The 144,179-nt window shown below is 44.9% G+C and overlaps 1 protein-coding gene across 4 annotated transcripts; it reads right to left on the reverse strand.

Annotated features, from left to right (window-relative positions):
- Positions 1-6,425: 6,425 nt before the first annotated feature.
- tbc1d7 (TBC1 domain family, member 7) lies at positions 6,426-71,588 on the reverse strand. 4 transcript variants are annotated; one of them, XR_005942667.1, is made up of 11 exons: positions 71,529-71,576; positions 62,537-62,577; positions 60,815-60,873; positions 55,709-55,906; positions 52,365-52,445; positions 38,394-38,581; positions 36,273-36,410; positions 24,961-25,106; positions 17,531-17,609; positions 13,401-13,530; positions 6,426-6,582 (listed from the first exon to the last, which is right to left on the reverse strand). XR_005942667.1 is itself a non-coding variant. In XM_041184971.1 (10 exons), the coding sequence occupies exons 4-10, from the start codon at positions 55,818-55,820 to the stop codon at positions 6,496-6,498; spliced, it is 882 nt and encodes a 293-aa protein (XP_041040905.1). In that variant the 5' UTR covers positions 55,821-55,906; positions 60,815-60,873; positions 62,537-62,577; positions 71,529-71,583; the 3' UTR covers positions 6,426-6,495. The 4 variants fall into 4 exon arrangements, 3 of the variants coding, with proteins under 3 accessions (XP_041040905.1, XP_041040906.1, XP_041040904.1); XM_041184971.1 differs by lacking the exon at positions 17,531-17,609 and having other exon boundaries at positions 71,529-71,583; XM_041184972.1 differs by lacking the exons at positions 17,531-17,609; positions 71,529-71,576 and adding an exon at positions 62,726-63,501.
- Between the last annotated feature and the right edge of the window lie 72,591 nt (positions 71,589-144,179).

Raw genomic sequence — 144,179 nt, forward strand, 5'->3', positions numbered from 1 at the left:
ATGCTTCAGTATGATTTGGACAAGTTGAGTGAGTGGGCAAATGCATGTGGATAAATGTGAGGTTATCCATTTTGGTGGCAAAATAGGAAGGCAGATTATTATCAGAATGGCTATAAATTGAGAGAGGTGAATGTGCAATGAGACCTGGGTGTACTTGTACACCAGTCACTGAAGGTAAGCATGCAGGTGCAGCAGGCGGTAAAGAAGGCAAATGGTCTGTTGGTCTTCATAGCCAGAGGATTTGAGTACAGGTCTTGCTGCAATTGTACAGGGCCTTGGTGAGACCACACCTGGGATATTGTGTGCAGTTTTGTCTCCTTATCTGAGGAAGGATGTACTTGCTATAGAGGGAGTGCAGTGAAGGTTTACCAGACTGATTCCTGGGATGGTGGGACTGGCATATGAGGAGAGATTGAGTTGATTAGGATTATATTTGCTGGAGTTCATAAGAATGAGGGGGAATCTCATAGAAACCTATAAAATTCTAACAGGACTAAACAGGGTAGATGCAGGAAGGATGATGGTGGGCGAGTCCAGAACCAGGGGTCGCAGTCTGAGGATATGGGGTAGACCATTTAGGACTGAGACGAGGAGAAATTTCTTCACCCAGAGAGTGGTGAGCCTGTGGAATTCGTTACCACAGAAAGTAGTTGAGAACAAAACATTGTATGTTTTCAAGAAGGAGTTAGATACAGCTCTTGGGGTGAAAGGGATCAAAGGATATGGAGAGAAAGGCTATTGAGTTGGATGATCAGCCATGATCATAATGAACGGCAGAGCAGGCTCGAAAGGCCGAATGGCCTACTCCTGCTCCTATTATCTATGTTTCTAAGAAAATGTGGCCAAACATTGATTGTCAACTTGCAGATCCTTCCAACATGCCTACAGCAAGTGATGAGAGAGGAGACTCCTGGGCAGCCATGCTTGATGCTGTCAGAATGGGTGCATAATGACCAGAAGTGCAATGGGTGTATACGCACGTAGGTGGGCCATATCAAATACTGAGTCCAGCAAACGTTTCAGACCAACAGCTAGTTGGTGTAGCTACTTTATGGAATGAAACAGTCTAGTATTGTGGCAGAAAACCAAGATTGCACAGATACTACCAAAAGATCTCAATGCCAAAATGACCAACTCCCCAGTGATTCATCATCAGACAGCAGCAAAAATACAAATGCCTATCAAGTCACATTGGCAATGTGGATGAAACACCCAAGAATTGTGATATGCCCAGCAGCTAAACTGTGTAGTGGAAAGATTCAAAAACAGTTCTAGTGAAAGCTCTATTCTGTCACATGAGAAGATAAGATTCACAATGGTACTAGCCTGCATGGCTGATGGAATGAAATTAAAGCCTACAGTAAGTTTCAAACGTAAAACCATGCAGAACATCATTATACATTCTGAAGAAACAGGTGGTTGTGGAGAATGAGAAATAAAAACAGATAATGCTGGTAAAACTCAGCAGGTCTGGCAGCATCTGTGGAAAGAGAAACAGAGTTAATGTTTCGAGTCAGTATGACTCTTCTTCAGAGATGCTCTCAGAGATGCTTGTGCAAGTCCAAGATAATGGTTGGATGGAGTGAAATCATGGATCGATAATGGGAGGAATAGGCGTCCTGGTGGCCCAAGTAAAGAATTCTTCGTGTGGGGCATGTTCAGATTCCATATAACCAATGAAATCAAGAGGTGCCTGCAAAGAAATAACACCCGCATTGCAGTTGCACCAGAGGATCTGGTTTCTGATAAGGGGTTGGAGCTACCCTGCCATTCCTCTATTAAATCATAAAACTTACTACTTAAAATAAATAAAGACTCACCGGCAACTCACTTTTCTTCTACTGTCACTTAAATATAGGGAGGTTAATTCAAATGCTTTACTCAACTCTTATATAAAAAAAATAATTTCCCAGTTCCTTAAACTAACTCCCCAACTTTGGAGAACGGGAAACAAAGCTACAATACTCACTAGTCATTCAATTCATGGCCTTAATTCCTGTGATGTCACAGTTTGTTTTTTTCTTTTGTTTTTGAAGGAAGATATCAATGAACTAGTCAGGTGTTCCTGACACGCTCATTTTTGAAAATTCCTTTTTCACAAAAGGAATTGCATTTCTTAAAAATTGACTTGTATTTATTTAACTGGTTTCACAATTTCAGGACATCTCAGAGCACTTGTTGGATGTATGTTTTTATTTGCACCAATATATACAGTTAGGACTGTTTTCCTTAGAGAAGATTGAGAGGAGATTTGATTGAGGTATTCAAAATCATGGGGGGTCTGGACAGAATAAATAGGCAGAAACTGTTCTCACTCGTGAAGGGAACGAGAACGAGAGGGCACAGATTTAAAATAATTAGTAACCGTGATATGAAGAGAATCTTTTTCATGCAATGAATGGTTAGGCGTTGGAATACACTGCCTGAGAGTGTGGCTGGTTCAATTGAAGCATTCAAAAGGGAATTAGACTTTTATCTGAAAAGGAAGAATGTGCATGGTATTACAATCCTTGTCCAGACCCCAGGAAGAGGAGAGGAGGTCCAGTTAGGGACTAGTTATACTTTGTCTAAAGTAGTTAAAAGTTGAGACTAAAGACACCTGCTTTTGGACTAAAGCCACAAGATTCCACAGGATTTGAACAAACACAAACTATATGATACAAGCTAGAAAAGTAAAGCAGGTCTTGCTGCATATGGGCACGGACTGCTTCTGTATCTGAGGAGTCACAAATGGTGCTGAACATTGTGCGAATCATCAGCAAACATCCACAATTCTAACCTTATTTTGGAGGGAAGGTCATTGGTGAAGCAGTTGAAGATGTTTGGATGGAGGACACCATCCTGCAGTGATGTCCTAGGACTGAGGTGATTGTCCTCCATCAACCACAACTGTTTTCTTTTATGCTAGGCATGACTCCAACCAGTGGAGAGCTTTCCACCACCTCCCCGCCCCCGATTCCCATTGACTCCAGTTTTGCTAGGGCTCCTTGATACCACACTCGGTCAAACGTTGCCTTGATGTTAAGGGCAGTCACTCTCACCTCACCTCTGGGGTTCAGCTCTTTTGTTCATGTTTGGACTAAGGCTGTAATGAGGTCAAGAGCTGAGCAGCCCTAGCGGAATCCAAACTGAGCATCTGTGAGTAGGTTATTGCTCAGTAAGTGCCGCTTGATAGCATTGTCAACAACCCCTTCCATCAATGATGCTCGAGAGTCAACTGATGGGGAGGTAATTGGCCGGGTTGGATTTGTCCAGCTTTCTGTGGATCGGACCTACCCTGGGCAGTTTTCTACATAGCTGGGTAGATACCAGTGTCGTAGCTGCACTGAACAGCTTGGCTAAGGGTTCTGGAGCACAAATCTTCAATACTGTCACTGGAATATTACCAGGGCCAATAGCTTTTGCAGTATACACTGCTTCAGCTTCATCTTTTCCACTGATGTGCTGGGCTCCCCCATCGTTGATGAGCTCCATCAAGAGAGAATCTAGCCATCGCCCCATGACATTCAAAGGCACTACTATCACTGAATCACCCATCAACAGCCTGGAGGTTACCATTGACCAGAAAGTGAACTGAACCAGCCATATAAATACTGTGGCAACAAGAGCAGGTCAGAGGCTCAGAATCTTGCAGCAAGTAACTCACCTCCTAACTCATCAATGCCTGTCCGTCATCTACAAGGCACAAGTCAAGAGCGTGATGGAACACTTGCCTGGATGAGAGCAGTTCCAATGACACTCAAGCAGCTTGACACCATCTTGGACAAAACAGCCCGCTTGATTGGCACCACATCCACAAACATTCACTCCCTCAACCACTGATGCAGAGTAGCAGCAGTGTGTACCATCTACAAAATGCATTGTAGGAACTCACCAAGGCTCCTCCAACAGCACCTTCCAAACCCATGACTGTTACCATCTAGAAGGACAAGGACAGCAGACACATGGGGACTCCACCACCTGCAAGTTCCCCTCTAAGCCACACACAATCCTGACTTGGAAATATATCGTCATTCCTGCACTATCACTGGGTCAAAATCTTGGAACTCCCACCCTAACAGCACTGTGGGTGTATCTATACCACATGGACTGCACCGGTTCAAGGAGGCAGCTCACCACCACCTTTTCAAGGGCAATTAGGGATAAACAATAAATGCTGGCTTCATCAATGACACCCACATTCATTGAGTGAATAAAAAAAATGGGGATATTTGTGGAGCCTCCTCCACCAGTGAGTTGCTTAATTGTCTACGACCATTCACAACTGGATGTAGCAGGACTGCAGAGCTGAGATTTGATCCATTGCTTGTGGGATCACTTAGCACTATCTAATGCTGCTTTTGTTGTTTGGCATGCAAATTGTCCTGTGTTGTAGCTTCACCAGGTTGTCTCCTCATTCTTAGATATGCCTGGTGCTGCTCCTGGCATGTTTTCCTGCACTCTTCATTAAACCAGGGTTGAATCCCCAGCTTGATGGTAATGGTAGAGTGGAGGATATGCCGGGCCATGAACTTACAGGCTGTGGTTGTATACAATTCTGCTGCTGCTGATGGCCCACAGCATCTCATGGAGGTCCAGTTTTGAGTTACAAGATCTGTCTAAAATCTGTTCCATCTAGCACAGTGGTAGTACTACACAACATGATGAAGGGTATCCTCAATGTGAAGACAGGACTTTGTCTCCACAAAAACTGTGCAGCGGTCACTCCTACTGATAATGGACAGATGTACCTGCAACAGGTAGATTGGTGAGGATGAGGTCAAGTAGGTTTTTCCCTCTTGTTGGTTCTCTCACCACATGCTGCTGAAACCAGTCGAGCAGCTACGTACTTTAGGGTTAGGCCAGCTTGGTCAGTAGTTGTGCTAGCGAGCCACTCTTGGTGATGGACATTGAATTCCCCCACCCAGAGTACATTGTGCCCTTACTATCCTCAAATGCTTCCTCCAAGGGGTGTTCAACATAGAGGAGCACTGATTCATCAGCTGAGGGGCTGGGGGAAGGTGGGGTTGATGGTGGTAACCAGCAGGAGGTTTCCTTGCCCATGTTTGTCCTGATGCCATGAGACTTAACGGTGTCCAAAGTTGATGTTCAGAACTCCAAGGGCATCTCCTTCCAAAACTGTACACCACTGTGCCATCACCCCTGGTGGGTGCGTCTGGTTGGTGGGACAGGGCATACCCAGGGATGATGATGGTTGTGGCTAGGACTTGGTAAGGTATGAATCGTTATTGTTTTGATTAATTAATTTTGACTATTAATTTTGTCCCGAATTATTCTTTCTCGAAGTTTCCCCCACCACCAAAGTTAAACTGACTGGCTTGCAGTCGCTAAGCTTATCTTTGAACTTTTTTTTGAACAGTGCAACGTTTGCAATTCTCTAGTCCTCTGGCACCATCCCTGAATCTTAGGAAGTCTGGAAAATTACCTACTCACCTGCTCACCAAATTATCCACTTACCAAATATTTAGCAGAAGTGGACAGGCCAAATTGAACAGCTGCAGTTTCCGTTGCATCTTTTAATGGATCATTAGCTGCCCGAGTACAATTGTCTTGGTGAATTATACAATGAAAGGCACATGTGATTCTGAAAATATGGCTGCTGTGAAAGTGGTCATCAAAAGATGAGAGTTGAACCTGGATAATCTGGCCTCAGTTACACTGATAAAGCGTCTGCCATGGTTGGTTGGAGCTTTGGCTTCATTATGTTACACTATTCATTAACGTTATGCTGCTCAAATCTCTGATTTCTCTTACTCTTCTTCAATTCTAGCATCCCATCCTTCCCTAATTTAACCACTTTAATTATAATGCCCCATAACGTGTTCTTCTAATGAAAAAGATATATTTTCTTCAAGTTTCTCTGCATTTCCTTATATTAGGCAGCATTCGGACAGAGAGGGCACAATGCAGATTCAAGGGTTCAATATCTATCCTATAGATCCATAGAGGAGGAGGGGAAACCCCTCTGCAGGACTGATTTGAAACACATTTTCAGACTTTCCATCCGCACGGCCTTGTCATTGGGTCATGGAGCCTCTGGCTCCAAGGCACCCTGGCCTGCCAGGCTCTAAATTTGGCAGGGGCCAATCCAAAAGCAATAAACTACAAAACCATTGCAAATTGACCCCACACTCAGCAGCTGACCCTATTCCCAACCCGCCCCTGGGTATGGCTGCCAAATTGGGAATGCATTGGGGACTGCCCTGATGCAGCTCACCCCTATTTTCCCCCACCATCTTCAACGTTGCTTCCACTGAACAAAATTTTAAAAAGAGCCTTTTAACTCCATTTCTCGTTCCACAGATGCTGCAAGACCTGAGTAATATTTCCAACATTTTATGATCTTATTTCAGATGTCCAACATCCACAGTATTTTGCTTTTGCCAGAGCGTTGTCCAGTTGACTTAAAATACAGGACTCAAGTGTTATGCAAAATTATTTTAATAAATTAACTAGAAGACAGTTATTATTACATCAATTTCATTCAATTTTTAACTATACAGAGTGCACAGGGGTTCCAACATACTTGTGCCATAAGTCAATGGCCTTGCTGATGATGGCATCTGTATTCTCCTGTGGAATCTAAATGAACACACAATTAGTGCACTGTCGTAGTGGGGCAAAGAAACAATATTAGTTAGCATCATAGTGATTTCCAATTATTTTTGATATAAAAAAATTACAATAGCATTATCTTTAAAGATGTTAAAAAAAGATAAAAGCACATAAATTTTTCTTTTTTAATCCATTCATGGGTGATGGGGATAGCTGGCTAGGCCAGCATTTATTGCACATCCCTAATTGCCCTCAAGAAGGTGGTGGTAAGCTGCCTTCCTGAATCACTGCAGTCCATGTAGTGTAGGGTACACTCACAGTGTTGTTAGGTAGGTAGTCCCAGGGTTTTGACCTAATAGTGCAGGAACAACAATATATTTCCAAGTCAGGATGGTGCATGGCTTGGAGGGGTACTTGCGTTCCTGTCCGTCTGCTGCACTTGCCCTAGGTGGTAGAGGCCGTGGATTTGGAAGGTGCCTGTCAAAGGACCCTTAGCAAGTTGCAGCACTGCATCTTGTAGATGGTACACACTATGTCACTGTGCATCAGTGGTGGAAGGAGTGAATGTTTGAGGTGGTGGATGGGATGCCAATTAAGCATGCTGCTTTGTCCTGGATGGTGTCAAGCATCTTGGGTTTTGCTGCAGCTGCACTCATCCAGACAGGTGGAGGGTATTCCATCACATTCCTAACTTGCGTCATGTAGATGGTGGACAGGCTTTTGGGAGTCAGAAGGTGAGTTAGTCACTATAAAATTCCCAGGCCCCAACTTGCCTTTGTAGCCAACATTATATGGCTGGTGGTTTTTGTCAATAGTAACCCAGGATGTTGATAGTAGGGCCTTCAGCAATGGTAATGTCGTTGAACATCAAGAAGAAATGTTTAGATTCACTCTTGAAGATGGTCATCCCCTGGCATCTTCTCAAGGGCAATTAAGGATGGGCAATAAATGCTGGCCTAGCCAGCAACGCACACATCCCATGAACGAATAAAAAAAAACTTGTGTGACATGAATGCTACTTATCACTTATTAGCCCAAGCCTGAAGGCTGACCAGATCTTACTGCATGCAGGGATGAAATGCTTCAAAATGAGAGTTTGAATGCAGTGTTCATTACCAATCATCAGTGAACATGCCCAACTTGACCTTATGATGGTGGGAAGGTGATTGATAAAGCAGCTGAACATAGTTGGGCTTATGACATTGCCCTAAGGAACTGTAGTGATATCCTGTGCTAAGATAATGGGTCCCCAATAACCACAGCTATCTTCCTTTTTGCTAGGTATGACTCCAATCATTAGAAAGTTTTCACCCTGATTTGAATTTTACTAGGGCTCCTTGCAGCCTTACTTGGAGAGATGGTAGCATAGTGATAGAGTAATTGGACTAGTAATCCAGAGGCCTAGGCAAATGCCCAGGGAACATGGGCTCAAATCCCAAAATGGAAGCTGGGTTAATTGAATTAATTTTTAAAAAATCTGGAATTTAAAGTTAGTCTCAATAATGGTGCCCATGAAACTATTGTCAATTATCATAAAGACCCATCTGGTTCACTAATATCCTTTAGGGAAGGAAAGCTGCCATCCTTACCTGCCGTGGCTTACACGTGACTCTGGACCCACATCATTGTGATTGACTCTTAAGTGTCCTCTGAAATGCTCAGTTCAGGGGCAATTAGAGATGGGCAACAAATGCTGGCTTTGCCAGCGACGCTCACATCCCATGAAAGAATAAAGAAAAAAAATGAATACGTGGCTTAAGAGTTGGTGCAGGAGGGAGGGTTTTAGATTCCTGGATCACTGGGACCGTTTCTGGGGAAGGTGGGACCTGTATAAGTGGGACGGTCTACATCTGAATCAGAGCGGGACTAACATCCTTGCAGGCGGGTTTGCTAGTGTTGTTGGGAGGAGTTTAAACTAATTTGACAGGGGGGGGGGGACACAATGTTAGCAGAATAGGGACATATAATAATACAGTAAAACAATCAAGTCAGAGGGGATACAGCTGCATTAAGTTTCAAGGGAGTAAGGCAAGGCTGGATGGCCTCTACTTTAATGCCGGGAGTATTACAGGTAAAATGGATGAGTTAAGGGTGAGGATTGACACGTGGAATTGTGATATAGTAGCCATCACTGAGATGTGGTTGAGGGAGGGGCAGGATTGGCAGCTCAACATTCTAGGATATAGAATCTTCAGGTGAGACAGGGGAGGGGGTAAAAGAGGAGGAGGCATTGCATTATTAGTTAAGGAGTCAGTTACTGCAGTAAAGAGAGATGATATCTTGGAGGGGGCATCGAATGAAGCTTTGTGGGTAGAGCTTAGGAATAAAAAAGGGGCAGCCACATTGTTTGGTGTTTATTATAGGCCCCCAGATAGCAGGAAATTGAGGAGCAAATATGTGCACAATTTGCGGAGATGTGCAAAAACAATAGGGTAATTATACTAGGTGATTTCAACTTTCCCAACATTAATTGGGATGGACATAGTGTTAAGGGCTTGGGTGGAGTGGATTTCTTGAAATATGCACAGGAGAAGTTTTTAGGTCAATATGTAGAGGGTCCAACAAGGGACGGCACAGTGCTGGACTTAATTCTGGGGAATGAAGCTGAGGTGGTGGTGGGCGAGCATTTTAGCGATAGCGACCACAATATGGTACAGTTTAAGTTTGTTATAGACAAAGAAATAGACAAGTTGCAAAAAAATGTTTTGGACTGGGGGAGAGTGGATTTTAGTAAAATAAGGCAGGATCTGGCCAAGGTAGACTGGGAACAGCTACTTGTGGGGAAATCTACAGAAGGACAGTGGGGGAGGGGGGGGGGGGGTTCAAAAAGGAAATGGGAAGGGTACAGGCTCAACATGTTCCCTCTAGGGTGATAGGAAGGAGTAACAAGCCCAGAGAACCATAGATGGCCAGAGACATTCAGGTTATGATGAGAAGGAAAAGAGAGGTTTTTAGCGGGTACAAGGGAAGCAAATCAGTGGAGGCATTAGTGGAGTACAGAAACTGCAGGGCAGAGCTTGATAAAGCAATTAGGAGAGCAAAGAGGGGATATGAGAAAGCTCTGAGTGGTAAATGAGGGGAAATCCCAAGATATTCGATTAGTATATCAAAGGGAAGAGGATAACCAGGGAAAGAGTAGGGCCCATAAGGGACCAAGGGGCCAATCTATGGGTGGAGCCAGATGACATCTCTAGAGTGTTGAATGAATACTTCACATCTGTCTTCACCCAAGAGAATGAGGATGAAGGTATCAAACTCAGGGATAGAGACTGCAAAGTTCTTAAGCAAATTGATACAGGGAGTGACAAGGTATTGGAGGTGTTGGCAGGCTTAAAAGTGGACAGATCTCCAGGTCCGGATGATTTGTGTCCCAGACTGCTGAGGGAGGCAAGGGAGGAGGTCGCAGGGGCTCTGACCCAAATTTTTAATTCCTCTCTGGTCACATGGGAGGTGCCAGAGGACTGGAGAACAGCTAATGTGGTTCTGCTATTTAAGAAGGGTTTTAGAGATAAGTCAAGGAATTACAGGCCCATGACTCTCATGTCAGTGGTAGGGAAACTATTGGAGAAAATTCTGAAGGAGAGTATCTATCTCCACTTGGAGAGGCAAGGTTTGATCAGAGATAGTCAGCATGGCTTTGTCAGAGGGAGGTCATGCCTAACAAATTTGACTGAATTTTTTGAGGAGGTGACCAGGTGTGTAGATGAGGGTAGTGTGGTTGATCTAGTTTATATGGATTTCAGCAAAGCCTTTGACAAAGTCCCACATGGGAGACTTATAAAGAAGGCAAATGCACAAGGGATACAGGGTAATTTGATAAGGTGGATTCAAAATTGACTTAGTTGTAGGAGACAGAAGGTGGTGACAGAAGACTGCTTTAGTGACTGGAAGCCAGTGTCCAGTGGCGTACCACAGGGATCTGTGCTTGGTCCCCTATTATTTGGCATTATAAACGACATAGATGACTATGTGGGGGGTAGGGTTACTAAGTTTGCAGATGACACAAAAATTGGCCAGGTGGTCAACAGTCAGGGTGAGTGTCTTGGGCTACAGGAAGATACAGACGGGATGGTCAAATGGGCAGATAAGTGGCAGATGGAATTTAACCTTGAAAAGTGTGAGGTGATACACTTTGGAAGGAGTAATTTGACAAGGAAGTATTCAATGAATGGCATGACACTAGGAAGTTCAGAGGAACAAAGGGACCTTGGCGTGTGTGTCCACAGATCTCTGAAGGCAGAGGGGCATGTTAGTGGGGTGGTGAAAAAGGCATATAGGACTTGCATTTATCAATCAAGGCATAGATTAGAAATGTAGCGAGGTCATGTTGGAGTTGTATAGAACCTTGGTGAGGCCACAGTTGGAGAACTGTGTGCAGTTCTGGTCGCCACATAACAGGAAAGATGTGATTGCACTGGAGGGGGTGCAGAGGAGATTCACCAGGATGTTGCCTGGAATGAAACATTTAAGTTATGAAGAGAGGTTGGATAGACTTGGGTTGTTTTCACTGGAGCAGAGAAGACTGAGGGGCGACCTGATCGAGGTGTACAAGATTATGAGAGGTATGGACAGGGTGAATAAGGAGCAGCTGTTCCCCTTAGTTGAAGGGTCAGTCACAAGGCGACATAAGTTCAAGGTGAGGGGCAGGAGGTTTAGGGTGGATGTGAGGAAAAACTTTTTTACCCAGAGGTTGGTGACAGTCTGGGATGCGCTGCCTGGGAGGATGGTGGAGGCAGTTTTGCCTCACATCCTTTAAAAAGTACCTGGATGAGCATTTGGCACATCATAACATTCAAGGCTACGGGCCAAGTGCTGGTAAATGGGATTAGGTAGGTAGGTCAGGTATTTCTCACGTGTCGGTGCAGACTCGATGGGCCGAAGGGCCTCTTCTGCATTGTGAAATTCTGTGATGTTGCTTTGATGTCAAGGGCAGTCATCTTCATTGCACCTCTGGAATTCAGCACTTTTATCCATGTTTGGACCACAGCAGCGATAAGGCCTGAGATGAGTGTCCCTGGAGAAACTCAAACTGAACATCAGTGAGTAGGTTATTGCTGAGTAAGTGTCATTTGATAGCACTGTTGAAGACATCTTGCATCACTTTGCTGATGAAAGCAGAGTGATGCGGCTCAATATGACCACATTGGATTCGTCCTGCTTTTTAATGGACAGGACATGACCTGGGCACTTTTCCCATATTGTTGGGCACATGCCAGTGTTGTAGCTGTACTGGAACAGCTTGGCTCGTGATTTGGCTTATTCTGGACCACAAATATGCAGTCTTGCTATGATGCTGAAATGTGCTCTTGTGAATTTCCATAAGAAAGTTATTTGTGTTTTATTAATAAACAAAGGCAAGGATTAGTCAGCCTGTATGGTCCCCATTTTAACAGGAACTATTTATAAAAACAGAAAGGCACAGTCTGCAGTATTAAGGATGAAGTCAATTATGTCAGCTCTTATCACAATCCTGATGGACTATCACTAATAAATCAGTATGCAATTGTTCAAATCTTGCTCTGCCTAAGATTTTCAAAGTAATTTATTTGCATTTACACCTCACTGCACTGCTATGCAGAGCAGCTTTCCTGACTGGGAAGACACGCTAAATACCTATGCTCAAGTCTCCATTAATGTCACTTAATGGATCAGCTGTTGCCTTATATGCTAATTGGTCCTGACCCAATCTTCACTTGGCACATTCCCACAGCACAAGGCAGAGTACAGAGGTTTAATCAGGAAAATAGAAATAATCCAGATTATTTGACAAAACTAGTTTTATTTTAAAAATCTGTGAAAAGTTAGCATTCAATACCATCTATTTTCAATATCTCTTACCACCGTTCCAATTTTTGTTCAGTGAAAGGCTGGAGGAATTCATTGTTGAGCTGCTTATGAATGCTTGCAGACACATGGTGGTCCCTGACATGCTCATTTTTTGATAGAATCTCATTGTCTAGTGGGGCTATACCTTACACTTGGTTATTTCCTATGTGATGCTCTAGTGTGTACAGTGACTGTGATACAATTCCTCCTTCAACTCCTAACGGAGGAAAGGAGAACCAAAATGGGTAAAAAGAAACTGATCAAATAAAAGAAAATGACAATCCTTGTTCCCCTCCCACCAAAAAGGAAAGGGAAGCAGATTGGACAAGGCTATCACAAGGCCATTGCTTGCTCTGCATTTACAATACAATCTGAAAAAAAGTGAAGAACTTTAAATTCAGAAGAACTGTGTCTAAAAGAAACAAAGGCCCGAGATTGAAATGGAAAGTAAAATTAAAAATCGGAAAGAGACTGGATTCAGACAATTAGATTAGTAGGAGGATATTAGTAGGAGGATATGAGTAAAGATCACAAAAGGAATTGCATCTTAAAAATGGACTTGGATTTATATAGTGCCTTTCACAACGTCAGAACATCTCAAAGCACTTTCTGGATGTATGTTTTTATCTACACTAATATATCCAAATAATGCAAATTGCTTAATGCAACTATATTATGACTAATTAAACATCTGAGTAAATATTTACTTTAACCAAAGAAGGCAGTTTCATTCTTGCAAGAAATTGAAAGACAGTTAATTAGCATATATGGGTTTTGATAATTTTCGAAAACTAAGTGCTCAAAGATCAGCTGCAGTAATCAATCAATAGCAAAACCCAGTTTGATAATCAAAATTGCACAATCTCAACCATCACTAGAAATGCAGTACAGCTACTCACTATTATGCAAAAAGTAATTTGCAACATTGATACTCAAGATGAGGTACTGTGCCTTATTATTCAAGTTACCAAAACAACAATATAGCATTATAAGAAGTTGAAGATCCCAGTGATACTTACATTTTGCAGGAAGTGGGCAATATTTTCTGCTTTATTCATTGCCATTAATTTCATTTTAAAAGTTAATAAAATCTCCATGGCTACAAAGACCAGGATTTTGCAGGATCCACTTATGATTTTGTCCCAAACTCTGAAAATCAAAAATCATCATGCTTGAAATGTGATTTCACAAACAAAATAAGCCTGATGCATGAACTGATAATGCCTTATTAAATGAAATGCCTCAAAAACATGCACACAATGGATTACCTTTGAAGTATGATTATTATGTAAGGTAGCACTGTGTACAATAACTCACAAAAAACAACTGATTTGTTAATATATGTTTGGTACTGTTGGTTGTGGCAGGAAAACAGGCCAGGATACTAGGAAACTTATATACTCATCTTCAGATAGTGCGATGGAATTCATAATGCCCATTTCTGAAGCAGAACAAGCAGCTTAGCATCTGATGCAAAAGATGGTAATTCTAACAGTAGCACAGAATTTGCTGGAGCAGGACATTTCATGGCATGTCATTATTAGATTTGCTCATGCATCCTTCAGCCCACATATATGTTTTCCTGTAAATTGCTGGAAGTGCAAGTTGATACTGGCACAGCGAAAACAACAGCAATCTGGGACCTTGGTGAACAAAGGAACAGATAGTGCAGCTCTTTGACCAATGAGATTAAAGGATTGAGAAATAAATAAACGAAGGGTGAGAAGAAGAATGAATTTGAGTGGGTAAAGGGGAGGCAATAGAGTAGTGGTATTATCACTGGACTAGTAATCCAGAGATTACCCCAGGGTAATGCCCTGGGGATCCAGGTTCAAATCCCGCCACGGCAGATGGTGGAATTTGAATTCAATAAAAAATATGTAATTAAAAGTCTAATGATGACCATGAAACCATTGTCGATTGTTGTAAAAACCCATCTGGTTCACTAATGTCCTTTAGAGAAGGAAATCTGTTGGCCTTACCTGGGTCTGGCCTACATGTGACTCCAGACCCACAGCAATGTGGTTGACTCTTAAATGCCCCCTGAACAAGGGCAATTAGGGATGGGTAATAAATGTTGGCCACACCAGCGATGCCCACATCCCATGAATAAAAAAAATTCAATGCCAAATCAGATGCAGAGAGAGAAGGAAAGATTGGATTGAGGGAGGGAAAAGAGTCAGAACATAAAATAATTTTTTATTGTAAAATTTGTTATTTTTAATATCTGCAACAACTCACTAATTGAAGAAATGAGCCTTCACACTTATTTTTTCACTCTCTGAGCGAGAGGTTGGTTAACCGTTATGAACAAACATCACATTACAAGACAAAAAATAAAAAATACCTGGAAAAACTCAGCAGGTCTGGCAGCATCAGCGGAGAAGAGTACAGTTGACGTTTCGAGTCCTCATGACCCTTCAACAGAAGGGTCTGTTCTGTTGATGGGTCATGAGGACTCGAAACGTCAACTGTACTCTTCTCCGCCGATGTTGCCAGACCTGCTGAGTTTTTCCAGGTATTTTTTATTTTTTGTTTTGGATTTCCAGCATCCACAGTTTTTTGTTTTTATCACATTACAAGAGTACTTATGCTGTTCATTAAATGCACCACAGAAAGTTAAGTAGTGTGCAAATGTAGCAACTGCATGAAAATAAAAGGGAGGTTTAAAGGGTGATGTAATTTTTACAAAGCTAACAGCAGAGTGCTGCAAATTGGCCAGCAACATGTGACAATTCACAATTCATGAGGTACCTCCGCTGCTCCAAATGTTGCTACTGATTTGCACATTAATAACAGCATGCTACATTTAAATGTTATGTGTTTAGCAAATCTGGGCAACAGCTGAAAAGCAATATTAACCTAGATTATCGATTCAAGCCATTTATGGAGCTCAAGGAGCTACACAATATCCTGGTCACTTTCTTTTTTCTTCATCATCTATGTCTCAGCTTTTGTTTTGTTGGTCCTGTATCCAAAAGTTGTGCAAGATTAAATAACTGGGCGTTTCAGATTTAGATCAATTTAGATTGACAAAAGCATCAGTTCCTATTTTGGAAGTCTATACATCTGCTTTTGAAAATAATTGTGATTTGCCATCTATCATTTCATCCCCCTGCCAGATTCTCTCAAACTACAGACGTTATTTGCTTCAAATGCATATAGACCACAAGCAACCGCTAATGTCCTGGAACTTGCTGTCTACAAGACTGGAGGATGGGGAGACCATCAATAGTTTCAAATGGAAATTGGATGGGCACTTGAGGGAAATAACCTTGCCGGGGTAGGGGGAATGGAACTGACTGATAACACTACAGAAGGGCAGCCTGGACTTGGTGGGCTGAATGACCTCCTTCTATGTCGTAACGATGACTGACAAATCCCAGGTTCAATTCTTGGGACAGGTCTAACCTGGGGAAGCAGTAGGGTTGTCAGAATTGGCCACAACTTCCCAGATCAGGGACAGGTAAGAAATCAAGTTCCCTCATCTACTTACATTCAATATCCCTTGCATGCATGTAGAGGTCAAGTGAAAACAGGATTGGTCATTGGCCATGATACCACCCCACCATGATTTAATTGACATTCAGGCAATTGAATGAGGCACAGAAGAGAGTTTGAATTATTTATTCCTGAAGGAGAAGGAGTAAAAGGCAGCAGAAAAGAAACCTCAAACAAAAATTATACAGATAAACAGGTCACCTGTCCACTCTGTTGATGAGGGGACTAATACACAATAGTCTCAGCTTCAACTAATCCATCAAAGTGGGCTAAGATCTGTTTTCCTATTTGAAGGCTAAGGCTCCAAAACATTCTGCCACCATTTCATGCTCAGCGAAGATGAAACAAAGGCAAACTTTAAAGAAAAAGCAGGAGGTTGGTTGGGAAGAAGGAGACTTGCAATCAGGAGACTTGTAATCAGGACTCAATTAAGAGACCTGCAATCAGGTTTCTTAACAGTCGAGTCAGCAAAGTTACTATCTGATGTTGCACTAAGCCATACAGGTGTCATTCTCAGTCTATGTTGTGTCAACTGATGTTGGCTGGGGCATCAAGTGGCACAAATGAGCTTGAGATTAGAAAACTATGATTTGACTAAGGTTGCATCACCCAAATTCTATCCTGTGACTTCTGCAAGCAAGTGGACTTAGACACATGTTGAACGAATACAGGATCAGGCTCAAATAAAAAAAGTGCTGGAAAAACTCAGCATCTGTGGAGAGAGAAACAGAATTAAGGTTTTGAGTCCAATATGACTCCTCTTCTTGCCACAGTATTTTGCTTTTATTACAGGATCAGGCTTGACTGAGTGGCTCCACAGTCAAATAGTCTTTTGTACACACTCTCTGGACTTGATAGTCACTTAGGGCAGACGCTAAAGGTATCTAGTGGCTACACTGTAAAGTCAGCAACTGCCATAGTAGAAGAAAGAGATGAAAAAAAATCAGAAAACTCATTCAAATCCCAACAACTAACATACTGACAAATCTGGGCTTCAGTTTGCCTGTCCTGGGTCACATCATTTCCAGGGAGGGTGTGAGAACTGGTTTAAGAGCAAGTATTTTCCAAACACATCAATGGAAGAGTAGAACTGGGAAAACGAAGTTTAAAAAAATCAACTGCATCAGGACTTAACCTTCTATGTGCTAGCATGCCTCTTGTGACAGTGAAATTAACAGACCCAAGCTGGCAATTGACAACATTCTTGATGCAATATTAACTGTGTAACAGCTGACATTCCAATCTCCTACCTACTTAGAAAAGTGCACTAAAAAAACTTCAAAAATTGGGACACCAGGGCATGAGTACTGCCATGATTTTTTTTGCTTACATATACACTTCTGGGAATAATTACGGTGATATAGGTGCTGTGATATTATCTAATGGGCACTTTGATATTATAACACCTGAATATAGAAATCTACTCTTTTTTTAAAAAAAGGGGGCTGCTTGGAATAACTTCAACATTATGGTTACTATCTAATCCTGTTAACTTGAAGGCACTTAATTACCAGAAAATTCAAATTGTGCTGTGTTATTTTAATGCAACTACTAATAATGAATTTCTGGATAATTCAAATTTGGGTGCCAAAAATTACTCTGAATTATTAGTGGGCTGTCGTTGCAAATGAGAAAAATAATCACATACCACAAGATTCTGATCCACATGAGATACTGTAAAAGCCAATCGCCAAATTTCAGTCTGGCCCCAAGAAAAACAAAATAACCTGCAAATAGGATGCAACCCAAACTTAACCAAATTTGTTGTACTAAAAATGTCATTTCATAATTAGGTAAATATCAATCTGTACCAAATTTATCCCACAAATCTCCTGTAAAGATTTATAGTAATTCTCTTTTTCATTATTCACATTCTAAGTTTTCTTTAAAATTGTGTTTCTGAAGTAGAGCTACAGTGAAACGACTACAAAGATCCACAAAACAAAGACACTTACTGACAGTCCCAAATATTTTAATAATGCATAAACCACCCTTCGAAACTGCAGACACTCAAGTTACGAACTACAGACAGCCTTCAATGCACCAAGTCCATTTATAACTTAAAACATTGGGGAAGCAGGGGTGGTAGTGTGAGAAAAAAATGTGCAATGGAAATTTCTTTACCCGGCATTCATAATCTCTATCTCTTGGACTGAATGCTTGCTCAGCTCTATTAGTGGTAGAGCAGTTTTCTGTTGCACATAGGTGTTGCGTAAAGAGATCGCCAAGACACAAAAAGTGAGGAAGTCAGGGGGCCTAAAATCCTGGAAGTGTAGTCTGAACTCATCTGAGGGAACCTGAATTTGCTGTGGGATTTTGAGGTCATCCACACACATACAGAGCAATGCACAACAATTTATGTTTGTATAACACCTTGAATGTAATAAAATGTCAAAGAAGTATCAAAGGAGCATTATAAAACAAAAATTGACACTGAACGACATAAGGAGATATTAGGTCAGATGACCAAAAGCTTGGGCAAAGATGTCGGAACAACTTAAAGGAAGAAAGCAAGATGAAGAGGTGTAAGGATGGTGAAGCAATTAAACCAGGGATGTTCAAAAGACCAGAATTAGAGGACTGTAGATAGCTCAGAGGTTTGTGGGGCTGCTAGAGATTAGAGTTAGGGAGGGACAAGGCGTGGAGAGATTTAAAAACAAGGATGAAAATTTTAAAATCAAGATGTTTGCTGACTGGGAGTCTAGGTAAGTCAGCAAGCACAGGGGTGAGAGGTAAACTGGATGATGAGAGTTAAGACACGGGCAGAAGAATTTAGGAGAATCTCAAGCTTTTTGGAGGGTAAAATGTGAGGCGCCAGCCAGGAGTACGTTAGTCAAGTCTAAAGGTAATGAAGGCCCAAGTGAGGGTTTCAGCAAAAGATGTGCTGAGAAGGGCAAAGTCAAGTGCTGTCACAAATGTGGAAATAGCAATCTTAGTGATTGCGTGAATATGAACTTGGAAGCTCATCTTGGAGTCAAATATGACACTAAGATTGTGAACAGACTGGTTTAGTCACAGACTGTTGCCAGGGCGAGGAATGGAATTAGTAAATAGGGGAGTGTTTGGATCAGGGATTGAAAACAATGGTTTGGAGGAAATTTCTACTCACCAAGCACTGAATGTTGGATACGCAATCTGATAATTTAACAACAGTGGGGGAGTCAAAAGAGGTGGAGGTGAGGTACAATGCACCAGCATACATGTGAAAACCAACACTGCTGTAGATGAGAAATAGGAGAGAGAAAAAGGACATATCCTTGGAGACACCAAAGGTAATGGTCCAGCAGTGGGAAGAGAAGCCATTACAAGTAGCACTTTGGCTACGATTAGAGAGATGAGAATGGAACCAGATGAGAACAGTACCAACCAGCTGGATGACAGTGGAGAAGCATTGGAGGGTGATGGTGTGGCCACCAGTGTCAAAGCTGCAGACAGGTTAAAAAGGTCTCGGAAAGACAGTTCATCTCTGTCACAGTCACACAGATGCCATGTGTGACTTCAATTCAGTACTGTGGTAAGAGTCAGAAGTTGGAGGAATTCAAACATGGAATTCCGGGAAAGTCGAGCATGAATTTGGGAGGCGACAACACATTCAAGGACTTTGGAGGGGAAAGGGAGGTTGGAGATGGGCTGGGCTGGTTTTTTGAGGAGAGGGAAGGTGGTGGTGGATTTAAAAGGAGAGAGGAGCAACACCTGGACAGACAGAACAATTAATAATATTGGCTAACATGGGGACCAGGAGGGGAAGTTAGGTGGTCAGCAGTTTAGTGGGAATAGGTTCTGGGAGCAGGTGGTGGGTCTTATGGGCAAGATGAGCTTGGAGAGGGCACGAGTACAATGGGTATCTCTCTCAAACCACATAAATGACATGTTTGCGAGTTCTATGCACCTGCACTTAAACAGCAGTTACATCTAATTTTAGTGGGCAAGACTTAAAGGCATCAGTCACTCCAGAAGTATAATACCATCTAGGCCAGACATTCCATTAGAATGCCAACCCATCAACTGAGCTCAATATCATCCTGTCTACCACCAATGTACAGTAACTCAACAAGCTTACTCTGACAGTACTTCCCTGCCCCTATGATCTCTGTCATCAAAAGAGTTAATCAATAAAAATGGAAAGGCCATCAACCATCAAGTCTCCCTCCAAATCACACACTATCTTGACTTAGAAATAATAATGCTACTCTTTTATTGTTCTCCGAATCAAAATTCTGGAATACCTTCCTGAAAGCACCATCAGCTCAAGGATTGTAGTGATTCAGAAGTATTCTTAGGACAACTATATAAGGACAACACATTCAGTAAAATCAGCACAGTGGTGCTTTCAGGAAGCTGTTCCACTATTTTGATTTGGAGATTGCTGAAGGAGTAGCATTGTTATTTCTAAGTCAGGGTACAGAATGACTTGGACGGAGACTTGATGGTTGATGGTTCTTTGGTCTACTGAATTTTCAGAGCCTACATGATCAGTGGTAGGTTCTGCCTGCCTGACTTTTTATTCAGCCAATCCAGCAACTTTTCACAAGACAAATAACAAGCTTCACACCACATAGTGATATCTATAAAATTAAGCAGCACGTTTAAGCAGGTTGCACACCAGAAAACATATCATCCAAACCTGACTCATGAGTTTGTGGGTTCAAGCCACACTCCATAACTCTGGCAAGTTATGGACCGTAATGGGAAAAGTGCCCAATTAATTCTAGCCCCACTTCTCCACAGGTCGTAACAATAATCAAAGTTTAATTCACCCACAGAATTGGCCAACTGTTTACCCCTGACTTTGTTATTCCCAGCATAAAAAGACTCTAACCAGGCTCTTTTCAGTAACCCCAAAAATATTGATTTATTATAAAAACCATTTAAAAACAAGTTAATAAACTGGTAACATACAAATTGTAGTTGTAACGGTTTTCCCCTTTCTTTATTTGAATCCTCATACACCTGCACACAAACATAAAACCGGACAAAACAAACAGTCCCCTGCAGAGCCTCGAGTATGGGAACATTTCTTTTAAAAGGATAAAATTCAAAGATCAGCAGCGTCAAGATCTTACAGAATTCTGGTCACATTAGTTCTGGGAGTTCTTTCAGACAGATTTGTTGGGGAAACTGTCCTTGATCACCCTTACTTATCACAACTTTGTGGTCTTTCAAAATAAACAGCTGAGTTATTCTGATGAGATGTTTCTGAGGAAGGTTTAACACAAAGATGGGGCAGAGAGGGGGAAAGAATCTTTTCTTGCAGCCTGCTTCTAAGGCTCCCACACTCACTCATAAAGACATAAAAAATAGGAATAGGAGTAGAACATTTGGCCCCTTGAGCCTGCTCTACCATTCAATAAAATCATGGCTGATGATCTTGTGTTTCGATTTCCACATTCCCATCTACTCCTGATAATTTTCGATTCCCTTGCCGAACAAGAATCTATCTACCGCTGCCTTAAGAATATTCAATGACCCCACCTCCACTGCCTTCTGAGGCAGAGTTCCAAAGTCACACAACCCTCAGAGTAACATTTTCTCTTCATCCATGTCCTAAAAGGGCGACCCCTAAATTTAAAACACTGTCCCTTAGGTCCGGGCTTACCCACAAGAAGAAACATCCTTTCAATGTCCACCTTGTCAAGGCCATTCAGGATCTTGTGTACCTCAATCAAATCACTCCTCACTCTGCTAAACTCCAGTGGAAACAAGCCCAGTCTGTCCAACCTTTCCTCATAAGACAGCCCACTCATTCCAGGTTTCAATCTAGTAAACCTTCTCTGAACTGCCTCCAATGCATTTACATCCTTCTTTAAATAAGGAGACCAAAACTGCAAACAGTATTTGAGGTGCGGTCTCACCAATGCCCTGTGTAACTGAAGCATAACATCCTTACTTTTAGAACAAAAAACAGAAAATGCTGGAAAAACTCAGCGTGTCTAACAGCACCTGTGGAGCTTAAAACAGAGTTAATGTTTCAAGTCCATAAGATTCTGTATCCTTACTTTTATGTTCAATCCCTTTTGTAATAAAGGATAACATTCCATTAGCCTTCTTAATTACTTGCTGTACCTGCATACTAACTTTTTGTGACTCATGTACTAGAACACCTAGATCCCTCTGCACTTCAGAATTATGCAGCCATTCTCCATATAAGTAATACTGTGCTTTTTTGTTCTTCCTGCCAAAGTGAACAACTTCACATTTTCCCATATTAAACTCCATTTTCCAGATCTTTGCGCAATCACTCAACCTATTTATATCCACCTGCAAACTCCTGATGTCCTCTTCACAACATACTTTCCTACCTATAACAAAAACAAAAAATGCTGGAAAAACTCAGCAGGTCTGACAGCATCTATGGAGAGAAAGACAGAGTTAACGTTTTGACTCTGTATGACTCTTCTTCAGTAATTTGGACTCAAAACGTTGACTGTCTTTTTCTCCACAGATGCTGTCAGACCTGCTGAGTTTTTCCAGCATTTTTTGTTTTTGCTTCAGATTTCAAGCATCCGCAGTATTTTGCTTTTATACTTTCCTACCTATCTTTGTGTCATCTGCAAGTTTAGCTACCATGTCTTAGCTCCCCTCATCTAAGTCATTGACACAAATCGGAAAAAGCTGGGGCCCCAGCACAGGCCCCATGTGGGACTCCACTTGTCACATCCTTCCCATCTGAAAGAGACTCACTTATGCGTACTCTCTGCTTTCTGCCAGCCAGCCAATCTTCTATCCATGCTAATATGTTACCCCCTACACCATGCGCTTTTATTTTCCATAATAACCTTTGATGTGGCACCTTATCAAATGCCTTCTGGAAATTCAAGTACAGTATGTCTACAGGCCCCTCTTTACCCACTGCACATGCTACTCCTTCAAAAAACTCCAATAAGTTGGTTAAACATGATTTGCCTTTCACAAAACCATGCTGACTCTTCCTGAACTCTATTGCCCAACTGTAACGTCCTTAATGATCGATTCTAACAACTTTCCCATGACAGATGTCAAGCCAACTGGCCTATAATTTCCTGTTTTATGCCTCCCTCTCTTCTTGAATAGAGGGGTTATATTTGCAGTCTTTCCAGTCCGATGGAACCTTTCCAGAAGCTGACAAATTTTGGAAATTATCAGCACATCAGATACTTCATTAATCACCTCTTTGAGACCCGAGGATGTAATCCATCAGGACCCAGAGACTTGTCAGCCTGCAGCTCCATCAATTTACTCAGTACTGTTTTCCTAGTGATTTCAATTTCACCAAGTTTCTCCCTCCCTTTTACCTCCTGATTTGCAGCTATTATTGCACTGTTTGTTGTATCCTCTATAGTGAACACTGAAGCAAAATATTTATTCGTTTCTTCCACAATTTCCTTATCTGCTATTAATTCCTCACTGCTTACGCTTTTCCTTTTTAAATGCCTGTAGAAACTCTTGCTATCCGTTTTTACATTCCTAGCTAGCTTCCTCTCATACTCTAATTTCTTTTTCCTGCTTAACCTTTTAGTCATTCACTGCCATTCTTTATATTCTGACCAATCACCTATCCTGCCACTCATCTTTGCAGTTGTATGCTTTTTCCTTAAGTTTGATGCTTTCCTTAACTTCTTTAGTTAGCCACGGATGTTGGGTCCTCCCCTTTGAATATTTCTTTATAATAGGAATGTACCTATTCTGAATACTCTGAAATATCCCCTTAAATGTCTGCCACTGCTTCTGTTAATTTATCCTCTAGTCTAGTTTCCCAGTTCACTTCAGCTAGTTCAACTTTCATTCTCACATAGCTGCCCTTACTTAAGTTTAAGATACTAGTCCCTTTCAAACTGGATGTAAAATTCAATCATATCGTGGTCACTGCTACCTAGGGGTGCCTTTACTCTGAGGTCATTAATTATACCTGCCACATTACACAATACCAAGTCTAACATAACCTGCTCTCTGGTTGGTTCCAGAGCATGCTGCTCTAAGAAACTATCTTGAAAGCGTTCTAAGAACTCCTCATCTTGGCTACTACTGCCAACCTGATTTTTCCAGTTTATCACAAGCACCCAATATTTTCCCTTGAATACTTTGTCCTACACTGTGGCTGTTAAGGGGCCTGTAGACTACTCCCACTAATGACTTTTTTCACCCTACTACTCCTCATCCTCATCCAAACCGATTCTACATCCTGATCTCCTGAACCAAGGTCATCTCTAACTATTGCACCAATGCAGTCTTTGATGAACAGTGCTACCCCTCCACTTTTATCGAGCTTCTTATTCTTCTTGAATGTCATGTATCCCTCAATATTAAGGGCCCAGGCAGTCACTCTTAAAAGTTTAAGATGTTCCAAGAGTACTTCTCTTAAGTCAGGTGTTTTTAAACAATCAGCCTGGCAACAGCAGTTCTTTGTTAACTTAGATATACAAAGTATCTTTTCTCTCGCCAGGTGTTCCTCACTGGACATCCATCTTGACCCATGGTTTCTTGAAGAATGGCATATCCCCAGCCCAAATTAAAATGGCAAATTTATTAAAAATACTCAGGAGGAAGAATGTCCAAGATTCGAAATCCTTCAAATTTGCCAAAAAACGGGCTCCTTACAGACACCTAATCTAAACTAACACTTCAGTGTAGTATTTAGGGACTGCTGGATTATCAGAGATGCCTTCTTTCAAGTAAGGCATTAAATGGATCCTACTTTCTGTTCAGGTGGACATTAAAAGATTGTATGACACTTTTTCAAAAAAAAACCACGACCCTGGTCAATAATATTCCCTTAAAGGTCACCGCCAAGAACTAACTGGTCATTCATCTCATGACTATTTGTAGGATCTTACTATGTGAAAACTGGCTACCACACAGCAGTGACTGCACTTCAAAAAGTAATTTCTATGTTTATGAATGCAACTTCATGAACAGGATGATAAAGGGCAGTACACGGTATTTCTCATGCACTAGGAGACAACCAACATACAAAATGATCGCAATGTCATTGGCATACATCATCACTCCACCCAGAAAATCACTTATCTATTGCAGTGTATATATTCATTTTTACTATACATTATGATACTTATACTAATACTTGATACTAATGCAACCTACCTTTGAAGGCTAGATTCAGGTAAACAGCCTGCAAAACAATGCATGAACCACAAGTCATAGGGGAGCTTATTCATAGCCAAGCATGTCTTGAGGTGAGTGAGGAGTTTGCTGTCTTCCAGATTCAGGTAATGTTCAAGGCTCTTTGGCTGCTCCGTTAATTAACGGCAAATACAAATTCTCAATCATTAATCATTTCGTGGCATGGTTAAAGGAGAAAACACGAAGAATATCGTTTAGTTTACTATTTCTCTTCAAAACACTATTTAAAATAAGAACTAAGTTTCCCCTTGTATTGTAAACCATTTCCTATATGAAACAGTAAAGTCAGCAAACTACACTTCATCAATCAACTGAAACCCAAAAGAGCCATTACTCAATATAGTTATATTAGAAATATTACTTTCATAAAGCAGCATTTAATAAATTCAGCTCATTCTAATATGTAATGGAAGTTGGTAGCAAAGAGGGTGTTTAAGTCAGAAACTCGGCACAAGTTGGAGTATTCCTCAAGCTGAAATTTAGTTTAATATTTAGAATTTGCTTACAGCTTTAAAAACTGTAAACTGCAAGCTAGTTAAGTTATTAATTAACAGAAACTCCCTGTTAGCAGCAGAAAGTGTCTGACTGAATAGGTGTTAATTACGGAGAGCAAGGTTGGGTGCGAATTATAAATAAACAGTATTTGCTACTGCACAGAGTGATCACGAAATTGAGTGCATTGTCAACAGAGTGCAAAGATTGGGAGTTTGCAAGTGAGAGTTCAGTGCAAAGGAGGAAGGAATTGCTTATTTTAAGCTCGAATAACTTGTAGTGGAAGCAGAAGCAGTAATTATTTAGCAGCAGAGTGCAAGCTTTTGTGTGGAAAGAGAGAAAAAACTTAAAAACTGAAAACTAAATATAAATAATTTAGATTAAGATATGGCAGAACAGGTTGTGTATATGGATAGCTAGACTATCCTGAGCAAACACATCTGCAGTACACATCTCCGTCTTGAATCTCTCCAGCTCAGAATCATTGAGTTGAGTCATTGAGCTGAACTGCAAATTGGAGACACTCTGACACACATAGGAAGGAGTGTCTGGACAGTTTGCTTCAGACTTGGCTCACACCTCAGAGGGGTGCGGATCCAGAAAGGGGTTGATGTGGCCTATAGTGTACAGCATAAGGGAAATCAAGATGAGATAGAGAATGAGGAACCAAAGGAACTGACCCCATTCAAAAGGTAGTGAAGTTAAGGATAAAGATTATTGGAAGGACAGCCAGAATGCAGACCATGGCACCTTGAAGCAGAGGCTGTCCAAAGAGGTGGGGAAGGGGGGAGGTGGGGGTGGTTGACAGTAGTGGTGGGCAGGGACTGAACATGGTATGTGTAGTGGATCCATAGTTAAGGGAACAGATGGCACAAGCAGAATCTGGGTTCCCACACAAATTGTTGCCTACCCGGTGCCAGGGTGAGACACATCACAAACTAGCTTAAATGAATTTTGGAGGGGGGAGGATTCAGTCACTATAATCCATGTTCGGAGCAACGACACAGGAATGGGTAGGCAAAAGGTCTTGTTTGGAATGTGCCCAGAACCAGGAGCTAAATAAAAGAACAGGAGTTCAAAAGGTTATAATCTCTGGATTATTACCTGAGCCACATGCAAACTGGAAGAGGGATAAACAGATTAGGGAGCTGAACAAGTGAGAGTTGCATGGGGAAGAAGGGTTCTGTTTCATGAGTCACTGGTGCCTGCACTGAGGCAGAAAGGAACTTTAATGAACAGGGCAGGCTCCACCTGAACTGGGCTTGCACCAGGCTCCTAGATGGATAAAAGGGTGGTCATAAGTGCTTTAAACAAGTAAATGGGGTGAAAGCTTAGCTGGAAAATGGTAGTATAGATATTAAAACAAAAACAAACAAAAAGGAAGAGAATAGCGTAACAGCCTTTAAGGACAGGCTGTATGTAGCCCAAACAAGTGTTCCTTATACAAATGCAGAGAAGATGGAACAAATTGAATGAGTTGCAAATGCAAATGAAACTTGAAGGGTACAACATTATGAAAACATGGCTGCAAGATGGTCAGGACTGGGAACTAAATATATCAGTTTATAAGATCTATGGGAAAGATGGGGAAAATGCTAGAGGAGGAACAGCCCAAACGATTAAGGATGAAATCACTTCAATGATAAGAGAGAATGAGAGGTAAGCAGCAGTGGAGACTTAGTGCTTAGAAAGAACTTAAGATTGTAGTAAGAGATATCTATAAGTCCCCTGGTAGTAGCTACATAGCTGAGATTAGACAAGCATGTAGCAAAGGCACAGTGATTTTAATGAGGAATTTTAACTTCTACATAGACTGGGATAAACAGGCTAGCACATATTGGAAAGTTAACGAATTTCTTCAGTGTGAGGGATAGCTTTCTGTAGTGGCATATCCTAGAATCAACAAAGAGGAAGGCCATATTAAATTCAGTAACGAGCCAGATTTAGTGAACAGCCTAATGGTTCGTGAACATTTATCTAGTAGTGATCAAAATATGGCTGAGTTCAATGTAGTGTTGTGTTTAAAAGAGTGAAAGGTGAAACACTTCATAAAATTTGAGAATTAGGTAAGGGTGCCTTGGATAGGATGAAATAGACATTGCCCATTGTAAACTGAAAAATCTGTGAATTGATAAAGCAACAGAAGATCAGTGGGAGGTGTTCAATGTGATACTGAACCAATTTGTACACCCGAAGGGCAAGAGATCTATTTGTCAAAAAGACAACTGTGGACAACTAAATAGATAAGAGACCACACAAAACAAAGACAAGGCATAAGAATGCAAATAATAGCACAGATTTGGGCAAATGGGAAAGATACAAAGAAGCAAAGGACGACAAAGCAGATAGGACTATCTATAAAAAGGGAGGGCAAAATGAATCTTGAAGGATATCAAAATCAACACAAAACTCTGTTACACTTACATTAGGAAACAGGATTGTCAGAAGCAATGTGGGCCTCTTGAAATCTAATTAATGGTGATGTCAACTTATATTTATATAGCAACTTTAACGCAATAAAACATCTCAAGATGCTTCACAGGAGCATTATAAAGTAAAATATAACATTGAATCATGTAAGGAGACATTATGTCAAACCAAATGCTTGGTCAATGAGATAGGTTTATAAGCAGTGCCTTAAAGGAATTAGATGAGCACAGATATCTCAGAGGATTTTGGGCTGGAGGACGTTACAGATATAGGAAGGGGCAAGGCCATGGAGAGATCTGAGAACGAGGATGGAAATTTTAAAATCAAGATGTTAGTTGACTGGGAGCCAAAGTAATTCAGCAAGCATAGGAATGATAGGTGAACAGGATTTGGCGCAAGTTAATACACAGGCAGAAAGGTTTTGGAGGTCTTCAAGTTTAGAGAGGGCAGAGTGTGGGAGATCAGCCACGAGTGCATTGGAACAGTCAAACCTAGAGGTTACAAAGGTATGAATGATGGGTTCAGCAGATGAGCTGAGGCGAGTGAAGTTGGGCAATGTTATGGAGGTGGAAATAGGCAGTCTGAGTAATAGTGTGCATGCGTGCTCAGAAGCTCATTGAGGTTAAACATGACACAGAGGTCGTGAACAGACTGGTTTAGTTTATTGCCAGGAATAGGGATGGATTTGATAGCCAGGGGACAGAGTATGGAACTAACCTAAAGCAATAGCTTCAGTTATCCAAATATTTAATTGAAGGAAATTTTTGCTCATCCAGTACTGGATACTGGATAAGTAGTAATCTTGTGAGATGGTGGTGAAGTACAGTTTGGTGCCGCCGGCATACATGTGAAAACTTTGGATGATGTCACCAAAGACATGATGAGAAACAGGAGGTCTTTTGGGAACATTAGAAATTATGGTATGGGGGCAGCAAGATAAGCCATTGCCAGTGATATTCTGGCCATAATTAGACAGATAAGAATGGGACCAGATGATAGCAGACCCACCCAGATGGATGACAGTGGGAAGGCCCTGGAGGAGGATGGTGTGGTCAACTGTGTTCAAAGACTGCAGACAGGTCGAAAAGGACAAGGAGTGATAGTTTATTTTTGTCAGTCACACTGAATGTCACTTGTGACTGAATCATTGGCAGAAACCCTGATTGCAGTGATTCGAACACTGAGTTCTAGGAAAGATGGGCATGGATTTGGGAGGTGACAACACATTCAAGGGCATTGGAGAGGAAAGGAAGGTTGAAGACAAGTGTGGTACTTTGAAAGGATGGTGGTATCAAGGGTTAGTTCTTTGAGCAGGAGTGATAAAGGCAGATTTGAAGGAGAGGGGGACAATACCTGGAGCGAGAGAGAGAAAAGTCGATAATATCGGCTAATGTGGGGCCACGAAGCAAAGTTGGGTGGTCAGCTGTTTAGTGGGAATTAGGTCGAGGAAGCAGGAGGTGGTTTCATGGGCAAGATGAGCTTGGAGAAAACATGAGTGGAAATGGGAGCGAAATTAGAAAAAGATGTGAGTTCAGGGCTAGGGCAGGGGGGAACATTAGAGGAATTTTGGACTGGTGGGCTAGTGGAAGGGGGGCATGCAGCAGAGATAAGTGATCGAATGGTCTCGATCTCCTCATACTCATTGTTGAGGGTGAGGGTGGAGGGGACAGACGTGTGGTATAAGATAATGGTTTAAAGTAAAGTAGCTGGGGATTATTTATATATTCTGGAACGATCCTGGAACAGTGAGCAGTTTTAGCAGACAAGCGCAATATTCAGGAGTGCTTTTATGTGAGCCAGCCAAGTCTGGTGGTAAATGGTTAAACCAGTTGTTTGCCATATCCTTTCAAGCCTGTGTCCCTTAGGCATAAGGGAATAGAGATAAGTCTGTAGCAGGGGAACAGCCAATATGAGAAAGAGTAATAGTTTTATTAGGACTAGGGCAACAATGGTGGCAGTGCAGGTGCAGTTGAATTGTAGCAATAGAACTGAAGAAATGGCCGACATGCTGAATAATTACTTTGCTTCTCTATTTATATTAGAGGAGAACGTCAACATGTGATGCATTCCAAAGAAATTGTTACAGAATCAGGGACAGGGACTCAACAAAATTAACATAAGAAAGATAACAGCAATGGAAAAAATAATGGCACTAAAGAACAAATCCCCTTGAAAAGTAGTAGGTGGTAACATCGCAGATGTAGGGCAGCAAACAGTGGAAGAGAGGAGCAGCGGTGAGAGGTAGAGACATATTGCAAAGTGACTTCATGTGGGCAAGTACACTGGTAAGCTGGGAATTCTTATTTTAATATAATTTATTTGTAATTAATCAACTTATGGGATAACATATTAGCATAGATACAGGACTGGTTAGCTAACAGGAAACAGTAGGCATAAATGGATCATTTTTGGCTTGCCAAGATGTAACAGGGATCAGTGCTGGGGCCTCAACTATTTACAATCTACATTAATAATAACTTGGATGAAGGGACCCAATGTATGGTTGCTAAATTTGATGATGACACAAAGGTAGGTAGGAAAGTAAGTTGTCGAATGGGCATAAGGAGTCTGCAAAGGGATATAGATAGGTTAAGTGCATGGGCAAAAATCTGGCAGATGGAGTATATTGAGAAAATGTGAACTTGTCTATTTTGGCAGGAAGAATAAAAAGCAGCATATTAATTAAATGGAAGTGACTGCAGAACTCTGAGGTACAGGAGGACCTAAGTGTCCTGGTACATGAATCACAGAAAGTTAGTATGCAGGTATAGCAAGTGATTAGGAAGATAAATGGAATGTTGTGTTTATTGCAAGGGGAATGGAATATAAAAAGCAGGGAAGTTTTGCTACAGTTGTACAGGGCATTAGTGGGACCACATCTGGAGTTCTGTGTACAATTTTAGTCTCCTTATTTTAAAAAGGATATAATTGCATTAGAAGCAGTTCAGAGGTTTACTCAACTGATTCCTAGGATGAGAGGTTATACTATGAGAAAAAGTCAGATGGGTAGGGCCTGTATCCATTGCAGTTTAGAAGAATGAGAAGAGATCTTATTGAAACATTTAAAATCCCGAGGGGACTTGATATGGTGGATGCTGAGAGGATGTTTTCCCTTGTGGGAGAGACTAGAACTAGGGGGCACAGTCTAAAAATAAGGGGTCTCCCATTTAAGACAGAGATGAGCAGAAATTCTCTCAGAAGATCATGAATTTGTTGAACTCTGCTTCCCAGAGAGTGGTGGAGGCAGGGTCACTGAATGTTCTTAAGGCTGAGTTAGATTCTTGATTGACGAGGGAGTCAAAGGGTATAGGGGTAGGAAGGAAAGTGGAGTTGAGGCCACACTCAGATCATCCATGATCTTATTGAATGGTGGAGCAGACTCAAGGGAAAAATGACTTACTCTTGCTCCTAATTCATATGTTTGTGTAACTTTAAAGCAAGAATGGATCGATTAAGTGGAATACAACTAAGGTCAATTTGATAATCTAGTCATTTCTTCAATTATCAAACCTACGGGATAAGTTAAAATGAAATAGAAGGGCTGTAACACTAGACGGTTCCAAATTATTAGTACTCTAGTTAAGTAAAAACATTTCAGTTAATCGCCCTATAAAATGACCTTGACGCAATAGAAACAGCTAGTGAGTCTTTAGTTATTGTTATTGTTTAGTTTTATATTTTATTATGGAGGCATAGCTCTGATCCATGGAGTATGTAGCTTGTTACATGTAGATACTCCAGAACACTTCCCTGGATAACCACATATGTAGGAAGTCTTGTCAGCTACAGCAGCTTGAGCTCCGGGTTTCGGGGCTGGAATGGCAGCTGGAGTCACCTTGGTACATCTGCAAAGCCGAAAATTTTGTGGACAGCCTGTTTATAAATGTGGTCATCCTTCAGCTTAAGGGTGTGCAGGGAGAAAGGGAATGGTTGATCACCAGGCAGAAAACCAGACGCGTAGTGCAGGAAGTCCTCAAAAAGTGCACTTCACTCTCCAACCAGCATTTTGTTCTGAATATCGATGAAAGTGATGGTTCCTCTGGGGTGAGCAGCCAGAGCAAAGTCCTTAGCTAGCTCAGTTGTACAGGAAAGCAAGAGGAATACTGGAAAACCATTAGTGATAAGGGATTTGATGGCTAGGGGGACAGACAGGTATTTCTGTGGCCGCAGACATGAATCCAGGACAGTATGTTGCCTCCCTAGTGCTAAAATCATGGATACCATTGCGTGGCTGCAGATAACAGGATGAGGAAAGAAAGGAGGGATGCATCTCAAGGAGGTATGGATGGCAGAATGAACAGTTGCCATTTGAAAACAAAAGGAAGGAAGAGAAAAAAGACAGGAAGTGAAATAGTAAAAAAGGGAACAAAAATAGGGCAGAGGTTACAATCTAAAATTGTGAACTCAACGTTGTGTCTGTAAGGCTGTAAAATATACCCAGTCGAAAGATGATGTGCTGTACTTTGAGCTTCTGTTGAGCTCTACTGGAAAGCTGCAGCATCTGAGGACAGAAAGGCAGCACGGTAGAGAATTAAAATGACAGGTGAATGGAAGCTTGGAATCAGACTTGCAGGCTGAACAGGGGTGTCCTGCAAAGCGGTCACCTAATCAATGTTTGGTTCACCCAATTTAGAGGCGACCGCATCTTGAGCAGTGGATAGTCTTCACAACTGAACAAAGCAAATTGCTGTTTCATCCAGAAGCAGTGTTTGAAGCCTTGGACAGTGAAAAGGGAGGCAGTAAAACAGTAGGTGTTGCATCTTCGTGTTTGCATGGAGAGGTGCTCTGGAAAGGGGAAGGGGGGGTTGGGTGCGACCAAGGAGTGGACCAGGGTATTGCGGAGGGAATCTATCTCTTCAGAATGAAGGGGTGGTGGGGGGATGTGTTCAGTGATGGCACTAGACTGGGTGTAGCAAAAATAATGGAAGATAAGCTGTTGAGTTTGGAGGCTGGTGGGATGGAACGTGAGGACAAAGGGAACCTTAGCATGGGAGAGAGGGGAAGGTGAGAACAGAAGTGCTTGAAATGGAATGGACACAGTTGAGGGCCCTAACAACCAGGTGAGAGTTGGGAGACCATCTTTGGTTTAGAGAAAATGGAGACATATCAGAAGTGTTAGTATAGAATATTGCCTTGTCGGAACAGGTGAAACAAAGATGAGAATTTGGGAGAATGAAATGGAGTCCTTACAGAAACTGGGGTGTAAGAAAATGTAGTTATGGTAGCTGTGCGATTCAGTGGACTTGTAGCCTATCCCTGAAAAGTTGAGGAAGGGAAGGGAAAAGTCAGAGTTGTGCCATGGTCTGGGAGTGGTAGGTGGAGCTGTCAGAGAGTTGGCATTACAGCATCCACAGTAATTTGCTTTTATACACTGGGCAAGTCTCCTGCCTTGTAGTAGAAGAAAATCAACTGTGGTGGATCTGTAAGTTATATTCATTTATACAGTCACAAATAAGTGGGGCGCTAAAGCTTAATACAAGACCAGAAGAATTAGAAGCAGTAGGCAATTCAGCCCATCGAGCCTGCTCTGCCATTTGAAAACAAATCATGGTTGATCTGATTGTGGCTTCAACTTTATTTTCTTGTCAACCCCCTATAACCTTTGACTCAATAGTCAAATACAAATCTATCTAACTGAGCCTTAAAGATATTCAATGACCCAGCCTCCACTGCTCTCTGGGGAAGAGAATTCAATATCACAGAATCTTTACAGTGCAGAAGGCGGCCATTCAGCCCATCGAGTCTGCACTGGCTCTCTGAAAGAGCATTCCACCTAGTCCCACTCCCCTGCCTTATCCATAAAACCTTGCACATTATATCTTTTTAGGTAGAAATCCAATTCCCTTTTAAATACCTTGATCAAACCTGCCTCCGCCACCCTTTCAGGAAGTTTGTTCTAGACTCCAACCACCCTCTGGATGAAAAAAAAATTCCTCACATCACATTTACTCCTTTTGCCAATTATTTTGAATCTGTGCCCTCTAGTTCTTAATGTACGTTTGAGAGGGAACTGTTTCTCACTATTAACCCTGTTCATACCCCTCTGGATCTTAAATATCTCTATTAAGTCTCTTTTCTCCAAGGGCAGTCCCAACCTCTCTAATCTATCTTCATAGCTACAGTTCTTTATTCCCAGAATCATTCTTGAGAATGTCCTGTGTACTCTCTCCAATGCCTTCATGTCCTTCTTCAAGTATGGTGCCCAGAACTGGACGCAGTTATCCTGATGAGGCCTAACTAGGGTCTAATACAAGTTCAACATGACCTTCTTACTCTTGCACTCAATGCCCCTATTAAAAAAGCTTAAGATACTATATGCTTTATTAATTATTCTATCAATATGCCCTGCCATCTTCATTCAATGAAATATCTATATATATATATATATATATATATATATATATATACATATCTTCATCTGAAAATGAATCACCTCACACTTCTCTGCATTGAACTTCATCTGCCACTTGTCTGCCCAATCCATCAACATGTTTATAGCCTTTTGAAGTTCAAGACTACCTTCATCACAGTTGACAACATTACCAATCTTTGTATCATCTGCAAATTTTGAAATCATGCCCTGAACACCATAGTCGAGGTCATTAATATACATCAGGAAGAGCAAGGGCCCCAACACTGACCCCTGGGGAGCTCCACTACAAACCTTCCCCCAATCTGAAAAACAACCATTTATCTCTACTGTTTCCTGTCACTCAGCCAATTTCACATCCAAGTGTCTACTTTCTCTATTCCATGACCGAGAATTTTGCTAAGTTTATTGTCTGGCACTGTATCAAATGCCTTCAAAAATCCAAAAACACCACATCAATAGCGTTTCCCTTATCAACCTTCTCTATTACCTCCTCATAAAACTCCAGCAGGTTAGTTAAACATGATTTTCCCTTAATGAATCTGTGCTGGCTTTCCTTAATTATCTTGCACTTGTCTAAGTGACTATTGATTTTATCCCGAACTATAGTTTCCAGAAGTTTCCCTGCCACTGAGGTCAAACTGACTGGTTTGTAGTTGCCAGCTTTATCCTTGCACCCCTTTTTGAACAAGGGTGTAACATTTGCAATTTGCCAGTCCTTTGGCACCTTCCAGTTGTCGAAGGAAGACTATCGCTAGTGCCTCAGCAATTTCCACTCACTTCCCTTGGATGCATCTCATCCGGTCCTGGCCTTTTCTAACACCTCCTCCTTCTCAAATGTAAATTCTTCTGGTGTACCAGTTGTCTCCTCTCTCACCTCGGCCTGGGTAGCATCTTCTTCCTTTGTTAACAGATGCAAGGTACTCCTTCAATACCTCCACTATTCTTCCAGCCTCCACATGGAAGTCCCCTTTTTTATCCCTAATCTTTCTTTTACCACTCTTTTAAAATTTATTTGCTTATGGAAGACCTTGCAATTCCTTTTTATGCTACCTGCCAGCCTCTTTTCATGCTCTCTACTTGCTCTTATTAGTTTCTTCACAGCCCCTCTGGTCCATCTATATTCAGCGATTCTCCATTGTATTTTCTACCTGACATCTGTTGTACGCACATTTCTTCCTTTTCATCTTCATCTCTCTCTCTCGTCATCCAGGGTGTTCTGGATTTATTTGTCCCACCTTTCCTCTACAAGGGAATATACCTTGACATTGCCTGCAATACCTTTTCTTTGAAGGTGGCCCATTATTCAACCACTGTCTTTTCTGCCAACATTTGATTCCAACTCACATGACTCAGATGCATTCTCATCCCATCTCATCGAAGCTGACTTTCCCCCAATTAATTATCCCTGCTCTGGATTGTGTCCTGTCCTTTTCCATGACCAACTTAAATCTTATGATACAATGATCACTGCCCCCTAGAGGCTCTCCCACTGATAGTTGAGCCACTTGGGCCAACTCATTCGCCAGAATCAGGTCCAAAAGTGCATGTCCTCTTGTTGGACTGGAAACATAGGCTAACAGCCCTCAGAAAATTTCTCACCTCTGTCTTAAATGGAAAACCCGTTATTTTTAAACTGTGTCTCCCCGTTCTAGTCTCACCCATGTGGGGAACATCCTCTCTGCATCCACTCTGTCAAGTTCCCTCAGGGTCTTATATGTTTCAATAAGGTTATCTCTCATTCTTCTAAACATTAAACTCTTAAGTTCAGTTATTTAATGCAGTATTGTTTACCAGCAGACAGTATCATGACAAATTCTCCTCCTGCTTATAGTAGGGAGACTGGAGGAGAAAAAAAGTCTATGAGAATGCTCATAAGATATAGTCTTAACCAATTACCACTATCAATGCTGCCCTTTTTATTGCATTGTCATTCCCTGTCAGATACATCAACGGTTATATTGTTTAGCATGTCACTTACCAAGTGAGGCACTGAATCACCATATTTATTATTGAATTGGTTCACAAAGCATTTGGCTAGCCAGTAGGCATCAACATCATTTTCTACCATCTCTTCCATTGCTTCCGCTATTGCAATAAACACCGCATCCTCTGATTCCTGAGATGAAGAAGTTTACTAGTAAGGTTTTTAAAAATCCAGGATGACAGCTGGAGAATCAGGATATCACAATATTAGCATGTTTTTTTGTGTATTTGCCATCAAGATGTTGGTGAAGCTGTCAAGAGTACATTTATAACACCCTGCCCTAGTTAGCCTGAGAGGGTAATGGACTCTACTTTGTAACAACTTCTTACAAAGCTTGTTGAGCCCCTTCACAGAGCACTAAGAAATATAATCACATCAGCTAGACCAGGTAGCAATGGCAGGTTTCTTCTACTAAAAGGACATTGAGTTGGAGATTTTACAGAAATTTTACAGCTTTTGTATCATTTTTCTAATGCTAGCCTAAAAATCAGCTGATTTACTGAACTCAATTTTGCAACTTGCAAAAGGTGATATTCGAACTCTTAAATTCTGGGGCTCCTAGTCCATTATCATTAACATACTTGAATACCCTTCAATAACAAATCAAAGCTAACTATGCTACATTGTGAAACAAGGTGAACACAACCAGAAGTATTATGTTTACAAATAGTTATCTGGTAGTACAGAACTTGAGTATTGCTGAAAAAAGAGACATATCTAAGCTTTTCATCTTGCACTCATCAGGACACTTTGCAAGAATACCAATATAAGGGGAAAACGACAATTTATACTGCATGCAGAGAGAGTGCTGGTTGGTTGGCAAGTGGCGTTGCCATGGAGAATGCATCAGTGATGGTGACTGACAGTTAACTGCCAAGCGTTGTTTGAAGTTTAAATTTAAATCAGGCAGCTTGACCCTGATTAGTCAAGGCATTGCCCTGACTAATGAATCAGCAAATGGCTGTCACTTATTTTGCTTAAACAGATGCTGTGTGTCTACATGTTCTTTTTGTCTGCAAAGAACAGGGCCCTATGTATTAATCCAGTACACACAAATGCACCACATTGCGGGCCCAACTGACAATCTTCAATTGTTTGTCAGCATAATTCTGAGCACATGGAGGATTACTGAGCAAATGTTGTTCAATCATGAAATCACATCTAATGTTGGGCACTGTGTTTTGAATTTTGCAAGCATGGGCTGGTTGAGCATGGTCTGAGCACTTCCCGTTGTGAACAGCAACTGGGACATGCTATTTGATACAATCTGCCAGCCTTTGGGACATACAGCCTTCATGCCTAGCATCACACTGACACTGAAATTCATATACCACATCACTTATCTGTGTGATAGGCAGAATGTCATTTTGGCTTGACGGCAGCATCCTGTTTGTGGCGAATATCACTCGTGGTGCTACTGCATAGTAGCAGCATGAAACAGCTAGCTTAACCTGTTGCTCAAATTTTTGAGATATCTTGCCCTTCCAGGGTAATCTGAAATAGACTGGGCACTTTTCAGGGCCGAAAATGGCGGCTTTAGGCCCATTCATGATATATGGTGCGAAATGATCTGCTCAGGGTAGCCATTATCCTGCAGGATGCCTTTGACGCGCCCTATTTCAGCATCAAGCTTGCACAGTGAGCAAATAGCTCAGTGCCTATTTACAATGTTGCTGATGAGGCCAATCTTTTAGCATGTGGAACTGTAAGGATCTCAATGCATATATTGACCAGTGAAGGTAGACTTGATTAGACCGTGGTAGAGAACCCCGGCAGATTTCTCAACTAGTACGCCAAGGAAAGGGAATTCATTTGACTGTTCCATTTCATAGGTGAATTCAACTAATCAGGGTCAAGCTGCTGGTTTAAATTTCAAACAATGCTTGGCAGTTAACTGTCAGTCACCATCACTGATGCATTCTCTACGCCAACGCCACTTGCCAGCCAATCAGCACTCTCTTCTCATACAGGTTGTTTCCCTCTTATTCTTGCGAGGTGTCCCGATGAATGCAAGGCGAAAAGCGTAGACATGTTTCTTTTTTCAGCAATATTGTGTGTTTAGTAAATCAAATGCCAAGGAACCAATAAAAACAGAAAATGCTGAACATGACTGACCAGTGACTGAGATGGACGACGTGGCAGTGTTCCAGATTCCAACTGATGCATTCGGAGATAAACCCAAACCTGTGGGGTGGAATCTTGAACAAACCGAATAACTTGCAATGCGTGCAACAAATCCTGATACTGCTCTTCTCTAAATGTCACCACAATAGAGTGTGATTCATAGTGAGGAGGAAGAATACCTTTAAAGAGATAAGGGAATTACAGGGTTAACATCAAAAAACCTCTCACTAAAATCCATAGCTCTGAGTTCAACTTTTTGCCAATCACTTTGAAAAACATATTGGTCTTATTCAAATTTATTCTATTTCATGTTTAAAATTCTATAACGACTAGCATTATCAATTATAAATGCATATACTGCACATTCATTTGCTCAGCATCAAAATGGGAGGTGTTGCTAATTATGATTACGTACATTGCTACTTGTTGGCTCTAGCTCAGTGGTACCACTTTCTCAGTCAGAAAGTTGTCGGTTCAAGCCCCACTCCAGAGACTTGAGCATGTAATCTAGGCTAATACTTCACTGCAATGCTGAGGGAGTGCCGTACTGGCTGAGGTGGTGCCTTGGGTTATGCTGGGGGGCCCTGTCTCCCGTCTCAGGTGGATGAAAATGATCCTACATTACTTACTGACAAAGAATAGGGGAGTTTCTCAGTGTTCCTGCCAATATTTATCCTGATATCCTGAGTGGCGCTTACTCAGCAATAGCCTGTCACAGATGCTCAGTTTGGGTTCTGCCAGGGCCATTCAGCTCCTGACTTCATTATAGCCTTGATCCAAACATGAATTCAAGTGGTGCAGTGAGTGACTGCCCTTGACATCAAGGTAGCATTTGACTGAGTGTGACATCAAGAAACTCTAGAAAAATTGAAGTCAATTGGAATTGGGGAAGATGGCCTCAGGGGGATCGGTTCCCAAAGGGAAAAAGGTTTTCTTTTAAAAATTTCATTAACCATCCATGTCCCCTCATGTGACAATGTCACATGAGTTGGGACATGGACATAACTTTAAGTAAAAGTTAATCTTAATTTTTAAATTAAGTCATGAAACCTCATCCCACCCGTGGATGAGGTTTCATGCTTTTTCAGGTGGCTGCAGTGCTCCCGACCAGCCTGCCAACCTTAAGATTGGATGGGCAGGTCTACTAATTGCTTTTTGAATGGCCTCAATAGGCTGTTGACAGGACTGCGGGTGCACAGCTGACTCGGCTACAACCCCGACGACCTGAAAATGCAAATGATGCTGGATGACGTCGGGAGTGCTGCCTGATGTCATTCCGCGTCATTTTACGCGTCGGTGAGCAGGCCCTGCCCCTGCTCGCCGTTGGGAAAATTCTTGCCCAGGTGTGGTCTCAACAAGGCCCTGTACAGATGCAGTAAAACAACCTTGCTCCTGTACTCAAGTCCTCTCACAATGAAGGCCAACATACCATTTGCCTTATTAACTGCTTGCTGCACCTGCATGCTTGCTTTCAGTGATTGGTGTACAAGGACACCCAAGACCCTTTGTACATCAACATTTCCCAATCTATCACCATTTAAATAATACTCTGCCATTCTGCTATTCCTACCAAAGTGGATAACTTCACACTTATCCATGTTATACTGCATCTGTCATGTATTTGCCTACTCACTCAACCTGTCTAAATCACCTTGAAGCCTCTTAACACCCTTCTCAACACTCACATTCCCACCAAGTTCTGTGTTATCAGCAAACTTGGAAATATTACATTTGGTTCCCTCATCCAAATCTCTGATATATATTGTGATCAGCTGGGGTCAAACACTGATCCGTGATACTCCGAAAAAGACCCATTTATTTCCTACTGTTTCCTGTTTGCTAACCAATTCTCAATCCATGCCAATATTACCCCCAATCCCATGTGCTTTAATTTTACACACTAACCTCTTATGTGGGACTTTATCAAAAGCTTTCTGAAAATCCAAATACACCACATCCACTGATTCTCCCTTATTGCCATTTAGAAGACATGGACTAGTCAAGGGCAGTCACATGGTTTTGTTAAGGAAATGTTGTGACTAACTAACTAACTTGCTTGAACGTTTGGAGGAGTTAACAAGGACAGTTGATGAGGGTAGCACATTTAATGGATTTTAGCAAAGGTCCCACCTGACAGACTGGTCAGAAAAGTAAAAGTTCTTGGGGTCCAAGAAAAAGCCCCTTAGATCCAAAATCAGCTCAGTAGCAGCAAGCCAAGATTAATGGAAAAGTGTTTTTGTGCCTGGAAGGCTACCGCCAGTGGGGTTCCGACGGCTCCGTACTGGGCCCCTTGCTTTTCGTGGTGCACCTCAATGGTTAGACTTAAGTGTAAGGGTAATGATTAATATGTTTACAGATGACACATATATTGTTTATATAGTGAAGAAGATAACTGTAAACTGCTGGAAGATATCAATATACTGGTCAGTAGAGCAGAATAGTGGCAAGTAGAATTGAACCCAGAAAAGTGCGAGGCAATGCATTTGAGGATGGCAAAAAAGGCAAGAGAATGCACAATAAATGGTAGAATATTGAGAAATGTAGAGGAAGAGGGATCTTGGAGTACATGCTGACAGGTCGCAGGATAGATCGATAATGTGTTTAAGATGACAAATAGAATACTGTCCTTTATTAGGCAAAGCATAGAATAAAAGAGCATGGAGTTTATGCTAAAACTATATAAAACACTAATTAGGCTACAGCGGGAGTATTGCATATGGTTTTAGTCGGTGCAGGAGGGATGCGATCACACTAAAGACATGAGAATGTTGCCAGGACAGGAGAATTTTAGCTAAGAGGAAAGAATAAATAGGCTGGTGTTGATTTCTTTGGAACAGAGAAGCCTGATGGAAGAGTTAATTGAGGTGTATAAAATTATGATGGGTCTAAATAGAGTGGATAGAAAGGACATATTTTCCTTAGCAGAGAGGTCAATAATTGGTGCACAGATTTAATGTAACTGGAGGAAGGATTAGAGGTAAGCTGAGGGGGAAATTTCTCTCAGAAGATGGTGGGGTCTGGAATTCACTGCCTTAAAGAGCAGTAGGGGCAAAAACCCTCTTCATATTTAAAAAAAAGTATTTGGATATGCACTGCAAGGTGCACATTAAGAGCTGGAAGATAGGATTTAGCTAGATGTCTCTCAGCTGGCACAGACACAATGTGTCATAAATTTCAAACTAGATGATGCCTAGCTACTTCTATGCTGGACTTGTGACCAGCTTCCATATAATTTATCTCTCACTTTAATGTACACTAATTATAGTGCCATTCTCTCCCATTGTCTCACTACCTAACTGCTTATGGAGGTGCATTATTCTGCCAACACTGCCCCAAAAATAGCCAAAAAGCAACATTTTTATTTCTCCTTCCAAACTGTTTAATATGATGTAGGGTGAATTGTGGTAGCAGAGGATGTGAAAAAAAAAAGGAATTTTTATTATTGAATTTTTATTTATAAAATAACCTCCATAGGGACAGACAATTTGTGTACACTATTGAAATAAAAGACAAGATGCCAAGTGCATCTCTTCATTATAAGCCGAGAGAGAAAAAATACGAGAAGAGGAAATGTACATAATCCTCAAGAATTAGTAGATACGGCCATAATATCATGAAAATTAAAAGTATCAGTATTTACCACGGCGTTGGCTGATTTAGAAGGCAGGCTTGGCAGAAACGCAGTTTCTAACCGGGCAAGAATATTGGTAGCAGCTATTCTTTTACTGGCGTCCTGCCTCTGAACAGATTCATAACCGTTGGCATTTCTAATCTCAAAAAGCTTTATAAAATGTAACACTGAGTGTGATACCAGGGGATATTGCAATTACCGTGTAGGTAATCTAATAATATTGGTGGGATGACTATAAACACCAGGAAATTATAAATACTGGTAATAACTTATGTTTATATCAAAAAAACATGAAAATACACCTTCTAATATGCCTCTAAAACTAGGGGCGACTTATGCACAAGATACATGAAAAATTAAGGGTCAAAATTTTGGCCAAATGTCAGGGGTCTACTTTTACATAAGGTTGACTAATATTCATGTATATACAGCATCTCTTTTCAAAGAACAGCACTTTTACTATTTATAAATTGTATCCTCATGCGACATCAGTTCACTAACTTAATCCTCTCAGCTTCAGTGCCAAATTAGAAAACCATAAAAAGAAACCCATTCTATAGAAATAATTCCAGAATGGTTGTGAGACTGACTGGAATTATACAAATATATTGACTTTCACCAAAAGAGGGACTAGGTAGTACTATCTTCTCAAGCAAACTTCTTAGTTATAATATAAATGCTGGTCTGATTATTTCCTCTTCATCAACTGCAATTCTTTTCAATAAATGTGCAGGTTTTGATCAGCTATTAATGTCAGTGCTGGTGCCAGCAGAATCCACAATGGCAGTTGCAAGTGGTGAACAAAAGAAAACCCCAAACAAAAACAGAAAATGCTGGAAAAACTCAGCAGGTCTAACAGCATCTGTGGAGAGAAAAAAGAGTTAACGTTTCGAGTCCGTATGACTTCTTCAGAGTGATGAGTCATACGGACTTGAAATGTTAACTCTTTTTTCTCTCCACAGATGTGGTCGACCTGCTGAGTTTTTCCAGCATTTTCTGTTTGTGTTTCAGATTTCCAGCACCGCCAGTATTTTGCTCTTATAAAAGAAAACCACACATAGCCACCGTGATCTAAAACTGAGAAACAATTGCAGCATATAGGCACATTATAAAATGAAAAGGCATCTTGAAGAGTTTGGTTCAGGTGGCAGTGACAAGGAATTTGAGTTTTCTGGTTTAAGGCATAACTATGATCACTTTGTTGGTTTTCACTCACTCCTGCATACATTTTTCTGTATTTACCACCAGTATTGAATATCTTTTGCCTTCAGTTAAGAAGACAAAAAACGCCATCCAATCAGCAAGGCCATATTCTTTGGAAATCCATCACAATTTGGAACAGTTCTGAGATTTTTTTCTAATAACGTAAATGATAAAAACCTAATATCTTCTGCATCGGTTCCCACTATAGGGCCTGAACAACAGCTTTTTTGTCCCCTGACCATTTCCAGGCACTAGCAGTATATTCAGACTGTATTCTTTAGAAATCCATCACAATTTGGAATATTTGAGATTTTTTCCTTATAACGTACATGATAAAAACCTAATATCTTGTGCATTGGTTCCCATGTAGGGCCTCAAAAGCAGCTTTTTTGTCACCCCTGACCATTTCTAGGCACTAGCAATAAATTCAGACAGATAAACAAAGCTTACTGTAACTTTTCTATAAACAATAGAGGGCTTTCAGAAAAGTTAACTATTTTCTGCACTCCAGAATCTATTGGGAAAGAGGACCCAATGTAAAATTGGTGTTTGATTGGCTGTAAACTACATGAGGTCTAGAAGTTTAATGGCTGACAATCTATTGCCTGCTATGTGCCAAGGTTAACTTTCGACAAATGGATTTTAAATTATTTTTGCTGGATTCCTTACCACCGAGAGAAGTTCAATCAGATGACATGACAGTGCAGCAATTTGAAACTAGATGCAGTTTTCTGAAAAGTCCTTAGCAATTTTCATTAACTCTAAACATTTAGAAATTCTGAATAATGTGGCACATCCACCAGGGAAAGAGCAGCAAGTGAGGGAAATGTCAGGAGCCTGAAAAGTATTCCTAAATACAAATTGATAAGATTGAGAAAGAAATAGGACTGATTTCAGAATTATATACATTTCCATAAGACACTTCTCTTTTTCACTTGTCAGTGTTTTTCCTTTAAATCACTCAACAAATTTTAACACAAACTTTTTCCAATTGTCTGAATTCTCAATCCGCCACCTCTCTTGATTCTTCTACTGTTGCTAAATTATCAGACAGCTTTTCCAATATCCAGTACCAGATGAGCAGAAATTTCCTCCAATTAAATGCTGGGAAGACTGAAACCATTGTTTTTGGTCCCCGCTCCAAACTCTGTTCCTTAATCACCCAACTTCGTCTCTATCCCTGGCAACAGTCCAAGATTTGGCCAGACTGCTTGCAAACTTGGTAGCACATTTGATCCCAAGCTGAGCTTCCAACCACACGTTCACGCCATCACTAAGACCGCTTATTTCCAACTTCGTATCATTGCACAACTTCACCCATGTCAACTCATCTGCTACTGAAACCCCCATTCATGATTTCTTTAGTGCTCGATATGACGATTCCAACACACTCCTGGCTGGTCTTCCACATTCTACCCTCCATAAACTTGAGATCATCTAAAACTCTGCTGCCTGTGTCTCAACTTGCAATAAGTCCCAATTACCTCTCAATCAGTGCTCACTGACCTACATTGGCTCCCAGTCTAGAAATGCCTTGATTTTGAAATTCTCATCCTTGTTTTCACTCCCCTCATGGCCTCACCACCACCACCACCTCCATTTCTGTAATCTCCTCCAGCCCCACAACCTGAGAGATATCTGCGCTCCTCTAATTCTGATCTACAGTTCTCGAATTTCCTCCCTGCACCCCTCCTCTTCACTTTTTCTCTTTAAGACAATCCTTAAAACTTAACTCTGAGCAAACATTTGGTCACCTGACCTATATCATGAAAATATAGTAATTTTCATAATATTTTTCTGGTTTATTGTGAAGTAGGTTTATGGGGTAAGCAGTTGGGTGTGTCTGTGTGAGATTTAATTACATTTGGAATCAAGTAGTCTGCAAGCTTTAACTCATCAAAAAAAGCTAGGTGCTTGGTATGCTAATGAGTAAACATGGATGCTGCCTTAGCATGTAACTTGTAAAGGGAATTTGCATTTTTAAATAAATGAAAGGAGATTTGGATTTCAGTGGGATTTTAATCTATCTACAATTAGCCAGATAAGCAAGGCTAAGGAATGTGTTTATTTTTCCCAAAGCTTACTAATAAATAGCAATACGAAAGTTTTTATATTGTGAGGAAGACACAGTTTCAAAGACATATGAAACAATAGAATTTACATACTAAAAAAGAGGGAAAATATATAAAGGAGAATGAGGCTGTGTGTCAGGAGAAGGCCCTGTGAGATCTAACAGAAGTATATGAAATGGCTTTAATGAAGCATTTGTGCATAAGCCAGCTGTCTACCGAAAATGAAGCTGGAGAAAGCCATTTGGAATTTCACAGTCCAGGGTATTGTGTTAATTTGCTGAATCTGTTTAAAATCTAAAATCTATTTCAGACCTTTGCCTTAAAAGGGGTGAAACTGGGAGTCAGGTTAATTAGAATTTTAGGAGTTATTATAGTAGTGATTTGTAGTCTTCTGTGTGTGCTTGACATTTTTATTTTGTTAATAAATATTTTAATTTGATTTTTAAAAAATCTCAAAGTCTTGGTGGACTTATTACTTCTGAATTCAGTGCACGCATTTTGAAATAAATACAAATTGCAAAACTGTGACAATAACGCAACCAAGTTTCCCTCGTGGATTTGGTCCGCCTGGCACACATCTGCTACATCATAAGGCCTAATATTTGCTCTGTAGCTTTATAATACCTTGAAATGCTTTCACATTAAAGGCACTATAGAAATTGCTGTTATCCAATTTAGACATTACCTAAAATTCAATTCCACATTTCAGATGTTGGGAAAAATCATGTGCTCTATACAGTTTGCTGTGACTGTTGCTGTTAATCTTTGCACAACAGAAATAAGAACCATAGCTCAGAAATAACTGTTAGTATTAGGAGACAAATGAATTCACTACTGTAAAGGGTTGACCCTAATAGAAGCTTACTTATCATGTGCAAAAGAAGCTATGTCACAGTGATGTCACTCAGAGAGAGGATGTCTGAGAAGCATCTGAGAGCAGCTCTAGCTATATGATAGTCTTACTTCGAAGCTAACAAATCCCGTGACAAGCCCATCATAACAGAATTATAACACTCTTCTGTCCACTATTTTTAAAATCAGAGGCATACATCATAATTAAAACAATACACAAAAAAAAAATCACATGCCCGTCCAGTAATATCACCAACAATACTTAGGTTTGTATTCAGTGGTATGATATGAAATTAAATATTGCCACGTTACTATTTAATCCTGAGACACACATTTTGGTGATCTGGCTGGACCACACAAACTCCTTTCTACCCAAACTGCTCGTTATTCCCAGATCATCCCAGAATGCGAAGTTAACTCCTGGCATTTTTTTCTCTAACACAAACCATCTCCTTAAACCCCTCTTCCCCGTCTCTTTCAACATGTGAGGAGCTCATGGACTTCTTTGTCACTAAGACGGAAACCATCAGATCAGCTGTCTGTGCTGCTTCTGTCCCTTCCCCGAGACCACTCAGTCAAACTTTCTCTAAGGCTCTCCTTTCCCTTAACCCTTGAACATGCATTTTATCTTCTTCCAATTTCTCTATCTCCCCTCGCACCCTCTGAGCTCATCTTGTCCATGAGATACACCTCTTGCTCCCTCAACCCTATTCACTACTAGCTATCCAACTTCTCTTCCGGGCTCCCACATTAGCTAGTACTCTTAATAGTTCGCTCTCCTCAGTTTTTGCTCCCCCCATACCTTCAAATTTGCAGTCATCATCCCTTCTCATAAAAGCAAGCCTTGATCTCTCGATCCTTACAAACTACCATGTCCACACTTCTTTTCCTCTTTAAAGTCATTGGGCATGTCATTGTCTCCCAAATCAATGCACATCTTTCCCAGAATCCTTCCTTGGATCCTTCAAACACTGCCACAGTACCAAATCAGCTCTCATCAAAATCACAAATAAGATCATATTTGACTGTGACAAAAGCCAACTATCCCTTCTCAACCTTTCTGCAACCTATGAAATGGTTGATTACACCATCCACCTCCAGTGCTTCTCCAACATCTAAATGGGTGGGGCTGCACAAGCCAGGTTCCCTTACCTAGCCAGATGTAACAAGAGAGAGAATCACCTGCAATGGCTTCTTTCCTGTACCTGTGCTGTTACCCTGGTGTTCCCCAAGGAACTATTCTTGATATCCTACTATCTCTCATCTACATGTTATCTCTTACAGTGAAATTGTCTGAAAACACAGCATCAGTTTACACTCTTATTCCGATGACATCCAGCTGTACGTCACCAGTACCTCTTTCAACTCCTTGAATGTCTCTAAATTGTCAGGCTACTTGCCTTACATCCAATAATGGATAAGCAGAAATTTCCTCCAACTTAACACCAGGAATATCAAATAAATTGGCTTTGGTCCCCAACATAAACTCTGTCCATTAGTCCCCAGCTTCATCCCTCACTGGCAGCTAGCTGAGGCTTAACCAAATTTGGTGTCATATTTGACCCCAGGGTGAGCTTCCAACCACATTCCCGTACCTACACTACGACTGCCTATCTCCAACTCTATAACATTCCCAAACGCAGTCCATGTCTCAGTTTATTTTATTTTTCCATTCATTCATGGGATGAGTGTGTCACTGGCAGGGCCAGCATTTGTTGGCCATCCTTAATTTCCCTCCAGAAGGTGGTGGTGAGCCAGATTCTTGAACCATTTCAGTCCACGTGGTGTAGGTACACCTAAACTGCTGTTGGGGAGGGAGTTCCAGGATTTTGGCCCAATGATAATGAAAGAAAGGTGATATAGATCCAAGACAAAATGTATGTGACTTGCAGCTGGTGGTGTTCCCCTGTGCCTGCTCTCCTTTTCCTTCTAGGTGGAGGTCACAGGTTTGGAAGGTGCTGTCGAAGGACATTTGGCAAGTTGCTGCAGTGAATCTTTGGATGGCACACAATGCAGCCACTGTGCACCACTGGTGGAGTGAGTGAATGTTTAAGGTGATGGATGGAGTGTTAATTAAGCAGGCTGCTTTGTCCTAGGTGGGGTCACGTTTCTTGAGTATTGTTGGAGCTGGACCCATCCAGGCAAATGGAAAGCATTCCATCATACTCCTGACTTGTGCATTGTGGATAGTGGACAGGCTTTGAAAAGTCAGGAGATAGGTTTTGCTGCAGAATTCCCAGAATTTGATCTGCTCTTGTAGCCACGGTGTTTATATGACTGGTCCAGTAAAGTTGAGTCAACAGTAACCCCCAAAATATGGATGGTGGATTCAGCGATAGCAATGCTGCCAAACCTTCACCAGTGCCTCTCTAATTTTTAGGCCAATTCAAAGCAATCCTGGTTGGCTTCCCGCATGCTACCCTCCATAAACTTGAGGTCATCCAAAACTCTGCTCCCTTTGTCCTAACCCGTACCAAGTCCCATTCATCCATCATCACCAACTCCTTGTTCAGTAACATCTTGATTTTAAAATTGTCCATTTTCAAATTCCTCCAAGACTTCACCCATCCCCATATCTGTAGTCTCCTGCAGCCTCCCAGTCCTCTGAGATATTAGCGTTCTCCAATTCTGGCCATCTCCCATTTTCAAATCCAAAGTTCTGTCTGCAAAAGTAGATTTTCATTGCTTTTCACATGTGACATTGCAGGCTCAGTTTTTAAAAGTTTGTTCAGATTTTAGCTTTTGAACCTCCATATTGTCCACCATGTTTGTAGTCTCTTCATTATTTAAATCCAAAAATAAGGTTTTCCATGATTAAACCATCTCTTCATTTTTAATTTCATTTTCCAGACTCAAGCATTGTAATTTTCTTTTTGAGATAAGTTCACTACAACTTCATTTTTGTGCCAACTTGCTCCTTCATTGGTAAAAATTCTCCTTGGCCACTTAAAAAAAATGGACTGATACTTTTAATATTCAAGCTGAAAAGTTTGATATTCAAGTTTGGTCTCTTTCTCCATGGCAACACCTTGGTCAGAGTTGACTTGCCGACCAATCAGCACCCTTTTGAAGTAAAATGAATTGTTGTGATTGTTTGAAATTTGGCATTCTTGCCTTTGTCCCAATGAGTACAAATCAAAAAGCTTCAGCAACATGTTTTTCCTTTTCAGCAATATTAAAGTTCTGTATTACAGGCTGTTTGGTCTGATCTTTAAATAATTGTAATACTCATTCCAAACAAATTTTATTTAATTCCTTTTGAGCAATATTAACAACTTTCTCATTTTGGAATTCATTTTTTCTAACACCAAGTCTTCAATGCAATTCACAAACCACATTATGCCAATCACTGTAGGTTTTTAAATGATCTTTTGAACTCTGTTCAGCTGCTTGGATTTCGGTACCTCAACACTGACAGGCATAATAATAATGAAGAGACTACAAACATGGTGGACAATATGGAGGTTCAAAAGCTAAAATCTGAACAAACTTTTAAAAACTGAGCCTGCAACGTCACATGTGAAAAGCAATGAAAATCTACTTTTGCAGACAGAACTTTGGATTTGAAAATGGGAGATGCTGAAGAGGCCAGAATTGGAGGAACGCTAATATCTCAGAGGACTGTGAGGCTGCAGGAGACTACAGATATGGGGATGGGTGAAGCCTTGGAGGAATTTGAAAATGGACAATTTTAAAATCAAGATGTTACTGAACAAGGAGTTGGTGATGATGGATGAATGGGACTTGGTACGGGTTAGGACAAAGGGAGCAGAGTTTTGGATGACCTCAAGTTTATGGAGGGTAGAATGCAAGAAGCCAACCAGGATTGCTTTGAATTGGCCTAAAAATTAGAGAGGCACGGGTGAAGGTTTGGCAGCATTGCTATCGCTGAATCCACCATCCATATTTTGGGGGTTACTGTTGACTCAACTTTACTGGACCAATCATATAAACACCGTGGCTACAAGAGCAGATCAGATTCTGGGAATTCTGACCTGCTGAGTTTTTCCAATATTTTTTGTTTTTGTTTCAGATTTCGAGCATCCACAATATTTTGCCTTTATCATATTGTTAATTCAGTGTTGTGTGTAATTAACCCCTCAGAGTCACTTTGCAGTCTCAGTTCTGTGAAAAACTTTGATTTGGAACTTCTGCTGCCTAATATTATGGAAACATCAATATTTTTACTTGGATCAATTCCTTGCTCAACTGGATCACAAATATTCAAGAGGTTTTCACCATTCCTGAACTGTGGCATACTGTCCCAGATTGTGGACAAAACGACACTGCCTGCTATATCATTTCCCAATACAAAATCAACATGATTAATGGACAATTTAGAAACAATACTGACAAAACAGATTTCTTTACCAGAGCACAATTAAAATTCATACCACACAATGGGATAGAGACACACTTCACACCAATACCCTTTATCAATACATTTTTATCCAGCAAACTTTCTGAAGAAAGTCTAAATCTTTTGCTAACATTTTGAATCCATATCCCTTACGATAACAATCATTCTAGGTTCCTCCTTGCACAAAAATGGAGTACCTTCCTCTTCAAATACAAATCCTTCATAATCCCTCACATCTCTATTTACACCCACAGTAAAAACATTCAAAGTGAACACTTTCTTACAAACTTCACTCTTTGGTGCTGGTTTCTTTGAATAAACGTCTCGTATACCAAGCTACTAGCAGCACCACTTGTTTTAACTTGGAGGTGAGAGGAGCATGCCCACTGCATTGAGGTAAGTGCTTATTACAAAGTTACCTTTTTGGCGGCAGCCTGCAATGCTCACTTTAAGGATCGTTGGTCAGGCCATATGTCAACCTGTTTTTTCTTAAACATCACCAGTATAGGGGATCTCCAGTAGGCGTTAGGCCCTTTGTTTGCATATGCAAAGGGATGAATGCCTATTTCAGGCATCAGCCCAGGACACCCATTTTGCCTATACCAACATGGCATCTGGTGCACTTCCAGTACGTAATAAGTGTGTGTTTCCTCTCTGATTATCGACGGCATAGGTGCCCATTTAATGCCCGAAAACAGGTGCGGAATCATCCAGGTTCTAGGCTGAGAAATCAGTAACACAATTATTCAGAGGGGGCAGCAGCCTCAATCAGATGAGTAAAACCTGGTTTGCAAGAAGCGTGAAGTGACTTCTAATGTTATGGATAGGTCACATTGTTACACATTTGAATTCTTAAACTTACTTTAATGAAACTGTGCATCAGATAGGAAGGAAGATAACTGGTAGATGGAATTTAACCCTGAAAAGTGAGAAGTGAAACACTTTGGAAAGCGTAATTTGACAAGGAAATATTCAATGAATGGCATGACACTAGGAAGTTCTGAGGAACAAAGGGGCCTTGGCGTGTGTGTCCATAGATCTCTGAAGGCAGAGGGGCATGTTAGTGGGGTGGTAAAAAAGGCATATGGGACACTTGCCTTTATCAATCGAGGCATAGATTACAAAAAGAGGGAGGTCTAGAACCTTAGTGAGGCTGCAGCTGGAGTACTGTGTGCAGTTCTGATCTCTACATTATAGGAAGGATGTGATTGTACTGGAGGAGGTGCAGAGGAGATTCACCAGGATGTTGCCTGGGATGAAACATTTAAGTTATGAAGAGAGGTTGGATAGACTTGGGTTGTTTTCGTTGGAGCAGAGAAGACTGAGGGGCGACCTGATTGAGGTATACAAGATTATGAGGGGCATGGACAGGGTGGATAGGGAGCAGCTGTCCCCCTTAGTTGAAGGGTTAGTCACAAGGGGACATAAGTTCAAGGTGAGGGGCAGGAGGTTTGGGGGGGATGTGAGGAAAAACTTTTTTACCCAGAGGGCGGTGACAGTCTAGAATGTGCTGCCTGGGAGGGTGGTGGAGCCGGTTTGCCTCACATCCTTTAAAAAGTACCTGGATGAGCACTTGGCACATCATAACATTCAAGGCTATGGGCCAAGTGCTGGTAAATGGGATTAGGTAGGTAGGTAGGTGAGGTATTTCTCATGTGTCGATGCAGACTCATTGGGCTGAAGGGCCTCTTCTGCACTCTGTGATTCTGTGAATAATTACTGTTAGCTTATCAATAATAGAACTAAGCTCAGCATATACACAAGGGCCAAAGCAATTACAGATTTCATCCACAATAAATATGGTTTGTACTGAAAAGCTTAATTAGAAGATCATTTAGACATACCAAGCAATACTTTCCACACAAGAACACGATACATGGAGGGAAGAGGATAGCGTTGAGCAAAAGTGCAGAGCTTCTCAACATCTGCAAAAAAAAAAATTACTGATTATATTTTATCCTTAATAGAATTGATATAAAGCATTTAAAGCTTGGTTTGCTGTTATTCATTCTCGCAACAAAAACACAGCTTATCACCAGAACTGTGAAAAGCTACTTCATTTTTTTTCCAAAAAGAACAAGACTAGAAAATCTCAGTGTGCCACAAGATTCACATTTACTGCTAATTCAACAATTTGTCAATCCCAGACATGGGATGTAATAAATAAGACCATTTTACCACCAGTTTTAATTTAATAGAATAGCACTACAGTAGTTAAATTGCTAGACTAATAACCCACAGATCAATAACTCAAATCTCACCATGACAAATTGCGAAACTCAAGTAGCTATCCAGACTGGCTTAATGCAAGTCCCGTTCCACACAATGTGGCTGACTCTGAGGGCTGAATTTCAATCCATAGTGTCAGAGTTCAGGTGAGGGCTGTGGATTAAAATTGGTGAAACCAAGGATGTGTCAGGAAGACAGCCCCATCCCACTGACTTCCGCATTTGACTGCAGTATGGTAGCTATCACAAACAATGGATTGTCATTTTCCTAAGCTAAACACTAAATTAGAGCCGCTTTCACTTTAATAATAGGGTCCATGGGTTTCGCCAGCTTCCTGAAACTCACCAGTGAAAGTACACAGCAACAAATGAGGAGTCTAAACCAATTTCATGCAAAAGTGCCAATAAATGCTCAGCTGTTTCCATATCTGCTGGGCTATCAGGTTGGGTCCTGCTTACGTTGTTTTAGATTAGACCTCAAAGTAGGACAAAGATGACTATCAGCAGCAGTAGGAGCAGCACACACAACAGCCTGCTGCTCACGGGCCTGTAGCTGCACTGTGGAGAGGGGACCAGCGGAGTGGTGCAGCTTGCAAGAGGCCCTATCTACGTAACATGAGGCATGGGCCTAGTTTCTTTGACATATGAGCACCAGTGTCTCAGGATGTCAGGGTCAGGGTCATAGTAGAAAAACTATTGGCTGCTGGACTGAATGGTAACACAAAAATGTTTCCCCTATAACCCTTTTAGAAAGAGAAAGAAGTTTAAGATTATCCTTTCAAATTTGAAATAAGTGATAAAATGAATGTATGCCTTTGGTACATGAAATACAAATCGAGGTCAAGAGAAACATTGACATTCTGTTTGTACGAGTGTATAGTTAACACTGCTACTTTTTCAGTTGAACTCCAGGAGAAAATATTTTATCTGTTAAAAGATGGTAGCCAAATAATGGTTCCTGATGTTGAAGTTTAAGAGCATCAATTTAAGAAACAGTTCAGCTGTTGATTAGATTTCTCGATTTCCTGGTTATAGTAATTTGGTGTAAAACTGTTATATTTTTATGTTGTTGGATTTGTGAATTTATTTGTCCTTTTTCATTTCTTTGTCCATCTTCACCTTATCACTGTACATCTGGAACTGTGAGTCCATTCCAAACATCTTGTACCAGTGGTGTCAAAGTCACCACCACACTTAACATTTTTTACCACTGGGCTCTGCCAGTGCATTGCAGGATCTTCCAGCTCCTGCCCACAATTTTTTTTATTCATTAATGGGATGAAGGTGCACTGGCCAGGCCAGCATTTATTGCCCATCCCTAATTGCCCTCAAGAAGGTGGTGGTAAGCTGCCTTCTTGAATTGATGCTGCCCGTGTGGTGTAGGTACACCCACAGTGCTGTTGGTGAGGGAGTTCCAGGATTTTGACTCAGTAACACTGAAGGAACAGTGATATATTTCCAGGTCAGGATGGTGAATGGCTTGATGGGGAACTTTCAGGTGATGGTGGTGTTGCCATGTGTCTGCTGCCCTCGTCCTTCTAGATGGTAGTGATCATGGGTTTGGACGGTGCTGCCTAAGGAACCTTGGTGAGTTCCTGCAGTGCATCTTGTAGATGGTACACACTACTGCCACTGTGTCAGTGGTGGGGGGAAGTGAATGTTTTTGGATGGTGTGCCAATCAAGCACGGATGATGTAGAGCTTCTTGAGTCCCCAGGCAAGTGGAGAAAATTCCTCCACACTCCTGACTTGTGCCTTGTAGATGGTGGATAGGTTTTGGGGAGTCAAAAGGTGAGTTACACATCACAGAAGTCCTAGCTTCTGACCTGCACTTGTAGCCACAGTGATTATATGGCTAGTCCAGTTCAGTTTCTGGTTAATAGCAAACTCCAGGTGTTGATAGTGGTGGATTCAGAATTGGGATTGCCATTGAATGTCAAGGGCAATGGTTAGATTCTCTTTTGTTGGAGACGGTCATTGCCTGGCACTTGTGTGACGCAAATGTTACTTGCCACTCGTCAGCCCAAACCTGAATATTGTCCAGGTCTTGCTGCATTTGGTCACGGATTGCTTCAGTATCTGAGGAGTCGTGAGTGGTGAATATTGTGCAATCATCAGCAAACATCCCCATTTCTGATTTATGATGGCAGGAAGATCATTGATGAAGCAGCTGAAGATGGTTGGGCCTCGACAAATGCATGAAACGTGACTGATTGTCGTTCACTAGGGCAGGCAATTATGTCAACTTTGCCACCAGTGATGCTAGTAAGAATGAGCAGGCGTTCGGCCTTGCAGATTGGGTTGCCATGCCCTGGGTGCAAGTTCTCACCAACTGCACAAACGTGTGGCAATCCAAGCATCCCAAGATAACCAGGAGTACTTGTCAACACACAGGTTTTCCACTCCATTAATATGCAGCAGGGGCGCAGACTGAAAAGAGACATTTTTGCAGGTTTGTGCAAGATGCTTGTATCTTGAGGCAGTCCAAACTGCCTGGTCTCTTTGGAATTGGAAGCAGACTGAGGGTCCTGGGAGCTGAAGGCTTGGTCACCCAATGGTGGGACAATTAAAATTGGGAATGCTCAGCTTTCCCACATTCTATCAGAATCCCCCTTCTCGTAGCACTTTAGTGAAATTAAAATCTGGGCCTTGATGTCCTGAGGGGACAGACTAGTCTTAATTCTCTGTCATACAAATTATTTACCAAATGAACGTGCTTTTATAAAAACTTATGTAATAATGCAAAATGATTATTTTAAAAGTTTTTGCAGATCAGGAAGCATAAATTTTACACAAACTTTTAAAATTCTTTCTTTCTCCATTCTTCAGAAATCAAATCTATGTTTGATCACTCATTGGATTAGACTTTGGAGCACCAACATGCTTCACCATCAGCAATTTCAGGTGACCTTTTTGTTTATTACCTAAGATAGCTGTATATTGAATGTACTTTAGGTTTACCTAACGGATCATCCTTCAGCAGAATCTCAAGGGATTTCTTCTCTTCAACACCACGAAATCCAACCTTTTCATAATAGTGAGAACGGAAGTTTCTCTGTGGGTCTTCGGCCATTTTCCTACCAAAAAAGAAACTGTAGGAGCGGCCAATACTTCCTAATCAAAGCTGCAGAAGCTTTGAAATATCATCCAATATGTCTACTGCAATACAATGGTCAGTAAAACATTTTAGTGAGAAACTTAACATGCAACTTAAGTATATAGAAATGGCATGAAATAAAATTCCAAGTTGATCTCCGCCTATTTTTGTGTCATCTGCAAACTTGGCAATAGTGCATTCATTTCCCTCATCCAAGTCGTTAATATATATTGTAGATAATTGTGGCCCCAGCACTGATTCCTGTGGTACTCCATTAGTTACAGGTTGCCATCCTGAAAATGTCCCCCTTTTCCCAACTTTCTGTCTTCTATAGGTTAGCCAATCCTCTATCCATGCTAATATACTATCCCTAACACCACGCGCTCTTATCTTATTAAGTAGCCTTATGTGCGGTACCTTATCGAATGCCTTTTGGAAATCCAAATATATTACATCTACTGGTTTCCCTTTAACTATCCTGCTTGTTACCTCCTCAAAGAATTCTAATAAATTTGTCAGGCATGATTTCCCCTTCATAAAGCTATGCTGACTGAGTTTGGCTATATTATGTATTTCTAAATCCTCTCTTACCCTTGCACATTGTTTCTTTTCAAATATTTATCTAATGTCCTCTTGAATGCCCCGATTGAACCAGCCTCCACCACTCTTCCAGGCAGTGTATTCTAGACTCGAACCACTCGCTGCGCGATAAAGTTTCTTCTCGCATCACATTTGCTTCTTTTGCAAATCACTAAATCTGTGCCCTCTCATTCTTGATCCTTTTACAAGCGGGAAGTTTCTCCCCATCTACTTTAACCAGCTCCCTCATGATTTTGAACACCTCTATCAAATCTCCTCTTAGCCTTCTTCACCCCAAGAACAGTTCCAACCACTCCAATCTATCTTCATAAGTTTCTCATCCCTGAAACCATTCTTGTAAATATCTTCTGCACTCTCTCTAATACTCACATCCCTTCCATTGTATTGCACCCAGAATGGCACACAATACTCTAGCTGAGGTGTAACTAATGTCTTATATAAGCTTAGCATAATCTCCTTGCTCTTATACTCTATGCCCCTATTAATAAAACCCAGGATACTGTGCTTTATTAACTACTCTCTCCACCTGTCTTGCCACCTTCAATGATCTATGCACACATACACCCAGGTCCCTCTGCTCCTGCACCCCTCAAGAATTGTACCCCTTATTTTATATTGTCTCTCCATGTTCTTCCTACCAAAATGTATCACTTCACACTTCTCTGCATTGAACTTCATTTGTCACCTCTCTGCCCACTCCACCAACTTGTCTATGTCCTTTTCAAGTGCTATACTGTCCCGCTCACAGTTTACAATGCTTCCAAGTTTCGTATCATCCACAAACTTTGAAATTGTCCCCTGCACACCAAATCCAGATCATTAATATATGTCAGAAAAAGCAAGGGTCCCAATAGTGACCCCTGGGGAACTCCATTATAAACCTTCCTCCAGCCTGAAAAATATCCATTGACCATTACTCTGTTTCCTATTACTCAGCCAATTTTGTATCCGCGTTGTTACTGTCCCTTTTGTTCCATGAGCTATAACTTTTCTCACAAGTCTGTTGTGTGGCAAAAACAGAATTACCTGGAAAAACTCAGCAGGTCTGGCAGCATTGGCGGAGAAGAAAAGAGTTGACGTTTCGAGTCCTCATGACCCTTCGACAGAACTGGTGTGTGGCACTGTATCGAATGCCTTTTGAAAGCCCATGAAACACCACATCAACAGCATCACTCTCATCAACCCTCTCGGCTACCTCTTCAAAAAACTCCAGCAAATTTGTCAAACATGATTTTCCCTTTAGAAATTCATGCTTCCTAATCAACCCACATTTTTCCACGTGACTATTAATTCTATTCTGAATAATTGTTTCTAGAAGCTTCCCCACCATTGAAATTAAACTGAATGGTCTGTAATTGCTGGGCTTATCCTTACCTTTTTTGAACGAGGGCATAATGTTTGCAAATTCTCCAGTCCTCTGGCACCTCCCCAGAGTCTAGGAAAGACTGAAAGATTATGGCCAGTGCCCCTGCAATTTCCATTCTCACTTCCTCCAATATCCTTGGATGCATCTCATCCGGCCTCTGTGCCTTGTCAACTTTAAGTACCAACAGTTTATCCAACACTTCCTTCTCATCATTTTGAAACCTTCCAGTGACATAGTTTCCTCCTCTGTCACCATGGCCTTGGTAGTATCTGATTCCTTGGTAAAGACAGATGCAAAGTATTCACTTAACACCTCAGCCATGCCCCCTGCCTCAATGTGTAAATTTCTTTTTGGTCCGTAATAGGCCCTACTGCTCCTTTTACCATCTTTTTACTATTTATGTGCTTATAGAAGACTTTGGGATTCCCCTTTATGTTGGCTGCCAGTCTTTTCTCATAATCCCCCTTTGTTCCCTTATTTGCTTTGTCACTCCCCCTCTGAATTTCTGTATTCCACTTGGGTCTCAATTGTATTTTCTACCTGACACCTGTCATAAGTACATTTTGCCTTCCTTATCTTAATTTCCATCTCCTTTTTCATCCTGGGAGCTCTGGATTTGTTTGCCCTACCTTCCCCGTTTGAGGGACATACCTTGACTGTGCTCAAGCCATTTATTTTTTGAAGGTAGCCCCTTGTTCAGTTACAGTTTTTCACATCAACCTTTGGTTCCAGTCACATGTGGCTTCGTTCTTGCCCCACTGAAGTCGGCTCAGTTAATTATTCTTACTCTGGATTACTAATTGTCCTTTTCTACCACTATCCTAAACCTTATGATACAATGTTTGCTGTCTCCTAAATGTTCCCTAATGACACTTGAGGCCCACCTCATTTCCGAGAACCAGGTCCAACAGTGCATCCTTTCTTGTTAGACGGGACACTTACTGCTGTAGAAAATTCTCCTGAACACAATCTAAGGATGTTTGTCCTTCCCTGCTCTTTACACTACCACTGTCCCAGTCTACATTCGGGTAATTAAAGTCCCCCATTATAGCTACTCTATAATGTTTGCATCTCTCTGTAATTGTCCTGCAGATTTGTTCCTCCACATACTTCCCACTAGATGGCGGTCTATAGACTACACTGAGCAATCTATTTGCACCCTTTTTGTTCTTTAGTTCTAGAAAAACTGATTCTGTCCTTGAACCCTCTGGAACATCCTCTTTCTCCAGCACTGCAATGATCTCTTTTACCAATACTGCCAACCCTCCTCCTTTTCTGAACATCTTGTAACCAGGAACATTTAACAGCCAGTCCCGCCCTTCCTTGAGCCTGGTCTCTGTTATCAACACAACATATTTCCACATAGCAATCTGTGCCTGTAACTCTCCAATCTTATTTACTATACTCTGTGCATTCACATTCATACACAGTAACCCTGATACAGACTTCATGACTTTCTCCCTTACTCTGGTTCCACCTTTTACCTTACTTTTCTCTATATTGGTGCTATCTGTCTCTCCTAGTATTTTGTGCACCCTGGTATTCCTCTTTAATATTCTCTCCTGGTTCCCTCACTCTTGCTAAGTTAGTTTAAAGCCCTCCCAACAGCACGAGCAAAACGCCCTGCAAGGAATTCAGTCTCAGTTCTATTCAGGTGCAACTCGTCCAGCTTGTACAAGTGTCATCTTCACCAGAGCCAGTCCCAGTGTCCCAAGAATCTAAAGCCCTCCCTCCTGCACCATTTTTATCAGTCATGCATTCATCTACCTTATCCTCCTATTTCTGTACTCACTTACATGTGGCACTGGGAGCATTCCAGAGGTTACTACATTTGAATTCCTGCTTGATAATTTTTGATCTAGCTCTGACCACATCCCCCTTCCTACCCAAGTCATTTGTACCAACGTGGATCACGACCTCTGGCTGATCACCCTCCCCCAGAAGCATGTCCTGCAGCCGCTTGGTGACATCCTTGACCCTGGCACCAGAGAGACAACATCCTGGAGTCACGCCTACAGCATCAGAAATGCCTGTCTGTTCCCCTGCCTAATGAATCCCCTATCACTATTGCTCTTCCTTTCTTCTTCCTCCCCTCCTATACAGTCGAGCGACTCACGGTGCTGCAAACTTGGTTCTGATTGTACTCCGAGGAACCAGCACACTCACCAGCTTCCAAAATGGAAAAACGATTTGTGAGCGCGACCCCAAGGGACTCCTGCACTATCTGCCTAGTTCCCTTGCCTCTAGGCTCCTAAGCTGCGGTGTGATCACCTCACTATCCACATAGCTCTCAGCCTTACGAACATACTACAGTGACACCAGCCACCACTCAAGCTCTGAAACCCGGAGCACAAGTTTCTGCAGCTGGCAGCACTTCATGAACACGTGGTCTTCTAGGACACCAGTAGTGCCCATGATGTCCCACATATTACAGGCTACACATTCCAATCGACTGAGCTGCCCTGCCATGTCTTAACTTTATTTTACTTTGGTTTACTTATATTACTTTATTATACAGGCCCTGACTTCCCCTTATTCCTGGTGTTTCACACTTAAATCCCAATATAGCTACTTCCTTAAAAATAACATTTTCTAATTTACAGCAATTTAAAGACAGTCCCTAACAGTAGGTGCTTACCAACCAATGAACTTATGGTTTTGCTGCGACCATTTTTCTGACTCTCTTTCGAACTCAGCGTGTGCTGGTTCCGAGCAGCTGACTAGTGTGCCTCTCTGACTCCCAAGCTAAGTGTTATACACAGTGCCTTTAATGTGGAGTGTTTAAGAAATACATTTGACAAAATTGACTGGAGTGGATAGTTTATACAGAGAATGGTTATAAGGAGGGAATTTAACTAGTTTATCTTACAACAGCTTTATGAAATAAGCCACGAGAAAAGAATGTTGACTCAATTTGTATAAATAAATTCATGATGCTGCAAACTGCGGATATGGTGAGAAGTCAAGAAGATGGTACAGAGATCAGTCAAAAAAGCAGACTTACATGAGCCAAATGGTCTTTCCTACCCCTCTATTGGGGTAGCCCTGTGCATCGTCACCATCCTAGAGGAGGGAGAAGATTATCTGAGTGTAAGTTCTGAAATAAGACCACTTTCAACTCAACTAACTCTCATATATAAACAGAGAAGCAAGAAACTGTGGCTCGGATTTTAATCACTATTTTCAGGCAAACCAAGCCATACAAAGCAATTTGTAATTGGTAATAAATTATGGTAACGTTAGAACTCTGTGTCACACAGGTGAGGTGTAGGAAATACTGGAAGATAATATAGCTATCCAATAGTCTGTGGTCATTACTATTTGATCCTGCAGAAACACTAGACCATATGACCCTTTTCTAATAATCAAAATTAAATAGACTGACAAAATCTGTCATTTCAGAAGGGCAGTTAGAAGTCATCACATTGCGATCTGTTTTAGTGATGGTGGTTGGGGGGATAAATATTGGTCAGAATATTGGGAGAATTCCCCTGCTCTTTTTTAAATAATGCCATGGGATCTTTTAGATCCACTTGAGAGGAATAGGCTGTGCTTGCTGCCAACTGCGCAGCCAACGCCAAGCATGTGGTCAATTCTGATGACTCCCTTACATCATGGCGAGCGATGGTGTCAGCAGCAGCCAGGGCCAAAAATGATGCCATTCAAATAATCACAGCTCTGTTTTTACTCTTGTTTAAGCAACAGTGAAAGCCAGCCTCTTTTTTTAAACTCGACATATAATTTCATGTAAATGCAATTGAAGCATAAAATTTAATAGCAGACTTGAAGTCCAGGCATGAAATAAAGAATCTGAAGAAGAGAATGGACTCGAAACGTTAACTCTGTTTCTCTCTAAACAGATGCTGCCAGACCTGCTGAGTTTTACCAGCATTTTCTGTTTTCATTTCAGATTTCCAGCGTCCGCAGTATTTTGCTGTTATGAAATAGAGTGTTTCATACAAAGTATTTGAATGGTTCTTGATCAGCTAAACAATCTTCAAAGTATTCTGTGTGTCATAATTGCTTGACTTGGGTTCTTGTGATTTCGTGCAACCTCTGTGTAAGTAGGGTCTCCTTAGGGATGAGTTTTAACCACGGGAGATTGGGGTTCAGTCTATCCTCTCTGGCAGACTCAACAATTCGATACATGAGCCAGAGATGTGCACAGTATACCAGGGCACTCTACTGTTACTGAGTTTGGCTGGCTCAACATTGGAATTTGGGAGGATATCTGTCCCTAATAGCTTTATTGCTCTTCAGGCTAAACTTCCAACCATATTCATCACAGGCAATGTACGTCCATCCAAATATAAAAGCTTTTCACGCATGTGCAGAGGTGTACTGGCACAGAGGGCACAGCTGTGCATGCTCAGATCAGCCACCATGTTTTGGCAGGAGTTACAGTGAGAAGAATAATAGTGCTGTGGTTTAATGTCTTAGTTGAAAGATGGCACTTCCAACAGTGCAGCACCCCCTCAGTGAGTGCTTAAGTCTCTGGAGTGGGTCTTGAACACGTGTCAAAGGCATGAGTGCTACAACTAAATCAAGGACTACATCCTACAAAGGCAAAACACTGCTCTTCAGAATTTTTTTGAGAATATATACAGCACATTCAGCTACCCCAAAAGAACAAATCTAATAGAATATTGAAGTATATAGCCAAAGTAGTAGAACACAATACACAGGAAAGCATGTTTTACTGTATAGCACTTTCATCAAAACATACCTCAAGTATTTTCTCTAGTTCTGTTCACCAAGACACAAGCTCTGGAGACAGTCAAGAATGGAGACACAATATTAGTGTTTATGGGGACAGACTAGAATAAACTTGGGCTGTTCAGCCTTGAAAGGTAATAAGTATATAAGATAGTAAACAATAGAGAAAAGACAAATTTGAAAATTGTGTTCAACTTACAAGAGGACAATGGAGTTAAAACAAGAACAAATAGAGAGTTCTCCTTGGCACAAGAGCAATCACTACATGGAATGGAAACAGTAGAGGCGAAAACACAATCACTTGAGAAAATACTAAGTCAATGTATGGGAAGATAACTATACATTGTTTCCACATGGAGGAACTAGAATGGGCCCCAAATTTGTATTCTCTCTTGAAAGGCTGTTGATTGTAATACAATTCAAAATTGTCACTTGGTTATGCTAAAAGATTTTAAAATTTGAATACAAATATGGAAATAAGCGAAGTACAGGCAGTACAGTGCACACAGTTCAATAAGTACAGCTCTATAAAGGGTTCAGTGCAGGCTGCATAGAAAGCTGTGCAAAGCAGTCAGTGGCAGGTCAGTGCAACACACAAATTATAAAAGCAAAATACTACAGATGTTGGAGATTGAACAAAACAGAAAATGCTGGAAATACTCAGCAGTTCTGGCAGCAATTTGTTGAAAGAGTAAGAGAGTTAATGTTTCAGGTCTGGGATCTTCCATGAGAACCGAGAAAAATTATAAACGTAATAGATTTTGAGCAAGTGATAGATTGGAGAGCAGGAGAGATTAAATATCAAAACATTACATAGTGCAAAACCAAATAGTGGGCCAAGTAAAGAAAGAAAACATGTGACTAAAAGAGATGTGAAAGACAGGACCCTGAATAGCTGCCATCCAAACATGAAGTAATGGAGATGAGAGAGGAATGAGAGAAAAACAAACCAGCAGAGAAACATGAAACAAAATGGAGGCGGAGGTTATGATATAAAATGATTGGACTTAACGTTGAGTTTAGAAGGCTGTACAGCGCCCAATCAAACGACGAGGTGCTGTTCCGCAAGTTTGTGTCGAGCTTCATGGGAACACTGCTTGAGACCAAGGACAGATTGGTCAGAGTGGGGGCAAAGTGAAGAATTCAAATTACAGGCGACTGGAAACTCAGGGTTATACTTGCGGACTGAACATGGGAGTTCCACAAAGTGGTCACCCAGTCTGCATTTGGTCTCCTCAATGTTAAGGAAATATCTTGAACAGCAATTACAGTGTACCAAGTTGAAAGTACAAGTAAATTGCTTCAACACATTCCACTTGGACTCCAACTGAAATTCCAGGCTTCATGTTTTGGATCACCCATGATTACAGATATTTCCCACACAATCGGCAAACTTTGAACTGTTGTTCAGGCAGCATCCTGAGATTCACACTCTATGCCACGTGTCACCACATGTACACTCTCAACCTCTCTTTTAAACAGCACTATCTCAAAACTATCCTTTTCACAATTTCATTTCATCCATTGCCTCAACTGGCATTTCAACAAAAAAACCTTTCATCTTCCTTCCTGGTGTAGTTGGAAAGATGGTGTGGGAGGGAGAGCTTTAGGTTCCTAGGGCATTAGAGCCAGTTCTGAGGAGATGGGACATACAAAAGCAGGGCGAGTTGGCTCTGAACAGAGATTTACTAGTGGTACTGGTTAGAGTGATTGTTTATCCGGGGAGTGCAGCCAAAGCCTGGCTCAGCAGGAGGAAGACTGGAAAAGCAGTTGTAATATAGGATTCAATAGTTAGGGGAACAGACAGATGTTCCTGTGTATGTCTCCTCCTTGGTTCCAGGGTTAAGGATGTCACTAAATGGCTGCAGAGCACTCTGAGGGGCAGGGAAGGTAAACAGCCAGCTGTTATAGTCCACATCGGTATCAACAGGGGACAATGCAGACATTATAGTTAAGGAAGAGGAGTGTGAAGTATTTAATGTGATAAATATAGGGAGGGAGGAAGTATTAGGGGGATTAGCATCCTTCAAAGTGGATAAATCACCAGGGCCAGATGAAATGTACCCCAGGCTGTTGAAAGAAGCCAGGGAGGAAATTATAGAAGGTCTGATCATCATTTTCCAATCCTAACAGGATTCAGGGGTGGTGCCAGAGGATTGTTGGACTTCTAATGTTGTACCTTTGTTTAAAAAAGGACTGAGGGATAGACTGAATAACGATAGGCCAGTCAAGCTGACCTCAGTAGTGGGCAAATTATTGGAATCAATTCTGAGGGACAGGAGAAACCGTCATTTAGAAAGGCATGGATTAATCAAGGGCAATCAGCATGGATTTAAGTGAAAGTTGTGTCCAACTAATTTGATTGAATTTTTTGAAGCAGTAACAAGAGGGATTGATGAGGCCGATGTGGATTTTAGCAAGGCATTTGACAATGTCCCAAATGGCAGGCTCATTAAAAAAATAAAAGGCCATGGGATCCAGGAGAATGTAGCAAACTGGATACAAAATTGGCTCAGTGGCAGGAAACAAAGGGTAATCATTGATGGCTTTTGTGACGGGAAGGCTGTTTCCAGTGAGGTTCTGCAGTGAGCAGTACATGGTCCCTTGCTTTTTGTGGTATATATTAATGATTTGGAAATGTTAGGGGGCAAGATCAAGAAATTTGCAGGTGACAAAAATTGGCTGCATAGTTGATAGTGAGGAGGATTGCTGTAAACTACAGGAAGATATCAAGGGGCTGGTCAGGTGGGCAGAAAAGTGGCAAATGGAATTCAACCCCGAGAAGTGTCAGGCGATGTGTTGTGATGCATAGGGAGGTCAAACAAGGCAAATAAATACACAATAAATAGGGGGATAATGAGAGGTGTAGAGGAAGTGAGAGACCTTGGAGTGAATGTCTACAGGTCCCTGAGGGTAGCAGAACAGGTTGATAAGGTGGTTAAGAAGATGTATGGAATCCTTTTATTTATTAGCTGAGGCATAGAATATAAGAGCAGATTATACTGGGACTACATAAAACATTAGTTTGGCCACAAATTGAGTAGTGTGTGTAGTTCTGGTCACCTCATTACAGAAAGGGTGTAACGGCATTAGAGAGGGTACAGAGATTTATGAGGATGTTGCCAGGACTGAAAAATTGCAGCTATGAGGAAAGATTGGACACGCTGGGGTTGTTCTCTTTGGAACAGAGGAGGCCGAGGGGAGATTTGATTGAGATGTACAAAATTGTGAGGGACCTGAACAGAGTGGATGGGAAGGACCTATTTATTTTAGCAGAGAGGTCAATGACTGGAGGGCATAGATTTAAAATGATTGGTAGAAAGATGAGAGGGGAGGTGAGGAAAGATTTTTTGACCCAGAGGATTTGAGGGTATGGAACTCACTGCCTGAAAGGGTAGTAGAGGCAGAAACCCTCAACTCATTTAAAATATGTTGGGATATGCACCTCACGTGCTGCAACCTGCAGGGCTACGGACCAAATGCTAGAAAGTGGGATTCGGCTGAGTGGCTCGTTTTTCAGCTGGCGTGGACCCGATGGGCCAAATGGCCTCTTTCTGTGCCACTGAATCACACAAAGTTTATCAGTAACATAGCCCAAAAGAGGGATGTGGTCCTGCAGTGAGTTTAGGGAGCTAGGAAGGAAACTAGCAAGCAGGACCTCAAAGATAATAATCTCCAAATTGCTCCCAGTACTGCATGTAAGCGAGTATAAAAATATGAAGATAGAGTCAATGAATGTGTGATGGAGTGATGGTGCAGGAAGGAGGGCTTTAGATTCCTGGGACACTGGGATCAGCTCTGGGGCAGGTGTTACCCATACAGACCCGAACAGAGCTGGGACCAATTTCCTGGCAGGCCAATTTGCTAGTGCTACTGGAATGGATTTAAATTAACTTGGCAGGGGTGTGGGAACATATCAGGAGGTAATATCAGAGGGGCAGAGAGCGTTAAGAGTAGAAAATAGTAAAGTGTTTGGGGTCAGAGTAAGAGGGAATGTTAAAAGGTCTAAATTAGGTTTAAGGTTAGTGAGCTGCAGGTGCAGATGGAAATATGCTGTGACGATAATAGGGACTCAAAAAAGGGCAAGACACAAGGTATTCAGGAAAAATAAGGGAAGGTAAAAAAGGAGTAACAGTATCAATTAAGAAGAACATTACAATGCTAGAAAGAAAGGATGCTCCAGAAGGGTCAAGGACAGAATGAATTTGGTTGGAGCTAAGAGGCAAATAGAGGTAGCATTATATTGTTGGGTATATTCAATAGTCCACCAACTAGTGCAAAAGATGTAGAGGAACAAATTTACAAGGAAAATGACAGGGACATGCAGAAATTATAAAGTAGTTATAATGGGGGATTTTAATTATTCTAATATAGACTAATGGAAAGGGCAGAGGGTCAAAAGTTTGTGTGTACTCAAGGGAATTTTCTACATCTGTATGTTTCCAGCCTACTAGAAAGAAGGCATTGCTGGGTCTGGTTCTGGGAAACAAGGTGGAACAAGTGAATCAAGTGCCAGTCTGGGAACACTTAGAGAACAGCGATTGTTCTATCATAAAATTTAGATTGGTTATGGAAAAGGACAAGGACCAATCCAGAGTAAGAATAATTAATTAGGGGAGGGCAAACTTCAGTAGGGTGGGAATGGATCAGGCCCAGATAAATTAGAATCAAGAATTGGCAGGCAAAATTATAACTGAACAATGGACTGCCTTGAAAAGAGAGGATAGCTCGAGTACATTCCCATGAGGGGTAAAGGCAGGGCAAACAAATCCCAAGATAATGAAAGAGACTGAGAGCAAGATGAAGCAAAGAAGGGTGATATGACAAACGTCCAGTGGGTAATACAATTGAGAATTAGGCTTGATATAGAAGGCTCAGAGAGGAATTGAAAAAATAGGAGAAGCTAATGTGAACAGGAATCCAAAAGTCTTCCATAGGTATATACATAGTAAAAGGGTGGTAGGAGGAGGAGTGGGGCTAATTAGGTTGTAAAAGGGGATTTATACATGGAGGCAGAGGACATGGCTGAAGTACTAAGTGAGTATTTTGCAACTGTCTTTACCAGAGAAGATGCTGCCCAAGTCAGTGAAAAAGGAAACTGGTTTGGTAGTACAGAACTTTAGTAGTACAGAACAGAGTTTGCCAAAAAGAGAGTCTTTTTTTGGCGAAGTTTGTCATCTTGCTCTCATCAGGACAATTTGCAAGAAAATACAACTGTCAGGGGAAATAACATACTTATACTGTATGAGAAGAGTGCTGATTTGTTGGCATGTAGACTCAGATTGATAGAGGCATTGCCATGGAAAATGCATCATTTGATTCTGAATGACAGTTAACTTCCAAGCAGTGTTTGAAATTTAAACCAGGCAGCTTGACTCTGATTGGTCAAAACATTGCCCTGGGGAATGAACTAGCGAATGGCTGTCACTTATTTTATTTAGCTGAAACAGGTGCAATACGTGTACATGTTCTTTCTGTCTGCAAATAACAGGGCCTTGTGTATTAACATATGAAGCTTCCAGTACACACAAATGTGTCACACTGTGACTGAATCTTAAATAGGTTGTCAATGTAACTTTGTTCTGAATGATCCTGATGAGTTCAAGACAAAAAGCTTCGACAAAGAGGAGGTAGTTGAGACATTTAATTGGTTTAAAAATTGATAAAAGGAGGTATTCGATTGGCTGGCTGTACTTAAAGTTGATAAATCACCATGACCAGATGAGATGCATCCAAGGAAACTGAGGGAAACAAGGATGGAAATTGCATAACTACAGGCCATAGTTTTCCCATCCTCCTTAGATACATGGGAGGTACCAGAGAATTGCATCTGTTATACCCATGTTCAAAAAAATAATACAAGGATAAGCCCAGCTACAGGCCAGTCAGTTTAACCTTGGTAGTAGGCAAGTTTTTAAAGTCAATAATTGGGAACCAAATGAAGAGTCCCTTGGGAAAATGTGGATAATTAAGGAAAGCCAGATCAGATTTGTTAAGGACAAACTTGGAGCTCTTTGATGAGATAATGAGACGATTAGGGTAATGCGGTTGATGTGGTGTACGTGGACTTTGAAAAGATATTTGATAAAGTGCCACACAACAATCATATAATAAAAGGGACAGTAGCAGTATGGATACAAAATTGATTGGTTGACAGGAAAAAGTAGTGGTGAATGGTTGTCCTTCGGACTAGAGGAAGGTTGATAGTGCGGTTCCCCAAGGGTTGGTGTTAGGACCTCTGCTTTGAATGATATATATTAATGACTTAAGAACACAAGAAATAGGAGTAGACCATTCAGCCCCTCAAGCCTGCCACTCCATTCAATAAGATCATGGCTGATCTGTCCCAGGCCTCACTTCATCTTTCATGCCAGCAGATTCCTTATGTCCTCATCACAACATGCCTTCCCACCTATTTTTGTATTGTCAGCAAATATTTGGATACATTATACTCTGCTCCCTCCTCCAAGTCATTAATATAGAAAGTAAATAATTGAGGGCCTAGGACCGATCCTTGTGGCACTAGTTGCGTCTTTCCAACCTGAAAAAGACCCATTAATCCCAACACTCTGCCTTCTGTGTGTTAACCAATCCTCAATCCATGCTAATACATCACCCCCAATACCGTGAGCTCCTATCTTGTGCAATAACCTTTTATGTAGCACCCTATCGAATGCCTTCTAGAAATCCAAATACACTACATCTACCGGACTTAAGACTTAGGTGTACAGGGCACAACTTCAAACATTTGGAGGTAGCATGAAACTTGTAAGCGTTGTGAACTGATAAGAATAGTGTTAAACTTCAAAAAGACATGGACAGGTTGGTACAATGGGCAGACAAGTGGCAGACGAAATGTAATGCAGAGAAATGTGAAGTGATTCATTTTAGTAGAAAGAATGAGGAGATGTAATATAAAAGGGAACAATTTTAAAGGTGGTGAAGGAGCAGATGGACCTGGGGCGAGATAGGCACAAATCAATGAAAGTGACAGGGCAGGTTGAGAGTGTCAATAAAAAGCATTCAGGATCTTGGGCTTTACAAATAGGAACATAGAGCACAAATGCAAGGAAGCCATGTTAAACTTGAATAAAACACAGATATAAACAAAAAACTGCGGATGCTGGAAATCCAAAACAAAAACACTGGTTTGGCTTCGACCGGAGTTTGCACTCAGTTGTAGGCACAACACTTTAGGGTGTGAAAGCATTAGAGGGTGAAGAAAAGACTCATGAAAATTGTTCCTGGAATGAGGAACTTCAGTTACAAAGATGGATTGGAGAAGCTGGGGGTGTTCCCCTTGGAGAACAGAATGTTGAGAGGAGATTTGATAGAGGTGTTCAAAGTCATGAGGGGTCTGAACAGTGTAGATAAGGAGAAACTGTTCCCATTGGTGGAAGGGTCGGAAACCAAGGGACACTGATTTAGGGCAATTGGCAAAAGAAGCACCAGCGACATGAGGAAAAACTTTTTTTTACGCAAAGTGTGGTTAGGATCTGGAACCTGAGAATGTCGTGGAAGCTGATTCAATTGTGACTTTCAAAGGATAATTAGATTATTATCTGAGGAAAAAAAGCTGGGGAAAAGACGGAGGAATGTGACTAAGTGAGTTGCTCTGGAGACACAATGGGCTGAATGACTTCCTTCCGTGCTGTTACCACTCTATGATGCTTTTAGGTCTGAAGGAATTCAAGCCACAACTCATCGATACATACATCCCTCGGGGTCCTTCTTCCCCTTCACTTTCCTCTACCCCATCCCTTCTTCAAATCTCATCCCTTGAAGGAATTCACAATAACCTCTAACCTTTCCATCTCTGACCCCGAACGATGTCGTTAGCAAAAGCCTTAGTTTCATTCCGTTATGTCCCCATTTCAGTAACACACTGAGCTCTACTTCTATTGTCTTCACCTCCGCACCTACGTTTTTGGCAAGACATCTCCACACACATCCACCCCCCCCCCCACCCACCCACCACCAGTGGACCATTTTAACCCATCTTCAGTACTGTATTTTCCCTCCACCTGGTCCATTCCTCTTACACTCTCTAATCTTTTCATTGAAAACTGCCAGTGTGGATAGCGGCCATCACAATTTCTCCACTTCCCTGTTACTTTAAACTGTCTCCCCCTGAACTTGCTATGCTCCATTCTCTCAGGTCCAACCCTAACATCGTCATCAAACCTGCTGACAAAGGTGGTGCTACTGCTGTCTGAAGCGTCAACCTCTATCTAGCAGAGGTCAAACTTTGACACTTTCCTGGACAATGAGCCAACCACCAAACATCAAGCCCTTACTTCCAGGAATGTCACTGACCTCATCTCTGGAGATCTTCCCTCCACAACCGCCAACCTCCTTCCCAAAGTGCACCAACAAGACTTCACTGGTAGATCCATAATTTCAGCCTGTTCATGAACTGATTTCTTCCTATCTCAACTCTGTTTCTTCTACCCTTGTCTAGTCTCTTCCCACCTACATCTATGACTCTTCCAACACTCTCCGTCACTTCAACAGTCTCCTTTTCACAATGGATTTCCAACCCATGGAGGGGAATGGGGCCTGTCCGGGAAGGATGGGGTGACAGGCCCTGTGTGGGGAAGGGGAAGGGCCCTGCTCGTAGGGGGAGAGGTGTGGGGATGGGGACAGGCCCTGTACGGTGGTTGGGGGAGGGGGGGACACAGGCCGTGTCCGGCGGGGAGGAAGAGACAGGCCCTGTCCGAGGGGGGGGGGGTGGGGTTGCGGGGAGACAGACCCTGTCCCGGGAAGGGGGGGAGGGGGGTTGCGGGGAGACAGGCCCTGTCCCGGGGAGGGGGGGGGGGGGGTTGCGGGGTGACAGGCCCTGTCCCGGGGAGGGGGGGTGCGGGGAGACAGGCCCTGTCCTGAGGAGGGGGGGGGGCGGGGAGACAGGCTCTGTCCTTTTCTCTGTTGGTGACTGTTCCCGCACCACTTTCCGAAATCTCACTCCCGCCTCGATGACAAAACCCAGGTTTTCTCCCACTCACCAGTAAGGGATCCACATCCGGGCACCTGGCACCGAAAACGGCAGTCCGACAGGAAGTGACGTCGGAAGGGTGCGGGTGAAAGGTTTCATTGTTTACATCAGAAGCAGCAGATCCAGCAACTCAGTCAGGATCGACATCAAAGATAGGGGCCGGATTGCTGGAGACAAAGGTCCGCTCCCTGCCATCTCCGTCTCTTTAGGTGTAAACCGAAACCAGCAAATCTAAAAGAGCTTCATTCCTTCCTCAGCACTGTTTTCTTCATGACAACCGTTTATATACTTTATTTTAATGGGTTAAGTTTCTGATGCCAATTACATCTTTCCAACAACTATCAAGGGGCAGAGTATAACCTGCCACAGATTCATGAGATCACCCCTCAGTTTATTTCTACAGATGAACTTCTGATTAATTTCACCCAGACTATTGTTTCGTTAAGTGGGCATGAAATTCCACCCTATCAAGCCTGACAACACATCCACAAAGGCCACAACACAGGCTCCCTGATGAAAACATAAATCTAACCCAACTGTTATTTTGTGTCTGTGTCAGTTCTGGCAGGCTGCTGAAGAACTCATCAATTAATTTCTGAATATCTTATCGGGGTATTGGACAGTCATTTCTTACAAAAGATACACAGATATAGACTGATAGACAAATAGCTATCGACTAATACAAAGATATAGACTGATTCCATCGACAGACAAATCTCGAGTATTGCTGAAAGAGACTTTTTTGTGGAAGCTTTTCATCTTGTATTCAGGACAATTCACACAAGAAAATACCAATTTCAGGGCAAACAATGTGTTTATACTATATGAGAAGAGAGGGCTGATTGGTTGGCAAAAGGACTCTGATTGGTAGAGATGTTGCCATGGAGAATGCACCAGTTGATGGTGACTGCCAGTTAACTGCCAAGCATTGTTTGAAATTTAAACCAGGCAGCTTGACTCTGATTAGTCAAGACATTGCCCCGGGGAACCAGCAAATGGCTGAAACAGGCGAAATGTGAATACGTGTTCTTTCTGTCTACAAAGAACAGGGCCCTGTGTATTAATATATGTAGCTTCTAGTACATGTAAATGCACCACACTGTGAGCCCCACTAACAATGTTAAATTGGTTGTCAGCGTAATTCTTAGCACGTTGAGGATTTAGCAAAGGCTGTCCAATTGCAGAATCACATCTAATGTCAGGCACTGTGTTTTGAGTTTTGCAAGCACGGGTTGGTTGGGTACAATTCATACCTTGCCCGTTGCGTACAGATGAGGGGACATGCTGTTTGATAGTATCCACCAACCTTTGGAGCATATGGCCTACATACCTAGCATCACACTAGCACTGAACTTCATACACGACATTACTCATTTGTGTGATAGAACATCTTCTTGGCTTGACGGCAGCATCCTGTTAATGGCGAATACCATAGCATAGTAGCAGCGTAAAATAGCTAACTTCAACTGTTGCTCAAATTTTTGAGATACCTTGCCCTTCCAGGGTAATCTGAGGTGGATGTGGCTCTTTCCAGGGTTGGAAGTGATGACCTTGGCATTGGGCCTTGAGTTTGCGTGATAAATTGCCAATGCTTGGCAGTTAACTGTCAGTGACCATCAACTGGTGCATTCTCCATGGCAACACCCCTACCAATCAGGGTCCACTTGCCAACCAATCAGCACTCTCTTCTCATACAGTATGTTGTTTCTCCTGACTCCTGACATTGGTATTTTCTTGCTAATTGTTCTGATGAGTACAAGATGAAAAGCTTTGACAAAATATGTCTTTGTTTCAGCAATACTCAAGTTCTGTACTGCCAAAATACAAACAGATATCAACTGACACATAGACAGACTGATTCAAGCTTATATACAAACAGGTAGACTGAAACAAAAACAAAAATAGCTGGAAAAACTCAGCAGGTCTGACAGCATCTGCGGAGAGGAATACAGTTAACGTTTCGAGTCTGTATGACTCTTCATCAAAACTAAGGAAATTTTAGAAATGTGGTGAAATATAAGCTGGTTGAGGGGGGTGGGACAGGTAGAGTTAGATAGAGGGCCAGTGAGAGGTGGAGGCAAAGAAGAGATTGCCAAAGATGTCATAGACAAAAGGACAAAGGGGTGTTGACGGTGGTGATATTATCTAAGGAATGTGCTAATGGTGACATTAAGGGTAGAAAGCAGGACAAGCAAGTGACAGATGGCCTAGTGGGGGTGGGGGGAAGGGATCAAGATGGGCTAAAAGGTGGAGATAAAACGATAGATCGAAATAAATTTAAAAATAGGTGGGAAAAGAAAAAATATATTTAAAAAATTATAAATTATTGGAAAAAGGGTGATAGGAAAGGGGGTGGGGATGGAGGAGAAAGTTCATGATCTGAAGGTGTTGAACTCAATGTTAAGTCGGGAAGGCCGTAGATTGCCTAGTCGGAAGATGAGGTGCTGTTCCTTCAGTAGTCTACTGCATTTGCTGCTCCCAATGCGGTCTCCTCTACATTGGAGAAACCAAACGCAGACTGGGTGACCGCTTTGCAGAACACCTTCGGTCTGTCCGCAAGCATCACCCAGACCTTCCTGTCGCTTGCCATTTCAACACTCCAACCTGCTCACATGCCCACATGTTCGTCCTTGGCCTGCTGCAATGTTCCAGTAAAGTTCAACACAAACTGGAGGAACAGCACCTAATTTTCCAATGAGGCACTCTGCAGCCTTCCGGATTTAACATTGAGCTCAACAACTTCAGATCATGAACTCTCTCCTCCATTCCCAACCCCTTTCCGATCCCCCTTTTTCCAATAATTTATAATTTTTTAGATATATTTTTCTTTACCCACCTAATTTTTAAATTTATTTTGATCTATCATTTTATCTCCACCTTTTAGCACATCTCGATCCCTTCCCCCCACCCCACCCCCACTAGGGCTATCTATACCTTGCTCATCCTGCTTTCTACCCTTAATGTCACCATTAGCACATACCTTAGATAATATCACCACCGTCAACACCCCTTTGTCTTTTTGTCCATGACATCTTTGGCAATCTCTTCTTTGCCTCCACCTATCACTGGCCCTCTATCCAGCTCTATCTGTCCCACCCCCCCCCCCTCAACCAGCTTGTATTTCACCACATTTCTATATTTCCTTAGTTCAGATGAAGAGTCATATGGACTCGAAACGTTAACTGGACTCCTCACTGCAGATACTGTCAGACCTGCTGAGTTTTTCCAGCTATTTTTGTTTTTGTTTCAGATTTACAGCGTCCTCAGTATTTTGCTTTTAGCTCAGGTAGACTGATACACGGACAGAAAGATATAGATTGATATACAGATGTCGACTGATAGAAATGGAAACAAACAGACATAGACTGATGTACAGACAGTGAAATACTGATATGTAGACACCAAAAGAGTGATAGAAATAGACTAATGCACAGAGAGATTGTTAGATGTGGACTTTTAAGACTTTACTGTAACAAACAAGCTAAAAGCGACTGTGATTAAATGCTACCTTAGGCAACTTACACTCTAAACAACAAAGTTTCCCTTTTTAACTTTAAAAAACAACCGAAACCACCCCCCACCCCCAACACCTCTTTGGCTATACTTTGTTCTGTGCCTTAAGTGAACACATCATTCTCCAGGAATTGGTCCAAAGCTATTCTCAACTCCTGATGGCTTGCTTCCTTTTTCCTTTTACAGCTGGGTAACTTCGAATTCCAAAAATGATTTTCACAGTGAGGGTTACCCTGGAGATTTCTCCCTCTGGCCAAAGCTAGGCGAATCTTCCAGCCTCGTATAAATTCCCATGAACTCTTCAATCATAGTGTAAGCTCCCACCGCATTCTGCATGGTGAACAATAAGAAACCGGCTGCCTCTCTCTCTCAGATTCTTGAAGACTAAACTGCTTTTGTCAGGTTCAATGATATCTTAAGAAACCCTGTAAGCTGATATTATAATGGCTTGCTATGGTCTCTTACTCTCTCAAAACCCTTCTCCATGTCAACCTAAATCACATGGGCCTGGTATCCAGTAGAAATGCAAATTACCTATCTTCTAGATCTCCAACTCCATTCTATCTAGGAATTAAATACAGTTTATAACCATTTACAAATCTATTTACAAATCTGCTAATGCTAAAATCTCCCTGTGAAACTTGGAGACTAAAAATCTACCCAAGGCCATCACAGATGTTCTTGCCATTGTCTACAGGTATGAACATCTTTCACCATGTTATGGCACAGCTGATGGTAAAAGCTGAGTTGTTCAAATCCCAGAGGAAACTTGAGACAACTGTTACAACTATTTTTTGAATTTGTATGTTTCGAGATGCGGGCTTTGAATTAAGTAGTAATAAAACCACCGAGCCTTATAGGTTTTTACAAAACTAGATTAAACACTTATTAATAAGAGAAATGATTTTAAACACATACATGTGTCTACAAATTACTACTATAATAACTTCTAAATCCCCTACTTAATCTGACTCCCAGTTACGCCTCCATTACGGCAACAGTAAGACACATGGATTTTAAAAAACCCAGGCAAAGAAACATGATACCCTGAACAATCCAATTCAAAGTGAGTTTTCTTAACTTTAGTTCATTGTAGACAGCAGCTTGAGGCGTAGATGCTGAACGCCTTGTTAGATCTTAAAATGCCTGCCTTTACACATAGCCTTCTCTCCTTCATACATATTTTCCCCTTTGAATGCAAATTCCCATTGTTTCACTGTGTCTTTGGACTTCACCTCCTAGTTCATAAAAATTTAACGTAGTACCAATTTTACCAATATTATTTGGGAAACATAAACACACTGTTTCTTGTAACTTCTACAGGTTAGGTGTAATATTTCACTCCCTCTTTTGAATTCAAGCTAGTCTAGTTTATTTAAAAATGCAAATGTCCTTACATTCCTTACACCTTACATTCTAAACTTCCCCCAATGTTTACCTACTTAACATTTCAAACCTAGCTTATCTTCTAATTCACCAAAGATTTCAGACCAGCTGCCTTTAATCCAATTAGTCTCTCACACATACACATAGAGACACAGACACCACTATTTTACAATAAATTCCAATAACATTATTATATTTTCCTGACACACCTTCTTACCAGTAAAACAACCTGGGCTCTCATTTAACCTTTAAAAACTAAGCCACCCAAGCTTGTTGTTAAGCAGAATTCAGAACAGGTCATATGACCCACCAACTGCACCCTCATTCTTCCATTTTACCCTAAATCAAGCAGACAGTCCCTAAAAATACCTTATAAACTTCATATTTGTAACACTCCTCCTCTAAAAGATGAAAAGTCATCCCCAAGGTGATGAGTTTTCAAAAACACTATATAAGATATGACATTATATAACATTCTACACATTTAACATCTAACTTATTACACAGACTAGAGGTAATATTCTCTTCCTTGATGTCACATTTCACCATTACACAATCCACAGCATAATCTTACGCAGATCACATGTGACAATTAAGAATTAAAGTCCACCTTATGTAAGTATTTACATTTCATTCTCTCATATAAATGAGAATTTGCTTCACTGCTAGTGGTTTCACTTTCAATTATGTGTCGCAGAATATCACCCTTCTCACTTTGCACAGTTGTCTGCTATCTTTGATTAAAAGATGGCATAATTGGTTCAGTCTAGGTGATTTTGTCAAGAACCACACTGCTACTTGCTGACAATCCCTGTGATTTTCTAATTCCATTTGCTGTAATCTGTAAATCAAGGCAAAATCCTGTCATAACTCCTCTTATCATGTGACTTCAGTGTGTCATTTTATTCTTCTTTAGAGTCAAAGGTTACATTGTCAACAGGATGTTGTCTTTCAAACACGGGGTTTGTGAACCACTTTTTCAGGTTTTAACTTTGGATCTCCATTGTCTTTCATGGTTGTAGGTTTTTTTATTGTCTACATCGGTAAAGAAAGCCTCAACCAGCCAAATGATTGTATCATTCTCTATCTGTTTAAATGCAGGATAATGGTTTTCCTTCACTACTTTAAGAATCTTCAGGTCATGTCAATGATCAGTCAAAAAATCCTTAAACTCTCGTAGCCAGTTCACAAATTATTTTAAATTCTTTTTTCCACTCTGCACAAACTTTGCTCAACTCCTCTTTCATCAGCGACAGCTTCATCGTTTTGAAGTTTTAAATTACTATTTTTTATTTACTCTTTATCACTTTTACTTGACTGTTTGAACACATCTTTGATTGGAACTATAAGTTTCAAAGTAGGAGTACAGATAGTCATGGATTTCTGTACATCACTTGATGTATTTGGTATATTTTCAACTTTTAATGTCTTACTGAACTGTGACATCACTGGAGATGATCCAGCAAGGACATTCCTTAGTATGAAATCAACACCATTAATAGGCAACAGTTTCCACAATTACAATACCAGAAATTAAACCGCATTTTAAATTAACTTTATGCAACAGAGCGGTTAACCAACCTTCATAATACCCTGTTATGACAGCAGTTGGTAAAGGCTGAGTTATTTAAATCCCAGAGGGAAACTTGAACAACTGTCACAACCTATATTTTCATTTGTTATGTTTGAGATGCAGCTCTGAATTCAGAAATGAAACCATCAAGCATCAAGAGGTCTTTTATATAAACTAACTTAAACATTTATTAATTTAACAAGAAATTAATCACATACACATGTCTACAAATTACTACCATAATAACTTTTAAACAAATACCCAAATTAATCACTCCCAGGTAAAGTTTCACTAAGGCACAATAATCCATAGACTTTAACCAGACACCAGGCAAAGCACTGTTGACCGTACAAATTCAAAATGAGGTCCCTTGCAATTTGATTCTTTTGCAGACACAGTTTTACAGGCTTACAGGCTGCTTAGATCTTACATGCCCCCGACCTACATATACAAAACTCCTTTCTGTTGATACCTAGCCTTCTCTTTGAATGTAAATTCCCATTGTATCACTAGGTCATTGAACTCCACCTCTTTGAACAATAAAACCCCTTTCATAGCGCTATTTTTTAGTAATATAAACACAGTGCTTAGTGTTTCCTAGCAAGGTGCAAGATTTTACCCACTTTTGTATGGTTTATTCAACAATTGCAAATGTACTCTTTACCTTCTAGCCTTACGTTTATCTAACTAACATCTCAAACTACTATACATCAAAGCACCCAGACCAGCTGGCTTTAATCCAATTAAGCCACAAACAGACACAGACCCTATTATAAGTCCAATTTAAAAATAATTTCCAATAACATTATACACATTAATATCTCTTCATGACAACCCTTAAAGAATACATTCCTGAATAGCATACCTTCTAGAAGGAGTTTGCATCACCTACCAGCATCAGCGATTGAGCTGGTGCCATTTCTCTTAGAATATTTATTTGTTTGCCTACTTCACTGGACAAAGATGTGGTGACACCACGTGTGAATACAAAATTCTTAGAATCCTCTATGTTTTGATTTTTACCAATAGTAAATACATTCATGGCTACTGATTTACCGTTATCAATTCTCTTACCTCTCAAGTTTTTATGTGGGTATGCAAACAAGGGTTTGCAAACAAAGGTATGCTACCACCCATATTTCACCAGATTGGTTTTAGGGATGGAGGGTTTTAGTGACTAGGTTAGGTTGGAAAGGTTTGGGTTTTTCTTCTCGGAGCAAGGGAGATTGTGGAGAGATTAGATAGAGGTGTACAAAATTGTGACAGGCTTAGTGTCACAGACACTGTAAAAGGGATTTGCCCAAAGTTGCCTGTAAGCAATGTGTGCATTTATTTTCTTAACTGTGGAGTGAGAAATTCATTTTAAAATAACCCAGCAGCAAAACCATTTTACTTAAAAAAGAAGAGGTTAAATTATTTCACACTATTGCTTTGGATGTTACTTAAGAAAAGGTAAAGTTACTAACACATACGCACACAAAGATTAGTTGCAGATGAAGATAACAATACTTATAAACTTGAATCTAGTGCAGTCTATATTATTCGATATGGGCCTGATATGTGTTGAAGTCAAATGGTTGTGTTGTCTGAAGTGAATGTTTTGAGGTTGTAGAATTATCTCTGCAGCTGCAATAGCTTCTGCTGTTGAATTGTCAGAGGTTGCTTTAACAGGTGAGCTTCATAGATGGAATCAGGTTTATAGGGAGGAGATAAGGTTCCTTGCTTCTAGTTCTGTGGGTATGGCACCTTTAGCTGCCCAGTTACTTACAGCAGACCATTAGCTCTTTCTGGATGTCTCTCCCCCACTCCCCAGGGTGAAGTTCTTGTCAAGATGGTTCTCTGTCAATCTGCCAGCTTCCTCCCCTTTATGACGCTTTTTGCGGGTAAGTCAAGAGGGCCACCATTATCATGTGACCTCTGTAAGAATGCCAATTTCCATATAAGATGAGTGATAATTCCGTTATAATTATTCAAAGTTTCCTTACCCCCTGTAGTGATCAAAAGCCTCAAGATTGTTCACATCTTACAGTGGCTTATCAGTTAGTGTCTATGTGTTTGGAGGAAAAGCCATCAAGTCAATGAGTTTCTGTTTACTCTTCTGGAACATCATTGAATTTTAAATGTATATACCTGAGGATGTCTCCTCTTTGTCTGGCTGAAGGGGTTCCAGCCTAAAGCCACAAGGAGAAAGTTAAGTGACCCTCAGAGTCCATTTTTGAAACAGCCTTAAACTCAGTCAAAGGTTTACAAAATGCGACCTTCAAAAGTTTTTCATAAAATTTCTGAAGGTAGAAGGACTAGGGGACACAGATTTAAGATTTTGGGCAGGGGATGCAGGGAGATTGTGAGGAAGAGTTTTTTTTATACAGCAAATGGTAATGCCATGGAACTCGCTGTCCACAAGAGTGGTGGAAGTGGAAACAATCAATGATTTCAAAAGGAAATTGGATGGGCACTCGAAGGAAATAAACTTGCAAGGCTATGTGGATCAAGCAGGGGCGTGGGACTGACTGGATGGCTCTGCTGGGAGCCAGCATGATTCAATGGGCCAAATGGCCTCCTTCTGTGCCATCTATGATTCTTGCTCAAGCTTCAAAGCTCTGTACCATCTATAAAATACAATTTCTATTTCTCTAATAAATTCTGTCTCTTCTTCAGGTTTCTAAACCTCTGTCTTAATGCTTCTAGAACCAACTTGTATGCATTAAGCACAGCAGTCTTAACCATATTGTAATCCGCAGACTGTTCATTTGAAATGGTCGAATTAAACTTCAATGCTTTCCCTACCAAAACATTCTGTAATACAATCATCCATATTTCTCTCGGCCAATGACACTGTAGCAAATTTCTCAACAAGATAAAATACCTTTCAATTCCTTCCTCACTGAATTTCAGCACTAGGTAAATAATGTTGCCAAATCAAAACTCATTGTCAAGTTTCCCTGCTATTTCCTGTTCACATAATTGAAACCTTTGTCCAGTTCTCAAATTTTCTTGTTTTCTTTTCTCTCTGGAATTCACGGTCTTTTCATTTGTTGTTCTTTCTTGAATTCCATGTGCATTATTTGCAATTGAATCCTGGCTATTCAGCCTGTACTTTATCTAGATTAGTCTTTTCTTCCTTACGGTTCAGATATTGAACCAATACTTTTCAATTTCTGCCTTTTTAGCACTTACTTTTAAATCTATTTCCAACTTCTACTGCCTTCAAATTAACCTACGTTAACTGTTGTAAAGCACTCAAAGACAGGACCTCTCTTTCAAGGAACGCTTCTGCAATAGACATAGCCATGTTAATTTTGCAATGAATAAAGAAAAAGCAACTGTGAAATCTTGTTCATTTAATCTCTGACCAATACCAGTGCACTCATCTCAGCCAGTGGATTCGCATCCCACAAAAAGCCCCCAATTTGTTACGATCCCCATAGAGACCGATAAGTTTTAGAAAGATAGTCAAATTTTCATTGACTGACTGGAATTCACATGACAAATTTTTAAGTTTTAAGACTGTAATAATTGATCTATCTTAAAATACCTTTGGCAGGTAAAGACACTATCTACATGATTTTGTTTGGCAGATAAAAATTCTCATGCAAACTAAAAGCACATTAACTAAATGCTATTTCAGTAGGAAACTTTGAAGTACAGAAAATTTTCCCCATTTAACTTTTAAAAATGGCTGAAAATCCTCCTCCACAGTTATATATAACTCTGCCCCTTAAGTGGACACTTCATTCTCCAGGAACCAGTCCAAAGCTATTCTGAGCTCCAGATGGCTTGCTTCCTTTTTCCTTTTACAGCTGGGTACCTTCGAATTCTTGAACTGACTTTCACAGTGAGATTTATCCTGGAGATTCCTCCTTCTAGCCAAAGCTAAGTAAATCTTCCAGCCTCATTTAAATCCCCACAAACCTTGGCTCTTCAATCTAAATGTGAACTCCTACCTGCATTCTGTGTGGTGAACAACAGAGACTGGCTGCCTCTGTCTCTCTGCTCTCTCTCTCTCTCTCTATATATATATATATCTCTATATCTCTCTCTCTCTGTCTCTCAGATTCTTACAGACTGATTTTTTGTCTGTGAGTTTCAGTGATTTCTCAATTAGAGCCCCAACTTCATTCTATTTTGGAATTAAATAGGCAGTTTAAAATATAAATGTATACAAAACCTGACATTCCTTGGAGATCAACAGTCCACCTACAGCCATCACAGATACTCTTGTTATTGTCTACAGGTGGGAATATCTTGCACCTTCTTCCCAGTAAAATGACCTGGAGCTACCTTTAATCACTAAAACATCTAAGTGTATTGTTGGGCAGAATTCAGGACAGTCGCATGACCCACCCCCAACCCCCATTTTACCTTAAATTAAAGAGATAGTTGCAAAACAACCATCTTGTAAACTTTGTATTTGTAACCGCAGATATAGACTGATACAAATATATAGGGTGGAATTTTACAGCCTTGTGACAGCAGGAACGGGGACGTAAAATGCGATGAGCTGTTCAAAAGTCCATTGACTTCGCTGGGACCGGAAAATCCTGCCAGCGAGACGGGCTGTAAAATTCCACCCATAGAGTGATGCCACAGACAGATATAAACTGATATACTGTCAGACTGATATAGGCTGATTCACAGATGGGTATAGACTGAGGCATAAATATATGGGAGATGGTGGCGTAGTGGTAATATCATTGGACTAGTAATCCAGAGGCCCAGGCTAATGTTCAGGGGATGCAGGTTTAAATCACACAATGGCATCTAGTGAAATTTAAATCCAGTTAATAAAATCTAGAACTGAAAGCTATTGTCAGTAATGATGACCATGAAACTATCATTGATTGTCGTAAAAACCCACCTAGTTCATTCATGTCCTTTAGGGAAGGAAATCTGCCACCCTTACCTGGTCTGTCCTATGTGCAACTTCAGACCCATAGCAATATGGTTGACTCTTAACTGCCCTCTGAAATGGCAAGCTACTCAGTTCATTTAGGCTTGGGCAACAAATGATGGCCTTGCCAATGATGCCCACATCCCATGAAAGAATAAATAAAACAAAAATATAGACAGATACATGGATAGACAAAGGTAGATTGAGACACAAATATGGCATGATACACGAACAGATGGACATAGACTGACAGGAAAACAGATAGGGAGCGATACTATTATGATCCCTGTGGGGAACCATAAGCCAAAATTGCCAACTTTAATGAATGACCAACTAAATGATTAAAATGCCAACAAGATTCCACTTTTTGTAGCCTTTAACATGGATCAGAATCAACACAAAGTATACACAAATTAAAAATCAAACGATACTTCAAATAAAATGGTAAATTTCACTTCAAATAGTCAACAAAACAAAGACACGTCTTACGTGATCACAAACATTCACATCACCCAGCACAAAGTGGCACTACGTAGTTTCACAATGTGCTGTTCTTTGTTCATATTGGATGACCAACCTGATACCAGCTTTCACCTTTGAGTTTCACAGGTATGATTAACATGAAGAAGGCAATCTTGTGCAAACCCTCTCTGCCTTGGATCATGACAATCCTAATGGTATAGCTTTCCAGAGTACTTTTTCAATCAACCAACCAACCAATAACATTGTTTGGCTACTTCTAGGAAAATACCCAGCTCTTTAGCATCTTTGAGCTATTCACATAGTTTTCCAGGTTTTAGAACTTTTTAACCAGATCGCACAGTACCTCCAAAAGCTCAAAGTGATGGAACATGTTGTCAACTTTACTATCAAGCAGCACTTACTCAGCAATAACCTGCTCACTGACGCTCAGTTTGCATTCCGCCAGAGCCACTCATGCTCCTGACCTCATTACTGTTTTGATCCAAACATGGACAAAAGGGCTGGTCAGAGGTGAGGTGAGAATGACTGCCTTTGACATCAAGGCCGCATTTGACTGAGTGTGGCATCAAGGAGCCCTAGCAAAACTGGAGTCAATGGGAATCAGGGGGAAAACTCTCCACTGGTTGGAATCATACCCAGCACAAAGGAAGATGGTTGTGACTGTTGGAAGGTCAATCATCTCAGCTCCAGGACATCACTGCAGGAGTTCCTCAGGGTAGTGTCCTTGACCCAACCATCTTCAGCAGTTTTATCAGTGACCTTCCCTCCATCACAAAGTCAGAAGTGGGGATTCTCGTGGATTATTGCACAATGCTCAGTACCATTCACAGCTGCTCAGATACTGAAATAATCTGTGTCCATATGCAGCAAGACCTGGACAATATTCAGGCTTAGGCTGATAAGTGGCTAGTTATATTTGCGCCTTACAAGTGCCAGGCAATGAGCATCTCCAACAAGAGACAATCGACCAGCTCCATTGACTTTCAATGGCATTACCATCTACCACTATCAACATCCCGGGGGTTACCATTGAACAGACACTGAACTGGACTAGCCATATAAATACTGTGGCTACAAGGGCAGGTCAAAGGCCAGGAATTCTGTGCAGAGTCACTCGCCTCTTGACACCACAAAGCCTGTCCACCAAATACAAGAGGCAATAAGTCAGGAGTGTGATGGAGTATGAGTGCAGCTCCAACAACACTCAAGAAGCTTGACACCATCCAGGACAAAGCAGCCCACTTGATTGGCACCCCATCCACCACAATATATATTCACACCCTCCACTACTGACACATAGTGGCAGAAGTGTATACCATCTATGAGATGCACTGCAGTTACTCATTATGATTCCTTCGATAGCACCTTTCAACACCTGACTTCTACCGCCTAGAAGGACAATGGCAGCAGATGCATGGGAACACCACAACCTGCAAGTTCACCACCAAGTCACACACCCATTCTGACTTGGAAATATATCATTGTTCCTTCACTGTCACTGGGTCAAAATCCTGGACCTCCCTTCCTAACAGGACTGTGAGTGTTCCTGTAAAACGTAGACTTCAGCGATTCAAGAAGACAGATCACTACCACCTACTCAAGGCCAAGAACGAATACAAAAAACAGTGCTGGGACCACTGCTATTCAAAATTTACGTTAATGATTTGGACTTTTTAATTAAAAATGAAGAGGGTTGCACCAAATTACAGGACGACTTTAATAATCTTGCAGAATGAGAAAATAATTGGCAAATGGAATTAAACAGATAACTTTGATTTAGTTTTCAGGGACAGAATGTATCTGCTCTCTTACTGCCCATAATCAGTATGTTTTGTTTGAAAAGAGATGTTTCTTTTCTTACCCTTGGAATGTGTATCCCAATCAAATAATTCAGCAAGCTTTTGAGAGTTTGAAATAAAGGTTATTTATACTCATATACTTACCACAAATAACCGCAATGTCTCACACTCAGTCTCTCACACACACGCCCCACACACAAAGATTGGATGCAGATAAAGGTAGTGCACTTTTACAGATTACAGTTAGCTAAGCATGGAATTGTTCCAGATTTGCATAAAGTGCGGTAGTGGATGGGAAAAAGGATGTTTCACCTGCTGGCTGCAATGGCGGCCTTTTGCACCATATTGTTCCATTCCTGCATGACCTGCCTCATCAATAATGCATTACCAGGAAACAAGCTGGGTTGCTGGCGGAGCAGCTTCTGATTTTCCAGCATGCTATCACTTCAGGCCTTCAGTAATCCGGGCACCATATTTAAGGGTATCCCTGCACAGAGCTAGCAACCTCTAAGGCATTGGAAGCTACTGCAAAATCATGGCTGCCAAAGGGAGGAAAAATGCTGCCTCCAAATTTAGCAATGCCTCCCCGAGCCCTCACTGGATGCTGTGGAGGCCCACCGTGAAGTCCTCTACTCCCGCTTTGGGTGAAGACCAGCAAGCAAGGTCACCAATCCAGCATGGGAGGAGGCGGTGGCAGCGGTGGTCAGTGTCAAAACCCTGCAAAAGAGGACAGCCATCCACTACCTAAAGAGGATGAATGATCTCCTCCCTTCCGCCAGGGTTAGTCGCCCTTCTCATCACTCTCAACTCACACACTCACAATTCCATCACACATCCACAGGGATCTCACTCACTTCCAGTTCGATGGATATCACCATTCACTCTCACACACACCTTCATCTGTCCTGCAGATCGTGTCCTGATCTCGTCCATGACACCAGTCACCACCCACACATGCCAGGCATCCTTATCATCTGGCCGGCAGGGTCCTGCTTACACTCTCTCTATCTGTATTCATGCAGGACAAGCTGGCACAAAACAAAAGGATGAGGTCACAGACTGGTGGAGGAATGCCTGACATCAAGGTGCTCAAAGACTTTGAAATAGAGTCATGCAGCTGGCTGGCGACTATTTGGTTCATTCCTGTGCTGACAGTGAGGTTGGCAGTGCTCAACCAAGTGAGGATCCAGCATGGCAACATCCATCAGACAACCATGACGTGAGTGAGCTCCCCTGTTCCACAGGCCACTACCATGCACTAATTATCTCTCCTTGCTTTTGCAGGCACATCTGTGAAACAGCTAAGGGGGTCCCTGACCCAGGTCCTCGACTCAAGCCCCAAAGATACCTTGGAAGAAGAATCTGATGAATCCCTAATTGAAGACCTGAAACAGCACTCACCCACACCTTCCATCAGTGCAGAGAGACACACCTCAGTGGGATCTAGTTCTAGAGGAGCCTCAGGATCACAATCTGATGAGCACATTGCACTGTCTGATCCACAGCAGAGGGTGGCAGGGACTTCCCAGGGCTCCGGCACTCAGAGGACTGCTGGAGGCCAGAAATCTGCTGAATCCGAGTCAGATGAGGAGCCTCTGGACTCGGTTATACCTCAGTTGCTGGAGCTGCAAAGGCAATCATGGGAACATCAGGAAGGGATGTCCACTGCACTCCTCAGATTGCAAGGTATGATGGAGGAGTCCGCCTGCCTTCAACCTGAGGTGATGGTGCTGCATGCCAACGCACAGAGGTCAACACTGGTAGGATGGCGACAGCCATGGGGACCTTGGTTCAGGACTTCGGTCCTGCATTGCTGCACAGACTAAATGCCATTGCTGACACCATAGTTGGTCTCCAATACTGTCAATGCGAGAGTTGTGCGGGACAGCTTGATTTCACTCCTCCAGCTTCCCCTTCTCCTCAAGGAGTCTGCCAGGGGCCCTTGGGCACCCAAAGGGAGGAGGATCAACAGGTGCATACCATGGGGCCATTCACCCAGGTGCCTCTGGGACTGTCCAGCCAATCCGAATCCCCTCTTCCTGTGATAGCTCCACAGGCTAAGGAGAGGGCCACTGACACACAGCAGGACTCTGAAAGCAGGCTGTGCCCTACAAGTCTCAGTCCTCCAGTAGATGCCCATCAATGTCATCACAGACAGGGTGTAGCAGTCAGCAGGCTGCCTCCACCTCCACTGCGGATGTCAGGGGAGCACCAAGGCGTGGTCGCAGGGATAGGAAGGTTAAGATGATGTAGTTGCACAGCCTGGAGATGGGTATTATTTACTCAATGTTCACTACTTAACACTCACTGGACACATTAGTGATGCCTGAACCTCGATGGTGCTTGTTATTGCTGCCAGAATGTTGTGGGCAGATGCCAAAGAGTTCAGTCATTCTCTCTGTCTGCTCCCAGTACTTTTGAGGTGGAGCTGTCGTCCCATCTCGTCAGCATCTGTCGCCAATGACACTGAGCTTCTGAAAGGATCAGGTGCTGACAAAGGATCATGTGCATCTAAAGTTTCATGGCTGTGTCTCTTTGAGATGACCCTCATCCTGGAGCGCAAGCGAGCTGCCCTCAGCCAGACAGAAGTTAGACATTCATGGAGGCAATGTGAAGATCTATGGAGTGTCTTCACTGCATGTCGTCATCATCATCATTGAATCTGTTGTGTCTCCATGTCATGAGCCTGAGCATTGAGGATATGTGCGCTGCCATCAGACACACAGGAGTCAAATGTTCACAGGTGTAAGGTGAGTATGTCAGGACTGGCCTCACTGCATCTCATCATCAACTTCCATGCAGCTCGCAGCTATGAGGGCCTCCCGATTGCGCCTGCCTCATCTGGCCAGTGAGATGGCCTCATCGCCGGCATGCTTGCCTTTGAGGACCTCATCAGCCTCATCACCTTTGACATCCTCCTTATCGGAGGATAAGTGCAGCTCCTCCATCTCTTCCTCAGCCAGGCCCTCCCCCCGTTGCAGTGCCAGGTTGTGGAGCACGCAGCAAGTTATGATGATGCACGATGCACTCTGGGGACTGTATTCAGTGCTCCACCGAACCTGTCGAGGCACCAGAACCTCATTTTCAAAATACCTATAGTTTCCTCCACCAAAGTCCAGGTTGCGGCATGAGCCTCGTTATACCGTCTCTTTGCTGCAGTCTGAGGCTGCCGCATGGCTGTCATCAGCCACAACCTCTGTGGGTAGCCCTTGTCCCCGAGGAGCCAACCCTGCCATGTAGGAGTCATGGACGCTTCCTGGGAAGCATGTACAGACTTGCAGGACGTGTTTGTGGTTGTCATGCACCAGCTGAACATTCAGCGAGTGGAAGCCGTTGTGGTTGACATAGTTCACTGCTTGTTGCCATGGAGATCTAAGCACCACGTGAGTGCAGTCGATGACATCCTGTCCCTGTGGAAAACCAGAGATCTGCACAAATTCCAGCTCTTTTGCTTCCTGGCTTGCCTGATCTTGGGCGAAATGCACAAGGTTCTGTGCCTTTGCGAAGATGGTGCTTGTGACCTCCTGGGTACGCTTATGTGGGGAAGCTTGTGAGATCATGCACTGGTCACTTGTGGAGCCCAGGAAGAAGCCACCAGTATAAAAATTGAATACCACAGTCACATTCATGGCCAAGGGCAGTCGATGCCCCCCATGTTCATGTGGTGCCAAATCCTGCAGCAGCTGGCACATGTTACGTAGACATCTGCAGTCTTTGGGGACACTGGTTTGCAGTCATCTGCAGGAATGACAGGCGCCAGCTATAGACTCTGGGTCTAGCGAGGCACCATGAGTGATGGCTCACTGTGGAGCTTCAGCTACGTGTGCAGCAGGCCCTGCCACCCCTTCATCCTGAGCGATGTACTCTCCCCTTTGCGAGCCAGGGCCTCCACCGCACTGTTCTTCTTCCCTGGTCTCTGAAAGCCATGAGGCATACCCAGACGTGTGGGTTCGCATGGGTATACTAAGAACGTCTCTTGGATAAGTCGGAAGGCCCTTCATGTGGCACCACTTCGATGGTTAGTGTGTAGTGCACTCATTAGCTGTCTGAAACTGCACCCACTTCTGCCCCATTCCACTTGACCGAATGGTGACAGCTTCATCCATTGAACTGCATGTTATGCTCTCAGTTCAGGCACAGGCATTCTCCTAACCCGCACTTCAAGGCTTGAACCTTGAGGGATACTGGCCCACACCTTAATAAAGACATTGCAAGGGGCTGGGAGCTGTACCATGGCCGCCTTTTGTAAGGGGTTGTAGAACTTGCCCAGTCAGCCAATTGTTCTGCTGCCCCCAAAACATACATTAATTTGCAGTTTGCAACCAAGGGTGTAAACTGGAGCATTTGGAGGCACATTCATGCTTTTGTGTTATTTGAGTGGGCAGAAAAGCTACAGAGGCCCAACTCCAAGCACGTCACTGGAGCTGCAACTGAATGGTCTCAGCTGTGGAAGAATGCTTCCCTCACCCCCCACTACCCGCAACCCCCCCAGCATGTGCTTAAGTATTTCCTCCAGTCTCTCTCTCTGTTGCCTTGCCCACTACCCGCCCCCCTCCACCTGGGTCTGACTCGCATTGGAGCCCTTGTCCCAGTACCGCACTGAAAGCCAGCCAGGAAAAAGAGACTTGCCTGTGCCTCATCCACCCCTGAATGCATGGTGCCTCGTCCTTGATGTCCTACAGGTGATGTTCGTGAGTGCTGCGCGAGGTTGTGTGCACTCTCCTTTGACTTCCCCTCGAAGTTCAGGTTGCCAGTTGCATGCCTTTTAAAGGCAGTCGGATGCAGGCTGTTCTGAAGTCGTGCCAATGTGGGCAGTAAATTTGACGTTGGGGGATGATTCCAGCGAGCAGGGCTTACAGTTAGATGCAAATGTTTTAAAATGACATTCCTAACATGTAGTGGTGATAAATGTGGCCTGTCATTGATGGGTGGAGCAGACGATCGCAAACCAGTTTCATGATGGCATAAAATTAATTTTTGGCCTTCTCCCCATATTGTCCTTCCCCCCCCCCACTGTCTCCGTCATGACGCCTGATGCCAATGGGGCAGGAAAATTCCAGCCTAAGTCTCTGATTTACAGTCTCTTGCCCCCCATTGGACAGGACTGGGCTCTTGAGTGGATTTGATACTTTAAAGTTGAGGTAACGGTTTTGTAAAGCAAAGGGTTCACAGCAGGTTGTGTGGTTTCTTGTAGTCTAGTACCTAGGAGACAGATTCTTGGATGAATTTTGAAAACTGGAACAGGTTAAATACTTTGGCTGTTTGCTGTTTTGCAGCTAGTTTCTGAGTCTGGTTTACAGACTGGTTGAATTGATGGTTCTGATTGCTGTGTTGGATCTCATCAGCAAACTGCACTGAACTAATCTTTTAAACAAAGAAAACATGGCTCTCATCATGTTGCTTTTTACAAGTTCAAGATCTTTTCCAAATAAGTTGTGGTGTTCATGTTGATTCCATATCTTGTGTTGTGGATTAACACTTCCAAGGCCCAGACAGTCTAGTTTGGTTGGAGGAGGCCATCAGGATACAATGGAAGGTTGACAGTGGCCATTCACTGCCATTTGCCAGAAATTGAGTTTCGATCTTCTCTTTTGGGCTGTATGAAACATGGAGACAAGTAGTCTGGAAATCTCCTCGTCTTTTGTGTTGGTCCATCTTTAAAAAAGAGATGTGTGAATTCTATGGCTGTGAAGTACCCTCACTTATATCCGTATTGAGTTAGGCATTCGCCGGAGACTTGATACTGACTGTAGCTCAAATGTCAAAAGTCACATGATTTGCGACAGCTATGTTTACAGCATGTTTGTGTCCAACCTTTGAAAGCATCGTCTGAAACTTTATAATATGATGACCCTGTACTGGGCATGACATTTGGCATTTTACATCATATTTTGACACTAGTTCAGCTTCAGCTAGAGTATTGTGCCCAGTCCACACTTCAGGAAAGATGTGAAAGCCTTGGAGAGAGTGCAGAAAAGATTCATGAGAACGGTTCCAGGGAAAAGTTAGGACTGTTTTCCTTAGAGAAGAGAAGGTTGAGAGGAGGTATTCAAAATCATGAGGGGTCTGGACAGAATAGATAGGGAGAAACTTCCCACTCATGAAAGGATCAAGAACAAGAGGGCACAGATTTAAAGTAAAAAGAGCAAAATCAATATTAGAAAAAACTTTTTCACGCAAGAGGTTAAGGTCTAGAATGCACTGCCTGACAATGTGGTGGAGGCAGATTCAATTAAGGCATTCAAAAGGGAATTAGAATGTTACTTGAAAAGGAAGAATGTGCAAGATTATAGGAAGAAGGCAGGAAAATGGCATTAAGCGAATTGCTCATTCAGAGAGCCGGTGCAGACATAATGGGCCGAATCTGCACTGTAACAATTCTTTGATTCTGATTTTGATTAGAAGTATAGGGATGTCACTTATTACTTGGAAGTTGCAAGTCTAGATGGGGTAGAGGTACAAATGAACCTTGGAGTACAAAAACACCAATCACTAAAAGTTGCACCACAGGTCAGCAAGGCCATAAACAAAAAGCAAACCAACCACTAAGTTTTATTTCTAGAGGGATAGATTTAAGAAGTATAAAAGCCAGGCTAAACTTATATCAAACCTTCACATTTAAATAACTGTGTGCAGTTCTGATTATTAAAAAGGATATAGAGGCACTGGAGATGGTGCAAAAAAGATTTAAAAGGATGATACCAGAAATGCGCGGTTATACTTATCAGGAAAGGCTTGACAGGCTGGGGTTCTTTTCTCAAGAAAAAAGAAGGCTGAGGGGTGACCTAATAGATGTCTTGAAAATTATGAAAGGTTTTGATAGAGTGGATACAGAGAGAATGTTTCCTCTTGTGGGGAAGAGCATAACTCGAAGCCATCAATATAGGATAGTCACCAAAAAATTCAATAGGGAATTCAGAAGGAACTTCTTTGCCCAAACAATGGTGAGAAGGTGGAGCTCACTACCACAGTGGGTGGTTGAAGCAAATATCATAGATGCATTTAAGGGGAAGGTAGATGAGTATTTCACTGAGAAGGGAATAGATGGTTACAATTGTAGATTAATGTAAGAAAAGATGGGAGGAGGCTTGAGTGGAGCATAAACAATGCCATGGACTGAATGAGCCAAAAGGCCTGTTTTGGTGCCGTATATCCTATGCAATATCAGCTGATACATAGGAAGACAGATATAGATTGATATGCAGATAGACTGAGATAGGCTAATACACAGGCGGATATAAACTGATTCCCAGATATAGACTGATACACCGATATTGACTGACATACAAACAGGTATAGATGGGTACACAGATATGGATGGTTAGGCAGATATATAAGCCAGAATTCTCCCATGGCCCTGCCAGTAGGATCAATGGTGGGTTGGGGGCGGGGTGGGGGGGGGGGGAGGGTGGTGGGGTCGGGGCGGTGGGGGTGTGGTTTGTGCTGGTGGAGAATTTGGCAAGAGGCCCAAAAAGCAGTTTCACACTGGTGTGAATTATCAACGGGATCTTCCGAAGCTGCCTGCCATGGCGGATCAGAAATTCTGCTGGAGGCTGGCATGAAGCCGATTAGCATCCTGCTAATGAGATGCAAATGAAGGTCCAACCGGAATCATCCCCCATGCCTGATTCTCTGTTACACCAGCAGGAAAACAGGCCAGTCCAGAACATGTCTGGACAAGCATGAAATGCAGAAGTTGGGACTTACCTTCAGGCCCTTGCTTAAATCCTGGACATGTGAGGAGATGATGATGCTGGAGGACTACAGCCACTGAACTCTGGAGGAACATTCACATTGCATGCTTTGTGTGGATCCTCATACACATGGCTCCACCATGAAGCAGCTCTCAGAAGGTGGGAAGTCTCCACACAACAGCTTCAACTTTGCTGAGGCTTCGGATCCCCATGGATATCACTAGTGCTTTGGAACTTTACAGACCTCCCCATGGGCTGGTAAAGATGCGGCAAAGATGGGGGGTGGGTGGTGGGGAAGAGGAAGGTTTAGTTGTGAGTGAGAAAGGTCAGGGGGTGAAGATGTGGGGGATGAATGTGTCGGGGGGGATGAAGATGGGGTCAGGGAGTTTGGAGGGGGGGGAAGGTGTTACGAGGGAGAATGGTGCATGTGGGGAGGTAGGTATGAAGGGAGGGAGTTTGGAGGGGGGGAAGGTGTCTGCAGGGGGGAGGAGGGAGTATAGGCAGAGGAAGGAGTTTGGAGCGGGGGAAGGTGACTGGGGGAGGAAGGAGTGAGAGTGGAGGTAGGGGTAAGTGGAGAGGAAGGTGTAAGGGGGATTTTCCAGGTGAATATGCAAGGGACAGGTTTGTGGAGTCAATGATTGCCTCCTGGGGAGGGAACTGAGGGTGGGTGCGGTAGGAGCAGATGGTGGAGAAACAGGGGGCACGGGGAGCCGTAGGGCGGGAGGATGAGGATGCATCAATAATGTTATAAGGGACAGCAAGGGTGGTTGGTGGGGAGACAGAGGCAAACACAGACCCTGGGGGTGGGAAGGAGGTGGCTGGGAGTTCAATGTGGATGGGAGTGTACATTCACCTTGACATCCTGGAATGAGAGGCGTTGGGGCTGGAAGGTGATGGTGGGGAGGTCAAGGGTTATGCCGAGGGGATCTATTGTTATTGGCGAAAGACATGAGTGACTGGGGTAGGGGAAACAGTTGGGCAGACTATGAGGAATTTGACCACCACCATCTTTTCAAAATCAAGAGTGAATGGAGCCTTGTGTGGGATGGGCACAGGTGCTGCATGGGAGTGTGATCAGTGGGTGGGCAGAGATGCAGGTCAGCTCAGATGGACAACTGAAAGTGAATCCCAGCAGGCGGCTTTGAAGTGCTCGGGACATTGAGATGAGTATGATGGATGAAGGCTCTGCGTGCATGGGAGAGTGCTAGCACGAGGCTCCAAAAGGTCCTGTCACAGACACTTCTCCCTCCAGAATTATTTGTGGTCTCGCTGCGTGCAGCTGAACTGCTAGTGTTGGCGGGGGAATGGGGTGGGGGGGGGTGGGGGTGCAGGTCTTGCGAAGCCTATATGATGACACTGAATGACAACAGTAGACATCATTTAGTGAGAGTGAATATATTTGAAGCTGATACAGTGACAGTGTTCACTCATGAAATCACTTGAGATCAGATTTTCTTGATTTTACATTGCCAACTGTTTCTTCTAGGTGCTGCCCTGACATCTGCAGCAGGGGTGGAGGCAACCTTTGGAGTTGTTTGCCCTGTGATTCAGAGGGAGTAGGCAACATCCGAGAGTCCTGAATGGAGGGCACATGGATTATTCCCTCCTCCCTTCAGGTGACCGAGGGCTCTGGCCTGACTGCTTAAGGGGAAGGGGCACCTGGTGGGATGTGGAGGTGCACCGTTCCCCTCATGTCACTTGCCCCTCTTGACTCTCACTCAAGGTAACAGTGATGGAGTGCAGGTCCGCGTGCATCTCTGGCAGAAACTGGACTTTCTGCTGGATGAGGGTCTCCATGGTGTCCGCCATCCTGCACATGGAGTTCTCCAAGCACACACATGTGGGCACCACTTCATCAGAGAGAAGGTGGATGGACTCCTCCAACTCACCTGCCACTCTGTTGAGGGCTTCCAACAGCTCTGCGTGATGTTCCCCCACCTCTTGCTGACTCTGCACCATGAGTTGGAAGGCTGATTCCAGTGGCTCATCATCTGATATGGACCTCACAGATGCCTCTTCCCCAGCAGTCTTTCAAGAGCCAGGGAGGTCGGCTGAAGCTGCCTCCTCCTGCTGTGGACATGTGTCCGTGCCGTGACCACCAGATTGTGAGACCCCTTCTAAACTAGAACTAATATCCACTGAGGTGTGTGTTCCTGAGCTGGTGGAGAGTGCACATGACTGCTGTAATGCCTCTACAGGTGTGGAGCTCTCTGCTTCTGCTCCCTCCTGGTATACCTCTGGGCTGGGGCTGGGGCTGACACCTGATAGGGATTCCTCCTCCTTGGGCCTTTGTCTCTTCCTGGAGGCACCTGTAAGTGAGAGAGGAGAGTGCAAGTAACAGCATCATCCACCTCCAACATGGAGGCACATTTGACCTTCAAGTTTGTATTGAATGGATGAATCCTTACTAGGTAGCCACCCAAGGTCGAGCTTCCCATCGCCAATGGCTCTGTCCTGCTCCACTCCTGTGAGCTCAGATGCTCTCTCCTCGAATTCCGTCAGAGACCTGAAAAATAGTCAAACCCCTCCCATCTTCTCACATTCTCTGAGATGGTGACGGAGCTTCTCCTGCTCAAACAAGAGAACACACTTGAAAGGAGTTGCATGTTGCATGGATTAGAGCATTGGAAATTGGTTCATTTATGATTCCTCCCCTCGTAAGATAGCCCACTTTTGTGGCAGGTCATCACCGGTATGAATTGGACAGAATATACAGTAAATCCACATGCAAGGGGAAGGCCCAGACAGGCATGTGATTTGCGGAGGTTGGCAGTTCTCTCTGTGCCTAAACTGGTTCCCCCCTTCCTCCACAACCAACCCCTAACCCCGCTTCCATGCATATTCCATGTCTGCTGAAGGGTGAAGGAGGCACAGCTGTCACTCAACCGCAGTGCGGATCCACTGAAGTGGGGCTGTGAGGCAGGACATCCTGTTACTGGGCCTTGACCCTGACATATTGGAGTCTTTGTGGTTTATATGACCATCTGATGAGACTTACCCTGGTGGAGTGAATAAGGTAATTCAACCTCTTCCAGCACTGTGTTGCGACCTCTTGTGCACCCCTTGGGCACTGATAGCATCAGCTACCTGCACCCGCGCAGCATTGATATTGTAAAGAAAATATCAATTTTTTCCAATATTACTGTGGGGTACTGTGATGCAGGCTTGTGGGGGCTCTGTGTGTGTGTGTGTGACTAATTTAATTAGACTGAAGACAGGCAGACTGCAAGGTTTAAATTATCAAAAGGTTACATGTAAAGCAGGCATTTTTGAAATGAGGATGGGTGAAGTAGAGATGGGTGAACTAAGATGGAATATCAGTAAATGCAACATGAATAGGAATTTGCATTAGGAGATAAATGTGGAGTGAATTTTTGGCTATAGTATTTCAAAGAGGAAAAACAAAGTTTTACAACTGGCAAAGATCATAAATAAATAAAGCAAAGTTTTAAGTTTATTTTTCCCAAAAGTGGTGACCATAAAGACAACATGAAAGATTTTTAGATTCTGGGAAAGGTAACTTTCAAAAGAGAGTTAAGAACAATGGGTTTAAAGATGAAAGGGGAAAATATATTTAAGGAAAGATTGAAAGCTGTATGAAATGTGTGGCTATGTAATCTTGAAGAGTGCACTGTGCGAGCACAGTCTTATGAAGGAAGCAACTTCTAGCCACCCCATTGAAGTGTCTGGTTGTTCCAGAAAACAAGGTTTTGTTACATGCCTTGGATTTCCATTGCTGAGTGCGAGGGAGAGAAAAGCTTGTGAAATACCTCCTTTATAGCAACAATGGGTGCCTTTCAGTAATATTACTGGATGTTTTATCGATTAAGACTCTACAGGGATTGTTGCCTGGAAAAGGGTGTTTATTTGTGAGTCTAGCTAAGTAGAAATCTTTTGGTAAATGTTATAAGACTAAATTTAAACTGTGCAACTGTAATCTTGTGTTTAAGTTTTCTTTTGTTAATAAATGTTTATAATCTCCAAAGTGGTAGTGGAATCTTTACTTCTAACTTCAGTACACATACCTTCTCATAATAAAAACACAGATTGCAAGTCGCTGTGATATCTTAACCAAGTTCCCCTTTGGGATTTGGTCAGCTTGGCAGTTACCACCTGCCATATCATAACAGTATCCCTGCTTGCTCTCCTCCTCCCATCAGGTGGGTACAGCACATTCCTGCACACCTTGACATGGTCCAGGAGGACGCACAGGGAAGTGTCACTAAATTTCAGAGCTGGGCCATCTCTCTGTTTTTGGTCTGACATTGTGGTTGTCCGGGAGCCTTTTAAATATGACGCCTGGATAGATGGCAGGACATGCACCATCAAGTCCATCTTGCAACGGGAGACAGCATGAGTCCCCCGATGCATAATTAATTACATCGAGGCTGGAAGACATGGCATGGTTTCCAGTTAGCCTCCACAGTGAGAAATACTCCCCACCACTGCTGCTGCCATGGGGCTTAGTCCCGGATGGGAGACTTCTGTCCATAGGCTGATAACAGACAGGCTGAGATATTATTTTGATAAAGCCAAATAACTAAATTAACAGAACTAGAGACAAATCAAAAAGCAGTCCCTTAAAGGGATACGGCCAAAACAAAGACAAAACTCAAATTAAAATGTATTAACAGGGCCAATAAGGCACCCCAGGCCCCATGGTGTCCACTGAGCATGGAAGGCCTCGATCGTGCCAGCAGACATCATGTACTCCCTCTCTAAGGGCACCCGGCTGCAAACATAGCTGCAGAAGAGGGGCAGACAGTTGGGCTGGATGACCCCCTCGATCGCCTGCCAACTTGGCCAGGCCCAGGAGCAGGTTCATGAGGAGGTCCTCCTTCCTTCCCGCTCCTCTCTGCACTGGGTGCTTGAAGATCAGGGGCGTGGGACTGAAGTGAAACAAAGATGAAGTAACAAATTTTTTAACTAAAAAGGGAGTGCAGTCTATGACACCCTATGTACGTGTGGTCCACAAAAAATGCTGTTTTCTTGCGAGTTTGTGAACCAACGCAACCTATGGCTGTACGGGACTGCCACGGGCAACCCTTTCCATCCCAGGTCCCTGATGGTAGGTGGGAGGACTCTTGCGTAGAGAGCCCTCCTGTGGGGAACTCTGCCACTAGATGACAACAGGGCACGCCAAGGCGTATCCGGACAGTGGGCAAAAGCAAGGAGGTAGACAGGCTGATATAGGCAGACAAGCAGAAGGATAGGTGCTGATTAGTGGACCAGCAAGTGTGGCTAAGTAGGCACACAGGGACCTTGGGATTCATGTAGGCGGATCCTTGGACATATTGTAGAGAATAGTTTGCAAAGCATATGAAATTTTAGGCTTTGTAAATAAATGCAAAGAAGTTATTCTGTACCTGCATAAAGCTCTGGTTAGGCCCCAACTGAAGTATGACATCCAATTGTGATCACCACAGTTTAAGAAGGATACGAAGGTCCTTGAGAAGGTGCCTAGGAGATTTACCAAATAGTTCCAGGGATTAGATATTTTAGCTGTAAGGTTAGACTAGAGAAGTTAGGTTTGTTCTTTTTGAAGCTGAGGAGATTGATGGGAGATTTGATAGAGATTATGACAGGTTTAAATAAGGTAGAAAAGGAAAAGCTATTTCCTTAGCTGATGGTACAAGGACAAGGTGACACAGATTTGGTGTGAACTCGGTGGGCCAATTGGCCTCCTTCTGTGCTGATGAACTCAATGATGAAATGAAGTCTTTATTTGGGTTGGATGGTTAAGTATTTTATTTCAATTAAAGCACATTTTCTCTCTGCCTGATAAACTAGCTATTGATTAAGGAATATTACCATTTAAAAAAAAATGTTGTAACTAAGTCTTGTTACTACATTAGAGAGAAATATATTCTAGTCCAAAAAATTTCAGTTTTCTCACCTGAAAGAGCTGATTCATGCTGGGTACACTGGATTCTGTGATTTACCCAAGGTTCTGAAGGCATACATAAGCAGTTTGTCCAGGCTATTAAAAAATTAACAAACCAAGTCCTACTAATTTAAGACTATGGCCGGAATCTTCTGGCTCCGTTGACATCGGGTGTCATGGCAGGAGGGGCGGGGTGGGGACAATTTGGCAAAATGGCCAAAACTCGGTTCCAGCCGCTGTGAAACAAGTTTGCGATCATCTGCTCCACCTGTCAATGGCGAGCCTTGTTTCCTGCTGCCACACAATGGGAACCTAATTTCAATACATGCATCTCATTAAAAGCCTTGAGGTTTCTTTGGGGCTTGATTGGAGGCCCTGGGTCTTGGACTCCACTGGCTGTTTGGCAGATGTGCCTGTGAAAGCAAAGGGGAGATAAGTAGTGCATGGCCATGGCCTGTGAAAGAGGGCACATCACTCACGGCATGGTTGTCTGATGGATGTTGCACTGCTGGATCGTCACTTGGTAGAGCAGTGTCAACCTTACCCTTAGTGATGGTCCAGATCATCACCGGCCAGCTGGATGGCTCTGTTTTCAAAGTCTGTGAGGACCTTGATTTCAGGAATTTCTCCACCAGTCTGCGACTTCTCCCTTTTGTTGTGTGCCAGCTTGTCCTGCATGAAAGAGCATTAACAGGATGCCTGCCAGGCCAGATGATAAGTATGCCTGACATGAGTGGTCCCATGGATGGGATGAGGAGGATGAAGGTGTGTGTGAGAAAGTGAATGGTGATGTCCCTTAAACCGCAGTGAGTGAGGGCCCTGTGGATGTGTGATGGGTTTGTGAGTGTGTGAGTTGAGAGTGATGAGAAGAGTGACTTACCCTGATGGAATGAAGAAGATCATTCATCCTCTTGCAGCACTGGGTGGCTGTCCTCTTCTGAAGGGCATTGGCTGCCACCACCTCCCAAGTCTGGTTGGTCACACCGCTGCCCATCTTGTGGCTAGAGCAGGGGTAGAGGACATCCCGGCAGGATTGCACAGCATCCAAAAGGCGTTCCAGTGACGTGTCGCTAAATCTGGAGGCTACAGTCTTCTTGCCTTTTGTGGACACCTTCCCTTCAGCAGTAGTGGGCTGGAAGCACTGAGATGTGGTACTCATAGCTGGACTTTAAATATGGCGTCTTCTTGCCTTTCGTGGACATCTTCCCTGCAGCAGTGAATGAGAGCCCGCCCACCATTGAAACAGCGTGTTTCCTGGCAATGCATAAATAATGTGGCGGGTTTGGGGTGATACAGCGTGAAAACCAGCCACCGCAGCCGGCAGGTAAAGCTGCACTTAGTGCAAATCTGGGATGATTCCGCCCATAGTCATAGTCCTAACTTTGCAGAGCAGTTTCGCTGACATGTTAAGAGGTTGAAATGGGCTTCTTCTACACCTCATCTTTTGACATGTATTTTTCTCGAACAGAGAGCATAACATTATTTCCTTACTCCTTGGTTGCCAATGGTAACACGCCTTCATAGTTTAGCCAGGTGACCATGCAGATGCTGGCAATCAAAAAGGCTCTAGTGGGCTGATGATGTGCACTGTTGAACTAAAGGAAGCAATGAAGTAGCAGTGAGGCAGGGGAGTACAGTTTAATGTCCATACACTGGAAGCTAAACATTTTATGTCTGAATGCATTGGCAGTAGAGAACAATGTTGTACGAGCATTGTGAGTGCATTGGAAATATGAGAGAGGGAACATAAGAAATAGGAGAAGAAATGGTTATTTGGCCCCTTGAGCTTTCTCTGCTATTCAATAAGATATTGTTTGATCTGATTGTGGACTGCAGGAACATTGATAGATTCCAGGAGGCAATGTGGGAATAAAGAAGCAGCAGAGAAAGAGAGAGAAAGAAAGAGCACTGCGAGAACAGTGGGAGGTCTGGGAGCACAGTGGGGATCAAGCAGTGGAGAGAGAGAGAGGGAGAGAGAGAAAGAGTTGTGAAAATGTTTAATTTCATAATTTGTGCATTTTAGAGGTATAGCCTTTAGCTTTTGAAATTGAATTTTAAATGTAGATATAAATGGAATCATTTGAGTGAGGAACTGGTAAACAATCCTGAAATAAGTGCAATTCAAACAGACCTGAGGCCAATACAGTTTATTTAACAAGAACAGAGTTAGAAATGAGAAAACTTGAAAAAACTCATTACCCATCTTTGAGTTTTTGGTAGGAATAGGAGGTGTCCAGCTATTTCAATAAGAGATTTAAATTATTCATTTAGTTCTCAGATCAAAGAAGCTAAAAAGCACCTTTGTAAACAAGGTGAAATCAGTAAGCCTGGAAAAAGGGCCATTAACCTAATTAGAGATATCATTTTTTCATGTGGTTCACAGAATCAAAGGGTTGTTTTGAAGGGTAATTTACATTTCTGTTGGTAATATCCCAAGTATGCCATGTCACTTTGAAGATAGGCTAAATAGGGAGCTACCCTTTTATGTTGGATTGTACTTGTGTGTTTACTCACAGAAACAGGCAGTCAGCGGTCAGCTTTCCAAGTGTTTCAACTTGTGGGGGAGAATAGAACTAGAGGATGCCATTTAATAAGATAGAGATTAAGAGAAATTCTTTCTCTCAGAGGGTCACTGGTATGTGGAATTTTCTTCCCCAGAAAGCAGTGGAGGCTGGGTAATTGAATTTATTAAAGGCAGGGTTAGGCAGATTTTCGATAGAAAAGGGAGTCAAGGGTTATGAGGGGCAGACAAAAAAGTGGAGTTGAGACTATAACCTGATCAGCCATTATCTTAATGAATGATAGAGCAAGCTCCAAGGGCTGACTGGCCTAGCCCTGCTCCTAAGTCCTATGTTCCTATGTTCCTTTGGTCTCATGTAGTTTGCAGCTCACTGAGCATTGAGGGAACAGAGATAAATGTTAGCTAGGATTGCAACTTAAGCAGAGAAAATACCAACTTTACTATTCACCCTGCTGAATGTAGGTGAGAGCTCACTTTCAGTTTGGAGATAGAATTCATTGGGAGAGGGGGAGGAGGAGGGCAAGAGGCTGGAGGATTTGCCTAACTTGGGGCAAGAGGAAGAAGTCTATAGTAACTCTCATAGTGAAACAAACAGTTCACCTTGGGAACAGGTAGAGAGGGAGAGAGATTCCGCTAGGAGCTGTAAAGCAGCTGTGGGACCATTGAGGCCATTAAGAGCTAGGGTGTTCCTGACTTTTGGAACACCAAACACGAATGCAGGCAGGCCCAAGCTTGAGCTGAGAAACCCATAGTCATGAGGTTTTGAAGGAAGGTTGGAGGGGTACTTAGCCAAAATGGGAGGGAAGGAATTTCTGGATAGTTTTATCTAGTCATACACAGGGAAAAACAGGTTCAAGAAGGGGAGGCTGTTACTGGTAGGGACTGAGTAGCAGAAATTTAGTAGAGATTGAGAAGGAGTTCTTGCAGTCAATTGAATAAGAACAAAACATGCTGGAAAAAATCAGGAGGTCAGGCAGCATCTGTGGAGAGAAACAGAGTTCAAGTTTCAGACGAATGACCTTTCATCAAAACTGAAGAAGCTGCAAAAGTCAGAGCTTTTAAATTGGGGAAGGAGGCATGGGGCAGAATGGACAAAGGAGAAAATCTGTGATAGGGTGGAGGGCAGGGAGATTAAATAACAAAATTTCATGATGCAACATCTAAAGAGAGTGTTAATGGATACAGTAAAGAAATAAAGGCTGTATCCAAATAAGGCATGAATTGCTACATCAAAACCATTGGAAGGCAACATGAAGAGATAAAAAAAAGACAAGACCAACCCAGCTAAACAAAAAAGAGAAGAAAAGAAACATACAGAACAAGGTGGAGGCAGATGTCACGAACTAAAGTTGTTGAACTCAATATTGAGTCCAGAAGGAGTCCGAGTTGAGATAGAGAGCTGAGCCGGGTTAGAGCGCTGAGTCGAGATAGAGTGCCGAGTCAAGATAGAGTGCCGAGTCAAGATAGAGCGCTAAGTCGAGATAGAGTGCCAAGTCGAGATAGAGTGCTGAGTCAAGTTAGAACGCCGAGTCGAGTCAGAGTGCTAAGTTGAGATAGAGTGCCGAGTCCAGTTAGAGCGCTGAGTCGAGATAGAATGCCGAGATGAGATAGAGCGCCGAGTTGATTCAGAGCGGCGTATCGAGTCAGAACGCTGAGTCGAGATAGAGCGCCGAGTCCATTTAGAGTGCCAGGTCGAGATAACGTGCCGAGTCCAGTACAAGTGCCGAGTAGAGTTAGAGCGCTGAGTTGAGACAGAGTGCCGAGTTGAGTTAGAGTGCCGAGTACAGTCAGAGCGCCGAGTTGAATCAGAGCACCGAGTTGAGTTAGAGTGTCGAGTCCAGTTAGAGTGCCGAATCGAAATAGAGTGCTGAGTAGAATCAGAGCACCGAGTTGAGTTAGAGTGCCGAATCGAGATAGAGTGCCGAGTAGAGTCAGAGCGCCGAGTTGCGTTAGAGCGCTGGGTCCAGTTAGAGTGCCGAATTGAGATAGAGCATCGAGTTGGGTTAAAGCGCTGAGTCCAGTTAGGGTGCCAAATTGAGATAGAGCATCGAGTTGGGTTAGAGCGCTGAGTCAAGACAGAGTGCTGAATTGATTTAGAGCACCGAGTCCAGTTAGAGTGCCGAGTCAAGATAGAGCGCCGAATCAAGATAGAGCGCCGAGTTGAGTCAGAGTGTTGAGTCCAGTTAGAGTGCCGAATTGAGATAGAGTGCTGAGTAGAGTCAGAGCACTGAGTTGAGTTAGAGCGCCGAGTCCAGTTAGAGTGCCGAATCGAGATAGAGTGCTGAGTAGAGTCAGAGCACCGAGTTGAGTTAGAGTGCCGAATCGAGATAGAGTGCTGAGTAGAGTCAGAGCACCGAGTCCAGTTAGAGTGCCAAGTCGAGATAGAGCGCCGAGTCGAGATAAGAGTGCTGAGTCGAAATAGAGCACTGAGTCGAGATAGAACACCGAGTCAAGTTAGAGTGCAGAGTCAAGATAGAGTGCTGAGTAGAGTCAGAGCACCGAGTTGAGATAGAGCGCTGAGTCGAGTTGGAGTGCAGAGTTGAGATAGAGTGCTGAATAGAATCAGAGCACTGAGTCAAGAGAGAGTGCGGGGTAGAGTTGGAGAACTGAGTCCAGTTAGAGTGCCGAGGTGATTTAGAGTGCCGAGTCCAGTTAGAGTGCCAAGTCGAGATAGAGCACCGAGTTGCGCTAGAGCGCTGAGTCGAGACAGAGTGCTGAGTTGAATTAGAGCACCGAGCTGAGATAGAGCGGTAAGTTGAGTTAGAGTGCTGAGTCGAGACAGAGTGCTGAGTAGAGTCTGAGCACCGAGTCCAGTTAGAGCGCCGAGTCCAGTTAGAGTGCAGATACGAGATAGAGTGCTGAGTAGGATCAGAGCACCGAGTCGAGATAGAGTGCTGAGTAGAGTCAGGGCACCGAGTCCAGTTAGAGTGCCGCATTGATTTAGAGTACCGAGTCCAGTTACGGTGCCAAGTCGAGAAAGAGCGTCGAGTCGAGATAGAGCGCTGATTCGAGTTAGAGTGCCGAGTCAAGGTAGAGCGCTGAGTCGAGATGGCGCTCTATCTTGACTTGGCAGTCTATCTCAACTCGGCGCTCTGACTCGACTTGGCGCTCCATCTTGACTCGGCGCTCTATCTTGACTCGGCGCTCTATCTCGACTCGACGCTATATCTTGACTCGGCGCTCTGAGTCGAGATGGAGCGCTGAGTCGAGTCAGAGCACTGAGTTGAGATACAGCGCCGAGTCTAGTTAGAGCGCCTAGTCTAGTTAGAGCGCCGAGTCTACTTAGAGCGCCGAGTTCAGTTAGATCGCCGAGTCAGGATAGATTGCCGAGTCGAGATATAGCGCCAAGTGGATTCAGAGCGCTGAGCTGAGGTAGAGCGCCGAGTCCAGTTAGAGTGCCGAGTCCAGTTAGAGTGCCAATTTGAGGTAGAATGCTGAGAAGTGTCAGAGCACAAGTTGAGTTAGAGCATTGAGTCCAGTTAGAGTACCGAGTCGAGATAGGGCACCGAGTCAAGATAGAGTGCCGAGTCGAGATAGAGTGCTGAGTAGAGTCAGAGCGCTGAGTCAAGTCAGAATGGCAAGTCGAGATAGAGTGCCGAGTTGAGATGGAGCGCTGAGTTGAGATAGAGCGCTGAGTCGAGTCAGAGTGGCAAGTCAAGATAGAGCACCGAGTCGAGATAGAGTGCTGAGTCGAGATAGAGTGCTGAGTAGAGTCAGAGTGCCGAGTTGAGTTAGAGCACCGAGTCGAGTTACGGTGCAAATACGAGATAGAGTACAGAGTAGGATCAGAGCACCGAGTCGAGATAGGGTGCTGAGTAGAGTCAGAGCACCGAGTCCAGTTAGCATGCCGGATTGATTTAGAGTACCGAGTCCAGTTAGAGTGCCGAGTCGAGATAGAGCACCGAGTCGAGATAGAGCACTGAGTCGAGTCAGAATGGCAAGTCGAGATAGAGTGCCGAATCGAGTTAGAGCGCTGAGTCTAGGTAGAGTGCTGAGTCGAGTTAGAGAGCCGAGTAGAGTCAGAGCGCCGAGGTGAGTTAGAGTGGTGAGGCCTGTTACAGTGCCGAGTCGAGAGAAAGCGCCGAGTTCAGTCAGAGTGCTGATTAGAGTCAGAGCACCGAGTCCAGTTAGAGTGCCGTGTTGATTTAGAGTGCCGAGTTGATTTAGAATGCCGAGTTGAGATAGAGCGCCGAGTTGAGATAGAGTGCTGAGTTGGGATAGAGTGCCGAGCAGAGGCAGGTCACCGAGTGCAGTTAGAGTGCTGAGTTAATTTACAGCGTCGAGTCCAGTTTGAGTACTGGGTTGAGATAGAGTGCCGAGTCGAGATAAGAGTGCTGAGTCGAAATAGAGCGCTGAGTCGAGTTAGAGTGCCGAGTCGAGATAGAGTGCTGAGTCGAGATAGAGTGCCGGGTCAAGTTAGAGTGCCGAGTCGAAATAGAGTGCCGAGTCGAGTCAGAGTGGCAAGGAGAGATAGAGTGCCGAGTCGAGATAGAGTGCTGAGTCAAGTTAGAGTGGCAAGTCGAGATAGAGAGCCGAGTCAAGATAGAGTGCTGTGTCGAGATAGAGTGCTGAGTAGAGTCAGAGTGCTGAGTTGAGTTAGAGCGCCGAGTTGAGTTACAGTGCAGATACAAGATAGAGTACAGAGTAAGATCAGAGCACCGAGTGGAGATTGGGTGCTGAGTAGAGTCAGAGCACCGAGTCCAGTAAGAGTGCTGGGTTGATTTAGAGTGCCGAGTCGAGATAGAGTACAGAGTTGAGTTAGAGCGCTGAGTTGAGTTAGAGTGCAGATACGAGATAGAGTACAGAGTAGCATCAGAGCACCGAGTCGAGATTGGGTGCTGAGTAGAGTCAGAGCACGAGTCCAGTTAGATTGCCGGATTGATTTAGAGTACCGAGTCCAGTTAGAGTGCCGGGTCGAGATAGAGCCCGAGTCGAAATAGAGCGCTGAGTCGAGTCAGAATGGCAAGTCGAGATAGAGTGACAAGTCGAGATAGAGCGCTGAGTCGAGTTAGAGCGCCGAGTCGAGTTAGAGTGCCAAGTCGACATAGAGCACAGAGTCGAGATAGAGTGGTAAGTCGAATTAGAGTACTGAGTCGAGATAGAGCTCCGAGCCGAGATAGAGCGCTAAGTCAAGTCAGAGGGACAAGAAGAGATAGAGTGCCAAGTCGAGACAGAGCACTGAGTCGAGATAGAGCGCTGAGTCGAGTCAGAGTGGCAAGTCGAGATAGAGTACCGAGTCGAGATAGAGCACCGAGTCGAGATAGAACGCTGAGTCGAGTCAGAGTGGCAAGAAGAGTTAGAGCGCCGAGTAGAGATAGAGTGCTGAGTAGAGTCAGTGTGCCGAGTTGAGATGGAGCCCCGAGTCGAGTTACAGAGCAGATACGAGATAGAGTACAGAGTCGTATCAGAGCACCGAGTCAAGATAGGGTGCTGAGTAGAGTCAGAGCACTGAGTCCAGTTAGAGTGCCGGATTGATTTAGAGTACCGAGTCCAGTTAGAGTGCCGAGTCGAGATAGAGCGCGAGTTGAGATAGAGTGCTGAGTCGAGTCAGTGTGGCAAGAAGAGATAGAGTGCTAAGTCGAGATAGAGTGCTGAGTCGAGATAGAGCGCCGGATCCACTTAGGGTGCTGAGTCGAGATAGAGCGCTGAGTCGAGATAGAGCACTGAGTGGAGTCAGAATGGCAAGAAGAGATAGATTGCCGTGTCGAGATAGAGTGCTGAGTCGAGTCAGAATGACAAGTCGAGCTAGAGTGCTGAGTCGAGATAGAGCACCGAGTCGATATAGAGTGCTGAGTCGAGATAGAGCACCGAGACCAGTTAGGGTGCTGAGTCGAGATAGAGCGCTGCGTCGAGATAGAGCGCTGAGTCGAGTCAGAATGGCAAGTCGAGATAGAGCACCGAATCGAGATAGAGCGCTGAGTTGAGTCAGAATGGCAAGTCGAGATAGAGTACCGAGGCAAGATAGAGTGCTGAGACGAGATAGAGCGCCAAGTCCAGTTAGAGTGCTGAGTCGAGGTAGAGCGCCGAGTTGAGATAGAGCGCCGGATCCATTTAGGGTGCTGAGTCGAGATAGAGCGTTGAGTCGAGATAGAGCGCTGAGTTGAGATAGAGCACTGAGTCGAGATAGAGCGCTGAGTGTAGTCAGAATGGCAAGAAGAGATAGATTGCCGAGTCGAGATAGAGCACTGAGTCGAGATAGAGCGCTGAGTGGAGTCAGAATGGCAAGAAGAGATAGATTGCCGAGTCGAGATAGAGTGCTGAGTCGAGATAGAGAGCCAAGTCCAGTTAGAGTGCTGAATTGAGGTAGAACGCTGAGTCGAGATAGAGCGCTGAGTCGAGTCAGAATGGCAAGTCGAGATAGAGTACCGAGTCGATATAGAGTGCTGAGTCGAGATAGAGCACCGAGACCAGTTAGGGTGCTGAGTCGAGATAGAGCGCTGCGTCGAGATAGAGCGCTTAGTCGAGTCAGAATGGCAAGTCGAGATAGAGCACCGAATCGAGATAGAGCGCTGAGTTGAGTCAGAATGGCAAGTCGAGATAGAGTACCGAGGCAAGATAGAGTGCTGAGACGAGATAGAGCGCCAAGTCCAGTTAGAGTGCTGAGTCGAGGTAGAGCGCCGAGTTGAGATAGAGCGCCGGATCCATTTAGGGTGCTGAGTCGAGATAGAGCGTTGAGTCGAGATAGAGCGCTGAGTCGAGATAGAGCACTGAGTCGAGATAGAGCGCTGAGTGTAGTCAGAATGGCAAGAAGAGATAGATTGCCGAGTCGAGATAGAGCACTGAGTCGAGATAGAGCGCTGAGTGGAGTCAGAATGGCAAGAAGAGATAGATTGCCGAGTCGAGATAGAGTGCTGAGTCGAGATAGAGAGCCAAGTCCAGTTAGAGTGCTGAATTGAGGTAGAACGCTGAGTCGAGATAGAGCGCTGAGTCGAGTCAGAATGGCAAGTCGAGATAGAGTACCGAGTCGAGATAGAGTGCTGAGTCGAGATAGAATGCTGAGTCAAAACAGAGCACCGAGTCCAGTTAGGGTGCTGAGTCGAGATAGAGCGCTGAGTCGAGATAGAGCACTGCGTCGAGTCAGAATGGCAAGTCGAGATAGAGAGCAGAGTCGAGATAGAGCGCCGAGTCGATATAGAGCGCTGAGTCGAGTCAGAATGGCAAGTCGAGATAGAGTACCGAGTCGAGATAGAGCAAGGAGTCGAGAGAGAGTGCTAAGTCGAGTGAGAGTGCCAAGACGAGATAGAGTGCCGAGTCGAGATAGAGTGCCGAGTCGAGATTGAGCGCCAAGTCAAGTTAGAGTGCTAAGCCAAGTTAGAGCGCCGAGCCGAGTTAGAGTGCCAAGTCGAGATAGACTGCTGAGTAGAGTCAGCGCGCCGAGTCGAGATAGATTGCTCAGTAGAGTCAGATCCCTGAGTATAGTTAGAGTACCGAGTCGAATAGAGCACGGAGTCGAGATAGAGTGCTAAGTCGAATTAGAGTGCCGAGTCGAGTGAGAGTGCCGCGTCGTGATAGAACGCCGAGTCGAGATAGAGTGCTAAGTCGAGATAGAGTGCCGAGTCGAGATAGAGTGCCAAGTTGAGATAGAGTACCGAGTCGAGATAGAGTGCTGAGTCGCGATAGATTGCCGAGTCGAGATAGAGCACTGAGTCGAGATAGAGCGCTGAGTGGAGTCAGAATGGCAAGAAGAGATAGATTGCCGAGTCGAGATAGAGTGCTGAGTCGAGATAGAGAGCCAAGTCCAGTTAGAGTGCTGAATTGAGGTAGAACGCTGAGTCGAGATAGAGCGCTGAGTCGAGTCAGAATGGCAAGTCGAGATAGAGTACCGAGTCGAGATAGAGTGCTGAGTCGAGATAGAATGCTGAGTCAAAACAGAGCACCGAGTCCAGTTAGGGTGCTGAGTCGAGATAGAGCGCTGAGTCGAGATAGAGCACTGCGTCGAGTCAGAATGGCAAGTCGAGATAGAGAGCAGAGTCGAGATAGAGCGCCGAGTCGATATAGAGCGCTGAGTCGAGTCAGAATGGCAAGTCGAGATAGAGTACCGAGTCGAGATAGAGCAAGGAGTCGAGAGAGAGTGCTAAGTCGAGTGAGAGTGCCAAGACGAGATAGAGTGCCGAGTCGAGATAGAGTGCCGAGTCGAGATTGAGCGCCAAGTCAAGTTAGAGTGCTAAGCCAAGTTAGAGCGCCGAGCCGAGTTAGAGTGCCAAGTCGAGATAGACTGCTGAGTAGAGTCAGTGCGCCGAGTCGAGATAGATTGCTCAGTAGAGTCAGATCCCTGAGTATAGTTAGAGTACCGAGTCGAATAGAGCACGGAGTCGAGATAGAGTGCTAAGTCGAATTAGAGTGCCGAGTCGAGTGAGAGTGCCGCGTCGTGATAGAACGCCGAGTCGAGATAGAGTGCTAAGTCGAGATAGAGTGCCGAGTCGAGATAGAGTGCCAAGTTGAGATAGAGTACCGAGTCGAGATAGAGTGCTGAGTCGCGATAGAGTGCTGAGTCGAGATAGAGCGCCGAGTCGATATAGAGCGCTGAGTCGAGTCAGAATGGCAAGTCGAGATAGAGTACCGAGTCGAGATAGAGCATGGAGTCGAGATAGAGCATGGAGTTGAGAGAGAGTGCTAAGTCGAGTGAGAGGGCCAAGTCGAGATTCAGTGCCGAGTCGAGATAGAGTGCCGTTTCGAGATAGAGTGCTGAGTCAAGATTGAGCGCCGAGCCGAGTTCGAGTGCCGAGTCGAGATAGACTGCTGAGTAGAGTCAGCGTGCCGAGTCGAGATAGATTGCTCAGTAGAGTCAGATCCCCGAGTATAGTTAGAGTACCGAGTCAAGATAGAGCACGGAGTCGAGATAGAGTGCTAAGTCGAATTAGACTGCCGAGTCGAGAGAGAGTGCCGAGTCGTGATAGAAGCCGAGTCGAGATAGAGTGCTAAGTCGAGTTAGAGTGCCGAGTCGAGATAGTGTGCCGAGTCGAGATAGAGTGCCGAGTCGAGATAGAGCACGGACTCGAGATAGAGTGCTAAGTCGAGATAGAGTGCTAAGTCGAGTTAGAGTGGCAAGTCGAGATAGAGTGCCGAGTCGAGATAGAGTGCTGAGTCGAGGTAGAGCGCCGAGTTGAGATAGAGCGCGGGATCCATTTAGGGTGCTGAGTCGAGATAGAACGCTGAGTCGAGATAAAGCACTGAGTGGAGTCAGAATGGCAAGTCGAGATAGAGTGCTGAGTCGAGATAGAGCGCCGACTCGATATAGAGTGCTGAGTCGAGTCAGAATGGCAAGTCGAGATAGAGTAACGAGTCGAGATAGAGTGCTGAGTCGAGATAGAGTGCTGAGTCGAGAAAGAGCACCGAGTCCAATTAGGGTGCTGAGTCGAGATAGAACGCTGAGTTGCGATAGAGCGCTGAGTCGAGTCAGAATGGCAAGTCGAGATAGAGTGTTGAGTTGAGATAGAGCGCCGAGTCGATATAGAGCGCTGAGTCGTGTCAGAATGGCAAGTCGAGATAGAGTACCGAGTTGAGATAGAGCACGGAGTCGAGAGAGAGTGCTAAGTCGAGTGAGAGTGCCAAGTCGAGATAGAGTGCCGAGTCGAGATAGAGTGCCGTTTCGAGATAGAGTGCCGAGTCGAGATTGAGCGCCGAGCCGAGTTCGAGTGCCGAGTCGAGATAGACTGCTGAGTAGAGTCAGCGCGCCGAGATGAGATAGATTGCTCAGTAGAGTCAGATCCCCGAGTATAGTTAGAGTACCGAGTCGAGATAGAGCACGGAGTCAAGATAGAGTGCTAAGTCGAATTAGACTGCCGAGTCGAGATAGAGTGCCAAGTCGAGATAGAGTGCCGAGTTGAGATAGAGCACGGATTCGAGATAGAGTGCTAAGTCGAGTTAGAGTGCTAAGTCGAGTTAGAGTGGCAAGTCGAGAAAGAGCGCCGAGTCGAGATAGAGCGCTGAGTCGAGTCAGAATGGCAAGAAGAGATAGATTGCTGAGTCGAGATAGAGTGCTGAGTCGAGATAGAGAGCCAAGTCCACTTAGAGTGCTGAGTTGAGGTAGAACCCTGAGTCGAGATAGAGCGCTGAGTCGAGTCAGAATGGCAAGTCGAGATAGAGTACCGAGTCGAGATAGAGTGCTGAGTCGAGATAGAGCGCCGAGTCCATTTAGAGTGCCAGGTCGAGATAACGTGCCGAGTCCAGTACAAGTGCCGAGTAGAGTTAGAGCGCTGAGTTGAGACAGAGTGCCGAGTCGAGTTAGAGTGCCGAGTACAATCAGAGCACCGAGTTGAGTTAGAGTGTCGAGTCCAGTTAGAGTGCCGAATTGCGATAGAGTGCTGAGTAGAGTCAGAGCACCAAATTGAGTTAGAGTGCCGAGTCCAGTTAGAGTGCCGAATCGAAATAGAGTGCTGAGTAGAATCAGAGCACCGAGTTGAGTTAGAGTGCTGAATCGAGATAGAGTGCCGAGTAGAGTCAGAGCGCTGAGTTGCGTTAGAGCGCTGGGTCCAGTTAGAGTGCCGAATTGAGATAGAGCATCGAGTTGGGTAAAAGCGCTGAGTTCAATTAGGGTGCCGAATTGAGATAGAGCATCGAGTTGGGTTAGAGCGCTGAGTCAAGACAGAGTGCTGAGTTGAGTTAGAGCACCGAGTCAAGATAGAGTGGTAAGTCGAGTTAGAGTGCTGAGTAGAGTCAGAGCACCGAGTCCAGTTAGAATGCTGAGCTGATTTAGAGTGCTGAGTCCAGTTAGAGCGCTGAGTTGATTTAGAGTGCTGAGTCCAGTTAGAGTGCTGAATTGATTTAGAGCGCCGAGTCCAGTTAGAGTGCCGAGTCAAGATAGAGCGCCGAATCAAGATAGAGCGCCGAGTTGAGTCAGAGTGTCGAGTCCAGTTAGAGTGCCGAATTGAGATAGAGTGCTGAGTAGAGTCAGAGCACTGAGTTGAGTTAGAGCGCCGAGTCCAGTTAGAGTGCCGAATCGAGATAGAGTGCTGAGTAGAGTCAGAGCACCGAGTTGAGTTAGAGTGCCGAATCGAGATAGAGTGCTGAGTAGAGTCAGAGCACCGAGTTGAGTTAGAGCGCCGAGTCCAGTTAGAGTGCCGAATCGAGATAGAGTGCTGAGTAGAGTCAGAGCACCGAGTCCAGTTAGAGTGCCGAGTCGAGATAGAGCGCCGAGTCGAGATAAGAGTGCTGAGTCAAGATAGAGCGCCGAGTCGATATAGAGCGCTGAGTCGAGTCAGAATGGCAAGTCGAGATAGAGTAACGAGTCGAGAAAGAGTGCTGAGTCGAGATAGAGTGCTGAGTCGAGATAGAGCACCGAGTCCAATTAGGGTGCTGAGTCGAGATAGAACGCTGAGTTGCGATAGAGCGCTGAGTCGAGTCAGAATGGCAAGTCGAGATAGAGTGTTGAGTCGAGATAGAGCGCCGAGTCGATATAGAGCGCTGAGTCGTGTCAGAATGGCAAGTCGAGATAGAGTACCGAGTCGAGACAGAGTGGTAAGTCGATATAGAGTGCTGAGTCGAGTCAGAATGGCAGGTCGAGATAGAGTACCGAGTCGAGATAGAGCAAGGAGTCGAGAGAGAGTGCTAAGTCGAGTGAGAGTGCCAAGTTGAGATAGAGTGCCGAGTCGAGATAGAGTGCCGAGTCGAGATTGAGCGCCAAGTCAAGTTAGAGTGCTAAGCCAAGTTAGAGCGCCGAGCCGAGTTAGAGTGCCAAGTCGAGATAGACTGCTGAGTAGAGTCAGCGCGCCGAGTCGAGATAGATTGCTCAGTAGAGTCAGATCCCTGAGTATAGTTAGAGTACCGAGTCGAGATAGAGCACGGAGGCGAGATAGAGTGCTAAGTCGAATTAGAGTGCCGAGTCGAGTGAGAGTGCCGCGTCGTGATAGAACGCCGAGTCGAGATAGAGTGCTAAGTCGAGATAGAGTGCCAAGTCGATATAGAGTGCCAAGTTGAGATAGAGCACAGATTCGAGATAGAGTGCTAAGTCGAGTTAGAGTGCCGAGTCGAGATAGGGTGCCGAGTCGAGATAGAGTGCCAAGTCGAGATAGAGCACAGATTCGAGATAGGGTGCTAAGTCGAGTTAGAGTGCTAAGTCGAGTTAGAGTGGCAAGTCGAGATAGAGCGCCGAGTCGAGATAGAGTGCTGAGTCAAATCAGAATGGCAAGAAGCGATAGAGCGCTGAGTCGAGATAGAGTGCCGAGTCGAGTCAGAATGGCAAGTCGAGATAGAGTGATGAGTCGAGGTAGAACGCCGAGTCGATATAGAGCGCTGAGTCAAGTCAGAACGGCAAGTCGAGATAGATTACCGAGTCGAGATAGAGTGCTGAGTCGAGATAGAGTGCTGAGTCGAGATAGAGCGCCGAGTCGATATAGAGCGCTGAATCGAGTCAGAATGGCAAGTCGAGATAGAGTACCGAGTCGAGATAGAGCATGGAGTCGAGATAGAGCATGGAGTTGAGAGAGAGTGCTAAGTCGAGTGAGAGGGCCAAGTCGAGATTCAGTGCAGAGTCGAGATAGAGTGCCGTTTCGAGATAGAGTGCCGAGTCAAGATTGAGCGCCGAGCCGAGTTCGAGTGCCGAGTCGAGATAGACTGCTGAGTAGAGTCAGCGTGCCGAGTTGAGATAGATTGCTCAGTAGAGTCAGATCCCCGAGTATAGTTAGAGTACCGAGTCAAGATAGAGCATGGAGTCGAGATAGAGTGCTAAGTCGAATTAGACTGCCGAGTCGAGAGAGAGTGCCGAGTCGTGATAGAAGCCGAGTCGAGATAGAGTGCTAAGTCGAGTTAGAGTGCCGATTCGAGATAGTGTGCCGAGTCGAGATAGAGTGCCGAGTCGAGACAGAGCACGGACTCGAGATAGAGTGCTAAGTCGAGATAGAGTGCTAAGTCGAGTTAGAGTGGCAAGTCGAGATAGAGTGCTGAGTCGAGGTAGAGCGCCGAGTTGAGATAGAGCGCGGGATCCACTTAGGGTGCTGAGTCGAGATAGAACGCTGAGTCGAGATAGAGCACTGAGTGGAGTCAGAATGGCAAGTCGAGATAGAGTGCTGAGTCGAGATAGAGCGCCGAGTCGATATAGAGCGCTGAGTCGAGTCAGAATGGCAAGTCGAGATAGAGTAACGAGTCGAGATAGAGTGCTGAGTCGAGATAGAGTGCTGAGTCGAGATAGAGCACCGAGTCCAATTAGGGTGCTGAGTCGAGATAGAACGCTGAGTTGCGATAGAGCGCTGAGTCGAGTCAGAATGGCAAGTCGAGATAGAGTGTTGAGTCGAGATAGAGCGCCGAGTCGATATAGAGCGCTGAGTCGTGTCAGAATGGCAAGTCGAGATAGAGTACCGAGTCGAGATAGAGCACGGAGTCGAGAGAGAGTGCTAAGTCGAGTGAGAGTGCCAAGTCGAGATAGAGTGCCGAGTCGAGATAGAGTGCCGTTTCGAGATAGAGTGCCGAGTCGAGATTGAGCGCCGAGCCGAGTTCGAGTGCCGAGTCGAGATAGACTGCTGAGTAGAGTCAGCGCGCCGAGATGAGATAGATTGCTCAGTAGAGTCAGATCCCCGAGTATAGTTAGAGTACCGAGTCGAGATAGAGCACGGAGTCAAGATAGAGTGCTAAGTCGAATTAGACTGCCGAGTCGAGAGAGAGTGCCGAGTCATGATAGAACACCGAGTCGAGATAGAGTGCTAAGTCTAGTTAGAGTGCCGTGTCGAGATAGAGTGCCAAGTCGAGATAGAGTGCCGAGTCAAGATAGACTGCTGGGTAGAGTCAGCACGCCGAGTCGAGATAGATTGCTCAGTAGAGTCAGATCACCGAGTATAGTTAGAGTACCGAGTCGAGATAGAGAAAAGAGTCGAGATAGAGTGCTAAGTTGAGTTAGACTGCTAAGTCGAGTTAGAGTGGCAAGTCGAGATAGAGCGCCGAGTCGAGATAGAGCGCTGAGTCGAATCAGAATGGCAAGAAGAGATAGAGCGCTGAGTCGAGATAGAGTGCCGAGTCGAGTCAGAATGGCAAGTCGAGATAGAGTGCTGAGTCGAGGTAGAACGCTGAGTCGATATAGAGCGCTGAGTCAAGTCAGAACGGCAAGTCGAGATAGAGTACCGAGTCGAGATAGAGTGCTGAGTCGAGATAGAGTGCTGAGTCGAGATAGAGCGCCGAGTCGATATAGAGCGCTGAGTCGAGTCAGAATGGAAGTCGAGAAAGAGTACCGAGTCGAGATAGAGCATGGAGTCGAGATAGAGCATGGAGTTGAGAGAGAGTGCTAAGTCGAGTGAGAGGGCCAAGTCGAGATTCAGTGCCGAGTCGAGATAGAGTGCCGTTTCGAGATAGAGTGCCGAGTCAAGATTGAGTGCCGAGCCGAGTTCGAGTGCCGAGTCGAGATAGACTGCTGAGTAGAGTCAGCGTGCCGAGTCGAGATAGATTGCTCAGTAGAGTCAGATCCCCGAGTATAGTTAGAGTACCGAGTCAAGATAGAGCACGGAGTCGAGATAGAGTGCTAAGTCGAGTTAGACTGCTAAGTCGAGTTAGAGTGGCAAGTCGAGATAGAGCGCCGAGTCGAGATAGAGCGCTGAGTCGAATCAGAATGGCAAGAAGAGATAGAGCGCTGAGTCGAGATAGAGTGCCGAGTCGAGTCAGAATGGCAAGTCGAGATAGAGTGCTGAGTCGAGGTAGAACGCCGAGTCGATATAGAGCGCTGAGTCAAGTCAGAACGGCAAGTCGAGATAGAGTACCGAGTCGAGATAGAGTGCTGAGTCGAGATAGAGTGCTCAGTCAAGATAGAGCGCCGAGTCGATATAGAGCGCTGAGTCGAGTCAGAATGGCAAGTCGAGATAGAGTACCGCGTCGAGATAGAGCATGGAGTCGATATAGAGCATGGAGTTGAGAGAGAGTGCTAAGTCGAGTGAGAGGGCCAAGTCGAGATTCAGTGCCGAGTCGAGATAGAGTGCCGTTTCGAGATAGAGTGCCGAGTCAAGATTGAGCGCCGAGCCGAGTTCGAGTGCCGAGTCGAGATAGACTGCTGAGTAGAGTCAGCGTGCCGAGTCGAGATAGATTGCTCAGTAGAGTCAGATCCCCGAGTATAGTTAGAGTACCGAGTCAAGATAGAGCACGGAGTCGAGATAGAGTGCTAAGTCGAATTAGACTGCCGAGTCGAGAGAGAGTGCCGAGTCGTGATAGAAGCTTAGTCGAGATAGAGTGCTAAGTCGAGTTAGAGTGCCGAGTCGATTTAGAGTGCCGAGTCGAGATAGAGTGCCGAGTCGAGATAGAGCACGGACTCGAGATAGAGTGCTAAGTCGAGATAGAGTGCTATGTCGAGTTAGAGTGGCAAGTCGAGATAGAGTGCCGAGTCGAGATAGAGTGCTGAGTCGAGGTAGAGCGCCGAGTTGAGATAGAGCGCGGGATCCATTTAGGGTGCTGAGTCGAGATAGAATGCTGAGTCGAGATAGAGCACTGAGTGGAGTCAGAATGGCAAGTCGAGATAGAGTGCTGAGTCGAGATAGAGCGCCGAGTCGATATAGAGCGCTGAGTCGAGTCAGAATGGCAAGTCGAGATAGAGTGCCGAGTCGAGTTAGAGCGCTGAGTCTAGGTAGAGTGCTGAGTCCAGTTAGAGAGCCGAGTAGAGTCAGAGCGCCGAGGTGAGTTAGAGTGGTGAGGCCTGTTACAGTGCCGAGTCGAGAGAAAGCGCCGAGTTCAGTCAGAGTGCTGAGTAGAGTCAGAGCACCGAGTGCAGTTAGAGTGCCGTGTTGATTTAGAGTGCCGAGTTGATTTAGAATGCCGAGTTGAGATAGAGCGCCGAGTTGAGATAGAGTGCTGAGTTGGGATAGAGTGCCGAGCAGAGGCAGGTCACCGAGTGCAGTTATAGTGCTGAGTTAATTTACAGCGTCGAGTCCAGTTTGAGTACTGGGTTGAGATAGAGTGCCGAGTCGAGATAAGAGTGCTGAGTCGAAATAGAGCGCTGAGTCGAGTTAGAGTGCCGAGTCGAGATAGAGTGCTGAGTCGAGATAGAGTGCCGGGTCAAGTTAGAGTGCCGAGTCGAAATAGAGTGCCGAGTCGAGTCAGAGTGGCAAGGAGAGATAGAGTGCCGAGTCGAGATAGAGTGCTGAGTCAAGTTAGAGTGGCAAGTCGAGATAGAGAGCCGAGTCAAGATAGAGTGCTGTGTCGAGATAGAGTGCTGAGTAGAGTCAGAGTGCTGAGTTGAGTTAGAGCGCCGAGTTGAGTTACAGTGCAGATACAAGATAGAGTACAGAGTAAGATCAGAGCACCGAGTGGAGATTGGGTGCTGAGTAGAGTCAGAGCACCGAGTCCAGTAAGAGTGCTGGGTTGATTTAGAGTGCCGAGTCGAGATAGAGTACAGAGTTGAGTTAGAGCGCTGAGTTGAGTTAGAGTGCAGATACGAGATAGAGTACAGAGTAGCATCAGAGCACCGAGTCGAGATTGGGTGCTGAGTAGAGTCAGAGCACGAGTCCAGTTAGATTGCCGGATTGATTTAGAGTACCGAGTCCAGTTAGAGTGCCGGGTCGAGATAGAGCCCGAGTCGAAATAGAGCGCTGAGTCGAGTCAGAATGGCAAGTCGAGATAGAGTGACAAGTCGAGATAGAGCGCTGAGTCGAGTTAGAGCGCCGAGTCGAGTTAGAGTGCCAAGTCGACATAGAGCACAGAGTCGAGATAGAGTGGTAAGTCGAATTAGAGTACTGAGTCGAGATAGAGCTCCGAGCCGAGATAGAGCGCTAAGTCAAGTCAGAGGGACAAGAAGAGATAGAGTGCCAAGTCGAGACAGAGCACTGAGTCGAGATAGAGCGCTGAGTCGAGTCAGAGTGGCAAGTCGAGATAGAGTACCGAGTCGAGATAGAGCACCGAGTCGAGATAGAACGCTGAGTCGAGTCAGAGTGGCAAGAAGAGTTAGAGCGCCGAGTAGAGATAGAGTGCTGAGTAGAGTCAGTGTGCCGAGTTGAGATGGAGCCCCGAGTCGAGTTACAGAGCAGATACGAGATAGAGTACAGAGTCGTATCAGAGCACCGAGTCAAGATAGCGTGCTGAGTAGAGTCAGAGCACTGAGTCCAGTTAGAGTGCCGGATTGATTTAGAGTACCGAGTCCAGTTAGAGTGCCGAGTCGAGATAGAGCGCGAGTTGAGATAGAGTGCTGAGTCGAGTCAGTGTGGCAAGAAGAGATAGAGTGCTAAGTCGAGATAGAGTGCTGAGTCGAGATAGAGCGCCGGATCCACTTAGGGTGCTGAGTCGAGATAGAGCGCTGAGTCGAGATAGAGCACTGAGTGGAGTCAGAATGGCAAGAAGAGATAGATTGCCGTGTCGAGATAGAGTGCTGAGTCGAGTCAGAATGACAAGTCGAGCTAGAGTGCTGAGTCGAGATAGAGCACCGAGTCGATATAGAGTGCTGAGTCGAGATAGAGCACCGAGACCAGTTAGGGTGCTGAGTCGAGATAGAGCGCTGCGTCGAGATAGAGCGCTGAGTCGAGTCAGAATGGCAAGTCGAGATAGAGCACCGAATCGAGATAGAGCGCTGAGTTGAGTCAGAATGGCAAGTCGAGATAGAGTACCGAGGCAAGATAGAGTGCTGAGACGAGATAGAGCGCCAAGTCCAGTTAGAGTGCTGAGTCGAGGTAGAGCGCCGAGTTGAGATAGAGCGCCGGATCCATTTAGGGTGCTGAGTCGAGATAGAGCGTTGAGTCGAGATAGAGCGCTGAGTCGAGATAGAGCACTGAGTCGAGATAGAGCGCTGAGTGTAGTCAGAATGGCAAGAAGAGATAGATTGCCGAGTCGAGATAGAGCACTGAGTCGAGATAGAGCGCTGAGTGGAGTCAGAATGGCAAGAAGAGATAGATTGCCGAGTCGAGATAGAGTGCTGAGTCGAGATAGAGAGCCAAGTCCAGTTAGAGTGCTGAATTGAGGTAGAACGCTGAGTCGAGATAGAGCGCTGAGTCGAGTCAGAATGGCAAGTCGAGATAGAGTACCGAGTCGAGATAGAGTGCTGAGTCGAGATAGAATGCTGAGTCAAAACAGAGCACCGAGTCCAGTTAGGGTGCTGAGTCGAGATAGAGCGCTGAGTCGAGATAGAGCACTGCGTCGAGTCAGAATGGCAAGTCGAGATAGAGAGCAGAGTCGAGATAGAGCGCCGAGTCGATATAGAGCGCTGAGTCGAGTCAGAATGGCAAGTCGAGATAGAGTACCGAGTCGAGATAGAGCAAGGAGTCGAGAGAGAGTGCTAAGTCGAGTGAGAGTGCCAAGACGAGATAGAGTGCCGAGTCGAGATAGAGTGCCGAGTCGAGATTGAGCGCCAAGTCAAGTTAGAGTGCTAAGCCAAGTTAGAGCGCCGAGCCGAGTTAGAGTGCCAAGTCGAGATAGACTGCTGAGTAGAGTCAGCGAGCCGAGTCGAGATAGATTGCTCAGTAGAGTCAGATCCCTGAGTATAGTTAGAGTACCGAGTCGAATAGAGCACGGAGTCGAGATAGAGTGCTAAGTCGAATTAGAGTGCCGAGTCGAGTGAGAGTGCCGCGTCGTGATAGAACGCCGAGTCGAGGTAGAGTGCTAAGTCGAGATAGAGTGCCGAGTCGAGATAGAGTGCCAAGTTGAGATAGAGTACCGAGTCGAGATAGAGTGCTGAGTCGCGATAGAGTGCTGAGTCGAGATAGAGCGCCGAGTCGATATAGAGCGCTGAGTCGAGTCAGAATGGCAAGTCGAGATAGAGTACCGAGTCGAGATAGAGCATGGAGTCGAGATAGAGCATGGAGTTGAGAGAGAGTGCTAAGTCGAGTGAGAGGGCCAAGTCGAGATTCAGTGCCGAGTCGAGATAGAGTGCCGTTTCGAGATAGAGTGCTGAGTCAAGATTGAGCGCCGAGCCGAGTTCGAGTGCCGAGTCGAGATAGACTGCTGAGTAGAGTCAGCGTGCCGAGTCGAGATAGATTGCTCAGTAGAGTCAGATCCCCGAGTATAGTTAGAGTACCGAGTCAAGATAGAGCACGGAGTCGAGATAGAGTGCTAAGTCGAATTAGACTGCCGAGTCGAGAGAGAGTGCCGAGTCGTGATAGAAGCCGAGTCGAGATAGAGTGCTAAGTCGAGTTAGAGTGCCGAGTCGAGATAGTGTGCCGAGTCGAGATAGAGTGCCGAGTCGAGATAGAGCACGGACTCGAGATAGAGTGCTAAGTCGAGATAGAGTGCTAAGTCGAGTTAGAGTGGCAAGTCGAGATAGAGTGCCGAGTCGAGATAGAGTGCTGAGTCGAGGTAGAGCGCCGAGTTGAGATAGAGCGCGGGATCCATTTAGGGTGCTGAGTCGAGATAGAACGCTGAGTCGAGATAAAGCACTGAGTGGAGTCAGAATGGCAAGTCGAGATAGAGTGCTGAGTCGAGATAGAGCGCCGACTCGATATAGAGTGCTGAGTCGAGTCAGAATGGCAAGTCGAGATAGAGTAACGAGTCGAGATAGAGTGCTGAGTCGAGATAGAGTGCTGAGTCGAGAAAGAGCACCGAGTCCAATTAGGGTGCTGAGTCGAGATAGAACGCTGAGTTGCGATAGAGCGCTGAGTCGAGTCAGAATGGCAAGTTGAGATAGAGTGTTGAGTTGAGATAGAGCGCCGAGTCGATATAGAGCGCTGAGTCGTGTCAGAATGGCAAGTCGAGATAGAGTACCGAGTCGAGATAGAGCACGGACTCGAGATAGAGTGCTAAGTCGAGTTAGAGTGCTAAGTCGAGTTAGAGTGGCAAGTCGAGAAAGAGCGCCGAGTCGAGATAGAGCGCTGAGTCGAGTCAGAATGGCAAGAAGAGATAGATTGCTGAGTCGAGATAGAGTGCTGAGTCGAGATAGAGAGCCAAGTCTACTTAGAGTGCTGAGTTGAGGTAGAACCCTGAGTCGAGATAGAGCGCTGAGTCGAGTCAGAATGGCAAGTCGAGATAGAGTACCGAGTCGAGATAGAGTGCTGAGTCGAGATAGAGCGCCGAGTCCATTTAGAGTGCCAGGTCGAGATAACGTGCCGAGTCCAGTACAAGTGCCGAGTAGAGTTAGAGCGCTGAGTTGAGACAGAGTGCCGAGTCGAGTTAGAGTGCCGAGTACAATCAGAGCACCGAGTTGAGTTAGAGTGTCGAGTCCAGTTAGAGTGCCGAATTGAGATAGAGTGCTGAGTAGAGTCAGAGCACCAAATTGAGTTAGAGTGCCGAGTCCAGTTAGAGCGCCGAATCGAAATAGAGTGCTGAGTAGAATCAGAGCACCGAGTTGAGTTAGAGTGCTGAATCGAGATAGAGTGCCGAGTAGAGTCAGAGCGCCGAGTTGCGTTAGAGCGCTGGGTCCAGTTAGAGTGCCGAATTGAGATAGAGCATCGAGTTGGGTTAAAGCGCTGAGTCCAGTTAGGGTGCCGAATTGAGATAGAGCATCGAGTTGGGTTAGAGCGCTGAGTCAAGACAGAGTGCTGAGTTGAGTTAGAGCACCGAGTCAAGATAGAGTGGTAAGTCGAGTTAGAGTGCTGAGTAGAGTCAGAGCACCGAGTCCAGTTAGAATGCTGAGCTGATTTAGAGTGCTGAGTCCAGTTAGAGCGCTGAGTTGATTTAGAGTGCTGAGTCCAGTTAGAGTGCTGAATTGATTTAGAGCGCCGAGTCCAGTTAGAGTGCCGAGTCAAGATAGAGCGCCGAATCAAGATAGAGCGCCGAGTTGAGTCAGAGTGTCGAGTCCAGTTAGAGTGCCGAATTGAGATAGAGTGCTGAGTAGAGTCAGAGCACTGAGTTGAGTTAGAGCGCCGAGTCCAGTTAGAGTGCCGAATCGAGATAGAGTGCTGAGTAGAGTCAGAGCACCGAGTTGAGTTAGAGTGCCGAATCGAGATAGAGTGCTGAGTAGAGTCAGAGCACCGAGTTGAGTTAGAGCGCCGAGTCCAGTTAGAGTGCCGAATCGAGATAGAGTGCTGAGTAGAGTCAGAGCACCGAGTCCAGTTAGAGTGCCGAGTCGAGATAGAGCGCCGAGTCGAGATAAGAGTGCTGAGTCAAGATAGAGCGCCGAGTCGATATAGAGCGCTGAGTCGAGTCAGAATGGCAAGTCGAGATAGAGTAACGAGTCGAGAAAGAGTGCTGAGTCGAGATAGAGTGCCGAGTCGAGTCAGAATGGCAAGTCGAGATAGAGTGCTGAGTCGAGGCAGAACGCCGAGTCGATATAGAGCGCTGAGTCAAGTCAGATCGGCAAGTCGAGATAGAGTACCGAGTCGAGATAGAGTGCTGAGTCGAGATAGAGTGCTGAGTCGAGATAGAGCGCCGAGTCGATATAGAGCGCTGAGTCGAGTCAGAATGGAAGTCGAGAAAGAGTACCGAGTCGAGATAGAGCATGGAGTCGAGATAGAGCATGGAGTTGAGAGAGAGTGCTAAGTCGAGTGAGAGGGCCAAGTCGAGATTCAGTGCCGAGTCGAGATAGAGTGCCGTTTCGAGATAGAGTGCCGAGTCAAGATTGAGTGCCGAGCCGAGTTCGAGTGCCGAGTCGAGATAGACTGCTGAGTAGAGTCAGCGTGCCGAGTCGAGATAGATTGCTCAGTAGAGTCAGATCCCCGAGTATAGTTAGAGTACCGAGTCAAGATAGAGCACGGAGTCGAGATAGAGTGCTAAGTCGAGTTAGACTGCTAAGTCGAGTTAGAGTGGCAAGTCGAGATAGAGCGCCGAGTCGAGATAGAGCGCTGAGTCGAATCAGAATGGCAAGAAGAGATAGAGCGCTGAGTCGAGATAGAGTGCCGAGTCGAGTCAGAATGGCAAGTCGAGATAGAGTGCTGAGTCGAGGTAGAACGCCGAGTCGATATAGAGCGCTGAGTCAAGTCAGAACGGCAAGTCGAGATAGAGTACCGAGTCGAGATAGAGTGCTGAGTCGAGATTGAGCGCCGAGCCGAGTTCGAGTGCCGAGTCGAGATAGACTGCTGAGTAGAGTCAGCGCGCCGAGATGAGATAGATTGCTCAGTAGAGTCAGATCCCCGAGTATAGTTAGAGTACCGAGTCGAGATAGAGCACGGAGTCAAGATAGAGTGCTAAGTCGAATTAGACTGCCGAGTCGAGATAGTGTGCCAAGTCGAGATAGAGTGCCGAGTCGAGATAGAGCACGGACTCGAGATAGAGTGCTAAGTCGAGTTAGAGTGCTAAGTCGAGTTAGAGTGGCAAGTCGAGAAAGAGCGCCGAGTCGAGATAGAGCGCTGAGTCGAGTCAGAATGGCAAGAAGAGATAGATTGCTGAGTCGAGATAGAGTGCTGAGTCGAGATAGAGAGCCAAGTCCACTTAGAGTGCTGAGTTGAGGTAGAACCCTGAGTCGAGATAGAGCGCTGAGTCGAGTCAGAATGGCAAGTCGAGATAGAGTACCGAGTCGAGATAGAGTGCTGAGTCGAGATAGAGCGCCGAGTCCATTTAGAGTGCCAGGTCGAGATAACGTGCCGAGTCCAGTACAAGTGCCGAGTAGAGTTAGAGCGCTGAGTTGAGACAGAGTGCCGAGTCGAGTTAGAGTGCCGAGTACAATCAGAGCACCGAGTTGAGTTAGAGTGTCGAGTCCAGTTAGAGTGCCGAATTGAGATAGAGTGCTGAGTAGAGTCAGAGCACCAAATTGAGTTAGAGTGCCGAGTCCAGTTAGAGCACCGAATCGAAATAGAGTGCTGAGTAGAATCAGAGCACCGAGTTGAGTTAGAGTGCTGAATCGAGATAGAGTGCCGAGTAGAGTCAGAGCGCCGAGTTGCGTTAGAGCGCTGGGTCCAGTTAGAGTGCCGAATTGAGATAGAGCATCGAGTTGGGTTAAAGCGCTGAGTCCAGTTAGGGTGCCGAATTGAGATAGAGCATCGAGTTGGGTTAGAGCGCTGAGTCAAGACAGAGTGCTGAGTTGAGTTAGAGCACCGAGTCAAGATAGAGTGGTAAGTCGAGTTAGAGTGCTGAGTAGAGTCAGAGCACCGAGTCCAGTTAGAATGCTGAGCTGATTTAGAGTGCTGAGTCCAGTTAGAGCGCTGAGTTGATTTAGAGTGCTGAGTCCAGTTAGAGTGCTGAATTGATTTAGAGCGCCGAGTCCAGTTAGAGTGCCGAGTCAAGATAGAGCGCCGAATCAAGATAGAGCGCCGAGTTGAGTCAGAGTGTCGAGTCCAGTTAGAGTACCGAATTGAGATAGAGTGCTGAGTAGAGTCAGAGCACTGAGTTGAGTTAGAGCGCCAAGTCCAGTTAGAGTGCCGAATCGAGATAGAGTGCTGAGTAGAGTCAGAGCACCGAGTTGAGTTAGAGTGCCGAATCGAGATAGAGTGCTGAGTAGAGTCAGAGCACCGAGTTGAGTTAGAGCGCCGAGTCCAGTCAGAGTGCCGAATCGAGATAGAGTGCTGAGTAGAGTCAGAGCACCGAGTCCAGTTAGAGTGCCGAGTCGAGATAGAGCGCCGAGTCGAGATAAGAGTGCTGAGTCAAGATAGAGCGCCGAGTCGATATAGAGCGCTGAGTCGAGTCAGAATGGCAAGTCGAGATAGAGTAACGAGTCGAGAAAGAGTGCTGAGTCGAGATAGAGTGCCGAGTCGAGTCAGAATGGCAAGTCGAGATAGAGTGCTGAGTCGAGGTAGAACGCCGAGTCGATATAGAGCGCTGAGTCAAGTCAGAACGGCAAGTCGAGATAGAGTACCGAGTCGAGATAGAGTGCTGAGTCGAGATAGAGTGCTGAGTCGAGATAGAGCGCCGAGTCGATATAGAGCGCTGAGTCGAGTCAGAATGGAAGTCGAGAAAGAGTACCGAGTCGAGATAGAGCATGGAGTCGAGATAGAGCATGGAGTTGAGAGAGAGTGCTAAGTCGAGTGAGAGGGCCAAGTCGAGATTCAGTGCCGAGTCGAGATAGAGTGCCGTTTCGAGATAGAGTGCCGAGTCAAGATTGAGTGCCGAGCCGAGTTCGAGTGCCGAGTCGAGATAGACTGCTGAGTAGAGTCAGCGTGCCGAGTCGAGATAGATTGCTCAGTAGAGTCAGATCCCCGAGTATAGTTAGAGTACCGAGTCAAGATAGAGCACGGAGTCGAGATAGAGTGCTAAGTCGAGTTAGACTGCTAAGTCGAGTTAGAGTGGCAAGTCGAGATAGAGCGCCGAGTCGAGATAGAGCGCTGAGTCGAATCAGAATGGCAAGAAGAGATAGAGCGCTGAGTCGAGATAGAGTGCCGAGTCGAGTCAGAATGGCAAGTCGAGATAGAGTGCTGAGTCGAGGTAGAACGCCGAGTCGATATAGAGCGCTGAGTCAAGTCAGAACGGCAAGTCGAGATAGAGTACCGAGTCGAGATAGAGTGCTGAGTCGAGATAGAGTGCTCAGTCGAGATAGAGCGCCGAGTCGATATAGAGCGCTGAGTCGAGTCAGAATGGCAAGTCGAGATAGAGTACCGCGTCGAGATAGAGCATGGAGTCGATATAGAGCATGGAGTTGAGAGAGAGTGCTAAGTCGAGTGAGAGGGCCAAGTCGAGATTCAGTGCCGAGTCGAGATAGAGTGCCGTTTCGAGATAGAGTGCCGAGTCAAGATTGAGCGCCGAGCCGAGTTCGAGTGCCGAGTCGAGATAGACTGCTGAGTAGAGTCAGCGTGCCGAGTCGAGATAGATTGCTCAGTAGAGTCAGATCCCCGAGTATAGTTAGAGTACCGAGTCAAGATAGAGCACGGAGTCGAGATAGAGTGCTAAGTCGAATTAGACTGCCGAGTCGAGGGAGAGTGCCGAGTCATGATAGAAGCTTAGTCGAGATAGAGTGCTAAGTCGAGTTAGAGTGCCGAGTCGATTTAGAGTGCCGAGTCGAGATAGAGTGCCGAGTCGAGATAGAGCACGGACTCGAGATAGAGTGCTAAGTCGAGATAGAGTGCTATGTCGAGTTAGAGTGGCAAGTCGAGATAGAGTGCCGAGTCGAGATAGAGTGCTGAGTCGAGGTAGAGCGCCGAGTTGAGATAGAGCGCGGGATCCATTTAGGGTGCTGAGTCGAGATAGAATGCTGAGTCGAGATAGAGCACTGAGTGGAGTCAGAATGGCAAGTCGAGATAGAGTGCTGAGTCGAGATAGAGCGCCGAGTCGATATAGAGCGCTGAGTCGAGTCAGAATGGCAAGTCGAGATAGAGTGCCGAGTCGAGTTAGAGCGCTGAGTCTAGGTAGAGTGCTGAGTCCAGTTAGAGAGCCGAGTAGAGTCAGAGCGCCGAGGTGAGTTAGAGTGGTGAGGCCTGTTACAGTGCCGAGTCGAGAGAAAGCGCCGAGTTCAGTCAGAGTGCTGAGTAGAGTCAGAGCACCGAGTGCAGTTAGAGTGCCGTGTTGATTTAGAGTGCCGAGTTGATTTAGAATGCCGAGTTGAGATAGAGCGCCGAGTTGAGATAGAGTGCTGAGTTGGGATAGAGTGCCGAGCAGAGGCAGGTCACCGAGTGCAGTTAGAGTGCTGAGTTAATTTACAGCGTCGAGTCCAGTTTGAGTACTGGGTTGAGATAGAGTGCCGAGTCGAGATAAGAGTGCTGAGTCGAAATAGAGCGCTGAGTCGAGTTAGAGTGCCGAGTCGAGATAGAGTGCTGAGTCGAGATAGAGTGCCGGGTCAAGTTAGAGTGCCGAGTCGAAATAGAGTGCCGAGTCGAGTCAGAGTGGCAAGGAGAGATAGAGTGCCGAGTCGAGATAGAGTGCTGAGTCAAGTTAGAGTGGCAAGTCGAGATAGAGAGCCGAGTCAAGATAGAGTGCTGTGTCGAGATAGAGTGCTGAGTAGAGTCAGAGTGCTGAGTTGAGTTAGAGCGCCGAGTTGAGTTACAGTGCAGATACAAGATAGAGTACAGAGTAAGATCAGAGCACCGAGTGGAGATTGGGTGCTGAGTAGAGTCAGAGCACCGAGTCCAGTAAGAGTGCTGGGTTGATTTAGAGTGCCGAGTCGAGATAGAGTACAGAGTTGAGTTAGAGCGCTGAGTTGAGTTAGAGTGCAGATACGAGATAGAGTACAGAGTAGCATCAGAGCACCGAGTCGAGATTGGGTGCTGAGTAGAGTCAGAGCACGAGTCCAGTTAGATTGCCGGATTGATTTAGAGTACCGAGTCCAGTTAGAGTGCCGGGTCGAGATAGAGCCCGAGTCGAAATAGAGCGCTGAGTCGAGTCAGAATGGCAAGTCGAGATAGAGTGACAAGTCGAGATAGAGCGCTGAGTCGAGTTAGAGCGCCGAGTCGAGTTAGAGTGCCAAGTCGACATAGAGCACAGAGTCGAGATAGAGTGGTAAGTCGAATTAGAGTACTGAGTCGAGATAGAGCTCCGAGCCGAGATAGAGCGCTAAGTCAAGTCAGAGGGACAAGAAGAGATAGAGTGCCAAGTCGAGACAGAGCACTGAGTCGAGATAGAGCGCTGAGTCGAGTCAGAGTGGCAAGTCGAGATAGAGTACCGAGTCGAGATAGAGCACCGAGTCGAGATAGAACGCTGAGTCGAGTCAGAGTGGCAAGAAGAGTTAGAGCGCCGAGTAGAGATAGAGTGCTGAGTAGAGTCAGTGTGCCGAGTTGAGATGGAGCCCCGAGTCGAGTTACAGAGCAGATACGAGATAGAGTACAGAGTCGTATCAGAGCACCGAGTCAAGATAGGGTGCTGAGTAGAGTCAGAGCACTGAGTCCAGTTAGAGTGCCGGATTGATTTAGAGTACCGAGTCCAGTTAGAGTGCCGAGTCGAGATAGAGCGCGAGTTGAGATAGAGTGCTGAGTCGAGTCAGTGTGGCAAGAAGAGATAGAGTGCTAAGTCGAGATAGAGTGCTGAGTCGAGATAGAGCGCCGGATCCACTTAGGGTGCTGAGTCGAGATAGAGCGCTGAGTCGAGATAGAGCACTGAGTGGAGTCAGAATGGCAAGAAGAGATAGATTGCCGTGTCGAGATAGAGTGCTGAGTCGAGTCAGAATGACAAGTCGAGCTAGAGTGCTGAGTCGAGATAGAGCACCGAGTCGATATAGAGTGCTGAGTCGAGATAGAGCACCGAGACCAGTTAGGGTGCTGAGTCGAGATAGAGCGCTGCGTCGAGATAGAGCGCTGAGTCGAGTCAGAATGGCAAGTCGAGATAGAGTAACGAGTCGAGAAAGAGTGCTGAGTCGAGATAGAGTGCCGAGTCGAGTCAGAATGGCAAGTCGAGATAGAGTGCTGAGTCGAGGTAGAACGCCGAGTCGATATAGAGCGCTGAGTCAAGTCAGAACGGCAAGTCGAGATAGAGTACCGAGTCGAGATAGAGTGCTGAGTCGAGATAGAGTGCTCAGTCGAGATAGAGCGCCGAGTCGATATAGAGCGCTGAGTCGAGTCAGAATGGAAGTCGAGAAAGAGTACCGAGTCGAGATAGAGCATGGAGTCGAGATAGAGCATGGAGTTGAGAGAGAGTGCTAAGTCGAGTGAGAGGGCCAAGTCGAGATTCAGTGCCGAGTCGAGATAGAGTGCCGTTTCGAGATAGAGTGCCGAGTCAAGATTGAGTGCCGAGCCGAGTTCGAGTGCCGAGTCGAGATAGACTGCTGAGTAGAGTCAGCGTGCCGAGTCGAGATAGATTGCTCAGTAGAGTCAGATCCCCGAGTATAGTTAGAGTACCGAGTCAAGATAGAGCACGGAGTCGAGATAGAGTGCTAAGTCGAGTTAGACTGCTAAGTCGAGTTAGAGTGGCAAGTCGAGATAGAGCGCCGAGTCGAGATAGAGCGCTGAGTCGAATCAGAATGGCAAGAAGAGATAGAGCGCTGAGTCGAGATAGAGTGCCGAGTCGAGTCAGAATGGCAAGTCGAGATAGAGTGCTGAGTCGAGGTAGAACGCCGAGTCGATATAGAGCGCTGAGTCAAGTCAGAACGGCAAGTCGAGATAGAGTACCGAGTCGAGATAGAGTGCTGAGTCGAGATAGAGTGCTCAGTCGAGATAGAGCGCCGAGTCGATATAGAGCGCTGAGTCGAGTCAGAATGGCAAGTCGAGATAGAGTACCGCGTCGAGATAGAGCATGGAGTCGATATAGAGCATGGAGTTGAGAGAGAGTGCTAAGTCGAGTGAGAGGGCCAAGTCGAGATTCAGTGCCGAGTCGAGATAGAGTGCCGTTTCGAGATAGAGTGCCGAGTCAAGATTGAGCGCCGAGCCGAGTTCGAGTGCCGAGTCGAGATAGACTGCTGAGTAGAGTCAGCGTGCCGAGTCGAGATAGATTGCTCAGTAGAGTCAGATCCCCGAGTATAGTTAGAGTACCGAGTCAAGATAGAGCACGGAGTCGAGATAGAGTGCTAAGTCGAATTAGACTGCCGAGTCGAGAGAGAGTGCCGAGTCATGATAGAAGCTTAGTCGAGATAGAGTGCTAAGTCGAGTTAGAGTGCCGAGTCGATTTAGAGTGCCGAGTCGAGATAGAGTGCCGAGTCGAGATAGAGCACGGACTCGAGATAGAGTGCTAAGTCGAGATAGAGTGCTATGTCGAGTTAGAGTGGCAAGTCGAGATAGAGTGCCGAGTCGAGATAGAGTGCTGAGTCGAGGTAGAGCGCCGAGTTGAGATAGAGCGCGGGATCCATTTAGGGTGCTGAGTCGAGATAGAATGCTGAGTCGAGATAGAGCACTGAGTGGAGTCAGAATGGCAAGTCGAGATAGAGTGCTGAGTCGAGATAGAGCGCCGAGTCGATATAGAGCGCTGAGTCGAGTCAGAATGGCAAGTCGAGATAGAGTGCCGAGTCGAGTTAGAGCGCTGAGTCTAGGTAGAGTGCTGAGTCCAGTTAGAGAGCCGAGTAGAGTCAGAGCGCCGAGGTGAGTTAGAGTGGTGAGGCCTGTTACAGTGCCGAGTCGAGAGAAAGCGCCGAGTTCAGTCAGAGTGCTGAGTAGAGTCAGAGCACCGAGTGCAGTTAGAGTGCCGTGTTGATTTAGAGTGCCGAGTTGATTTAGAATGCCGAGTTGAGATAGAGCGCCGAGTTGAGATAGAGTGCTGAGTTGGGATAGAGTGCCGAGCAGAGGCAGGTCACCGAGTGCAGTTAGAGTGCTGAGTTAATTTACAGCGTCGAGTCCAGTTTGAGTACTGGGTTGAGATAGAGTGCCGAGTCGAGATAAGAGTGCTGAGTCGAAATAGAGCGCTGAGTCGAGTTAGAGTGCCGAGTCGAGATAGAGTGCTGAGTCGAGATAGAGTGCCGGGTCAAGTTAGAGTGCCGAGTCGAAATAGAGTGCCGAGTCGAGTCAGAGTGGCAAGGAGAGATAGAGTGCCGAGTCGAGATAGAGTGCTGAGTCAAGTTAGAGTGGCAAGTCGAGATAGAGAGCCGAGTCAAGATAGAGTGCTGTGTCGAGATAGAGTGCTGAGTAGAGTCAGAGTGCTGAGTTGAGTTAGAGCGCCGAGTTGAGTTACAGTGCAGATACAAGATAGAGTACAGAGTAAGATCAGAGCACCGAGTGGAGATTGGGTGCTGAGTAGAGTCAGAGCACCGAGTCCAGTAAGAGTGCTGGGTTGATTTAGAGTGCCGAGTCGAGATAGAGTACAGAGTTGAGTTAGAGCGCTGAGTTGAGTTAGAGTGCAGATACGAGATAGAGTACAGAGTAGCATCAGAGCACCGAGTCGAGATTGGGTGCTGAGTAGAGTCAGAGCACGAGTCCAGTTAGATTGCCGGATTGATTTAGAGTACCGAGTCCAGTTAGAGTGCCGGGTCGAGATAGAGCCCGAGTCGAAATAGAGCGCTGAGTCGAGTCAGAATGGCAAGTCGAGATAGAGTGACAAGTCGAGATAGAGCGCTGAGTCGAGTTAGAGCGCCGAGTCGAGTTAGAGTGCCAAGTCGACATAGAGCACAGAGTCGAGATAGAGTGGTAAGTCGAATTAGAGTACTGAGTCGAGATAGAGCTCCGAGCCGAGATAGAGCGCTAAGTCAAGTCAGAGGGACAAGAAGAGATAGAGTGCCAAGTCGAGACAGAGCACTGAGTCGAGATAGAGCGCTGAGTCGAGTCAGAGTGGCAAGTCGAGATAGAGTACCGAGTCGAGATAGAGCACCGAGTCGAGATAGAACGCTGAGTCGAGTCAGAGTGGCAAGAAGAGTTAGAGCGCCGAGTAGAGATAGAGTGCTGAGTAGAGTCAGTGTGCCGAGTTGAGATGGAGCCCCGAGTCGAGTTACAGAGCAGATACGAGATAGAGTACAGAGTCGTATCAGAGCACCGAGTCAAGATAGCGTGCTGAGTAGAGTCAGAGCACTGAGTCCAGTTAGAGTGCCGGATTGATTTAGAGTACCGAGTCCAGTTAGAGTGCCGAGTCGAGATAGAGCGCGAGTTGAGATAGAGTGCTGAGTCGAGTCAGTGTGGCAAGAAGAGATAGAGTGCTAAGTCGAGATAGAGTGCTGAGTCGAGATAGAGCGCCGGATCCACTTAGGGTGCTGAGTCGAGATAGAGCGCTGAGTCGAGATAGAGCACTGAGTGGAGTCAGAATGGCAAGAAGAGATAGATTGCCGTGTCGAGATAGAGTGCTGAGTCGAGTCAGAATGACAAGTCGAGCTAGAGTGCTGAGTCGAGATAGAGCACCGAGTCGATATAGAGTGCTGAGTCGAGATAGAGCACCGAGACCAGTTAGGGTGCTGAGTCGAGATAGAGCGCTGCGTCGAGATAGAGCGCTGAGTCGAGTCAGAATGGCAAGTCGAGATAGAGCACCGAATCGAGATAGAGCGCTGAGTTGAGTCAGAATGGCAAGTCGAGATAGAGTACCGAGGCAAGATAGAGTGCTGAGACGAGATAGAGCGCCAAGTCCAGTTAGAGTGCTGAGTCGAGGTAGAGCGCCGAGTTGAGATAGAGCGCCGGATCCATTTAGGGTGCTGAGTCGAGATAGAGCGTTGAGTCGAGATAGAGCGCTGAGTCGAGATAGAGCACTGAGTCGAGATAGAGCGCTGAGTGTAGTCAGAATGGCAAGAAGAGATAGATTGCCGAGTCGAGATAGAGCACTGAGTCGAGATAGAGCGCTGAGTGGAGTCAGAATGGCAAGAAGAGATAGATTGCCGAGTCGAGATAGAGTGCTGAGTCGAGATAGAGAGCCAAGTCCAGTTAGAGTGCTGAATTGAGGTAGAACGCTGAGTCGAGATAGAGCGCTGAGTCGAGTCAGAATGGCAAGTCGAGATAGAGTACCGAGTCGAGATAGAGTGCTGAGTCGAGATAGAATGCTGAGTCAAAACAGAGCACCGAGTCCAGTTAGGGTGCTGAGTCGAGATAGAGCGCTGAGTCGAGATAGAGCACTGCGTCGAGTCAGAATGGCAAGTCGAGATAGAGAGCAGAGTCGAGATAGAGCGCCGAGTCGATATAGAGCGCTGAGTCGAGTCAGAATGGCAAGTCGAGATAGAGTACCGAGTCGAGATAGAGCAAGGAGTCGAGAGAGAGTGCTAAGTCGAGTGAGAGTGCCAAGACGAGATAGAGTGCCGAGTCGAGATAGAGTGCCGAGTCGAGATTGAGCGCCAAGTCAAGTTAGAGTGCTAAGCCAAGTTAGAGCGCCGAGCCGAGTTAGAGTGCCAAGTCGAGATAGACTGCTGAGTAGAGTCAGCGCGCCGAGTCGAGATAGATTGCTCAGTAGAGTCAGATCCCTGAGTATAGTTAGAGTACCGAGTCGAATAGAGCACGGAGTCGAGATAGAGTGCTAAGTCGAATTAGAGTGCCGAGTCGAGTGAGAGTGCCGCGTCGTGATAGAACGCCGAGTCGAGGTAGAGTGCTAAGTCGAGATAGAGTGCCGAGTCGAGATAGAGTGCCAAGTTGAGATAGAGTACCGAGTCGAGATAGAGTGCTGAGTCGCGATAGAGTGCTGAGTCGAGATAGAGCGCCGAGTCGATATAGAGCGCTGAGTCGAGTCAGAATGGCAAGTCGAGATAGAGTACCGAGTCGAGATAGAGCATGGAGTCGAGATAGAGCATGGAGTTGAGAGAGAGTGCTAAGTCGAGTGAGAGGGCCAAGTCGAGATTCAGTGCCGAGTCGAGATAGAGTGCCGTTTCGAGATAGAGTGCTGAGTCAAGATTGAGCGCCGAGCCGAGTTCGAGTGCCGAGTCGAGATAGACTGCTGAGTAGAGTCAGCGTGCCGAGTCGAGATAGATTGCTCAGTAGAGTCAGATCCCCGAGTATAGTTAGAGTACCGAGTCAAGATAGAGCACGGAGTCGAGATAGAGTGCTAAGTCGAATTAGACTGCCGAGTCGAGAGAGAGTGCCGAGTCGTGATAGAAGCCGAGTCGAGATAGAGTGCTAAGTCGAGTTAGAGTGCCGAGTCGAGATAGTGTGCCGAGTCGAGATAGAGTGCCGAGTCGAGATAGAGCACGGACTCGAGATAGAGTGCTAAGTCGAGATAGAGTGCTAAGTCGAGTTAGAGTGGCAAGTCGAGATAGAGTGCCGAGTCGAGATAGAGTGCTGAGTCGAGGTAGAGCGCCGAGTTGAGATAGAGCGCGGGATCCATTTAGGGTGCTGAGTCGAGATAGAACGCTGAGTCGAGATAAAGCACTGAGTGGAGTCAGAATGGCAAGTCGAGATAGAGTGCTGAGTCGAGATAGAGCGCCGACTCGATATAGAGTGCTGAGTCGAGTCAGAATGGCAAGTCGAGATAGAGTAACGAGTCGAGATAGAGTGCTGAGTCGAGATAGAGTGCTGAGTCGAGAAAGAGCACCGAGTCCAATTAGGGTGCTGAGTCGAGATAGAACGCTGAGTTGCGATAGAGCGCTGAGTCGAGTCAGAATGGCAAGTCGAGATAGAGTGTTGAGTTGAGATAGAGCGCCGAGTCGATATAGAGCGCTGAGTCGTGTCAGAATGGCAAGTCGAGATAGAGTACCGAGTTGAGATAGAGCACGGAGTCGAGAGAGAGTGCTAAGTCGAGTGAGAGTGCCAAGTCGAGATAGAGTGCCGAGTCGAGATAGAGTGCCGTTTCGAGATAGAGTGCCGAGTCGAGATTGAGCGCCGAGCCGAGTTCGAGTGCCGAGTCGAGATAGACTGCTGAGTAGAGTCAGCGCGCCGAGATGAGATAGATTGCTCAGTAGAGTCAGATCCCCGAGTATAGTTAGAGTACCGAGTCGAGATAGAGCACGGAGTCAAGATAGAGTGCTAAGTCGAATTAGACTGCCGAGTCGAGATAGAGTGCCAAGTCGAGATAGAGTGCCGAGTCGAGATAGAGCACGGACTCGAGATAGAGTGCTAAGTCGAGTTAGAGTGCTAAGTCGAGTTAGAGTGGCAAGTCGAGAAAGAGCGCCGAGTCGAGATAGAGCGCTGAGTCGAGTCAGAATGGCAAGAAGAGATAGATTGCTGAGTCGAGATAGAGTGCTGAGTCGAGATAGAGAGCCAAGTCCACTTAGAGTGCTGAGTTGAGGTAGAACCCTGAGTCGAGATAGAGCGCTGAGTCGAGTCAGAATGGCAAGTCGAGATAGAGTACCGAGTCGAGATAGAGTGCTGAGTCGAGATAGAGCGCCGAGTCCATTTAGAGTGCCAGGTCGAGATAACGTGCCGAGTCCAGTACAAGTGCCGAGTAGAGTTAGAGCGCTGAGTTGAGACAGAGTGCCGAGTCGAGTTAGAGTGCCGAGTACAATCAGAGCACCGAGTTGAGTTAGAGTGTCGAGTCCAGTTAGAGTGCCGAATTGAGATAGAGTGCTGAGTAGAGTCAGAGCACCAAATTGAGTTAGAGTGCCGAGTCCAGTTAGAGCGCCGAATCGAAATAGAGTGCTGAGTAGAATCAGAGCACCGAGTTGAGTTAGAGTGCTGAATCGAGATAGAGTGCCGAGTAGAGTCAGAGCGCCGAGTTGCGTTAGAGCGCTGGGTCCAGTTAGAGTGCCGAATTGAGATAGAGCATCGAGTTGGGTTAAAGCGCTGAGTCCAGTTAGGGTGCCGAATTGAGATAGAGCATCGAGTTGGGTTAGAGCGCTGAGTCAAGACAGAGTGCTGAGTTGAGTTAGAGCACCGAGTCAAGATAGAGTGGTAAGTCGAGTTAGAGTGCTGAGTAGAGTCAGAGCACCGAGTCCAGTTAGAATGCTGAGCTGATTTAGAGTGCTGAGTCCAGTTAGAGCGCTGAGTTGATTTAGAGTGCTGAGTCCAGTTAGAGTGCTGAATTGATTTAGAGCGCCGAGTCCAGTTAGAGTGCCGAGTCAAGATAGAGCGCCGAATCAAGATAGAGCGCCGAGTTGAGTCAGAGTGTCGAGTCCAGTTAGAGTGCCGAATTGAGATAGAGTGCTGAGTAGAGTCAGAGCACTGAGTTGAGTTAGAGCGCCGAGTCCAGTTAGAGTGCCGAATCGAGATAGAGTGCTGAGTAGAGTCAGAGCACCGAGTTGAGTTAGAGTGCCGAATCGAGATAGAGTGCTGAGTAGAGTCAGAGCACCGAGTTGAGTTAGAGCGCCGAGTCCAGTTAGAGTGCCGAATCGAGATAGAGTGCTGAGTAGAGTCAGAGCACCGAGTCCAGTTAGAGTGCCGAGTCGAGATAGAGCGCCGAGTCGAGATAAGAGTGCTGAGTCAAGATAGAGCGCCGAGTCGATATAGAGCGCTGAGTCGAGTCAGAATGGCAAGTCGAGATAGAGTAACGAGTCGAGAAAGAGTGCTGAGTCGAGATAGAGTGCTGAGTCGAGATAGAGCACCGAGTCCAATTAGGGTGCTGAGTCGAGATAGAACGCTGAGTTGCGATAGAGCGCTGAGTCGAGTCAGAATGGCAAGTCGAGATAGAGTGTTGAGTCGAGATAGAGCGCCGAGTCAATATAGAGCGCTGAGTCGTGTCAGAATGGCAAGTCGAGATAGAGTACCGAGTCGAGACAGAGTGGTAAGTCGATATAGAGTGCTGAGTCGAGTCAGAATGGCAGGTCGAGATAGAGTACCGAGTCGAGATAGAGCAAGGAGTCGAGAGAGAGTGCTAAGTCGAGTGAGAGTGCCAAGTTGAGATAGAGTGCCGAGTCAAGATAGAGTGCCGAGTCGAGATTGAGCGCCAAGTCAAGTTAGAGTGCTAAGCCAAGTTAGAGCGCCGAGCCGAGTTAGAGTGCCAAGTCGAGATAGACTGCTGAGTAGAGTCAGCGCGCCGAGTCGAGATAGATTGCTCAGTAGAGTCAGATCCCTGAGTATAGTTAGAGTACCGAGTCGAGATAGAGCACGGAGGCGAGATAGAGTGCTAAGTCGAATTAGAGTGCCGAGTCGAGTGAGAGTGCCGCGACGTGATAGAACGCCGAGTCGAGATAGAGTGCTAAGTCGAGATAGAGTGCCAAGTCGATATAGAGTGCCAAGTTGAGATAGAGCACAGATTCGAGATAGAGTGCTAAGTCGAGTTAGAGTGCCGAGTCGAGATAGGGTGCCGAGTCGAGATAGAGTGCCAAGTCGAGATAGAGCACAGATTCGAGATAGGGTGCTAAGTCGAGTTAGAGTGCTAAGTCGAGTTAGAGTGGCAAGTCGAGATAGAGCGCCGAGTCGAGATAGAGTGCTGAGTCAAATCAGAATGGCAAGAAGCGATAGAGCGCTGAGTCGAGATAGAGTGCCGAGTCGAGTCAGAATGGCAAGTCGAGATAGAGTGATGAGTCGAGGTAGACCGCCGAGTCGATATAGAGCGCTTAGTCCAGTCAGACCGGCAAGTCGAGATAGATTACCGAGTCGAGATAGAGTGCTGAGTCGAGATAGAGTGCTGAGTCGAGATAGAGCGCCGAGTCGATATAGAGCGCTGAATCGAGTCAGAATGGCAAGTCGAGATAGAGTACCGAGTCGAGATAGAGCATGGAGTCGAGATAGAGCATGGAGTTGAGAGAGAGTGCTAAGTCGAGTGAGAGGGCCAAGTCGAGATTCAGTGCAGAGTCGAGATAGAGTGCCGTTTCGAGATAGAGTGCCGAGTCAAGATTGAGCGCCGAGCCGAGTTCGAGTGCCGAGTCGAGATAGACTGCTGAGTAGAGTCAGCGTGCCGAGTTGAGATAGATTGCTCAGTAGAGTCAGATCCCCGAGTATAGTTAGAGTACCGAGTCAAGATAGAGCATGGAGTCGAGATAGAGTGCTAAGTCGAATTAGACTGCCGAGTCGAGAGAGAGTGCCGAGTCGTGATAGAAGCCGAGTCGAGATAGAGTGCTAAGTCGAGTTAGAGTGCCGATTCGAGATAGTGTGCCGAGTCGAGATAGAGTGCCGAGTCGAGACAGAGCACGGACTCGAGATAGAGTGCTAAGTCGAGATAGAGTGCTAAGTCGAGTTAGAGTGGCAAGTCGAGATAGAGTGCTGAGTCGAGGTAGAGCGCCGAGTTGAGATAGAGCGCGGGATCCACTTAGGGTGCTGAGTCGAGATAGAACGCTGAGTCGAGATAGAGCACTGAGTGGAGTCAGAATGGCAAGTCGAGATAGAGTGCTGAGTCGAGATAGAGCGCCGAGTCGATATAGAGCGCTGAGTCGAGTCAGAATGGCAAGTCGAGATAGAGTAACGAGTCGAGATAGAGTGCTGAGTCGAGATAGAGTGCTGAGTCGAGATAGAGCACCGAGTCCAATTAGGGTGCTGAGTCGAGATAGAACGCTGAGTTGCGATAGAGCGCTGAGTCGAGTCAGAATGGCAAGTCGAGATAGAGTGTTGAGTCGAGATAGAGCGCCGAGTCGATATAGAGCGCTGAGTCGTGTCAGAATGGCAAGTCGAGATAGAGTACCGAGTCGAGATAGAGCACGGAGTCGAGAGAGAGTGCTAAGTCGAGTGAGAGTGCCAAGTCGAGATAGAGTGCCGAGTCGAGATAGAGTGCCGTTTCGAGATAGAGTGCCGAGTCGAGATTGAGCGCCGAGCCGAGTTCGAGTGCCGAGTCGAGATAGACTGCTGAGTAGAGTCAGCGCGCCGAGATGAGATAGATTGCTCAGTAGAGTCAGATCCCCGAGTATAGTTAGAGTACCGAGTCGAGATAGAGCACGGAGTCAAGATAGAGTGCTAAGTCGAATTAGACTGCCGAGTCGAGAGAGAGTGCCGAGTCATGATAGAACACCGAGTCGAGATAGAGTGCTAAGTCTAGTTAGAGTGCCGTGTCGAGATAGAGTGCCAAGTCGAGATAGAGTGCCGAGTCAAGATAGACTGCTGGGTAGAGTCAGCACGCCGAGTCGAGATAGATTGCTCAGTAGAGTCAGATCACCGAGTATAGTTAGAGTACCGAGTCGAGATAGAGAAAAGAGTCGAGATAGAGTGCTAAGTTGAGTTAGACTGCTAAGTCGAGTTAGAGTGGCAAGTCGAGATAGAGCGCCGAGTCGAGATAGAGCGCTGAGTCGAATCAGAATGGCAAGAAGAGATAGAGCGCTGAGTCGAGATAGAGTGCCGAGTCGAGTCAGAATGGCAAGTCGAGATAGAGTGCTGAGTCGAGGTAGAACGCCGAGTCGATATAGAGCGCTGAGTCAAGTCAGAACGGCAAGTCGAGATAGAGTACCGAGTCGAGATAGAGTGCTGAGTCGAGATAGAGTGCTGAGTCGAGATAGAGCGCCGAGTCGATATAGAGCGCTGAGTCGAGTCAGAATGGAAGTCGAGAAAGAGTACCGAGTCGAGATAGAGCATGGAGTCGAGATAGAGCATGGAGTTGAGAGAGAGTGCTAAGTCGAGTGAGAGGGCCAAGTCGAGATTCAGTGCCGAGTCGAGATAGAGTGCCGTTTCGAGATAGAGTGCCGAGTCAAGATTGAGTGCCGAGCCGAGTTCGAGTGCCGAGTCGAGATAGACTGCTGAGTAGAGTCAGCGTGCTGAGTCGAGATAGATTGCTCAGTAGAGTCAGATCCCCGAGTATAGTTAGAGTACCGAGTCAAGATAGAGCACGGAGTCGAGATAGAGTGCTAAGTCGAGTTAGACTGCTAAGTCGAGTTAGAGTGGCAAGTCGAGATAGAGCGCCGAGTCGAGATAGAGCGCTGAGTCGAATCAGAATGGCAAGAAGAGATAGAGCGCTGAGTCGAGATAGAGTGCCGAGTCGAGTCAGAATGGCAAGTCGAGATAGAGTGCTGAGTCGAGGTAGAACGCCGAGTCGATATAGAGCGCTGAGTCAAGTCAGAACGGCAAGTTGAGATAGAGTACCGAGTCGAGATAGAGTGCTGAGTCGAGATAGAGTGCTCAGTCAAGATAGAGCGCCGAGTCGATATAGAGCGCTGAGTCGAGTCAGAATGGCAAGTCGAGATAGAGTACCGCGTCGAGATAGAGCATGGAGTCGATATAGAGCATGGAGTTGAGAGAGAGTGCTAAGTCGAGTGAGAGGGCCAAGTCGAGATTCAGTGCCGAGTCGAGATAGAGTGCCGTTTCGAGATAGAGTGCCGAGTCAAGATTGAGCGCCGAGCCGAGTTCGAGTGCCGAGTCGAGATAGACTGCTGAGTAGAGTCAGCGTGCCGAGTCGAGATAGATTGCTCAGTAGAGTCAGATCCCCGAGTATAGTTAGAGTACCGAGTCAAGATAGAGCACGGAGTCGAGATAGAGTGCTAAGTCGAATTAGACTGCCGAGTCGAGGGAGAGTGCCGAGTCATGATAGAAGCTTAGTCGAGATAGAGTGCTAAGTCGAGTTAGAGTGCCGAGTCGATTTAGAGTGCCGAGTCGAGATAGAGTGCCGAGTCGAGATAGAGCACGGACTCGAGATAGAGTGCTAAGTCGAGATAGAGTGCTATGTCGAGTTAGAGTGGCAAGTCGAGATAGAGTGCCGAGTCGAGATAGAGTGCTGAGTCGAGGTAGAGCGCCGAGTTGAGATAGAGCGCGGGATCCATTTAGGGTGCTGAGTCGAGATAGAATGCTGAGTCGAGATAGAGCAGTGAGTGGAGTCAGAATGGCAAGTCGAGATAGAGTGCTGAGTCGAGATAGAGCGCCGAGTCGATATAGAGCGCTGAGTCGAGTCAGAATGGCAAGTCGAGATAGAGTGCCGAGTCGAGTTAGAGCGCTGAGTCTAGGTAGAGTGCTGAGTCCAGTTAGAGAGCCGAGTAGAGTCAGAGCGCCGAGGTGAGTTAGAGTGGTGAGGCCTGTTACAGTGCCGAGTCGAGAGAAGCGCCGAGTTCAGTCAGAGTGCTGAGTAGAGTCAGAGCACCGAGTGCAGTTAGAGTGCCGTGTTGATTTAGAGTGCCGAGTTGATTTAGAATGCCGAGTTGAGATAGAGCGCCGAGTTGAGATAGAGTGCTGAGTTGGGATAGAGTGCCGAGCAGAGGCAGGTCACCGAGTGCAGTTAGAGTGCTGAGTTAATTTACAGCGTCGAGTCCAGTTTGAGTACTGGGTTGAGATAGAGTGCCGAGTCGAGATAAGAGTGCTGAGTCGAAATAGAGCGCTGAGTCGAGTTAGAGTGCCGAGTCGAGATAGAGTGCTGAGTCGAGATAGAGTGCCGGGTCAAGTTAGAGTGCCGAGTCGAAATAGAGTGCCGAGTCGAGTCAGAGTGGCAAGGAGAGATAGAGTGCCGAGTCGAGATAGAGTGCTGAGTCAAGTTAGAGTGGCAAGTCGAGATAGAGAGCCGAGTCAAGATAGAGTGCTGTGTCGAGATAGAGTGCTGAGTAGAGTCAGAGTGCTGAGTTGAGTTAGAGCGCCGAGTTGAGTTACAGTGCAGATACAAGATAGAGTACAGAGTAAGATCAGAGCACCGAGTGGAGATTGGGTGCTGAGTAGAGTCAGAGCACCGAGTCCAGTAAGAGTGCTGGGTTGATTTAGAGTGCCGAGTCGAGATAGAGTACAGAGTTGAGTTAGAGCGCTGAGTTGAGTTAGAGTGCAGATACGAGATAGAGTACAGAGTAGCATCAGAGCACCGAGTCGAGATTGGGTGCTGAGTAGAGTCAGAGCACGAGTCCAGTTAGATTGCCGGATTGATTTAGAGTACCGAGTCCAGTTAGAGTGCCGGGTCGAGATAGAGCCCGAGTCGAAATAGAGCGCTGAGTCGAGTCAGAATGGCAAGTCGAGATAGAGTGACAAGTCGAGATAGAGCGCTGAGTCGAGTTAGAGCGCCGAGTCGAGTTAGAGTGCCAAGTCGACATAGAGCACAGAGTCGAGATAGAGTGGTAAGTCGAATTAGAGTACTGAGTCGAGATAGAGCTCCGAGCCGAGATAGAGCGCTAAGTCAAGTCAGAGGGACAAGAAGAGATAGAGTGCCAAGTCGAGACAGAGCACTGAGTCGAGATAGAGCGCTGAGTCGAGTCAGAGTGGCAAGTCGAGATAGAGTACCGAGTCGAGATAGAGCACCGAGTCGAGATAGAACGCTGAGTCGAGTCAGAGTGGCAAGAAGAGTTAGAGCGCCGAGTAGAGATAGAGTGCTGAGTAGAGTCAGTGTGCCGAGTTGAGATGGAGCCCCGAGTCGAGTTACAGAGCAGATACGAGATAGAGTACAGAGTCGTATCAGAGCACCGAGTCAAGATAGCGTGCTGAGTAGAGTCAGAGCACTGAGTCCAGTTAGAGTGCCGGATTGATTTAGAGTACCGAGTCCAGTTAGAGTGCCGAGTCGAGATAGAGCGCGAGTTGAGATAGAGTGCTGAGTCGAGTCAGTGTGGCAAGAAGAGATAGAGTGCTAAGTCGAGATAGAGTGCTGAGTCGAGATAGAGCGCCGGATCCACTTAGGGTGCTGAGTCGAGATAGAGCGCTGAGTCGAGATAGAGCACTGAGTGGAGTCAGAATGGCAAGAAGAGATAGATTGCCGTGTCGAGATAGAGTGCTGAGTCGAGTCAGAATGACAAGTCGAGCTAGAGTGCTGAGTCGAGATAGAGCACCGAGTCGATATAGAGTGCTGAGTCGAGATAGAGCACCGAGACCAGTTAGGGTGCTGAGTCGAGATAGAGCGCTGCGTCGAGATAGAGCGCTGAGTCGAGTCAGAATGGCAAGTCGAGATAGAGCACCGAATCGAGATAGAGCGCTGAGTTGAGTCAGAATGGCAAGTCGAGATAGAGTACCGAGGCAAGATAGAGTGCTGAGACGAGATAGAGTGCCAAGTCCAGTTAGAGTGCTGAGTCGAGGTAGAGCGCCGAGTTGAGATAGAGCGCCGGATCCATTTAGGGTGCTGAGTCGAGATAGAGCGTTGAGTCGAGATAGAGCGCTGAGTCGAGATAGAGCACTGAGTCGAGATAGAGCGCTGAGTGTAGTCAGAATGGCAAGAAGAGATAGATTGCCGAGTCGAGATAGAGCACTGAGTCGAGATAGAGCGCTGAGTGGAGTCAGAATGGCAAGAAGAGATAGATTGCCGAGTCGAGATAGAGTGCTGAGTCGAGATAGAGAGCCAAGTCCAGTTAGAGTGCTGAATTGAGGTAGAACGCTGAGTCGAGATAGAGCGCTGAGTCGAGTCAGAATGGCAAGTCGAGATAGAGTACCGAGTCGAGATAGAGTGCTGAGTCGAGATAGAATGCTGAGTCAAAACAGAGCACCGAGTCCAGTTAGGGTGCTGAGTCGAGATAGAGCGCTGAGTCGAGATAGAGCACTGCGTCGAGTCAGAATGGCAAGTCGAGATAGAGAGCAGAGTCGAGATAGAGCGCCGAGTCGATATAGAGCGCTGAGTCGAGTCAGAATGGCAAGTCGAGATAGAGTACCGAGTCGAGATAGAGCAAGGAGTCGAGAGAGAGTGCTAAGTCGAGTGAGAGTGCCAAGACGAGATAGAGTGCCGAGTCGAGATAGAGTGCCGAGTCGAGATTGAGCGCCAAGTCAAGTTAGAGTGCTAAGCCAAGTTAGAGCGCCGAGCCGAGTTAGAGTGCCAAGTCGAGATAGACTGCTGAGTAGAGTCAGCGCGCCGAGTCGAGATAGATTGCTCAGTAGAGTCAGATCCCTGAGTATAGTTAGAGTACCGAGTCGAATAGAGCACGGAGTCGAGATAGAGTGCTAAGTCGAATTAGAGTGCCGAGTCGAGTGAGAGTGCCGCGTCGTGATAGAACGCCGAGTCGAGGTAGAGTGCTAAGTCGAGATAGAGTGCCGAGTCGAGATAGAGTGCCAAGTTGAGATAGAGTACCGAGTCGAGATAGAGTGCTGAGTCGCGATAGAGTGCTGAGTCGAGATAGAGCGCCGAGTCGATATAGAGCGCTGAGTCGAGTCAGAATGGCAAGTCGAGATAGAGTACCGAGTCGAGATAGAGCATGGAGTCGAGATAGAGCATGGAGTTGAGAGAGAGTGCTAAGTCGAGTGAGAGGGCCAAGTCGAGATTCAGTGCCGAGTCGAGATAGAGTGCCGTTTCGAGATAGAGTGCTGAGTCAAGATTGAGCGCCGAGCCGAGTTCGAGTGCCGAGTCGAGATAGACTGCTGAGTAGAGTCAGCGTGCCGAGTCGAGATAGATTGCTCAGTAGAGTCAGATCCCCGAGTATAGTTAGAGTACCGAGTCAAGATAGAGCACGGAGTCGAGATAGAGTGCTAAGTCGAATTAGACTGCCGAGTCGAGAGAGAGTGCCGAGTCGTGATAGAAGCCGAGTCGAGATAGAGTGCTAAGTCGAGTTAGAGTGCCGAGTCGAGATAGTGTGCCGAGTCGAGATAGAGTGCCGAGTCGAGATAGAGCACGGACTCGAGATAGAGTGCTAAGTCGAGATAGAGTGCTAAGTCGAGTTAGAGTGGCAAGTCGAGATAGAGTGCCGAGTCGAGATAGAGTGCTGAGTCGAGGTAGAGCGCCGAGTTGAGATAGAGCGCGGGATCCATTTAGGGTGCTGAGTCGAGATAGAACGCTGAGTCGAGATAAAGCACTGAGTGGAGTCAGAATGGCAAGTCGAGATAGAGTGCTGAGTCGAGATAGAGCGCCGACTCGATATAGAGTGCTGAGTCGAGTCAGAATGGCAAGTCGAGATAGAGTAACGAGTCGAGATAGAGTGCTGAGTCGAGATAGAGTGCTGAGTCGAGAAAGAGCACCGAGTCCAATTAGGGTGCTGAGTCGAGATAGAACGCTGAGTTGCGATAGAGCGCTGAGTCGAGTCAGAATGGCAAGTCGAGATAGAGTGTTGAGTTGAGATAGAGCGCCGAGTCGATATAGAGCGCTGAGTCGTGTCAGAATGGCAAGTCGAGATAGAGTACCGAGTTGAGATAGAGCACGGAGTCGAGAGAGAGTGCTAAGTCGAGTGAGAGTGCCAAGTCGAGATAGAGTGCCGAGTCGAGATAGAGTGCCGTTTCGAGATAGAGTGCCGAGTCGAGATTGAGCGCCGAGCCGAGTTCGAGTGCCGAGTCGAGATAGACTGCTGAGTAGAGTCAGCGCGCCGAGATGAGATAGATTGC

Source organism: Carcharodon carcharias, chromosome 3 (genome assembly GCF_017639515.1).
Source record: "Carcharodon carcharias isolate sCarCar2 chromosome 3, sCarCar2.pri, whole genome shotgun sequence".
Lineage (NCBI taxonomy): Eukaryota > Metazoa > Chordata > Chondrichthyes > Lamniformes > Lamnidae > Carcharodon > Carcharodon carcharias.

Excerpts from the sequence above, each read along its gene's own strand:
- tbc1d7 (XM_041184970.1), bottom strand. The coding sequence starts at position 55,820 with ATGGCCGAAGACCCACAGAGAAACTTCCGTTCTCACTATTATGAAAAG. Across the intron at positions 52,446-55,708 it reads GCTGAAGGATGATCCGTTAG|ATGTTGAGAAGCTCTGCACT; the intron begins GTAAACCTAAAG and ends TTTTTTTTGCAG. Across the intron at positions 6,583-13,400 it reads TTGCCCACTTCCTGCAAAAT|ATTCCACAGGAGAATACAGA; the intron begins GTAAGTATCACT and ends GTGTTCATTTAG.